Source organism: Anguilla anguilla, chromosome 1, assembly GCF_013347855.1.
Source record: "Anguilla anguilla isolate fAngAng1 chromosome 1, fAngAng1.pri, whole genome shotgun sequence".
NCBI lineage: Eukaryota > Metazoa > Chordata > Actinopteri > Anguilliformes > Anguillidae > Anguilla > Anguilla anguilla.
In genome coordinates, this window is record NC_049201.1 from 73,272,011 (window position 1) to 73,375,676 (window position 103,666).

A 103,666-nucleotide genomic window follows, 5' to 3' on the forward strand; every position below is an offset into this window, starting at 1 on the left:
GTTTGATCACGATAACAGAATAATTTGTGAATATCAGAGTCATCTTGTAAGCCAGTATGCACAACAGATGACAGATGACACTCTCACTTAGAGCTGGCCAAACAAGTGGCTGTCTTTGGCCAAAGAAAAGGTGGGAGACACAGGGTTAGGACATATTAACACAATCTGCCCCTGGGCGTGAAAGAGTTCGAACGGAGCGTGAAGCAGATACAGTACGAGAATGGTCATCCTGTTGGTCCACTGCTTGCTGGGCAGAAGTCTAGCTAAGCACACTAAAACTTTTCCAACAGAGTAATGCTAAAGTGGAACCCTGCATCATTTTGGGTAAATCATTTTCAGGCCTTTCAAAATCATAAATATAACTGCTTTTACTTGTGTACAAAGCCACACCAGAAGTGGTTACAGATAATCTTTGGTCTGTAAATGCGGTATCGTGTGTTTTAAGCAAGCCACACCTGGAGGAAACCCACACGAACAAGGGGCGAACATGAAAACTCCACACAGAAAGGCCCAGGCAGGATTCAAACCCAGGACCTACTTGCGGTGAGGCGACAGTATATTTGGATGTTAATTGATTCAATGTATCATGCAGTACACCTGTGTGGAAGCATCTTCATTATGTTTCTCCACTCATTTATTCAGGTTTTTTAGTTTTTTAGTTTGTCACCTATCTATATGTGAATTCAGCCATTTTAAACTGTCAATTAAAAAAAAAAATTTCTATTGGGAGTTAAGCTGTATATTAAATTTTTTTTCCCTCAATGTTTTGCCACTCTAATGTGGAATATTTAAATACACCTGTAGGCCCATTCCATCCCCGACACACCTTTGTCACTTCTAGAGGGTATACAAAAGCAAGCATATCCTTACAAACATCACTGTCCCACCTGCCTCCACGGGACATGTCACTTAGGAGGCCCAATTTCAACATTTTAACCCTAAATTTAATAACGCATTCAATGAAACTTGAGTACAAGACTAACTAGAGATAACAAGTTGGGGAAATATGAGCATATTCTAGAGTGCACATGTAGAATAGCAGAGTTTCTACAGCTAGTAATGCACAGCCATTGAGCTGTCCTGCTCATGAGGCCATCCTGATTGACTGGCATCAGTGCCAGTCAATCAGCAGGAACGGGGTGGACCCATCTGAGCATGTGCGGCAAGAGCAAGCATGTGAGCTATGACTTGGGACACCTAATGTACCATCTAAGAACTTTGTGACATAATCCCCACGGTAAAGCAAAATAAATGTTTCCTTATCATGTGCATCCTTAAATACCTCTATGAACCTTATTTTCCATACATAGTGCCTACTGAATCACATGGTACAGTAACATTGTTGCAGATACACAACCAGCTGTGGGTGGTATAAGATATAACTGATAAGAGCTCTAGCAAATAGAATTCTCAGAATATGGTGACTCTGCGGTTTGTTTTTCCAAGCTACACCCTCCGTCTTCAATGTTTACACATGCATTCCATTCTATCAACTCTTGAAGATTGAATAACTTCTGCACATTAGGTCTCCTTGGTTTTAATGGGGTCATCTGTCGTTATGAATTCAGCTTTTCAAACATTTCTCATACAGACAATTAAAGCTTTGGTCTTGTTCGTTTACACCTTTCTGCCTCTTTCCCCTGTAATTTGGCTGATCTGTCTTCATAGTGTCACAAGGGTGGAGAGATGCCAACCCCTTTCTCAACAATTGAAACCGTGTCTGAGCCAAACTCTTGACTCTCATTTGCAGGTATAGTCTTGATTTTCTAGATAGATAGAAAAAATGAGTCAAATGGAAGTTGCAAAATAGCCATAACTGTATAGCCGCAATACCAAGAAATAATAAAACGTATAAGGTGAAATAGCTTATTTGTGTGTCTATAGTCTTTTGAAGAATTAAGCTATTTATTCAAGCTATTTATTTATTCAAGTATGACTGGAGCATATGCTGCTGTGTACAGTGTATTGGTTTCTGAAAACAAAGACAAATAAATTAAGCAAGCGCTGCTAATGTACTTCACAATGAATTTAAACTCATAGGACATTCATTTATTATAGCAACTACTAATCTATAATTATGAAAAAATGGTATCAGATTTGAACAAAACTGCGATTTAAAAATACTTGGCAAGCAGTCAAGTGATTTTCAACCTCATTAGCTAATTGGAATAGTACAGTAGGTAAGCCATCCACCTGGTTTAAGAGACTATATATCACAGAGTTTGGCGCTTTTTAATGTTTCCCACAGATATAATTACAATGGCCACAGACTCACTCCTTACAAACACAAACGCTTTACCTTCTGACTTTACATACCTGACACTTGACATATCTGGCCACACAAAATGTTCAATGTGCTCCCTGAGATTGATGACTATCTGGAAGAGAGTGACTGAAGAAAAAAATATACTGAATATATATCCTGCTATATCTGATATTCTCAAATAGTCCGCTTCACAGTAAAGGGGGAACAAACCTATCATTATTAAGAGCTGGCCGCAGTGAGTCTGGGGCTTTTTTGGTGCTGTCCTAACATGTGCCACCACACCCCTGCTTGTTCACCGTATCACAATTTCAGTCCCCTGCCAGCAGATGCCCCCATTCCCCGGTCTTTATGTCACATCTGATTCATCTGTTATGCGCTTTATTGGTTACTGTCCGCACCTGCCTCCTCAAGCATTTAAGCATCCCTTTTCTCTGCCTGGCATTGCTTAGTTGCAGTATTTTGTTCATGTTTCTGCCAGCGGTTAATAATTATGTGGCTAGACATTATATTTGTCCTTGGTGTAGTATTTCTGTGCTTTTAATTCTGCCTCTTGAGTCATTTTCTGTGCCTGGGTCCATTCTTCTTAAGTCCTGACAGTGAGGTAAACATTTGACAACTGTGCAATTTATAACATGTAGAGGGAGTCAGGCAAAGAGTTTCACAAACACAAATTTAACAAATAGAAACAATGTCAGACTTCCACCAAGGCACAACTATCTCCTCTTTAATTAATGTTACACCTTATAGTATGTAGGATATGTCTAGATACAGTTAGTCAATGATAATGTACATTTATAATTTTTCCTGACAAAGGGTATGATTGTGCTGAGTAGCCACTGATTTTGGGGTGAATATGAAACTTTTACTGAAAGTTTTTGCCATAAACCTTGAAGAATTATCAGAAAAAGTGCACTACAAACAATTGCTTTTAATTAAGTACAAAACCAAAACAGTGTTTCTAAATAGTTTTTCATCTGCAAACACAGTATCATGTGCTTTGAGCAAGCCACACATATTGAATGAATATCAACTTAATTTATCATTTATTAAGTTAAATGCTTTTTTAATGTTACCAAATGGTAAGGGATTTTCTAAGACTTCAGACTCCATTTGCAGGCTGGCTGTATTGAAGTATTGTGAACAAAAACAAAGACTTGCCATCTGTCAAACCTTTCACCAGCTAAACTGGTACTGGTGTGTGTTGTGCTTTTGATTTATGTGGGTACAATTTCATGTTCAATGAGGCTTCATGCTTCCCTGGAAAGCTCTGTCTGATCATGCCTCAGCTATTTTACTGTTACCTGAAATAAATGGCCTCCAATTATTTTCAGGTTGACTACTATGAGGTGTCCTTTGTACAATGTGTCGTAAATGTTACTTGTAAACATGAAGTGTAGAAATTATGTTTAGAAAAAATGCTAATTGGCGATGCCCCTTATGTGTGATTTTATGTCAGTTTTTTTGTGTGGGGGGTAAGGTCTCAAGCATACCCACTGAAGCCAGGTATAAAACAAAGGGAACTTTAAAATCACATTTATCTGTGTCCCTGTTATCATGTTTCATGGTAGTTTGGTAGAAATTCATGTAATTTGAAATTTATGTCCTAATGACTTTGTCGTAACAGTGGAGCGATAGCCCCACGAACAATTCAATGTTATGCCAATAACCTCACTAAAATGCTGCAATGTCATAAAAATGTGTTTTCATGCTTTGTCAATAGTTAGCATTGCTGTAATGTTCATCATGAGCATGTGCCCAATCTAAGCTTCCATTATACTAATCTTGGCATTTTCTCAAATGGCATCTCGTATATATGACACTATGCTAATGGTTATGCAAACAGACAAAGAAAGAAATTTTTGAAAAAAGAATTGAGAAATGAAAAGATTTTAATCTCTCTTGTCTGTAGGTTTTCATCACATGAAATTCCATATAAACCCCATCAAAAGTTTAACTGCATTTAGAGTCAATTTTATTTATTTATTATTACAGAGAACTGTCACAAAGACTCTTTACAGAGTCAACCTCCGAAAACCGCTGCTTGTTTTGGCTCTCATCTCTGGATCTGTGAAGCTACCCCATTGGAGCACAATAAAAACCCCTCTGTGTGATAGATCCTGTGGTTTGTCAGCAATGATTGGCAAGGGAAATTGTTTACTTACACTCGTATCCATTTAATACACATACACACTTATGACATACTGCTTATGAAATGTATATCTATGTATTCATGAAGGTCATAGACAGCTTCTTTTTATATTATACATAAGAAGAATGCAGAATCTGGAAAGGAAGATGTGCTGTAGCCTATATGCACATGCAGAGAAAGGGGAACACGGAAACATTTAAACATTTGCATGAAGTAGGAAAACAGTAGTAAGACCATAAGTAAACAGGGGCTGATAAGTCATGCATAATAATAATAAAAGACTGTAATGACAGCGATGAATAGTGTGTGGACTGATGCCAGCCCTCATGGTTACAACAACATAGTCCCTTGTACATAGAATAAACATGGTTGCAATGCTTTGTATATATTGTCAATGTATTGCCTGTTGCACCAAGCAATAAAATGCTTGTTGTAAGGGTAGGATTTCAGTAAGATGAGGTCCTACCAACACATTATTATGCTTAATAGATTAATGTACATGGATTACTACTTGACATACACTCACCGGCCACTTTATTAGGTACACCTGTTCAACTGCTTGTTAACACAAATATCTAATCAGCCAATCACGCAGCAGCAGCTCAATGAATTTAGGCATGTAGACATGGACAAGACGATCTGCTGAAGTTCAAACCAAGCATCAGAATAGGGAAGAAAGGTGATTTAAGTGACTTTGAACGTGGCATCGTTGTTGGTGCCAGACGGGCTGGTTTGAATAATTCAGAAACTGCTGGGATTTTCACGCACAACCATCTCTAGGGTTTACAGAGAATGGTCAGGATAAGGGAAAATATCCAGTGAGCGACAGTTCTGTGGGCGAAAATGCCTTGTTGATGGCAGAGGTCAGAGGAGAATGGCCAGACTGGTTCGAGCTGATAGAAAGGCAACAGTAACTCAAATAACCACTCGTTACAACAGAAGAGCATCTCTGAATGCACAACACGTCGAACCTTAAAGCAGGTGGGCTACAGCAGCAAAAGACCACACCCAGTACTAGCAAGTACCTAATGAAGTGGCCGGTGAGTGTATGTTCAAAGATGGAGCAGGGTTACATGCTTTAAATGGGGGTGCTGATGGGATGCTTGGGAATGCGTTTCTTCCTTCCAGGCGAATCCTTTCTCTGTTTCCGGGCCTTTCTCTTTGGATTTTTCTTGATTGCCTCTGGAGAGTGAAGTGGATTCAAGATAAATAGAATTGGAAAGCAGGGTGGTAGGCCGAATCAGGTGAATTGTATTTAACGTAATGATTTAATGTCAGATTTAGTAAATTAGCAGTATTTTTTTTCAGATGATTAATAAGATGATTTTTCAGATGGCCGTACAATATACTGGAAATGCAAAAGGGCGGATATTTGCCTTTTGTTACGGCAATGGCATTTCAAGATCCTACCAATCAATGAAGCATGTCTGAATAAATTTGATCAGTCTAATCTCAATTGGGTGTGGTCCTTACACTGTCGTACACAATATTTGCCATACGAGTATTTGTTTTGTGTTTCTGAGGCTTTTCTCATGAGCATGTGTTTAACTGAAACTGGTGCCAAATGGATTGAACTTACGGCGTGCCCCCATCCTTGCAGCATTGTAAAATACTTTCTGTATTAAAAGAGCCGATGTAATTATGTTTGATAAATAAATAAAACTCTTTTTTAACTCCAAAAAGCAGTGCACAACTCACATGTAGCCTTTCCCATTTTTCAATTTGCCAGCTCATTGCCGAGTTGAGGTAAGGTGGGGGAAAGGCATCCCCTCTGGGGTAAGATTTTTTGTACTTGCACATGAAAATGTGGCAGAATGTTAATCATTATGATCGACGAGTTTTTAAGACCAGCGGTCACACTCTATGCTTTTGATTATCCCACCATACACTTTCGATCGTCAAAATGTTCCTTCTTGTCATCCTTCAAATGTTTTATTATTTTTTTGGTTACTTTTTTTACAGATCTACAATTACCCTTTCATTTTAGATATGTGATCAAAACATTATGTGGCTAAAGTGTGGGTATTTTAATCCATTTTGATTTCACCGTGTAGAAATAATAGTACTTTTTATATATAGCCCCCCTCCATTTCAGGGCACCATAATTAGCTTCACAGCAGATGTTTCTAATGTATCAGGTTTGTTCAATTGCTTCTTTACTGCATGTATAAGAGAGCTGTTAGTACCTAGTCTTGATTCTAGGTTTTTGTTTGTCAATGGAGTCTGTTTTTAATGTTTGTCAGCATAAGGACCAGAGTGCGTGCCAATAAAAGTCAAGGAAGTCGTTATGAGGCTCAGAAATATGAAGAAAAAAAAACAGTCCAAGACAAAGGTGGAACCTTAGAAGAAAAGCTCTGTTGAGCTCAGTATTGAAGCTGAGATGAAGTCCCAGCTGATGAAGTTGGAGGAATTTCATTGTACATCACCAGACAAAATCTGTCCATGCACTTCCAAATTTATTCTACTGCTGCCATCCTCTGTTACATCTACATCAATAAGCGGCCATACATGGCAAAGCCGTGACATTACCTCCTCCATAGTTTACCTCCTTTTTGTATAGCTTTATTTTTGCCTCAACTGTCCAAAAAATGTTTGTTCCAGAACTCTACTGGTTCATCTCTCCGCTGACTGTTGTTGTTGAATTCTAGTCTGGCCGTTCAATTCTTGCAGCTGATGAGAGTTTTGCATTTTGTAGTGGAACCTCAGTAATTATTCATTATTAGTAATTATTAGTGGTTTCTTTCATTTTCAAGTCTTTCCAAACTGCTGTACTTGATATACCCAGTTTCTGTGCTATCCTTCTTAATTAATTGTTCTGTTCACTCAGCTTACGGATTACTTATTTTTCAGACATAGTTAGTCGTTTAGTCTTCATGATGGTGTACACTTCTTACTCCAAATGCAATTTCTACAACGAAAAACAGGCTAAAAGACTAGGTACTCACTACTTCTGTATGTTAACAATCGATTCAGAAAAAAACACCTGAGCGATCGTGAAAACCTGTCAGTCATCCATTAACTTCCTTTAACACGGCTGATGGGGTGTGTGTGTCTTAGTGTGTGTGTAAATATATACTTGTAGTGTATACACATATATATACGCAGGATATTCTTCTCTGCACGCTTTCTTTAAAATGGAGGTACATTATTCTAGACACAGACATGGACTTGTTGTGTCCATTAAATTTCATGATTAAAGTACACTTGATTTATTAGAATTTTTCCTGAGAGTACGATAGTGCAAGAACAGGGAGGACAGAGGCGTGGGCCTAGAACCTAGAACAAAACATTTATGTATGTTGAACGCATGCGCTGGTTCACTCACTGGGGGTTCCGGCCCTTTGGCGTCTGGCGGACGACTTGCAGGCACAGCCCGGAGTCAGCCGTCCCTTCGCCTTCCCTGAAGTGAAGACACAAAAGGAATTCTGAGAATAACACGCAAATCGCAGAATCGTGAGGGAATGCAGAAAAGAGCCATAACAGTGCGCTGCAACTCTTCCAATTGTGAACGAAGATGCAAATTTTTTTGCGTTTCAGAGATGGACAAAAACAGGTTGTAAATGTGAACACTGCCTTTCGCAAGTGCATTCTCATATAGTTTGCAGTAGGAGGATGGATGGCTTAGAAAATACATTGGAAGATAGGATACATTTTACAGGCTATGGCAGCACATTGCTGCCATAATTAGAAAATGTTTTTCACTCGGTATATCCTTATAATGAAAGTAGTTCCTTGTTATAATGAGAAAAAACCTCATTATGAAAAGCAACATGAATATCTTGTAATGAGAGAACATCTTGAAAAATGGCTGGAAATTCCAGAAATATTTCCATGATCCTGGTCGCCACCTTCCGTGCCCATTGAGCTGACCAATGAGAAATAACACAACCTCCAGAGTTGTTACTCGATTCTTTGTTCTGTACAGCCACAAACATTTCACAATTCTTCTTAGTGTGTGCATACTTACCACAGTAACATCTAAAGTGCTAAATGGTCGCAGAATTTCAGCATGACTCAATTCAAGAGGATAAATGTAAAACTAGAAAAAGTCATACACACAAGCCATTTGCAGGTACTGGCCTTCATTGAACAAATTCTGTTTGTCATTATATTGTTATAAAGAAATATTTTCTCATTATGACTACACAAAAGTTCATTAAAGTGAGATACTGAGTGGTAAATATTTTTTCACTGTGCCACGCAACACTTGATTTAAAAAAAACAACAACTTTAAATTCTATTAAAAAATCACATCTTTTCTTTTCAAAAGAGGTATAATAAGGTATGTATAATGTTTAGAGAATTATCACAATTGTAGGTTTGTATTATTCTGAGCATAAAATTAACTAGGAAATACAAATGGATTCAACAGACAAGCACTCAAGTTAATAGAGCGAATGGATTTTCTACATGTTAACTGAAAAGGAACATTTTCTTTTGTCAGTTTCAGATTTTATTTAAGACGTGCAACAACATCTGAGTGTGCCTTTCCAGATTATATAACATCAAACAAAAACTGTAATTAATACGCTGATTAATTTCTATTCAACTAATATGCATTTAAATAAATTGCACACACGTGCGCACACACACACACGCAGAGCCACACCTACCATCACAGTAGCATCTTGTCTTATTTTGTCCAGTTTTCAAGACTTGCCTCTTGTCCTCAGGAGGCCTCATTGTGTCAGACTGTGCGGCTAACGCACCAGCTGCAATAGTCACAATGGCACAATGTCAGTACCAGAATGGAGGACACTCTATGCTCTGTGTTAATTTTCATACCTCTCAAGCCCTCTAACGTTTCATCTGTCACTGACAAAGACATTGTACAACATGGTGATATTCAAGGACTGCATATTGAGGAACCAGCCTAAACCAGACTAAAGGCAAAGATGATGACAGTGGTAATTACCAGTACCCATTTAATTTCCATGAAAACTGCTGGATTAAATCACATCAAAATTTTAAATGTTGCATGAAAATACGAAGAATGTTTTTCAAGTTCTGTGATTTAAAAATCAATCTTTCCACCGAAAATCAGGAAAAAGACAACAGCAAATCCACACTGTACATTCAAAACTGAACTACATTTGCACTGTATCAGCAGACAGTAGAAACCATTCCCTCGCGTTCAGATTTGCTCAAGGGAAAAAAATCATTGCGCAATAGCAGAAAAGAACACTTACATTCCCTGGGCAATCTATGTACATTTAGAAATGCCACTGATCGTGGGTACCGATGCTTAAAAAGGAGCATTGTCCCAAATCATAGACTGAATTCTTCCTCTTTACACAAATGCAAGAACACATTTCCATGAAGTATTTACTGGTTTTTACTTGTTTTTTTAGTTTTGCTCAGAATTTTGTAAGCATTATGCATTTTCAGTGGCAACTGCATTTTGAACTGTGAAGACAAGGTAGATAAATGCAGTATTCCCCGCCATTGTAAGTTTCTAAATATTTCAAGCATGTGAGACACACAACAGCAGAGTACCTTTCATAAAATTTGGTAAGGGTCCACTCAAGGTCCATTAAAAGTTTAAATTCCACTAGTCTATGATAAGAGCCTGAACACATGGCACAGTGGACCCAGAGATTATGTGGTCAGGATACTGATGATGATCAGGCATCAAGTTTTTATCTTTATTGTACTGTATGCTGCATGATACTTACTGTTTTGTGTTATTGTGGTGTCCTGAGGTGTGTTTGGCATTCGATTTGCAACCCCTACAGAAGAAGTACAAGTCTCTTAACTTGACAAAATGAATATTTAATTCTGCTTCCACTTTCTGTATGTGCGCTCACCTCAGTATTTCTTGTTCTGTGTCCATTACATTTTAAAATGACAACTCTTTAACAGTGTTAAAAATGACATTACCACAAAGACCTAATTAGCTCTGTGCTCAAAGGAAATAGATACGCTCATTGCTCCAATCCCGATTACACAAAGTACTCCTAGATCCAATCCTTTACTTCCTCTCCTCATTGATTTTAGCTTGAGTACATAAATGAAATTGTCTGAAAGGTTTTGTTCACACCAAAGACTGTGTAATACAACAGCACATTAACATGCATTAACCATTTGCTAATAATATTTTACCCACTAGAATAATTATATGATACTACTGTAACAGCGACAATAATACTTCAGAATCAGAAACGCATTTCACTTGTACTATACCTTGATCTTCTTCAGCAACTGTTGCCAAGATACATGCAACAAGTATGACAATTTTAAGAGTCATCCTGCACTTTCTTATCGTCTTCACCTCCACACTGTACTAAACAGTTGTCTGCCACAAACAATATGCAAGTCTCTTTGTGTCTGCCCTGTCTGTTTTTAACACTCAGTCACATCAAAGTCCATCATCTTATATAGCACATCACCCCCCTCCCAAACCCTCATTCCCAGGTTGGAAATTTCCCAAACATAAATTCCAAAAGCTGCTAACAATACTGTGCTTTGATTACAGCCAACCTGCGTGGAGCTAATGCGGGTTTGGGGCTTGCATGTACAAATGCAGCTGACCCTAACAAACCAGGGAACTTGAGTTTTTATTTTTTTATTTTGCCATTCAGACTTCTGTTGTGCTTCTTGTTTTAAAAGCATATCTGTTCAAGAAAATGGGGAAAATTATCACTGGCAATGATTTTTTTATCTGTGATCACAAGATTTACTGAACTTAAAACTTAACAGGTCCCTGGTTCTATTCTCAATTTCAATGAATTCTTCTTTTTCCACCACAAAATACAATGGTTCCTTTTTCACGGCAGAACAACCTAGAGATAGGCTGAACAAGTTTGGCATGCTTCCATGTGATTCATACTTTTCAACTGAAGTGAAAAAGTTAAACAAGGGATTTATCATCCTGATTGACATCTGCAATCCATGCATTTCTGAGAAACCAAAGTAGGACAGCCATTTCTCATTCTTCTATGAATTAATATGAAGGAATGATTGTACAGTGGGTACTACTAAGGGGAAATGTAGTTATCTTTGTTCATAATGTCCAAATCCCACATAGCAAGTTTGGTCCAGTGTTGGCCCACATATGGAAAAGAATGACAGATATGGAGATGAATAACAGTCCAGGGGTGGCCCAAATCAGATTGCCAGGTTGGCACCATTTTTAGGCCATGACTTTTTTTAAAAAGTGTCCCAGAAAATGGTCCGGATCTAGCAACCGGATCTGGGACACCTATGGACCTTCACTTAGAGGTCTGCATCGGGACGGGATTCCTGCGAGGTCCCGTGGGGCTTCATTTGTGTGGCAGCAGGAGATATTTGGCCTCCAGTCGGTGGGAGTAGGCGGTCCGTTATATAAGCTGCAGGTCCCAGCGTCCCAAAATTATTCAGTATTGAATTCATATAAGAATAAACAAAACTATCAACAAATAGTATAATTGTTTAAGGATATTTCTTCATTGTTTCCCCAGGACAAAGCATTCTCACGCTTACTTTTCAGCCAATGAATAAAAAGCATGCATGTTTCAGGTGACCAGTGTAAGGATTTAGACACTGTCAGAGGGAGGAAAACAAGTTTATTTAGATATGGGGAGCTTTTTATTACATGAAACCAGACCATGAGCCTTTCCCAGTGTACATTTGGCAAGGAGCATACATTCCCACACTCATTCCAATGTGCAATTTAGAGTCTCCAGTTATCCCACCTGCATGTCTGTGGACTGTGGGGGGAAACCGGAGTACCTGGAGAGGTATGCACAGAAAGGCCCAGGCCGGGACTCAAACCCAGGACCTTCTTGCAATGAGATGGTGCCACCCACCAAGGGATGGGTAACAGTAACTTCCATTTGTTAGCTGTGACAAATGGTGCTAGTAAGGCGTGCATATCGGGAATCAGACATCACATGTACACTATTATGAAAAGTCAAGATAAACAACCAGACCCGTTGCCGTTACCGTCACTCATTTCCATTTGTGGGCTGTCGCTGGACGAGACAAAACTTAATGTGTGACATGGCCTGATGAGCATTAGCTGGGTCCTCTGGTAAGAGAGAGTAGCAACTGTTACATGGTACTGTTTAATTTATTCAGCCCTGGTAAATTCATTGTGCACCAAAAAAAGTAGTGATTTTCCTTCCCGCGCTGTGTAACCATTTTAAAATTTACATCTTGTCACTTACACAAAAGGAAAAGTATGGCACAGAAATGATTGTGCGTGTGTGTTTACATGGGTTTTTACCTCAATGGCTAAATGGGTTCAAGTTTATGGTTCACAGGAACTGGTTACAATAACTTTATGCTCTTTGTCAATATTTAAAGTCACTCTCCACCCATGCACGTCTGTAAAGCAACCCAAGTCTAATCTCAGAAAAAAAAAGTTCTATATACTTTATGCTTCATCGAAGTCATTTGGTCATTTTCTATAGCTCCCTCCCTAGGCACACAGTAGCATAATTCACGCCCAGTTGATCACATTTGGGCTTTTCTCATGATAGCAAAATCATTTGTGAATATCTGATTCATCCTGTAAGCAAATATGTACAACAGTTTCCTGATACAGATGACACAGCCTATTAGAGCTGGCCAAACAAGTGGCTGTCTTTGGCTAAAGAAAGGGTGGGAGACACAGGGTTAGGAGGTATTTAAACACGATCTGCCCCTGTGAGTGAAAGAGTTTGGACTGAGCACATAGCAGCTATGAGTGTTAGAACGGTCATCCTGTTGGTCCACTGCTTGCTGGGCACCAGTCTAGGTAAGCACACTTACAGTTTTGTACCCTGTTACCTTGCGTCCTTTTTTGTAAGTAAGTTTCAGGCCATTTTTTGAATCATAAAGTATATAAATCATGAATGTAAAGAAAGTATGCTGATTCTGGGGTGATTATAAGCTCTTTTCTTCTTTTGCAGAAAATTTCAAAAAAATTTTAGAAAACATTTTCAGTAAGCTGTTAACACTTTTTCAGAAAATGAAGACTACAAACAACTGTTTTTACTTGTGTACAAAGCCAAAAAGCCACACATATTTACAATTTTGAATGCCACCAAGGAGTAAGGGGTTTTGTGGAAATGTAAACTTTGTCTAAAAAGTGCATTTTGACCAGATAATTGAAAAACTTTAAGAAAAAAAAACTCCCTGGTCAGGAATTGACTTTCATTTCTGTAAACAAATGCAAAAATTGGGAATCAAGTTGCACAGATTCAGGCAAAAGGTAACCTTGCCCCCTACTGAAGAGGATGCATGCAATAAATCAGACTTCACAAACTTCAGTTCAGACCGCTGCATTTCAAAATGCACTGAGCTGAAGTAAAACGTGAGGGCATAGCATGTACAAAAGATTAAAGCTGATTGCTATTGCAAAAAGAGAGTGAATCTTACTACAAAGTTCTACAAAATTCTGGGGGTCAGCTAGGTGCAGGAGATTCATTGCACACATCAAAACAATTGTTAAACTCTGCACAAAGCGTAAGCCAGCACATTATACTCGCCATGGATATGTTAGATATCTACTGTAAGTAGGTAATTCTCCTTTTCTTGACCATCTGATGTAGGTAGTACTGTAGCATATGACAGTTGTCTACACCTGCCCTGTCCCCATTTCTTTTGTCGTGTGTGTATATTGTGCTGGCGTATGGGATTTTAATGCTCTGTTTTTAAACGTGACACTCTTCATTACTGTGATTTCTGCATTCCATTTTCATACGTTATCCTTTTGTTAACTGCCTGATTATTGTAACTCAGTGGGTTGATGCCTGTAACAATACACAAAGTAGAATTCCTGGAAGAAACTATATTTGACCGGAATTAAACTTAAGGTGAACTTCCGGCCTACTACAGCAAGACCACACTTGCAGTTTCACCGACAATTTCATTTCCATCATTTTTTTTTATTTTTTTTTTTTACGTCTGCCATCTAAATGGCAACCCACACATTCATCAGTTTCTTGGATTTCACGGATTTGTGTTTTGCAAAAACAAGCGGGCTGTTTTGACATGCCGTGAACAAAAAAACAAAATTGGCTGCCGTCCGTTAAACCTTTCAGCAGAAGACCTGGTACTGACTTGTTTTTTTTTTTTTTTTTCTTTGATTCGTGTTTATTAAAGCTTCAGGTTACCATGGAAAGCTATCTGACCCCACCTGAGCTGTTCTGCTGTTCCCTGAAATAAGTCATGGCCTCCAATTATTTTCAGGTTGACTACCAGGCACACAGTACAATAGACAGTGTCATGTGTGTTGTTGACTGGCTGCCTCCTTACCTGTTCTTATCTCCTCAGCAATGGAGTGCCGGGAGGTTCCAGGGAGACTGAAGCAGATCGATGCAAGCGTGGGTCAGGTTTTCGGGGTGAATGAAAATGACAACATCTACACCCTTTACGGGGACACCTGGACCCAGCTACCTGGGGCCCTAAAGCATGTCACCGTGGGACCCTCTGGGGTCTGGGGGACCAACAGAAACAACTTAATCTACAAACTTGTGGGTGCCAACTGGGTTCAGGTGGGAGGTGAGTGAGGATATTTTCATATTGCGTTTTGAGTGTGAGAAGAGGGACCTTCGGACTTGTCGACTGACGACTGACTGTGTATGCCCTATATCATTAAGTTTTCAATATATACTGCACGTGGGAGTACCCCAAGAGTGTTTAATAATTCATTGACTTCTTTCATAATTACAGACAACAAAGGACAGAGAGATTGTTCACACAAAAAGGATAAATCATCCATTCACACAGTGTATAGTAAATATCCCGCATGACATCTGCCACCCATTAGTCTTTCTTTATCTTCTCTCTCAGGCCTGCTGAAGCAAGTGGATGCTGGAGGGGACCAGTTTGTGGCAGGGGCCAATATGAATGATAATATATACTGCCTGGGACGGGATCCCACAGTGGAGTTCAGAAATTCCGCCTCCCCCGCACCCTGGAATCTGCTTCCAGGGTTACTCATGTACTACAGCTGTGGCCCCAATGGCTGTTGGGGTGTCAATAGTCTACAGGACATCTATTTGAGGACGGTAAGCATGTGGCATCAGGCAGAGAGAGGTAAAGGGAGTGACAGAGAGGAGAGAAAGCTGGATGAAGAGCCAAAACTGCGAATCCTGTATATAGCACTGTATAACGACAGAAATTATGATTGGTGTTATTGTTAATAGAAACAGGAATCAGCAATTAGATTTTTCAGAGATGCACTTTCTTTGCTTGGACCAGGAATTATCCACTGTACACCACTGGAGCAGCCCACATGCTAACCTAGGTCCAATGAATACCCTGCACAACATGTCTGGATGCCAATTCAATGGTTTATGAACACACAAGGTTGTTTCAGTGTATACTCACAGGACCTTAAGTTGCTGAGCCTGTGTACTTACAGGGGGTGACTCCAGCAACGTGCAGCGGCACGGGGAACTGGCAGCAGATTGCAGGGAAGCTGGTGATGGTTGAGGTGGGAACAGATGGCAGCGTTTATGGAGTCAACGCTGGAGGAGATGTATACCGCAGGTAATATACTGATTCACACAGAAAAGGGACACAGACACGCACGCACACACACACACACACACACACACACAAGATTTTCAAGAAAAGTAGCTTTGGGGGTGACACAGAAGGGGAAGTGGGTAGCACTGTTACCTCGCAGCTAGTCTGGATGAATGCATGTACTTTCTGGGGCAAAAGGGAGGAGCCTCTGGTGCTGGGAGCCAGCTGCAGCTTCCCAATTGGTTAATCAAACTGTCTGTCTCAGTGTGCCGGTCCCCCCCCCCCCCGCCAACACTCCCTCTGTTCCGTGTGTGCTGCAATCTGAGTCCAAATTATCTCGAAGAAGATTTTAATTCTGTTATATCACAGACTTGCCAAATACATGGCGTGACTTCGTTGTAGGACCTTCAGCGTGTATGTTTGGATTCGCTGTTATCGAAGAGATGTACTTGCTTGCTTGCCTACAGGACTAGGCAAAAGTTTAATTTTTCAAGTGTGGCCTCCGGTATGCAGTCTGCTATCAAATAAAGACCCAGAAAAATAGCCAGAAGAAGCAGTGGTTTTGATTGTTTGCCCGTTACAATAAATACAATCATTTTCCCCAAATAGTGGCGAACTGATGCGGGTCTGTGGAAAAGTTTGCCTCCGGTAATGTTTTCCGGTGCACGTTTCAGACCACGCCTGGCCAAAACACTCTGATTGGTTGGGAAAATACAACTATCCCGGGAAGGTTGCCTCCTTCGTTTATGCCTAGAACGTCAAGGCATCGGCCAGGCTCTGTTGAACGAAGTGAAAAAAGAGACTGACTTGCGAGGCTACCTCGCAGCAGGAAGGTCCTGGGTCTGAATACTGGCCTGGGGCTTTCTATGTGGAGTTTGCACGTTCTCCCCGTATCCATACGAGTTTCTGCCCATAGTCCGAAGACATGCTGGTAGGCTAATTGCCCATAGGTATGAGCATGTGTATGAATGGTGTGTGTGCCCTACGATAGAATGGTCAACTGTCCAACTGAGTGTATTCCTGCCTCTTGCCCAGTGCACGCTGGGATAGATTACAGCACCCTTTATCAGGAATAAGCAGGTATAGATCATGAATGAATTCATGTAGCTTCAATCCATGCAGTCAGCTTCTGTAGTCATTGATAACATTAAAAAATAGAATATACAGATTTATAATATTTCTCAATTACTTCAAAATAGCTAGAAATATTGCATAGTATCAACTTGAGAACTGTTTATTTACAAGGGTGCACAATTTTTTAATGTAACTGAAATGTGGGGTCATAGGTGATTTTTAAAAAAGCACATTATGACCAGCTATTTTAAACTGCCATTTTTTTTTAACCAACCTTGCTTTTTTCCCTGTGTTTTCCAACTCCAATGTGGAATACTTGAGTACACCTATTTAGGGAAATATGAACATATTCAAGAGTGAATAAGTAGATCATAAGAGTGTCTACGACTAGTAATGCACAGCCATTGAGCTGTCCTGCTCATGTGTCCATCCCTCTCCCAACAGAGATGGCATCAGTGCCAGTCAACCAGCAGGAACAGGGTGGACCCAACTGACCATGTGCGGAAAGGGCAAGCATGTGAGCTATGACTTGGGACACCTGTGGGTCATCACCAGTGATTACAGGATTCTGGACTGTACCATCTAAGAGCTTTGTGATATAATCACCACATTAAGGCAAAATAAATGTTTCCTTAAAAAAACATATATATCCTTAAATACCTCTATGAAACTTCATACTGACAAATAGTGTGTTTTCCTTAACATGGTAACACTGTTGCAGATGCATCTTATACAACCCACCGCTTGTTGTGTAACTGATAACAGTTCTAAGGAATGGAATTCTCAGAACACAGTTCCAGCAGGCATAGGTGCCATTGTTACTCTGCTTTGTTTTTACAAGCTATCCCCTCTCTCTTCATCAATAAAAGTCTTTTCTCATGCATTCCATTCTATGCACTCTTGAGGACCATTAGCAATGGACTGAATTACTTTCACACATTAGATCTTCTTGCTTTTAATATGTTTGCCTCATCACATGTTCAGAGTTCCAACATTTCTCACACAGACATGTAAACCTTTGGTCTTGGCCTTGTTCATTTATACCCACGAGCCCAATATTGGCCACAGGAAAATTTTACACCATTACAGTAAAAGCTCATTACTCACAGAACATGTAGGGTGGTCCTAGGATTCTGAAGACAAGAGTACTATTCCACCAAAACATCAGGAGATACTCCAGATAGACCCAGTGGCTTGACAAATCCTGACCATGAACTCACACAGTTTCAGATTCATGAATGCCCCTAACCCTTCAGAACTACTGCCACCACAGTACACAAAAAAAGAAAAAGAAAGACAAAGGCTGGCAGGGACACAGTATTCCCATGTTATCACCTTTTTTAATAATAAAAAAACAAGACTACTCTGCTGCTTGGGGGTGCAGCTACACAGTACAATCAGGTTGTTTTCAATGCATATACTGTAGCACAGCAACATGGAATGTCGACTTTTGCAGGTATGCACAAGGTGAGAAATAATAATTACAATACATACAAAAAGACTAGCTCTAGCTAAAGACAAAGTACTTTATTCATTGAAGAGATAAGGTGAAAGCAACAATGAGGGCTTTAAGGTACATCACAATTGGGATTTAGTGCATATATATCCTTCTGCCTCTTTTCTCACTCTGTAAATCTGTCAACCTGTCTTCATAGTGTCATAAGTGTGGCGGAGGCGGCCACCAACCCTCACTAAATGTACCAGAAACCCTGTCTGAGCTAAACTATAGGGTTCAGGCTCTTGGAAATGAATGCCAATAAAGTTGAATATAACCACTTCCTGCAAAAACAAAAAACAATGAAAAAAAAAAAAAAAAAAGAATAAAAATAAAGCATAAGAAGGTTGCGGGCACACAGTGCCTCCCCATACCCTCTTGCTTCACAAGCGCTGAGAGACGAGGATAAAATAAGAGAAAATGGACTGAAAGACTTGAAGAATGGAGGGCTACATCCTGTGACAAAAAGTACAAACACGGGCCGCATAGGACTCAAACACCACAGCGGCCCTTGTTTTTTCCCCCCTACTAAAACGAGAGCACATCAAAATCCACCTACCAACCGGATACAGTGCGTAAAGGCCCCGTGACCGTTTCGCCAGGAGCCGCCCGGCTCCGCAGTTTGCGTTAGAATGTTTAAGGCATTCAAAAAAACCCCTGTACAGTCTGTCAGCCCACTCCTCTGTATAGAAGCCCCAGTCCCTCTGCCTTAACTCTGTCTGTCGGTTAGGCGAAGGCTGACAAACCGACTTTAACAGCGCAAGCGGCCCTCAGTTGGCCCCCGGAGCCTCCAGCAGGGCCTTGATGGCGGCGTGCAGGGGCCGGCACACGACCTGGTAACCGTGCGGGGTGAGGTGCAGGAAGTCGTACATGTCCTGGTGGGATATGCTGCCGTCCGAGTGCACGAAGCCCGGGTCCACATCCAGGTAGGAGGCCCTGGAGAGGGTGGGCAGGGCCTGCTGCACCAGCTGGTTAACCTGGGCGTTCTTCTCCCGAAGCGGGTTCACGCTCTTGCCCCTGGGAAGCACACCCTGAGGGACACACAAAGACGGGCCGGTGGCCTCAGCACAGCCCATACAGGCGGACACAGAGCGACTCTCACACCGGCGCTACCGAACACAAACTGCAATCATTCCGAGCATACACGCCAGATTCATTAAAGTAAAGGCAATGCCGAGTGCCATATAGAATGGGATAAAGGATAAAGCTCAGGCTGGGTCTGAATAAAAGTTAGACCCAGTGCAGGTAAAAAAAATAAATAAATTATATATTTCATTCCATCATGATGTTACACAGAGAACCAAAGAAAATGCTGCAGTATAGCTCCCTCCTACGCGTAAACTAGGGTCATGCATTCAGAAGGCAAACCTCTCTAAACTTCTAACACAACTGCAGCTCATACAGCGCCTTTCCAGTTTCACATCAGCCACGGGGGTTTTTATTTCAAAATAAAGGTTTTCAGACATCTTCATTTGGAAAAAAAAAAAAAAAAACTGAAAGGAAGTCTGAAATCAAGAAAAAGTCAAAAGCAATTAAGGAAAAATAAAGACTGAGGATACCAGGGCCCTGTTTCACAAAGCAGGATCACAGAGTTAGCTGGATAACGGCACTGGGCGAAACCCTCCCAAATTTGGAACATGAACTGAATTAAAAAGAACTGTTCAATCCCGCTTTGGGAAATACCCCCTAAGGCTGAGTCCAAATCAGAGCCCTGTCATTACGTGTACCATTCACTATTTAGTATGAGTCATGTAGTAGGTGAAAAATATCCATGATATTTTCCAACCATACTGTGTAAGTATCACATATAAGCATCTAAGATAAAGTTAAATGCAGTATAATTAGGGGGATATTCGACCCAGAATACATGCTCAGAGACTCTTAAATGTAGACAACTGGAATCATCAAGCAAGAGAACGAGTGAGAGAGAGACAGAATGAGAGAGCGAGAGAGAGACTGACCAGTACGAGAGTGTGAGCAGAGGGTAGCTTGCTGTTGACGAGACGGACAATGGCAGTGATGCCTCCACAGACCTGCTCTGGAGTGTGGCCATGATTGTTGGTGCCCACCCAGAGCACCACCACCTGTGAGGTGGACAAAGTCCAGACATAAAACAATAAACACGTGGTTCCAATTAACAGAAATCATGACATTACATGAGCAGCATTTAAAACCAAAGGTGTTCAGATATAGTCTTATTAATCTTTAGAGTTATTTTGTTCTTGTTTTCCATACATTTGAGAGCTTGAAAAGAATTGACAAAATCAATCATAAAGAGCCAAAGCAAGTTCAAAGAGGGACGGCTGTCCTTCCTTTATCGCCTCTGTTTTTGTCTACATGCTCTAGCTAAGGCATACTGGAGACCTTCACATAAAGTAAGCAGTCTCAAACTATAACTGAAGACAGTTGAACCGACAGTTGAAGTGAAACGGAAGAGGCAAAGTCTAGGACGTTACAAGTAGGATGAAGCTGTTCTCCTTGCTAAAATCATTTTCATGCCTTCTGGAATTATAAGGCCATGCATGGCTCATAGTTCATGGGAGATTAATCTTTTTTTAGTTTAAGTACATTTTTTTGGTCATTCAACATTGCATTTTCCTATTCCCAGCAAATCTCTGCATGTCCGGTTTAATTAGCACCACTTTTATTGTGAAAAATTACACAATGTTGTTTTCTGCTACAAGTATTATATTGGAACTGTGGACATATTACATATCCCAAAAAACTAAAATGTTCCAGACCTTTATTTTTGAAATTTGTGAAGTGTTTTGTTCATTTTACTGTGACTTGTTTGTAATATATCTAATCCTTTCTCAGTCAAGTCAGGTCATAACAATTATTGTTTAAAGGTCATATAATATTGTTTTAAGTTCATACTGTTTATGTCAGCATACTGTTCCCATGCACGTGAGCATTACGTACAGATACCAGGTTAGAAATGCATGCTGCGCATGTAATTATGACTGAACCCATTTCAGTGCAGCTTGGAGCAACAGTAGGCCTGAAAAGCCAGACATTAGCTACACCTGGCTCTGTACTTGAGTCCAACTTGTTCACACACAGTTGGTGCAATAAGCCTGTGGTGTTTTGAGACCGCCCTTGTGTGCGTTTGTACCTTTGGGCTGATGTGGTCCAGCTCTCCATTGGCAAGTCTCCAAAGGACGTGCTGTGTGGCATCACCCCCAATCCCAAAATTCAAAGCATGCAGAGGGGAGAAAAGCTCACGCCACACCTGTAAACAACACAAGCAAAAATAAAACAAGATGTAAAGAAAAAAAACAGAAGTTAATTCATCGATGTGACCTAGAAAATGCTCAAGGACTGTGAATAGAAGAATTACCAGTTTGTGCACAGACAAAATAATAACTAGTGTTCTACTACGAAAAAGAATCAGCATTACTCCAGACCCAGCACTGGATCAGTGCAATTACACACAAAACAAAAATTAAAATAAATGAAGCACTCTAATATTACTTCCAGATGGAATGTTACCTCAAACTGGTGTAAGAGCTGCACCAGCGAGTCTCCCACAAACAGAACATCTGGTTCCTTGTCTTTACTGTCTGAAACAAAGCGGTTATGCTACAGGAAAAGAAAAACACATACAAGGATTACACCACGCGCAGAAAAATGATGCGACACTGCAAAAATGATAATCGCTGTTTGTATATATATATACACACACACACACACATATACATATACACACACACACACACCATAGACATCCAACGGTCATCTCCCTGAGTGTCCAGGCAAGGAGTGGGAGTTGCAGCTGGGTTTGAATCTCCTCCTGAACTCATCTTTATCTGAAAGAAACATTGTCTGTATAAGAACAAACATGCGGCTAATAGGGTTAAGGCTAGCAGCCAGTATCTGAATCAAATGGATACTCCACATAGAACGGTGGCGAGAGAAAAATAAAGGCCTGTCCTTAACCTGAGAGCAAGTACTTATAACAATCCCTGTGTGTTTGCAATCGAAGCTTATGCACGTTGAAGTCTTAATTTGTTTGATTAACATCCCATTTTATAGTAGATACCAACGTGGAACTCAGTTCAAATATAGATGTCTAGGTTATGCGCTAACTTGGGGCTGGAGGCTAACTTAACTAGGCTAAGCGCCACAGCATGGAATTATGTAGCTGGCTGGGTATACTTAGCTACATCCTTAAACAAAAAGTGATAGCCGTCTACTTGCTTTTTTTCTCAAACCCAGCGAAGACCGCCATTATTATTATTATTGAGATGGCTTTTATTTTTAGATTTACCGGTAGCTGGTACAGTCTAAGAACACGAATAGACTAGCAATAGTCTAACAATTTAACGTTAGCAACAATATAGCTAGCACTGTTCGAAACAATAACGAGTTAAGTCAATTGGCCGAGGTTTCCCACAGCATAATACAAGACTGTTTGCAGCACCGCTACAGTAAACATGAACACAATTCCTTATCTAAATAGAATAGCTAGCTACCTACCTTACTGTCACTACCTCTTCTGGAACAGGTCAGGCAACTCATGAGTTGGGAAAGACGTTCAAACACTGAATTATGGGCAAACCATTTTACTAAGGGGTGTATTTTTTACAATCGGTTACATGCATTTCATTTTACGTAGCAACGAACATTTAAAATAAGAATACCACGTGTAGTTTAAAACATTAGTAATAGCTCTAAAGCTATGAAATATTTTTGACAGCAGAAAACCATACACTCTTCATAAGTATATGTTACTTAGCTGAACGACCCCCCATTATTCCATTTTCCAGGGAAATCCAGGAAGTGGACGAGTCTTTCCAAGTTCCAATTCGAACGAGTTCTGCGTAGCTAAGCTAGCTGGTTCAACGGGCTTTTCCCGACTAGCTTGTTAGTTAAATCTATAAAATGAACGTTAGCTACTGTACTACATATTAAGGGATTGAATTATAATGGTTATTCATACCATACATTATTCAGCCTATACCCCCCATGTACCTAGCTGAGCGACAAGGCATTGCAATAGGGTTAGCTAGTCTAGAAAGGTGATGCTAGCTACTAGCTAAGGTACGGAGGTTCGACTAGATAGCTCCTCAGGAATATTCAGCATTCCTAACTAGAAACTCCCATGTAGCTTAGCAACCGAGGTCTAGTATTTTAAATCCAAACAGACTGAATTGACATCAGAATTACTAGCTAGTATATAGCTAGGTAGCTCATTCTTGGTCATTAGTTTAGGAAAAAAGTTGCCTATTTGCTTAAACTAGATATTCCTAATTTCCAAACCTTCAACGACTGACTCTCGTACTGCCCTGCGTTTGCTACTTTCCTTGGGCATCATTTTATTTGAATGATTGGCAAAGCAGTTAGCAGGTGAGCAAAAAGTTTGCTTGCTAGCTTTGATATCTAATTAGCTAACTAGGCTAGTCAAGTGCGTAGCTTAGGTTTTAGCCCATGCTTGTTTGTATAGCTGTCTATTGTATTGTATTTCATAATGGATTGTAATTACTTTGCAGTACTAAGGTAATTTTAATTGCTAGCCAGTTATCGATTTACCTAGACATGTGCAACCGGGCATAAATTAGCTATTTTATCTGATATACTTTCATAAGTGGATGGCTACAGATAGCTACTTAATTTAAGGTTTATTGCGAGGGGGCCTAAATGAAGTGTCTTCACAAATGTGCCTTGATTGATTAGCTGTAAATGTAGTCGATTCCATTTTTTTTAATTTAGGAACTCCAGCAACCTCTCAGGATGAATCATAAACATTGCAGACCTTTGACGGACCGGCAAAATGTCCTACATGTTTTCGCAAAACACACCAAGTCCCAAAGAGATGCCAGAGCCCTCCCTGATTTAAATTCGGATTCTAGTCGTGCCAAGAAGACAGCACGGTTTGGGAGCACATGCAAAGTAAAGCGGCTTAAAACACGCAAGGAGAGATGCCGCATGAGAGGAGAGAGCGGTCAGGATATTCACGCCCTCTGTTGCCACCAAAGCAGGAGAGAAAATAAGATGGAACATTCCCATAGCGGCAGTCACAATCACCCACTGCACCGTCCATCAAAAGAGAATACGTTTACTATGGCTGATCATGGGCCGGAGCCCTGTATCATTACTGATGGCCGCCTCATCGGACACCGTGGCCTCTTCAATCGCGAAGTGAAGTCTGTGGACATTGAACGTCTGGTGAGTGACAAGATGAAAACAAAACTGCATGGCCTTGAGGCGGCTGGAGGCCACAGGGGGGGCAGTGAGAACAGCAGGGCTGCTCTGCCTTCCTGTGAAACGCTGTCTGCTGCTCCTGGTTTAGCTGATTGTTCTGCTTCCAACCTTGCTGAGGAAGCCTGGATGCAAGAAAAAGCAGAGGGGACGCACCCTGGTGAGAAGGCAGTGATGTCTGTTGATTGCCCATGTAGAGCAAGGGCCAGAACTCAGACCAGTGGGGAATCACAGGAGAATGTGGTTCAGAGCAAAACACTGATTCAAGTTTGTATGGGAAATAATACAAGTGATAATGTGTCCCAGAGCGATGCTAATGTTAATAATAGCACTGCGTCATGCACCACGCCATTGCAGAGTGCCGGCCATCTCAGGGGTGTGGGTGTACTTCCGTCTTTCAATAGTGAACCGGAGCTTCCCTCTTCTTCGGCTAGCTCCAGAGTTCAGTCAGTACGTCAGAGAGAGAGGCCACACTCTCAGACTCAGAAAGGGGACCACGAGTCACCCGGATCTGCAGCTGCGGAGAGACCAGTGGAACAGCACGCTGACTCAAGGGGAAGGGAGCGTGGTAATGTTTGCGCACCGCAGCAGCCCTCGAAAGACTGTAGGCCCTTAAAATGTCACGCGCAGTCGTGGAAACCCGATCTGCCTCTCACCTTGCCCTCTGCGACGACCGGAGCGCAAGGCTACGCGGACGCCGAGGACAGGCTGCAGCGCAGGGCTGGCGACTGCGCAGCCATGGCTGCGCGTCTCTGCGGTGCCGCGCAGCTGCCCGCGCTCTGCAGGAGGAACCTGCTGGCGGAGAGCAGGGAGGCCCTGCTGCAGGCTCTGCAGGGGAGGCACGGCCCGCGGCTGGCCGAGAACCTCCTCAGGCTGGGGCGGCGCGTCAGTGGCAGCGCGGCCGGACCTGAGATCCACGGCGCGGCCCTCAGGAGAGGTAGGGTGCAGTCCCACACCCGAACCTGTAACGTTCGCTGCTCGTCCTCTGAATGTCGAGGTGCACAGCGGCGGAATGCGGGAACTTGCATCGCAGGAGTCGCATGCAATTTTTTTTTTTCTTGTGACCACATTGCATAGAAACAATGTGGCATCAGCACAACACAGAGCCGAAACAGGAAGCATTACTGCCGTTCCTTTGCAGAACAACTCATTTTACTGAGCCAAGTGAATTAAGAATCCACATGAATCATCTCCAAATTACTTACACTGGCATTAGGCCACAAATGCACTAAATTAGTAGTATAAAATAAAATAAATTGTACAGCGCTTTACATGTCAGTGGTCCCCTGTCCCTGAAAATCTGTTTCACCCTGAGTCCCATCCTTGCAACTGACATGACAGACTTTAAACTGAAAGCTGTAGACAAGGACCTTATCATCCCTGGCTTAACACTACACAACTCATTATGCACAGTGTCTAACTGACATTTCATTTCTAATTCAGTTAAAGTTGCAAGTGAAGTTGGGTCTTTAATCCTGAACTTTATAGTCTTTATATGCCTTTAAAGTTTAATTTTATTGTAAGCGATGGAATTAGTTATTGAGTTTCATCATGTGCTCAGACTCTGAGAGTGACATCCAGGCAAGCGGTTGCAGAGAAAACATGGCAGGGTTGGAGCAGTCCAGGCCCAGCGCACATGCCCTAGCCTCCAACAGTAGGCGGAGAAAACAGCTGTTCCCTCGGAAAGTGGAGCCACGCCTCCCTGAGCCCCAGCACAATGAGACGGTGAGCAGTGGGACACTCCTGTTCCTGGCAGAGACCTCAGCTAGCAGTCTACATGCTGAGCCATCAAGTCCTCACAGGGTAGAGCCAAATATCAGCATCAGCTGTCTGTCTTAAAGGGAATATGAGACGACTGTGAAAATGCAGCTGGGGTATCTGATTTCTGCTTAAGTGAGCTGTCTGTCATTATGCCTAAGAAGGCTATGTGTAACTAGGCATGTGGTGCAAATTGGATGAATAAACTGCTGCTTAAAGGCTGTGATTCATGGTAATATCAGTTGCGACACAGCTGCTTAACATTAGTAAAAATGCGTTGAGGATTTCTCATCATTTTCTCCTTTATTTCTGTCTAGGCAATGCAGTGGAATGGAAGTGTGATTGTGGAGCTGGCAGGGGAACCCTCAGGAGGGTTCACAAAGACTTACTCCCCCCCATTAGTCATGGATTTTCTGCCTTCCCTGTCCTCATCACCACCCTCATTCATGTCTTTTGCCTGGGGAGTGCACACTAGGCAGCAGCTACCCCAGGACAGACCATTTAGGGATGGCAGAGCCACAGGTGCAGGAGAACGTATGCAGGACAGTGGGTACAGTCCAGAGATGTGTTTTTTCAGCCAGACAAAAAACTTGGAGAACGCCAGGCCACCTTTCTCACAGCATTCTGCCTTTCTAATAGAGGAAACTGAAAGAGATCGTTGGCTCCGACGACCAGCTGACAGTGAGATAAGCAACTTCAATGCCACTTCGCCTCCTCCTCTCCATCATCCCCATCATATTTACCTCCAAACTCACAGTTCCATTCACCAGCCCCCTCCAATCCTTGGGTCCTATAGCTCTGACAGGATTTATTACCCCCGTTATGATAAGCAGGAGAGAGCTTTGTCACCCCCGCTTCCCCTCTTGCCCTCATTCCCCAGTCCAGACCCCTGGTCCTTCCCCAGAATGAGGCTGTACTGACTCACCCTTTTGAGCTCTGCATTCTGTAGAACAAAAGAAGCATTCAAGAAGAAATATAAAATGCATTTTTTTCCATTCGTCAGACTTTATTAGGTATGCCTGTGTTAATGCTACGACTGTATAATGTTATTCATCACAATGTTGCTCATAAAGTGGCACGTACTGTACATTAAATGCCTCCAAATGTTAGCCACTGAATTCTGATTAATCTTCTGCAAATGTATGGTACAAGCATTAAATAAATGTAATTGAATGAATTGTACAGTCCGCATCATGGTCTTAATTTTGCATTTGCTCAATAGAACTGTACATTTAATTCTGAGATGGGGATTTAGGTTAACTAAAAGAGATCCTTTATATTATATTTATAGGACGGTGTATAGCACAGTGGGTAAGGAACTGGGCTTGTAACCAAAAGGTCACAGGTTCGATTCCCGGGTAAGGACACTGCCGTTGTACCCTTGAGCAAGGTACTTAACCGAAATTGCTTCAGTATATATCCAGCTGTATAAATGGATACAATGTAAAATGTTGTGTAAAAGTTGTGTAAGTCGCTCTGGATAAGAGCGTCTGCTAAATGCCTGTTATGTAATGTAATGTAATATTTAACTTGTCTATTTTCATACTGTTATGAAGGAAGTGTTCATGACCTTACAAGGTGTTCATCGGTTTCAGTTCCTTTGTCCACTGATGTAAATCCTGTGTCTGTTCTTGTTCACAGCAACAGAAACTGCATCTGGTAAGTCTTAGTTTTCATAGATGAAGAGCATGTGATTTATTCAGCAACGTCAAATGACCACAGACAGAAAGCAGTACAGTCATTTTCAAGTAATTCAAATGGCGAAGGACTCAAGCTCAAAAAGTAAATCAAACTTATAGCAAAAAAAGTACACTTGTTTCTTTTGTACCAAACATCATGAACCCCTGTTTCATATTACATAAGAATGAAGGAGGACAACATTTCTTGTTAAGGTACAAATACTCCTGAATGCTAAAGACTCAAATTGCTTATTCATTTCGGTCAGTTGTGGCTTTCCCGAAGTTCTCACTTTTGTGTTAATTTATTTGTACAGTGTATACTGCTTGTAAGTGTACTGGCTGTATGGATAGTCCAGATGTAGTGATGAAAAGCAGTGAGATGGAATTATTCCCATTCAAATGCTATAGCAGAACTTCAGTGTTAATGTGACCTTGTTTAAAAAAGGAAATGTTAAAAAACTGAAATTTAGGCATGGCCACGTTATAGCAGTCGGCAAGCATGGGTACGTTGTCTGGGCAAGTGAAGTGATTCCTATATGTATAATTATATTAATTTTCATCATTAAGGCTTTAAGTAGCATGTCTCATCATCCACTGGCCTTGGATTGGAGAAACATTCCCCCTCTCCCTCTTTCTCTCCCTCGTCCTCTACTTGGTGTCTGTCATTGGCGCTTCTCAACGCTCTCCGGAGCTGGTTCCAGAAAAGTTCTTGTGCCTTCTCAGGGTCTGTGCAGTCATTTCCAGGCCACTGGAGGTAGGTCTTCTTGAGCATGACCTTCCGCATACGGTGATAGGCTGACAGCTGCCTTTCGGGGATGGGCTCCAGGAAGACCAGCAGCAGCACATCCCGGAACTCTTGGAAGAGACGGTAGCTCGCCAGCTGGATCTCCAGGGAGCACCATTCGCTGTTTAGGTAATGCTGGCTCACCACGCAGACCGTCTTGCGGCTCCCGTACACTGCCGTCACGATGTTGTCTATGATGCCACGCCCCGGCATAAAGTCGCGATGGTGAAGGCAGAGCCGGAATGATGACCCTCCTTCCTCCAGGTTTGGAAGAAGCTGTTCCAACACCCATTTCTCATCGGCAGAGTTGTATGAGATGAAGGCATCATACTGGCACTCCTCCTCCTTTTCCCGTAGTCGCCGCCAGTGCTCGCTAAACCAGGAGCGAAACACATAGTAACTGTACTTAAGCTTCCAGTAGAGTTTCACATAAAGCAAGGGGATTGTTGACAGCAGGATAATTAACGTGCTAGTGGAGGCAAAAAGGTAGACACCAAGGTCCAAGTAACAAACCTTGGTGTCAAAATTGTAGAAGTGAGCTCCATGAACATCACCACACATAAGATCATAATGGTACACTAATTGGACTTGGTGGTTGCGGCTGGTCCAGTTCTTAAGCCACCTGTTGGGACAGGTGCAGCTGATGGGGTTAAGGCGCAAGTCAAGGTAATGTAGTTTGGAAAGGTTCTTCAGGAGATCTTCGTCTACAGTCTGCAGGGCATTTTTGGGGAGTGTCAGCATCCGTAGCTCTGTCAGGTTACCAAAAACCTCTGCTGACAACGATCGTATCCCCATGTTCTCTGCATTAAGCCTCTTCAGTTTTCGTTGGTTTTTGAAGACACCTGCCTGGAGCTGTTTCACACCATCATAGTTGTCGTCCAAAGAGAGGAACTCCAAGCTGGCTAAATCTTCAAATATATCAGATTGAAGAGAGGAAATCTTGTTGTTTCCAAGGGACAGGGACGTCAGGTTCTGAAGACCTCTGAAAAAAGCATTTGGCAGCAGTATGATTCCATGAGGCAGCTGCCCATTCAGCTTGAGGTCTTTCAACTGAGTCAAATTGACAAATGGGGACTGAGTGTACCTCTTTAGGTACCTGATGAAATTCCCCTTCAAATCCAGTACTTGCAATGTGGCTCCTAGCCTCCAAAACTGACAACTGTCAATTTGTCTGAGGTAGTTTCCATCCAGGTACAGGTTGGCGAGGCTGTGAAGCCCACCAAAGGCTCCCTGCTGAAAATGAGTAATCTTGTTCCCACCCAGATCCAGAATGTGCAGGAGGCTTAGAGAATGAAACGTTCCATTGAAAATGACAGAGATGCGATTGTTTCGCAGGTTGAGTGTTTTCAGTTGGCTCAAATCTGAAAAGGTGCTGTCAAAAAGGTCTGTCAGGAGATTGTTGTCTAGACGGAGGGTGGTGAGATTGGTCAGCCCCTTTAAGGCTTTGCGATCCAGATAGGCAATGTTGTTTATATTGAGTTTAAGTGTGGTTAATCTGGGTGTTTGACTGAAAGCAAAGGGATATACATCACGAATGCGATTGTAGCGGAAGCTTAGACTAGTCAGGTTCGGGAAAGACATGTTTTGCTTATCATGGCAGGTTTCAATGTGGCATAGTAGGTTATGTTCCAAAATGATACTTTCTAAGTGATTCTGTCCTCTCATGAATCTTAAGCAGGTTGTATTCTTCAGGTGATTGTGGGAGAGGTCCAATGTAAGAGTGACAACAGGACAGTTTTTGAAAGTTCCATCACTCAGAGTCAGAATATTATTGCCCTGGAGGGTCAGTTTGTGCAATTTCTTTAGTCTATTCTTTAATAGTGAACATAGTCCCATCAGCTTGGTGCTGTTGTTCAAAGCCAAGCCTGAATAGTCTACATAGCCTGGTTTCACGTTCCTTAATTTCAAGAGTGCCAGGGCTGAGACACTAGTACTATGCAATCTCAGGTAAGAAATTGCCCTCAGGTCCAGGCCAATGAAGGAATTTGTTTGCAGCTTCAAATTGTTGGACAGGTCTAACAAACGGATTCTGTTCAGGAACGTACTGTTACATTCTAAAGTGTAGAGGTGGTTTTTACAGATGTAGAGGGTGCTGAGGGATGGCGGTAGGCTTAAGCTATGGTGAAGGGAATTCAGGTGGTTATTGCAGAGGTCTAGCTCTTTTAAACTCTGCAAGTGAGCCACAGATTCAACAATCTCAGAAAAATTACTTAAGGAATTAATCCGGAAGTTTAGGATTTGCAGTTTTTTGAGTTCCCAAAAAACTTGCGGTTGGACATTCTGCAGCGAGTTTTTGCTCAGCACAAGCTCAGTTAGATTTTGCAGATCGATAAAAGCCAAGGGCTCAATTGTCTCAATGTTGTTACTGGAGAGATTTAACATTTTCAACTGAGTCAGATTCAGGAAAGCGTGTGTGCTCACCTTTTTCAGGTGATTACAGTCAATTCTCAGGTTCTTGAGATGCCAGAGGTGAGACATGGACCTTGGGGGAATATGTGAAACATGGTTATGAGAAATGTTGAGGGATGTGGCCCTGCCTGGGAGGTCTTGTACAAGTGCAGAAATGTTTGTCTGACTTCGATTGATGCAGTTGAATGAACTGCGGTTTGCTGGATTCTCTATGCAGTTTTGGAAACTGTATGCAGCTGCGAACAGCACAAGCTGAATAAAAATTATTGCTATAGCCAGTGCTATGCTTGTGGACCTCTCCATGTCATCAAATCTGCGAAGATGAGGGGATTGGTAAAATTAATTCATTGAGCTTGTTGTTCTTTTCTCATATTCCAAATGTGTTCTTTGCTGGATGGGTTTTTGTCTCTGTTGTTCTTCCTCAGTTGTAGCATGAAAGCATTGCTTAAAAGTTTAGGTCCAAATAGTCAATAGAGAAATAAAGAAAGAGTCCATATAAAAAAGGTATCAGTGATCAAAATATATTTTTTGGAGAATAAGAACATCCATTTTCCGAGCAGCAGAATTTCACGTGATAATCCGATCAGAGAACAAACCGTGTGGTCCTTCAGGCAAGTATCAGGTGGACATAATGATTAGCAGCTGAAAAAAAAGATGTCATTTGATTGTTTACAAATATAAAAAAAAAACACATTAATCCACTTCCGTTTAAATACAGAGTATGAGATTACTTGAACATGAAATTACTTGAAATAACTACTGGCAGAAAACGTGCAGAAATTCTGGAGCAATTAAAACAGCAAAACAAATTCAAGCTCAGAAAACAAATCAAACTCAGTAGTACATGGCCTATGTATAAAAACTGCTGTAATCTCTACATGGTGAAAACAAAACATGAAAATACACTTTAACAAAAGCTGAGAATCTGCACATTAACCACATGTGAATTGTTTGATTACAAAACTAAAATTACGGAGTAGAGCCAAATCCAGAAAAAAATAAGTCATAATGTCCCAAACATTATGGAAAGCACTGTATGTAGTCCCTCATGCAAGTATCAGGTGGAAAAAATGATACACAGGTGAAAAATAAAATTATGTCACCTGAGTGTTTACAAAGCTAAAAAGCACATGTATCCATTCTTGTGTAAATATAGGTAGTACAGATATTATTTAATTCCACTGTCAAATCCGATTCTCCTACGACAGAACCTACAGTGATGATTTAATTAATTGGTGGTGATTTTCAAGTGTTCTTCATTTATTGGCCCCCCATTTCTCAGGTGGAATATCAGTAATGCTCAGATATTAACTAAATGTTGGCTGAGTTTGTGCTCTCAAAAGGGATTCTACATAGAAATATAACGGCAGTTATCTAAATATAGATATAGAAGTAATCACATAATCTCAGTCTGAATTTCGCAAAAATTATTTATGCAATCCATGCTGACAAAAGGTATTCCTTATTTCATGTCAAGTTGCATGACTGGATTAGTCATATTAAATAAATCATTCAGCTCAGTTTTCAGAAATATTATGTCATCGTAAATAAACTCCGACTCATGGCAAGGCCAGTGTTACACTGTCAAACATTGTTTTGGATCAAAAATTTTCATGCTTTGTGGCAAACAAAAAAATATATTCAATGAAACTACAATCATTTTACTAAATCAACTGTATGCATGAAATGAACGCAGTAGGAATAACATTACACTCTACTAGACTGCATAAGAGTACATACAAATACTGGTCTTGTAGGGTAAACAATAATCAGATAAACAGTATAGTTTTTGATGGAATATTCCTTACCCTTGACTGTACCGCGCTACATAGACATAATATTATATTTTTAAAAAGCAATGGAATCACTAGATGAGACCATGGTAAGGATATTGCTTAGGTTGTGTTTCAGTCTTTTCTTTTCTTTTCAGAAGAGGAATGAAAGAACCACTACTTCATGTAAAGACTGCAAAAACGTACCTGTGTGTTAAACCAGAACTGGACCAGTGCGGTGCTCGTACAGACAGCACTACTTGCTCATGGTTTTTGTGGCAGACTAGCACAGATACCTGTCCCGCACTTTCCATGGAACAGAAACAGAACAGAAAGAGGAAGCTGTGAAAGCAAGTGTGCGTGCGTGTCTGTGTTCCTTTCGCTTTTAAACTAAGAAAAAGAAAGAAAGAAACAAGTCACAAGACAGAGTGTGACACCGGGGTTTTTCAAGGGGGGACATTTTTTTATTGAAAATAATCAGCAGTGTTTTCAGCCTAGACAGACTGATGCATTTAAATTATGTTCCATTACAGACACATTTCTAAATCGTGCCACAATGACATTGAACATGATTCTTATTTTCATAACGTCATGTAAATGTCATGACTATCAAATTAAATCAATAAAATCATAATATATCCTAATCACAGTATTTATTTCAGAACTACTGTAAGAAAGTCACTTCAGTCTGCAGTGTTGAGAACAGCCGGATCCAATGCTGCTGCAATAGTGCTATGGGTTTCTATGTTTTAAAAAAATATATTTTCATAGGGTGAATTGAATTTTTTTCAACCTACATCTTTAGGTATGAAGGCTGCATGCTTGATAAACTTCTTATTTACAGCAGACAACCTGATTAATATACTGAAACTTTCATTTTCATTGCAAAAATGAGAGTCGATGGCTTGAAAACTTTTCCTGTGTGAGATGTGCATGCAAGAACATGCTGCTTGAAATGCTGATAAAACATAAAATCACCTGGCAATAATAATAATAATAATAATAATAATAATTGTTTACGAGTACCTTCCCATAGACAACAGAATTAGTCACAGATTAGGGCACAACGTCCCATCATCTGACCAGATGATGTTTTGCCAGTTTCTTTCTTAAACTGTTAGTTCTAAATGTTTGTCAGATGTCTATATTCAGGCTCTAAGGAGGAATGTCACATGCAGGTAAGGCTTTCTAGTCAGAAGGTAGGTAGGGACCATGGCAACCAATTTGTGTCGTGTTTCGGTCAGGTTGTTTCAGTGACATTCATGGACAGTGAGTCTTTCATTGTCAAAGTTCAGGTGAACTCCTCACGACCAGAAACTTCCTGGTAAGAGTAGCGCTTCCTCTTTCACATGGTCATTGACTACGCATCTCTTTCCCATGTCAGCCCCTCATCTTCTGCTCTCTGGCCATCTGACAGAGCCCACAGAGAGGCAGGCAGGACATGATCATCCAGTCATCACAGATAGAGCCCTGGAAAGAGAAACAGTTATAATATTTACTGTTATCACTGGAGTTGGCAACAGATCATAGCTGCAATTACGCTCTTTAGCCTGTTAGGTATACTATATATTAACCAAATCCAGAAATGTCAATTTACAAAAACGTAAAAATCACCTTTAGAAGAATGATGATCAGACAGTTAAAAATATTAGTAATACTGGTAAGATTGCTTTCACATCTCTCTCTGTTGAAAAAGTTTTAACCACACCCTGCAGGTGGCCAATCTGCTGAATTTTGTTCCTTCTTCTTTTAGAGATTTCAATGACCACACATACCTCATTAGGTATTTTTGTGTCCCTGGCTAGATAAGAACGAAACTGAAATTTTTAGGTCTTGAAATGCAGTCAGTACGACGCATTTTGCTGTAAGTGTGCTTCACTGTCTCTAAACCATTTTTCTAAAGGGCAGGAGGATCACGTAGAGCAGTGGAAAATCCATTCCTTAAGCCAGAAATATTCATATAGTCGGGCCTACAGAGAACTAGGCAGTGGCAACTTCAAGTGGAACCATGGAAATCAAAGAAAATTCGGAAAATTTCCTTATAAAAACGCCCTTTTACAAGGCGTTCACTGGAAGAAAAAAAGAGGATAAAGGAGCTTGGACCGGACCGATACGATTTACAAATTCAGCAGCAGGCAAGTGATCGAGGACGAGCCTACACCCGGGGCTTCTCCCGCTATTGTTATGACAAACGGAGTTGGCTAGCTGGATGTGGTGTAAGCCTTTTATTGCTTTCCCCATTTGCTATTTCAAAGTGTCGGCACCGAAGCGTTGTGGACAACGACGGGGGTACAAGACCTTTCTGAAAAATGCGAAAGGCACGAAAGTAGGCGCAGCCATCTAGACAACAGTATGAGACTAAATTTTTTTGGCAGACTTAGCATTGCTGAACAGCTAGGTGAAGGCTACAGGATTGGCATTAGAAGGCACAACGAAGAGGTGACAAAATCGACACATCCTGTCCAGAATAATAGACTGTGTGAAATTTTGTGGAGCCTTTGAGTTGGCTTTGCGTGGCCATGATGAGAGTGAGAACTCCGATAATCTTGGGATATTCGGTGGGTTGGTCAGCATTCACATATTCACATTTTGTCCAGCAGGTGGCAGCAGAAGGCTCTATGAATGACATTGGAGTTAGCTAATATTTTCGTACTCTTTTATGACTTCATAGAATGTAACAGTGGCAGTAAAAATGACTTTAGTTGTTCCATATTTATAAATTGAGCTGTTGCCTGTTGGTAACTTTAGGTGATGTAGGTGAAATGGGCATTTTGTCATCTCTACATATTATTTTATATTATTAAGGAGGGCAAAATATGTTCAAGTAGTGCTACTGGCCAGTGTTTAGGCAACATTACAGTGTGTTGTGTTGTTTTTAGATTTATTTATTTATTTATTTATTTTTTTGCTGAGCTATGAAGTGCTGCTTCAGTTTGTTTGTCCCCTCCAAAACTGCGCCCCCCCCCCCCCCCCCCCCCAAATATTTTTATCACCAGCCGCCACTGGAACTAGGTAGATGTGTACTTCCTAAGTGGGCATTCGTAATTGGGTGTGGTGGTTTAGCCAAGGTAAATGGGCGTGCCAGGATACTCGTTAGGTGGCTGTGGTGCACCCTGGCCCACCCATGTCAAACCACCAATGGGTGGAGCTACCATATACTACCATCTCCTTACTACGTGAGCTCTCAATCACGGTTGATGGCACCACAGTGACTGCCTCTCACTCTGCCAAGAGCTTGGGGGTGGTCCTGGATGACCAACTGGACCTCAAGGAGCACATCAAGGCAACATCATGGTCCTGCAGATTCCTTCTGTACAACATAAGAAGGATTCGACCATACCTGACGACTCACTCCACCCAACTGCTTGTCCAGGCTACGGTGACCTCTCGCCTTGATTACTGCAACTCTCTCCTTGCAAGCCTGCCAGCTTGTGCCATACAGCCACTACAGATGATTCAGAATGCCGCTGCCCGACTCATCTACAACCTTCCCAAATTCTCCCACGTCACTCCTCTGCTGCGATCACTCCACTGGCTACCGGTTGCTGCCAGGATCTGGTTCAAAGCCCCGACCCTTGCCTACACTGCAGCCAACAGGACAGTCCCCATCTACTTGCAGCACATGATGTCCCTGCTCGACCACTCCGCTCTGCGGCAGCAGGGCGCCTTGTAAGCCCTCCCACCCGACCAAAGGGATCACAGAGCTTCTCCACCCTAGCTCCCCAGTGGTGGAACGAACTCCCCGTCCCTCTCCGAACCTCCCCCTCACTACCCATCTTCTGCCGTGGCCTGAAGACTCATCTCTTCAGACTATACCTAGACTAACCACCACCACGCTGTATATTTCACTCTAAATCCCCCCCCCCCCCCTTTCATGACACTTGTTACATGTTGCCCCATCCCAGCACTTTTTGGTAATTTGTATTTGTCCTAATACTGTAGCTTATTCTTCTGCCTAGTTGGCTTTGCAGAGGTTAGGTCTGAATAGTGTTCTCTGTGTGAACTAAACTGTGTTCTTGGCTCGAAATAGCTGTACAAAATAAGTATTGTATCTTACTGAACCTGTGTTTAGTAGTTGTCTATGACTATGAAATGCACTTTTTGTATGTCACTTTGGATTGGCGTCTGCCAAATAAATGTAATGTAATGTAATGTAATGTAATATACTATCAGTTACTCACTGCAGTTAAAAGCTAAACATTTTGATTAGCTCAGGCATATCAGTGACTGACAGCCCATTGCAGCCCAGCCAATTACTGGAATGATGGACTGTCACTCTCCTATCGCGACTGTAAAGCATGGAAATTGGCATTCTCCCATTTGCTGTGCTGCTGTTTTGTGATGCGGCGGGCGGGGCGGGGGCGGGGGGGGTTGGCGGCGGCCACTCACAGAGATGTTATATTTGCCACGTATGCCGGTTCTCAGGGCGATCAAGGCTCCAGGGAGGAAAGGCAGGCAGCAGCTCTCCCCCTGATCCTGGGCTACCTTGCAGCCCAAAATGCAGGGCAAAAAGGCCCCACACAGGCCTGCGTTTGAAAGAAGAAAAAAAATATTGAAATGGCAAAAAAGAGCCTTTTCCATACCGCTATGCTGCTGTCTATTCAACCGTGTAAAACACAGTTTCCACGCCTCTCTTGTCAGCTATAATAGTAAAAGCACTCGTTTTTGTTGTGATCACATTATGCACGAATCCAACTGACCGGCAGGTCCACTGGGTTGTCTCCCTGTTGTAGTGTCTACAAATTTTGTCGCGATGTGAGAAATGGTTAGCAGTGTTTAACAGTCTAGTAAAGAGCTTTTGAAGAAAAAAAAGAACTATTTTTTATTATTAACTTACTAAATTATTAATTTACTAAATACTAATATGTCACATATCAAAGTTCAGGCCCCATGATGCTGATATTTCTTACCAAGATATTACCTGTAATGTATGACAGGTTGCATGAAAAGTTTAGTTATTCATTGTAAAACCTTGGAAATGATATTAAAATTGCTGTATCCTTCTGTTGTCTCGACCAAAGATCTTGGCAAGAGTATTCATAAGCTGATTAACAACAGGAAAAGGGACGTTCGTTTTTTTAATCAATTTTATTCTCGCACAGAAGCAGAAAAAGAAGGGACTCACAGATTCCACAGTCGTCACAGCAGTCACATACGTTGGAGCTCCAGTTGGTGGGGCTAGAGGACAGGGTGTAACTGGTGACCGTCATTTGGGGCTGAGAGCTGATCACTTCAGTCTGGTATGCCATGCCTGAGAGAGGTGGATGCACAGTAATGATTCCACTGCAATAAAATGGCTTCTCAACTGCATTTTCTCATACCGCTATGATAAATGACTAGTTCTAACAGTGTCCGGAATTTAAAACATCAGTAAATTAGGATCCGAAGGTTGACCACCATCAACGTCATGCAAAGCCTCATATGGCCACTCCCTTTGTGTTTTTTTTTCTTCCTTTAAAAAAAAAAAAAAAAAAAAAAAAAAATACAAATGCAATTTTTTATCAGCACATAATCTATGTATCTCCAAAAAATAATTTATTAATTAAAGTAAAAAAAAGATTGAAAAAAAAAAATTTTCAATACCCAGTAATAGCCTTGGCATATAAAATTTTGAATCAATATACATAGATCAGAAAAAGAATGAGTTGTTGATGTTGCCGAAAATTAATGAACTGTCTTCTTGAGCAAAGACACATTTAAAAAAAAACAACAACAAGAAATTAACATCGGAACTGACCTGCTGTACCTGTCCTGTTCGGACGCAGTCAAATCAACGTATCCCTGAGTAGAACAACAGGAGCTGGATGAAAGGGAGGGTCTCTGGACGCTCTTATGCTGTACTTAGGTTGATGCCTGTGTTTATAGTGGCCCAGAACGCTGCCGTTGCTATCGGAAAATATGAAATCACAATGAATATGAGGGCAGCAGTGACCAGTCCGCCTTTACCCAGGATTGAGCGCCAGATGTATCGGCATGCCCATTAAAGGGAAAAAAAACCATCTAATGTTTGATTTTGGGGCGTATCAGTTTCGGCCCTGATATGCCCCACTTGTCCAATCTAGGCCCCGGATTTATTTGTAATCACATGAAGGCATGGCACCACCCTTCTGAAAGGGGACAAAGCCGCGTTTGTTGATTTGACTTAGCACACTCTCGCCAGGACAGGTGTGGCTTGAGTCCACTGTGCCGTGTGTGAGAGGTCTCACATCAGAACAGGTGTGGGCTTCTCTGTGCACCCGACCCATTAAAAAAAAAAAAAAACATTTTATTCAAAGGTCTGACAATTTGTGTGAAGTTCAGTAGCACACGCCCAACAAGAGTGCTATGGTTGCTTCCTTAGGCTCTAGTCAGAAGCTGGTCCCTCCCAAACCACGCTGTTCACCAGGGTATTCCAGGATGTGGGGCTGGTAAATCATCCAGATCTATTAAATCGAACTTTAGAAAAATCCAGAAATACAAGGAACAGAGAAAGCCTATGCTAGTTACTATGGTAATTTATGCTCTGAAACTAACCTGCCATATGACAAGCTAACTTGAATTAAACCCAATCTATTCTAAACCCAATTACATCTGGTGGAGAGTAAGCTTAGTCACTTCACTGGTGAACTTTTTTTTTCTTTTTGGTCTATATTTTACCAGGCATCCCAATTAAGATCAGAATCTTATTTACAATGATGGCCTGGCAAGAGTCAAATAGCTCTTAAGGAGACATGGGCCATGGGTGAGGGGTAAAAAGGGTTCACATAAAAGCGATAAAATAAAGATGCAAAAAATAAGGATAAACAACAACAACAGACAAGAGAGACATAAAGAAGTGGTTAAGCACGTGCGTTCTAAAGTCCTAAAAAGTTTGTTTCACAGTTTGATGACCCCCTATCCAGCAGCAGAGGCTGGACCACAAATCCACTAGGCCCATAGCAGCACATGACCCAGGGTGGAGATGACAGCCAGAATCCTCAAGGCCCGGATCCAATGTCTGCTCTACGCCAGAGTGGGCATATGACAAAATTGTGGCATGTGCTGTGCTACAAAATATGCAACTATGAGGGGAGATAGATTCCCCGCACCATCACTTGAAGAAAAGGATGATGATCACACATGTCAGGGTTGAAAAGGAAACCATTGCAAATTATCACCTTTTCAAAGGTATCTCATTCATTGTTAGCCATTAGCTTTTTTTTTTTTAGCCAAATAACATTATTTAATGAGGGGGGGGGGGGGTTCAGAATCACCGCCCAATAGTCAAGTCAAGTCAAGTAGAACTTTATTTGTCCCCAGTGGGGCAATTGGTTGTGCAGCAGTGAAAACAGTACCAAGGCAATTAAATACAACATATAATAAAAAGTAAAAAAACATAGAGTACAAGTAAAAACATAAAATGCAGAAGGTAAGTCTTCATTTTGTCTTCTATATGAATTTAGTAGCTATAGCCTAGTATGCAAGGCAGGCTCTGAAGTACTTACACCCAGCCTTTTAAAGTTTGAAATAAGTATCTATAAAAAACATTTCAAAAGGTATAACAAAAAAAAAACTTTATTCAGCAAACAGGAGAGTGGCCGCGCAGTTGGAGGAACTTGGGCACTAGGATTTCGCAATTTTTTTTTCAACGTCAGCTCTACTTCTTTTGCTGCTGCTGAGGTGTTGTTTTTTTTTTCTTTCTTTTTTTATATAGAATATTTGCAGACATTCCTTGTGTGCCAATTTTGAACTAAGGTTACAGCAATTCAGCTATCCCCACAAGCAATATTAGATGAGAGGAAGTGTGATTGCCTTTGTCCTCCGATTGTACAATTCATCACAAAATAGATGCAATGTTTCCTATGAAGCTGTAGGATGCATTTCACATTTCTTGGCAGCGTTCAATGTGTCTGCAGCTTTTCCTCGCCAGGCCTTTCTAACCTATTAGTTACTCTTACATATTCATAATGTGATAATATACTGCACAACCCCTGGGATCCCTGCTTTATTATGGTCTACGTTCTGTTGCTGAATTGTTGTTGTATTTATTCTATGGAAAGTGTAGATGGTCAATGAGCAGGAGGGGGCAGGATGATGCAAATAACACAGATACCATTTTACTTCAGAGAGTTACCTGTCAATCGATTGTATCCTGACAGCGTCCTATCCTCCTGATACTACGAATGCCAGTGACATCCATTCATCCTACATCCATTCATTATCTATACCTGCTTATTCCTGGGGGCTGGAGCCTATCCCAGCATGCATTGGGCTAGAGGCAGGAATACACACTGGAATTTACCCAGTGCACCACGGTGCCACCTTTGTGACTAACATGCGGAACCTTATCAGGTTATCTAAAGAAAAAAACTTCAGTAGGTGAGGTTATATTTACTGTGTACTGCAGATCTGCTTCAAATGACAAACAAAATGGCCGCTGTAGCTCATATCAGAAACAGGGTCAAAGTCTAATTTTATACCACATTGGCGCTCGCTCTTCTGTGGCCATGGCAACTGCAAACAACAGACCACACATCACCCACAGCTACAGCATGTACACACAAAACTACATAAAACCAAATGTAGATGCCTTCTTAAATTATCAATAGCTATTACTTATTATGTCACTATTGGGAGGTATGCTGGCACTTTGCTGATGCAGACCTGGAAATAGTCTAAATATTTGACGCATCTGAATAATATATATTTTTTCTTCTTAATGACAACATGGTCAAAAAGATATTCATGGCAGGCCACAGGCAGGATTGCTCTGCTCTATGCTATGGTACATACAGGTTGTACTGGCCACAAGTGCTTGCAGAGCATTGTAATAAATTATTGTATTGGTCTTTTTCATTTTTGCTCACTGCCTGTAGTAATTTCATGAAAAACCTTACAATATTCCAAACACAAACTAAACTTAGAGTAATCTACTGAAGGCATTTGGTGGACCAGCAACTTTTTAACATGCTAAACTGTATTTTTAGCATTCAAATAATCTCAAAAACTGTGGGCAATCTGCTATTTTTGAAGTGAGTTGTGATGTCGGGACTGGTGGGGGGCTGCAGGAATGAAATTAAAAATGAAATGATACCGCTGACTGCATTCATTAGGTTGTTTAAAAAGGCAGCGTACCACGAAGGATTGAGAGTTTCCTGGTTCCTGGTTGCTGAAACATTGACTCGGGCTGAAGCCACACTATATGCGGCCCCGCCGCGCGGCGGCGCCGCCTCCATTCATTTTGAATGAGAGGTGGTGGCCAGACCCCGCAGGGCATGTTGGGATTGCCGGCGGCGCAGCGAGAGGCGGCGAGGCCGCGGGGGAGATGGCAAAAATTCAACTTTGACCCCATCGCCGCGTCGCGGTAACCAATCTGATTTGATCTAATGATCCGTCAAGTAAATTGTCCCTATTTTTTTCGAATTTTAGTTCCACATTCTATCGTTCCACAATGGAGGACCTAACTCGTAATTTCCGTATCGGGTTTCCCAACTTAATAAAATCTCCTACAGAGACATTGATAAGAGGAACGCAGCGTGGAGAAAAGTCCCTGAAATTGTCGGTGGCTCTGCAATGTAGTTATCGCCGTTAGCTAGGCTACTATCACTGTCCAGTCTGAATAAAAATCATTTTTGCAGTAACCTAGCTCTGAAAAATGTTAATAAGCTGCCTAGCTAGGCTGTCTAATGTCTAGCTATAGTGAGTAACAACAAACAATAACAAACAAAAAAATCTTCCTAATGTATTAGTTGCAAGTTGTTCGTTTCTACCAGCCACCTAGCTAGCTGACCAGATGTAACTCTGAAGGCATTATCTGGCTAATTAGCCAGACAATGTTTTTGTTGTTGGTTGTTACTCACTAGCTAGATATTAAACAGCCTAGCTAGGCAGCTGACTAAAAATTCAGATCTAGGTTACTGCAAAAATGATTTTTATTCAGACAGGACAATGAATATGAAACACGATATTAAACCCGGTAAACATTTAACGAACACAACTGTCTGTCAAAAATAGGTGACACGCCCACAAACAGCCGACTGTGGGAACAGTGTCTTGTCTATTTACATTACATTGCATTCATTTGGCAGACGCTTTAATCCAGCGACGTACAAAAAAGTGCATTTCATGGTCATAGACAACTGCTAAACACAGGTTCAGTAAGGTACAATACTTATTTTGTACAGCTATTTCGAGCCAAGAACACAGTTTAGTTCACACAGTGAACACTATTCAGACTTAACCTCTGCAAAGCCAACTAGGTAGAAGAATAAGCTACAGTATCAGGACAAATACAAATGACCAAAAAGTGCTGGGATGGGGCAACATGTAACAAGTGTCATGAAAAAAGGGGGAGGGGGGGAGATTTAGAGTGAAATACACAGCGTGGTGGTGGTTAGTCTAGGTATAGTCTGAAGAGATGAGTCTTCAGGCCACGGCGGAAGATGGGTAGTGAGGGGGAGGTTCGGAGAGGGACGGGGAGTTCGCTCCACCACTGGGGAGCTATGGTGGAGAAGCTCTGTGATCCCTTTGGGCGGGTGGGAGGGATTACAAGGCGCCCTGCTGCCGCAGAGCGGAGTGGTCGAGTAGGCACATAGAATCGAGCCATGTCCTGCAAGTAGATGGGGGCTGTCCTGTTGGCAGCAGTGTAGGCAAGGGTATTTAAGTTCCCTTCTTCTCTGACTCAGGTGCTGGATCCTTTTGTGTGTGCTTTTCGGATTGAGTTTCGGTACGTGTCCCCATGTGTACTTCTGACTCTGTGTTTTTGTTCTGAGTGTTTTTCTACCCTGCCCGTGTTCTGGTTTTGCATTGTTTTGGTTTTTCTGGATTTTCTTTGATTTTGCGTTTTATGAACTTTGCTTAGACTTCTTGAAACTTGCCCTGCCTGGCTTTGTTTTTGTATCTCCTTGGTTTTTGTTCTAATTGAAAGTAAAGTTCTCGGTTTTGATTTACCCTTTTGGATTTAGAGTTTTTTTTGACTCTGCGTTTGGGTCCATTCCCTCGCCTTACCCGTGACAAAAATGAGCAGTTTTATCCGTAATTCCTTTCAAGTGAACTTAACACTCAGCCAGTGGCCAAACATGTGTCTTTTATTAAAAAAATACGTAGTGCACCCTGCGATTTCAGGTTGGGAATTGAAGTATGCTACGATCGTAACTTCAAAGCTGAATAGTGTCAGTTAAATTTCCATTCCAATTTCCACCTGACAGATGTTTCAAACACACTCTAATTAAAACTGACATTTAGAAATGTAGGGTTCTTCTTACCACTGTGGATTATATATCTGTACAAATAATCTCTTGTGGTTTTTTTCTGGCAAACACCAGAGTGACAAACATCCTCTTATGGCTTCTTTGAAAGACGGATATGAGAGAAAAAAACCAGTTACTTTGCAAGACATGTTGCATGATTTCTTGGCTAATAAAGGAACAGCCAAACATCCAAGAGCATATCCAAAAACTCCAATTATGACAACCTGGCAATCTGTGAAATACAGCTATAAAATATGGCTAAGTTTGTCAAAAGAAAACCTTTAAAGCTGTAATATGAAGTATGGTCGGTGGTATACATACCTATGAGGTCACTGTCGGAAATGTTATTCAGGATAAAAAAGACCCAGTATACAACAGAATCATCATCGCATTACCTTACACTGGTGGATTGCTTGTATTTAAAAACTGGATTAGTAATTGGTCTGTTGTCATTCAGAAACAATTGGGGAAAAAAACCTTATTTTAATTGCTGAAAAGGAAAACACAAAAATACATTCTTTACTCTCAAATTCAGCACACTGATTTCTTAAATTCTCAAAGAACTAACCACAGATAAGTCCTCTTAATTTCAGGTAAGGACAAATTGCCTTATAGACTAAATTGTATGGTATTGATATTTGGTTGTTATATATTATTTAAAATATTACATATATTATTATTTTTGATTATTTTGATTGTAATTTTAAATGTGTAATCATAAACAGCTATGTTCAACACTAACCTTCTGGAGTTGGTTAAAGAACCATGGTGTAAATTTAAAAAACGTCTTGCACTTATACTGTACTATGAAGAAGTGAATTTGAGCTGGGGTGAGTTTCACTACAAAATATGATTAGAGATCAGCATAAGTCCGGTTTTGTGGAAACGTAATTTTCCCACCTTTACCAGGGCCGGCCCGACCCAATAAAGAAAGTAAACATTTGTTTAGGGCCCCGCGATTAGTTCGGGGCCCCCTCCCTCCAGGATATATATAAATATATTTTTTTAAATAAATAATTGTGTTCCCTAAGACAATGGCTTTCTCATTAATCGAAATATATTTCTAGTGGTGCCAAATCTTGCTGGCTGGGGCTTGGGGGGTGGTTTTTGACCGAAACAGAGGGCCCCATATATACATTTTGTTTAGGGCCCCCAAAAACCTTGGGCCGGCCCTGACCTTTACCTTTATATGTTGATGACTGCTGAATAAATGTATAACCATGCCGTGACTAATGGCATGCACCATAAACACTGAAATCATTGCTGAATCACAGAATGGTGAAACGCCCATTTAAATACGTGTGGTGTGTCACTGCCCTGATTCCGCTGTAGTCCTGTCTCTATTTGTGCAACCTTCACTCACCGCATTTTTTACTGGGTAATTATTAGAAAACTTTAAGCGGAACATCATTACACTTTAAGTTCCCCACCACTTCGCAAACTAAACATTTACCGTTGCAATAATTTTGTATTATTGTTTTGTCCTTGCTGTTTTGGATGCCGTTTCTACCGACAATATTGTAGTAATTTGCCATGAACAACACTGTCTTCAAACAGGAAGAGTCCAATTATACATTTCCAGTACATGAGCACTTTGCTGAATGTCATCAATTAGTCCAATCATCTGTTATGACATTAAATTGTTATATACCCTGCATATAATTATTGATTTATTTATGTTTTTTGGCGATCACCAATTCATTGGGATAAATCATTTAGTGGATGTGAATATATGGGAGGAATGCTTGACAGTGAGGTGCACCAATTTAGATAAAGATGTTTGTCAAGTGTGGTGGGCCGCTAGCTTGCCAGTAACAAAGCAGTTCTCGTTAGTCCTGTTGCAGCAACAAGCCTTTTGTGTGTGTGTGTGTGTGTGTGCGTGTGTGTGTGTGAGAGAGAGAACATCCGCAGTGCAAACACAGCACTTTCATTTCCTTCTTCAGGAAAGGTTCTGAGCAGATTAGTCAGACCACCCTCCCATGAGCCTCATTGCCTCTTACCTTCTCCCCTCTCTCACTCTAATCTATCATCTACTCTACCTCTGTCTGAATGATAGCCAAGAAAAGAGGACCTGTTTTGGAGTGGTGCTGTATATAAAGGACTGGGATTGAGCTCAGAGTGCCAATGGATGGAGTCCAGTGCAACATGCTGCTTTACCCAAAGGCACTTCCTCCAAAGTACTTGAGTACTTTGTACATCAAGTACATCAAGCTGCATAAGTGAATAGAGTAGCATATGATATATGAAGGAAATAAGCAGCACAAGTAATTCGGAAATATGAGCAGCTGAAAAACAGCATTGTTCATTCAAGGTGAATTGCGCCTTTATGTTTTGCCACGTGTGTCAGCTCTGCATCACTGGAGTCTGTCGCTCCAAATGAATCACAGCAATAATGGGCCTTATTTTTGTCTTCGATACTGTCCATTTTTAAATATTCTTTGTGGCATTGACAAATCACATTGATTTGTATTACCAGGAAGACGTCAACATTCAGTTCCGAAATTTCTAACATAGCTTCCTCTTTAGTTTTCCCCTAGAAAGTGGACAGAGAAGGATCCTTCTTCAGACATCTGAATCTCCAGCAGAGCATTGGGTGTTCCTCCACTTTGATTGCTGCACCAAAGGTAGCCATGGCGACCACTGATGATTATGTGAGTGATGTTTTAATGTTTGTTTTTTTAATCTGCTGAGCTCATACAGATATATGGATATATAATAAAGCGTAAAAACTAAAATGTAAAATAAAGCTTGATGGATGTATTCTCATAAAGACAGCGTTCAAATGATTCAGATTTTATGGAGGACACATGAAGAGCACACATTTCATTTAATGCAGAAAAATAAATTGTAATGATGCTAGCTTCTTTTTCTAATGCTGCTGATATTTCCATTGCGTTACAGAAAAGTTTGGGGTATATTTAATTTGAAAATCTGTGGAACAATAGACGTAAAAGTTGTTTAAAATCCAGTGAAATATAATCGGAATGGGATTACAAGAAAATAATATATTAATAGGGTGTATTTGTTCATACACCTGTGATAATTAAGGAGTTGCTTCGACAAATATAAGTACACAATAACTGGAATCAAAAGGCATTACACTCGGCATAAGCTTGTGGCTCAGGATGTAAATTACTTCAGGGAGAGAACAACAGAAAGATATGCTTGCTGTCAAGCCTTACTGGTAACGCAAATAGCAATTGGAAAACTTTGTGTGAGGGGTGACTAAACTTAGGGCATGGATATGTTATGCAAACATATGAAAATATGAGCTAAGTACCATATCTAGGTCTAGATCCTGAAACTGAAATTGGTCTACAGTTTATTAACCATTGAAACGAGGTCAATGCACTGACTGAATTATTCCACATTAGTCGAACAATCTCAAACAAAAATCTGTGAATTTTGTAAATTATTTTTGGAATAATTTTACCCACTGGACTAATCCTGAACCAGTATGTAATAATGCTGTTCTATCATACAGTATGTTCATGAGTTAAAATGTCACTGAAGCACCCTGATCTTCCCTGCCTCCTTACTTAATATTTCTGTCCAGATGTCCTCGGCCACTCTGTGGTCCTGTTTAACGGGTGTTTTATTTGAGTTTTCAATTGTGGTTATTATTTACGCTACTGTTTGTAACTCTGGATAAGCGCATCTGTCAAATTACTGTAATAATAATGATAATAATAATTAAAGCCGCAAGCGGCGTTGGGAGGGGTCCAAGCATTGGCACAATTTTTAATCCTCCTATTATGTTCAAATTAACTAACAACTTTTATGTTTGGGGTCAATTTCACCGCAGCAATATAAACCTGAAAAAAAAAAATTGTAACTGAAAGTTTCTCTCTCAGCGACCAACGACTTTAGGCCTTACTACTGACCATCATAATAGCCCAGGAAATAAACCATGACTCCCCCCATCCTCCCCTTATACATCAAGTATTGATTTTATATGACTATTGCGAAATATGCAAATGACTGTACAATCTCATTCATTGACCTAAAATTGAAAACAAAGTATGTTTTGGTGTTTGCAGGGCTTTATGTTGGTATTAAGTGCTCATTAAAAAAGAAAAATAACATTTGGAAAGAAACACACCTTTTATCATCAAGCATAGTAACATTTTATGTTCGGGGTCAATTTGACCCCAGGAAAAAATATTTAAAATGTCAAATTTCAAACGTTTAGGTTCAGAAAACACTTCAGAACATCAATAAGTAACTTATAACAGTTATTCAATAATGAAGAAACACCAATAAAAAGTAAATTAGTCACCAGAATTGAGTTTTGATAAAAAATGAACATAACAGCTCAACTAGGTACCCGTGGGTATCAATTCTTCATTCAAAGGAGATAGGTGCAAGTTTGTCACGCTCCTGTCGACCCTGCCTTATTCCCTGACGTCAAAGCATATAATGTGGGAGAGACATTGTAGCTGCAAAAATTGCCCTACCAGTGTCAGCATTCCAAAGGCTTGCTGTTGCTTCACCTTTTGACTTGTACACTCCTGCCAAAATAAGCAACCCAATATAACATTGCTAGTGGGTCACATCCAGCTCTTTCCAATTGTCACCATACACACGCCTTCCCTCTAAGTTTGTCATCTCAAGAATATCTTTTTGCATTGATGGTGTTATGAAGAGTTCAAATGCAGACTTTATGTCTTGTACATGACTGCTAGCATATCTGGTGGGGCCTGGAACCATTTTTATGACATTAGCAGCACTAAGTCTACCCTGTCTTTCAACTGGGGATCCAGACCATGGTAGTTCTCCATTTTTGGAAGTAAACATGTCAGTTCTTGGTGGTTGAGAGATGACAGGAGGGTTTGTTGGTGGTTGAGAGGCGACAGGAAGGTTTCTTGGTGGTTGAGAGATGACAGGGGGGTTTCTTGGGTGTTGAGAGATGACAGGAGGGTTTCTAGATGGTTGAGAAATGACAGGAGGGTCTTTTGGTGGTTGAGACATGACAAGACGGTTTAGTGATGGTTGAGAAAAAAAAGGAGGGGCAGAATGTGGGAGCTCAAAGGCTTCATTCTCATCATCAGAGGAGGATGCCACACAGCCAGGGTCCTCCTCAACATTATCCTCAGTCTCAAACATATCCTCATCTAAATCACTTTCACCCTCTAAGATCTGTGACAGAACCTCAGTGGCAGAAAATATACGCTGTCTGGTGGTCATTTTCAAAATCTTTAGTTGAGGCACAAATGCAAAGAGAAATGGTTTAGAGGGCTGTGTGTGCAGCCCTTATTATAAGTTTGCCCCCGCCCCCATGTTGCGAGAATGATCAGAGATCTCGTGGGAACTATGTTTTCTCCTCACACAAACATAAGAGAGAGAGAGAGAGAGCATGCGTGCTCTCTCTCTCTCTCTCTCTCTCACACACACACACACACACACAAATTAATGTGAAAGTGCCCTCAGCAAACAACAAAAACAAGATCAAAATAATGGTTTTATATAACAATAGAGCTTGGAGTCAAAATGACCCCAACAACACCAATGCGTACAACATGTGTACAGGACATTGAAAATATTTTTTTCGGTTAATTTCATGTTTGCCATGTTTTCCCCATAAAGTTAGGAAAAGTCATGAAATATCTAGCTGAAAAAAGTATGGTAACCATATTTTTAGAGACAGTAAACATTGAATGGGGTAAAATTGACCCCAAACATAAGAGGAGGGTTAAATGGTTTTGTCCTCATGATCATATACCTTCACCCAACATCGCCATGGATGTCTCCTAGCCGCTAGGCGTAAAGGCCTTTACTATGTCGTAACACAGAAGGCTGTTTTATACTTCTGCATAGTACACGTAAAAATAGGTCTGTGTAGGGGTTGTGCGCAATGTGCGACGGTTGCAGACCACGGCCAGGGCTGAAGAGGCAGACCTCCTCAAGAAATTAAAAGCGCATAGTTAGTAACCAGTGCCCGCATACGCCGTAAAGAAGATGATTGGTTGACTGCTGACATGAGGTCACTGGCATATGGCTCTGACTAACAAGTTATAATAGTTGATTCACAAAACCGATAGGCAACGTTAAATATGCGACTAAAAGCGCTTTTGTCAGGTGAATGTCTTCGTTGCAACAAGTTACATCTAGCTGAGCATTTTTGTGGTCGTTGGTGCAGTATTTAGTAGGTTTGGAAATATGAATGAAGGTGTTGTCTTTTGAACTATAAGGGTCAGTAACAAAATCTAATTACGTGGCCTGCACAACGTGCAATATGCCGCACAAATGGTTTGGCCCTTCGCGAGTGCCGCACACAACGAAAACTATGCAGACAACGCAAAAGTATAAAACAGCATTTGGTCTGGCATGTATGTAGAGCTGCAGCGCTTCCGCGCTGCAACTAAAATAGGCGTCACACACATATTCCAATCCATTGTTCAGCTTAGCAGAGAATGCACATTTCAGAGCGCCTCAGAGACAGATAGAATAACACATAAATACACATTTCAAATAATAAATACGACATTGAGAAAAAAATGAAACAAAAGACGAAATAACAACTCGCGACCTGCGTGCTGCGCGCAGAGTAGCCTACCGTATTATTTATTTAGACATTGGCAGATAAGAAAATTTCCAGTTACGCTGACCTATAAAACACTATTCCAAAAGCAAAATCAGACATGTTATACATCGTTAGAAAGCTTATACTCTCACCTACTGAATAAATGAATTGTCAATCAAGCCAAATTGTACTAAAAAGGGCGACAACGCCGTAAGCAACAGGTGTGGTATTACGCACAGCTATTTTTGAAGGTAGCCTACCCAGGCATCACAAATGCGCGTATATTTCACAAACGGATTGTCCATGACAATATATGACCACTCAGTCACAAAAGGGACATCTTTATGCGTAAAACCAATAGTAAGATTGTATATTTATTCAATGTTTAGTCCCAGATATTGACCGTAGAATGCCATCGTATAATTTTTAAAAACTTTGTCTCGTTTATTTCGTTATTCAGTGAGCAGCGTTTTCACTGCTGTATTGGCATATTTTAGGGCTAATGTCGGGTTTATCTTGTTGCTACGGAATATTACATTACATTACATTACAGGCATTTGGCAGACGCTCTTATCCAGAGCGACGTACAACAAAGTGTATAACCATAACCAGGAACAAGTGTGTCGAAAACCCTAGCGAGAAGTACCGTTCCAAGTGCAGGGAACAACCGCTAGGTCAACTTGGACCATGTAGGTTAAACTGATTAACACTAACACAAACAAGAACAGCAACAACGCAGTCTATGCAAAAATACAAGCAATTATTAAGACGAGTGCATTAAGTCACCTACGAAACAGCTACCTAGTTACAACCCTAAGCTTACAGTCAATTTAGAGATTAAATTGAGAAAACGTTTTCTCTCAGCGTAATGATGGATTCAAAGACTAAACGAACTCACCCGATATTGTCTTCAAATGGATCCATGTCAAAGAAAAGTAATGATTCATCCTCTCAAAAAGCTTTTACTAACAGACTTTTAGTAGCAAAAAACGAAATATCAACTCGCCATCCCTGCTACCTGCGTACTGCGCTCATAGTACCGTATTATTTATTTAAGTAGTATTATTTATTACAGCATAAATTGCGTCTTTTGTTTATAGGCCTATTCAATACTAGTAATTGCAGCGAGAAACTGCAGCTGTAGACACAAGATAGTTTGTTATGTTATGGTAGCAACGGAACAAAGCGGACTATTTATGTAGTACCGTCATTGTTTTATTATACCAGCGTGTTTTGCACAGAAACTCAAAACCTATCAATAAAATGGTTTAGCTATTTCTCAGCATAAGGACAGATTCAAAGACTAAACGAACTCACCCGATACTGTCTTCAAATGGATCCATTCCAAAGAAAAGTAATTATTCATCCTCTTAATAAGCTTTTACTAACAAACTTTTAGTAGCCTAGCATGCACTCTGGCTGGCACTGGCTTCCATTGCTTCCCCGACGTTCAGACCCTCCCCTCACTGATAAAAACTAGACCCTACGGTGTCGGATTACTTGCGTCGCCATGGATGTCTTCTAGCCGCTTCGCTGCTTGGACCCCTAATAATAATAATAATAATAATAATAATAATTTATTTTGTGTAATGTTTAAAATAGCTTTTAGTGATTAAATAACTAAGTTAAATAGCTTTTGCGAAGGGCCATATGAAGAAAGTGTTATCTATTTAAGTGGCTAGTTACTTAATTATTTGCTAGTTTAATTTAGAATATTTGCCAGACCACGACCCTGAAAAGGATATGTGTTTTAGGAGTCTTAGTTCAAGATCTTGTTGTTGTAAAAGCGTTGCGATCTGATACAAATTGGATTGCAAAGTGTCTGATGAGTGCATTTGGTTTCATTTCAGTACGATGAGGATTATAACAGCACCCTCGACTATGGTTCCTTGCCCGCCCCATGCGACCTGCAGGACACCTGGCAGTTTGGCAGCCGGTTCTGTCCTGTGGTGTACAGTCTGGTCTTCCTGCTGGCGGTGGTCGGCAACGTCCTGGTGCTGTGCGTGGTGTGGCGCTACCGCCACTCCCGCCGCGGCCCCTGCTCCTTCAACCTGACGGACACCTTCCTGCTGCACCTGGCCGTGTCCGACCTCCTGCTGGCGCTCACGCTGCCCTTCTACTCGGTGCAGTGGGCGCGCGAGTGGCTGTTCGGCACGGTGGCCTGCAAGGTGGCCAGCGCCGCCTTCTCGCTCAACCTCTACAGCGGCATCCTGTTCCTGGCCTGCATCAGCTTCGACCGCTACCTGGCCATCGTGCACGCCGTCAGCGCGGGCTGGCGGCGCAACACGTGCCACGCCCAGATAGCCTGCGCCGTCATCTGGGTGGCCTGCCTCAGCCTGGCCGCCATCGACATCCAGTACAGGGAGGTGGTGAAGCTGCCGCGGTCCGACATCCACGTCTGCCAGCTCGTTTTCTCTCACGGCGACTCCCAGAAGTGGCAGGTGAGCCTGCAGCTGGTCAGCATGGTGGTGGGCTTCGGGCTCCCCCTGCTGGTCATGCTCTACTGCTACGTGCGCATCTTTCGCGCCCTGTGCCACGCCACCCGCCGCCAGAAGCGTAAGTCCCTGCGGCTCATCGTGTCCCTGGTCTCCGTCTTCCTGCTGTGCTGGGCGCCCTACAACGGATTTCGGCTGGTGGACAGCCTGCAGCGGCTGAGCGTGATTGGCCAGAGCTGCAGCCTGGACCACGCCCTGGACGTCGGGACTCTGGTGTCGGAGAGCGTGGGCCTGGCGCACTGCGCCTTCAACCCGCTGCTCTACGGCTTCGTGGGGGTGAAGTTCCGCAGGGAGCTCGTGGAGATGTGGAAGGGGCTGCTGTCGTCTGTCGGCCTTCTCAGATTGGATGGCTGGGGACAGAAGAGGCACAGGGCCACGGGACCGTTCAGCTCAGAGAGCGAGAACACCTCTTATTCCTCCGTTGTGATGTGAACTTAGCCTGGGAGAGAGGCAGGTGGAGTTGTAAGTGAAGTCACACGCAAAGAAATAACAACAACAAAAAGAAAATCTGGTCTAATTACCAAAAAGTTACATTTCAACTCAACTCCCCAAGGCCTCAGCTACAGGCTGTGGTGTTCTTTGAAACTGGCTGCACATACTGTCAAACATGGCCTCCCATTAAATATCCTGATTTAATCCTACCCAAGCTATTTAAGAGGTTTTCAGCTAGACTTACAGTCAAGGTCAGTTTAGACACAGCTTATGGTTACTCACTTCAGGTAAAATAGCTATTTGTTCATAACCAAGCTTTTTAAATGCAAATGAGACATACAAAAAGATTATGTTCACTTGTGTGGTGCTATGTAGAATTAATAAATAACTCTTTTTTGGGATATTTATTTGATTGTCAAACATTCAGTTCAGGCTAATTAGCATGCTTTTGATTCACTTTCCCATTCACATAATTTTTATGACATAATAGTAAATAGATAATATTGTTTCAGCGCCTGCTGTCTATGGAAACCCTCTATGGTACCCACAGTAACACTGGTACTTTGCTTGTCACTGTAGCTCAGTAATGCGGTGAGCAACAGACTCCGTGACACGGCAACAGCAGGTCCAATGAATTGCACTTTATTTACCAATGTGCACACCAGAGTCACCCCATGAGCCTGTGGAGCCCAAAATGATAAATAATAAAAATGGGCTCCAAAATAATAAATAATTAAAATGATTAATTAAAAGCACCACACAGGGGCCCCGTAGACAAGCCAGGGCCCTAGGCGGTCGCCTGTATGGCCAAATGGAAGGGCCGGCTGTGACCTCACAGGAAGTCCACAGGAAGTCCACAGGGAGACTCAAGAGTGCTCTGAGAGAGCTCAAAAGAATTGTTCTCACACATCCACCTTCATGGCTTACAAGTGACTGAAACCCAATACCCCGTAAGACATAATTCACCAATGATCACCTGACACATCAACAACTGCCCCTAGGCCCGGGTGTGATTGAGTGCCTGCTTAAAGAGTTAATTAGTTTTAATGATGGTAAAGTACCTTTAAGTTCCTTCAGCCATCTTGTATTATATACAGTTTCATGAAACAGCATTTCCCCCCTACCTGGTTTCCTGTAACTGCATATTTGTCACACTCAATGGTGTCAGATCTATAGACAAAATGTAATATTAGACAAAGGGAAATCGAGAAATACAAAACACATTTTTAAATCGATTATTTCAATTTTTTTAATGACAGAAGTTACCGAACACCCATATCAGCCCATGTGAAAAAATGATTGCCCCCTTAAACCTAAGAACGGGCAAGAACTGCAATCAAACAATGTCACGTTTCTATCGCCGATCAACAATAATTTTCCATTGTTTTGGATTTCACTCTTTGGAGCTCATGCACAACCACTGGAGCTCAGAAAGTGTTTATATCAGTGTGAAATGACTTTTGTAACAGTGAGAAAAGAGGACATGAAACATTCATCACTTCCACTTATGCACAGTCTCCACATGTGAGAGTTCTACTGGCATGCAAATGTTGGCAAGATTTAGTGGCTGGCCTGTGGAGCCAGATCATCATTTTCTGTATTCTTCTCTGAATCCACGTGATGTGGCTTGGAAAAAAACCACGTTCGCAGTAACATTGGCAGCTGCAGTAATCCATGTATCATCATTGGGTATGTAGATAAAGGGTGGTTTCCATTTCTTTCTTTTTTTTACCCCCCCCCCCCCCCCCCCCCCCCCCCCCCGTCGTGTAAACCTTTTGACTGATCAAAGTGTCAAAGTGTCATTTCCTGTTTCACTATAGAAACCATACCAGTGGTTATATTGGGTTATTGGAAAAAACGCACACGTATAGGTGTATCATACGGCATGTGTGGACTTCAGACATACCCAGGGTATGGTGGTAGATGTATGTGAAGCCAGAACTGTGTCAAAAATATTTTACATAAATATGAGTCATTTCCATGTTTTCAAGTCATGAAGTGCTATAGGCATTTCACTCACCTTCAAAAAAGTTAATGATACAAATGTCCTCTATCTGCAGCCCTGTATAATTTACAGGTAACTGTGGATAAGCCCCATAATAAAGCATTAATCTGTGATTTTTTAATATTAAAAGTAACATTTGATACCGTCTCGCGATGGCTTTTTTGTATCATTATCGATTCAATGTGTTTGCGTTTGTACATTGCTCCTCTATATGATTTTTCCTGCTGGTGGAGTCGGGGGTGACATTCCCACCACTTACTTAAATTTGATGATGCACATGCAGACCATTGCATGACGAATTATGCGACAGAGCAGGCATTTAAAATACAGAAAGCATCTTTAAAATTTGATTTGATACGTTTCTCAATATTACCCCTTCAGACGACAACGTTGGCTGTCTCTGCGCAGTCTTCTTTTTCAAAAATGCGCTACCGCTGGCTGGGCCATCCCTAGACTTTTGGGGGCCCCAATGCAAAAATTATTTGGGGACCCCTCCAAATCATCGGCACCTTCTGACTCTTCGGCGGGGAAACCGCTGTGAGAAGACAGGGCCGTGGGTGCAGAGCCCGATCTGCCTCGTGGGAGGGACGGCTCTGGTCGCCAGATTGTCTTCCAAGACGAACAAGCACTCGATCTGCTCCTAGTGTTGGCTTCTTTCCTAATGGAACTTTGTTATTTGAACGAAGACAAACTTTAGACACCACCAGTCACCACAGATGTTGCCCAATCCACCAAAACTGACAAATTTATGATAGACACCTTCAACTTAAAACAAGAAGGCTATTTGGCTATTTCATGACCAAAGGGACTTAGACTGCAAAATTGTTTAAAACATATCAAATATTGTGCCAGTAGCTTCTTCCTTATGTATTTCTTGTCTAACAGTATTGCCAGTTTGTTACAATAATGCATTTTTACATTGTATGCAAAGTTTTTTCTTTTTTGTTTTTCTTTTTTTTTTGTAATTTGTTTACTTGTTTTGCTCTGGATTTTTTTTTTATGGCTTCTTGAAAAAAATGTTCATAATACAATGTAAATGTACCGGTCTTAAACATCAATTTAAATACCTTTGGGGTGACCCTTCCCTGTGTATACATACGTGGGGGAAAATACAATACAAATCTTCAAATGTAACTTATGACTCTGTATATTGATGCAAAACTTTTTCCCATTTAAATAAATAACACAAAGACAAATAAGCTTCATTGTGGTCTATACTGAGAACAACTTTGCGGATTGTTGGTCACTATTGTGTAATACATTTTAAAATGAATGGGTTACATATTGACATTGACAATAGCTATAAAGATTTTAATAAATGTATATGTGATATTGATTTAAAGATTTTGTAAGTATATAAGCAACATGCAATGTTACATGAAGCAGTGATAAAATACATATATGCAATAACTGCATTTCATGTATGGATGGATGTATATAGCCATGAGACTAAAAACAATGAAAACATCACATGTCTTTGTAATGTCTTTTGAAATTTAAAACTTTGGACAAAGTGAATCATTTCCTAACGGCCAGTCATCAGAACACCTATCATCAAGATGTTCAGATTTTACAAAACCTACATTCACATTCATATCACATGAATGTATCTATTAATCAATTGAAATATATAGCCCTGTCATGCATGTTATGTTAGTAAAGAGCAGAGGATATTGCTTATAACACAATATAACCCAACATATTGATTATAATCTGTATTCTGCGGTGCTGAATAATGGATTTTACAAATTTTGCAGATGTCATACATACATGTACAATAGTTTGCACCTAGTTAAACAAGTTCAATATTTTATGCGATCACTAGCCAGCATGCTGAACATATGGTGAAGAATGTGAGCATATCGCCCCCTGGCGGTTATTCGGTGATCAGTTGACCGTGCACCCAAAGCCGGAACATTACATTACATTTATTTGACAGGCGCTTTTATCCAAAGCGACGTACAGTGGTGACGAAGAGTGCAAGCTGCACAGAGACAGAACCCTGATAAGAAGGGCGGGGTGGAACAGCTAAGCGTTATGGCCCGATAAAGCACCATAACGTCTATGTGTATAACAGCCCTATTCAGCTCAAATTGCTGAACAAATAGCACTAGCTCAAGTTTGTAAATTTGCAGGGGGTCAAGATGTAACATACTGATATGTCATATGTATTTGGTGTCCGTCAAGCGTTTTTTTTTTTTAGTTATTTGTGCATATTAGTTGTGGAGGTGCATTGAAAAATGGGATGGAGATCGTGGATTTGGTAGACGTTTCATTGTCCTTACCACCAGAGAGATACGGTGCGATGGAACTAGCAAACCATAAGCACCGACTGATAAATGTTCTCCTCTCTTCTCAGAGACAACTGGGTGGCAGCCCTCGCTGGGGTGCTGTTTACTATGACAGCTGAGCCAAGGAGGGACGCACCTCTTGTGTGCTGGATTACACAACTTGAGCCTGAATGCCCTGCAATGCGGAGTGCGAACAGGCCAGGCTGCGCTGCAGGAGTGGGAGTGCGAGGCCGACGCCTAGCAGCTGCCGCGCGTGCTGTTGACCCAACCGAGAATTTCCGAAATCGCTTGGGTCATCTGACCAGGGCAGTCACAGACGCGAGCTGCAGCTCAGCCACTTCCTTAATGTACTGCACATCGCTCTATTAGTCTGCTTCACTCTAATGTGCTTTCTCCCAGTGGTCCTTCTGTTTGCCGAAAGGAATCAGTCAGTCACTGTTTACATTCTGGAAAATTATTCACAGTAGACCAGTTTTCATCCACACGGGAACAGCATATGCGTTTTTAACCAGAGCTCTGAACCGTGGTTTGTGCGGTAAGACAACTTCTTATAATTTCGCTACTGTTTCGCTACTATTTTTGTAAGTTTCCTTTTCCTGTAGCAACAGTGTCTTCTTAACTGCCTTCTCTGTAGGCCTACTTATTTGAACTTTCATTTGGTCTTGTGATTTCTGCTTGTTTGTATTTTTCAATAGCTGTTTTTTCAATCAAGCTTAATACTTTTTAACTTCATCCTGTGCATGTTGCTTGAGACAGTGTTTCATCTATTTCATCACTCTCTCACACAAATTCTTTCTCTCTCTCATGACACACACACACATATATAGTATGTAAAATGACAGGACATTTGGAGACACAACAATGTATCACTGTTCATCATGCTGGTCATGTGGTTCAGTGAGAGAAAACTTTCCATTCTTATGTCATGGGGCTGTTTTGTGGAAAATAATATTTCTCATTGTCATGCAAGTGACATTGCAGCAATGACACGACTCTTACTACATCTCTCAGTTCAGCTCCAGTTCAGCAGGAATACGAATCTGCAGTCTGAGGTCAATGTCTGATGTCTGTATTTCTCTGCAAACAACAGATAAATGTGAAAAACAAAAGGATTGAGTTCACATTATGACCATTAAATGACCAATTAAAAGTTACAAAAAAGATTACAAAAGGATACATTGTGATACTTTTTAAAATCCAAATGTTATGACTGCCCTCTAAAGTTTTGTCATGATGTCTTCACTTCATGATTTTGCTCTTCACCCCATGGAAATTTTGTCATGACATCTTGCACTCACAAATTTCTTATCGTCACATCTTCACCTTCTCTCTAGTGTTTCTTTTGCACCTCTACACCGTGAACCAATGCACTTGTTGTACGTCGCTCTGGATAAGAGCGTCTGCTAAATGCCTGTAATGTAATGTAATGTAATGTAATCTTCACCTCATGACCGACCACAAAAGTTTTGTCATGACATCTTGACCACTCACAAATTTTTTTTTGATCATGACATCTTCACCTCATGACTGATCACATGATTTTTTGTCATGAGAACTTCACCTCATCAATGCTTCCCAATTTTATTTTATTTTTCACAGGCACCCATGGAGGTAGACTTGGATGGTCTGTTCCTACACAACAGTACATTTGATTATGGAGACTATCATTACAAAGGAGATGACCTCCAGCCCTGCAGCCACCTGAAGTTTCAGGCAGTGTTCATCCCGGTTCTGTACTCCCTGGCGCTGGTGGTTGGCCTGCTGGGGAACGGGCTGGTCCTGGGAGTTCTGTTCCAGCTGCGGCGGATCTGGAGCGTGACCGACACCTTCATCCTGCACCTGGCCGTGGCCGACACTCTGCTGCTGCTCACTCTGCCCTTCTGGGCTGTGGAGGCCACCCAGGGCTGGATCTTTGGCACCGAGCTCTGCAAGCTGACGGGAGCCCTCTTCAAGGTAAGAGAGCACCACACTGGGTCTGCCTCTGGTTTGAGTTTGGCCTTTCTTCATGTTGGCTTCAGGTATGTGCTGAATCTTAGAGGACTGGTCCAAGCAGCGTCAGTTTCCTCAACCCAGCGCTAAACGCTCATAGAAATACATCTTGGACCATATCAGTTATCATGCAAAACTATATTTCAGGGGTTATTACTGTGTTAATTGGTCTACATATGGTCATCATCACTTTCTCTTGAAGTATACAGCAGATGGTCACAAAAGCTAGAGGTCTGATTCTGTAGTGAAACAAGTACTATGCTATACAGCCATTCTGCAACTACAGGCTTCTCTCCTTCGTCCTCCATTTTCACAGATAAACTTCTACAGCGGGATCTTCCTGCTGGCCTGCATCAGTCTGGATCGCTACCTGTCCATTGTGCACGCTGTACAAATGTACTCTCGCCGCAAGCCCTGGGCAGTGCAGGCCAGCTGCCTGTTCGTCTGGCTGTTCTGCCTCCTGCTCTCCATCCCCGACTGGGTCTTTCTACAGACGGTGAGCAATCCGAGGAGAGGGGGAAGATTAGAGTGCGCTCACAACTTCGACACCAGAGCCCAAGACTGGCGCTTGGCCTCCCGACTGTCCCACCTCACCATCGGCTTCCTCCTGCCCGCCGTGGTCGCGGTCTTCTGCTGCTCTCGCATGCTGCCACGGCTCCAGCAGGGTTCCCCAGGGCTGCGGAAGGCCAGCAGGCTGATCTTGGCGCTGGTGGCTGTCTTCCTCGTCAGCTGGACGCCGTATAACTTCGCCCTGTTAGCGGACACCGTCCGATCGAGCGCAGAGAGCAAAATGGGCGGTGCCTGTGAGGAGAGAGCAGCCGTCGACGTCTCTCTGGTGGTCACTGCTGCCCTAGGCTGCCTGTCTTGCTGTCTGAAGCCTGCGCTCTACGCCTGCCTTTGCGTCAACTTCCGGCGGCACCTGACGGACAAGCTGAGATGCCGACGCGGTGCAGCTGCCGACCGGGATTTGCCAATTTGGGATGAGCCAGCGCCGCCTACACCTGGGCAATCTGAGGAACATGACAATGTGTGTCCCATGGAAACAGTTAAACAAAATCTGAACTTGGTTGACAGAGTAGAGGACCAGTTGTGATGAATTTATTATCTCATTCAAGAAACAATTTGCATCTAGCGGATGATGAAGATGGAACAATACTCCACTGAAATCTCCACTGGTTGTGTTGTGTCTCCATTGAATCAATCAACCAATTAATATTAACACAGTACGCTGTAGTTTATTATCTCAACCCAGCTTGTCTTTAGTCATATATTAAATTGGGTGGCAATGCAGAATGGTTTGGAAACTGGATTGTAACTATATATATATATATATATATATATATATATATATATATATATATTGTATAAACCAAGAATAAGTTGTTCATACTTCGTTATACATTTTATTAACTTTTGTACACAAAATTTAACTATTTATTGCAATTTGTATTATAATTTGTGTAAATAATATTTAGAATGTGCACTTGGTTTTTGTAAAAATAAAAAAATAAAAGAATTATCCTGCCAAAAAGAAAAAAATAAATGTTGCTGCTCTGCCAAAAAGTGACTTGTATTGGAAAATGAAAGAAATCCTTAATCTTCCACTTGGAACACATTGCTACATATGTATGACTAAACAGCTCAAGCTAATGTTATTATTAATATTAGGAAGTATATATCGTTTCACAGGTTCTTTTTTAATATATAATGATGCGCAGACAGTCCACCCTCCTTATATATTTTTTCACTTTGTTTAGACAGTGGAAAACCAGGGATGGTTGCAGATAGAGATGTGATCGCAGGGCAAAAAGTGGCATGCCTTAGAACTGAACCTCCAGCTGGTGCCTCCCCCAATGGTCTGTGGTTAAAAAAAAATATTATTTCAGTTTAAGTGTTTCTCATTGACCCGGGCAGTTTTTGGGTGTGATGAAAGATAGTAAATATTTAGAGAAGTTTCTGATGACTTGCTGGATTCACAGTGATTGGTACGGCGTCATTTGGGGGATTGACTCACTTCAGTTAAGACCAAAACAGCTTGAATGGTGATGTTATGACTCATAAAACTGAAACAGCATCAAATAACCCCAGAAGGGGAACTATCCCTTTAAGCTTTATATTTGACTTGTGAATTTCTTAATTGACATGACCATACGTGTATTTAAATGTTGTGCTGTGTAAAAATGTTGTTTGAACTGTGCTGAGCACAGCGCTATGCATGTTTGATGATATTTCCTCCCCGATGACATTGTCTTTTGGCTTGAGTTAGTCGTGGTTTAGGCTGTCATCACACCTACATGACAAGGAAACTCCTTTATAGCAGTATGAACTGAACACAAGATGAAAAATTCATTTTGTACATTGTGCAGTCATACAGCAACTTAGCTTCATTTCAATAGGCTGTTGTTTTGCTCAGCAACCAGCAGCAGCGGCAGGCTTTTCTCATTTGTGAAGTTCAATTGTGGGAGGCCGATTGAGAGAGAAATGACTGCAGGAAGAAACTGAAGACGTGGTTGTTACCTACTGAGCTACGCTCCTCTGTTTTGCTGTTTAAAATAAGCAGTAGTCACAAATGAACAGCGGCTATAAGCATTGCGAAATTAAGCCTGACATGCCATTTTCAGTCAGTCATGCAAATGCAGTTGAAACTGACCGTAAACGAAATTCCGCTTGCGTCTTAGAGCGGTGAAAAGTTTCCGTTTTAAGCATTGTAGTTTTTCTTCCTCTTTATTTTAACACAAACTCAAAGAACAAGAAATTTAAGTATATGGTAAGCATCTCCAACAGGAAATCCTGTAAGTACTACTCTGCAAGGGTGTTGCACTCTCCATCACACAATGAACGTTTAAGACCCCTGCACTAGCATTTGTTCCTGTGTGTTTTATGTTCATCTCAGAAACAGCCAACACCCCAAACAGTTGTGTTGTCATAAAGTGTTATTTATTGTCAACGGGGCAGGTGGGAAAAAAGGTGACTATACAGTATGCACAGTCCATTAAAGTGAAAACTGAAAAAATGGAAGGTAAAACAATATAAACAAATGACTTCTCAACAAACATAAAAGACAATGGACATAGCTTCAATCATTATGATACAATTATTATGATATTACGGTACAAGAGCAGATTGATCACAAATTTACAGTTTATGTTCTTCGCTATATTCCTGTTTTATTTTTGGTATTCTGGCATTTATGGCATAACAGTTGTGAATGATTTTCAGAGAGGTAAGAACGCTTTGTTGGATAAGATGAAGTCCTTATAGCATGTCCAGATACATTTGGATGTGTATCTGCAAAGAAAAGCCCTCACTGTGTGTTGTTAAGAAGAAGAAAGAACTCCAGTGGGGTAAGCATTATCAACACTGGACCAAAAATATTGGGAAAAAGCAGATGCACAAACATTTAGAACAGCTGATCATAGTTGCCATTTCACTGAGATCAGGGGAAGTGATCTCTCTTGCTGCATTGAGTTCCTCCTGTAGTTGTAGTGCAATTTTACAGCAGTTTCTTTTGCTAGACAGCACAAGATAATAGTCTATTGCCTAATGCCTTCGGATTTGCCATATTTATTGCAGCTTTAGTGCCTGTTTTACTTACACTACAGTTCAATGGTATTAGGCTACTAAAATAAGTACACTTACTCCAATTTCCTAATATCTGCGAGGTATGTTTTATTTTTGTTTCTGGAAGATAAATATAATTCTTCTTGTTTAGGATTCAGTTTTGAATATGAATAAACATTTGAATTCTCTGACTTATTTCTCCATTAAAACCTTTCAGGAGCAGGGCTTGCCTAATTATGCACATACTGTATGTAAAATTACTCTTCTGTGTTTGTGTCAATACTGTAAGAACTCTCGTCATCTTACAGTATAGACGCGCACACAGAAAAGCAATTTTATATACGGCTTGAAAAATGTTACGACAAACTCAAATTAGCCTAATACTGAAAATTAAGTTTCAATTTGTGAGCACTGGGGGCTCTGTAGTTCATTTCATTATTTAAAAAAAGAAAAGGTGTAATTATGTTTTTGACCACAGGTAGGCGCAAGACACTTTGGTAGATGGCAGGAAAAGACTCGACTTGTTTTTGTATGCATACCATTAGCCACTCCTAGATTCAGTCAACATTAGTTTATTTGTATTTTACTCTTATTTTACCAGGTGAGTCCCACTGAGATTGCCTTCTCTTTTGTCAAGGGAGCCCTTTGAGAGAAGTCTGGTGTGCAAGTAAGTGCCCTCCAGGAACACACACCGGTATACACCAACATGCTGGGGTTTTTTTTTTTCACTTTGTCGACAGCACAGTGTCACATCACATTTGCTCTTATTGTGTTGTTCACAGGCAAAACAGCAGCAAAAAAGTCAGCTTTTATACAGTTAAAAGGCTCATTTAGATAAGTTTCCCCACGGATGTGAGGCATTTTATCTTGTCCCAATCGGGCCCAAAGGATGGCTGTGATGCAGCTGTCAGAGATCAATCCATCACTATGGAACCAGACCCAGGCAGCAAGACATGCAAATCGGGAGCAACACATACTGACTTGTTCACAGAACATGTGCTATGTTTCTTTTTCATAGTAAATATTGCATTCTCAGAATAATGAAGAGAAGAAAAGTGATGACAAGAACAGGCCATTCAGCTCAACTTAGCTCGTCGTTTTTTAAATGTAATTGTCATAACCTTTACACTGTTCAATTCCGTTTTGACTCCCTGACGAAAGCTTGATGCTGAAACGCGTCAGAGTTTGTTTCTAAAGGTTTAATATGACCATGCCACAACAATAAAGGCATTTTAATTGTTAAAAAAGAGAGTGCCTTGGAGTTTTCTTTGATTTTGATGTCTATACGTATCCCATCCAAAGAGCACCTCAAACAAACTCAATTTGAGTCCAGGAAGCGCTCCTACCCATACATTTTTTACTGTTCATAAGTAATGCACCCTTGCCTTGAAACAATTCTATTAATTAAATATGCTATGATAGATAAATTGGATTAATTGAAAGTCAATTATAGGCATAGAAGTGACACTATGCCCTGTGCTCCATTGTCAACTAGGCCACTGAAACAACATTATGGCTACACAGTTGGGTATTTAAACAAACAGTTACAACAGGTTCAAATCCCAAGTAGAGCACTATAAAATGTGTGTACAAACACCACTCCCTGAATAAGCATGTGAAACAGATAAAATAAAGTGACTTCCCACACAGTCTTTTATGTCAGAAGCCACAGAGATAGAAACTAGTTTAATCTGATCTTGAGGGATTATTAACATATCAGATCTGACAATCTGTTCAACAGTTTGCTGTTCTCTGAGGTGTTACGGCCTGAACAATCTGAATGAAACCACACATGGTTCCAGACCATCCAGAAAGTTTCACTGGCTGATATACAGTGCTGTGAAAAAGCATTTGGCCCCTCCCTGATTTCCACTATTATTGCATATTTCTCACATTGACAAAATGTAATATTAAACAAAGCGATCAGGAGTAAAAACAAAACACTTTAAAAAAAAAATATTTCATGAATAAAAACACCCATATCACTCATGTGAAAAAGCAATTCCCCCCAATAACTGGTTGCACTAAGTTTAGCAGCAATAACTGCAACCAAATGCTTACCATAATTTGAAATCAGTCTTTAAAATAGCTGTGGAGGAATTATAGCCCACTTTTCTTTGCAGAACCGCTTTAATTCAGACAAAATGGTAGGTTTTTGAGAGTTAACTGCTTGTTTCAAGTCCTGCCACAACATCTCTGTTAGGTTCAAGTTAGGACTTTGCCTGGACCACTCCAAAACTTTCATTTAGTTTCTTTTCAGCCATTCAGATGTGGATTTACTTATGTTCACTATGTTTTGGACCATTGTCTTGTTGCATAACCCAATCACGCTTCAGCTTCAGCTCACAGACAGATGGCCGGACATTTTCATTAAGAATTTTCTGGTACCGAGCAGAACTCATGGGTTCTTCAATAATGGTAAGTCATCCAGGTCCCAAGGCAGCAAAGCATCCCCACAGTGTTAACCCTGCCACCACCATGCTTTTTCGCAAATGTGTGATGAGCATTGATGTTTCTCTAGGTTAGCAGTGCTTTCCACCTTACTACTCTCCCATGAATCCCATTTTTGCCCAGTCTCTTTCTTATTGTAGAGTCATGAACACTGACCTTAGCTGAGGCTGGAGAGACCGACAGTTCTCTGGGTGTTCTTCTGGGATCTTTTCTGACTTCCTGGATGAGTTGTTGCTGTGCCTTTTGGAGACATTTTGGCAGGCTGACCACTCCTGGAAGATTCTCCACTGTTCTTTATTTGAAGATAATGGTTCATATTGTGTCCCAGAGCCTTAGAAAATGGCTTTGTAACTATTTCCAGATTGATATATTTCAACTTAAAAAATTTAATCTCTTCAGGAACTCCCTTTGATTGTGGAATAGTGTGTTTGTAGAAACATTGTGATGGCTACTTCACTTTGATGGTAAGGATCAATATAAGTGAGGTTTAGATTCAACAGGGCTGGCTGCGATCAAGCCTGACTGTATTCTATCAGCTGAATCTAGTGGAGTCAAGCAAGCTTGCCATAGACTATCGAACTTGCTCGATATACGGGCACCACTGCCTCGTCTCAATACCACTACTTTTTTCACAGATGACATTTGAAGAAATATAAAAATGAGAAAGACCATTGAAATGAAATGACCATTGCATCAAAATGCCACACTCCAACCTAGAACCGATCTCCATGGCCACCACAGCATTCTGAATCACCTTCAGGTACAGTAAGTGCGCCACTGCGCCAAACACTATGATGTCACTTACACGCTTATGCCCCAATGCTAATAAAATAAACTATGAATTAAGAACTGGAAATGTACTCTGAAAGTAGAATGAATTCCACATGAATGGCATTAAAAAGAGAACATACATTGATAAAAAATATTAGAAATAACATTGCTTCACAAGTTGCTTTGCAGAAAAGTGTATTTTCTTGCTTCATGCCATGTGACCCCTGACGCCATACACCAGCCACTGTAAAGCAAACCGGACATCAGACACTTATGTAAATATTTAAAATATCCTTCATCCCACACAAAAATTGTCAGGGACGATGGTGTATGTGAACATTAGTAAACAGTACATTCCACACTGATATCAGCAAGTAATTTTCACACCGAGAACGTATTTAATGTTCTTAATTCTTACTGATTATTGATCATCTAAAAATTATACACAGAGGCGTATGTGACAAGAAAATTGATTTTATTCTTTTAGAATATATAAAAAATGCACTTTAAAACATCCATTCACATCTGGTACTGCATTGTACTAGGTCAGTGGTTTTGAAAATAGATACAATTGTAAATGAAAAACAAATAATATAAAAAAACAAATGTAAAAATGTATTTACTGTAAAAGTGATATAATGCTCCACAGAAAAACCAAAACAAACATAATAACACTTTCTATATAATAATCTTTCAATCACTAGAGAAATATGAAATATTACAAAATGGTTTATAGCAGTCACCGAAGAGCTGTAGAATATCATCAGCATCCCAACAAAGCATGTCAAATAATGTCAGTTTCCTCCACTACTGTGTGAATGCCTCCAAATGCCTTGTTTCCTCAAACCTAGACATTTATAACTTTGGTAAGTATGTGGAATTTTGACTCCAGTTGTACATGATTTCTAATAGTTAAGGTATTACCCCCAATTCATATTTTTGGAATTACAGTCACTGGCAACCAGAGATCAAAGCACTGATAGTCACACCCAAAGCACTAATAGAACAATTGAAAAGTACCACACGGAAGTCTGCATTTTCATATTTTACTGTACATGTGTATGCGCATGTAAACTGAGAGGAAAGTTGTGCACTGTTACCCACTGTGCAGGAAGTCAAGAAGTTGCAATTTATAACGATGAAATATGCGCCATTTGCTTGCCTGAAATTATATTCTGTAACATTTAAAAAACACCATCTGTGAACATTTCCTTTCTTTGTTAGCTAACTGAGAAGAAGTGTACAGAGCTGATATCTCAGCTTGAACATACCTGGCATAGCTTGAGGCATCGCAAAGACATAGAGAGATAATGGCAGGTTCTGAATGTGGCTACCATGAGAACGTTCTGTTCATATTTTTGAGAAGGCAGAACTCCCAGCATGCCTCAGTGTGATAGTGGGCAGAGTCACAAATCAAAACTGAGCACAATAGTCCTCCTTGCATGAGGAGGAAAAACCCTCCCATACAACCAAACCAAAAATAGATTGTTACTGTGCCTAGTTGTAGGTCATGTGTTTGGATGTAAATGGAGGGATAAAAAAACTAACCTATGTCAGAATCAAATGCATTGAAAAAAACCTTATTTTTATTCAAGTACAAATTTCAATTATCAACACAACTCATCTCTGTTCTGGGTGTATTTTGAGTCTATGATCATTTGTTTTATATTTTGTAAAATAAAGAAACATGCTGTATTTGTCCCCCTTTAATTCACTCCTGAAAACCATATCCAGCTTAATGAATGAAAGAGCTCAAGAAAATGGCCTGGCTAGCAATCTTATGCTCCTTTTTAAGCATACAGCCTACAATTCTTCTCTACTCTGTTTTGTCTTTTTTTTCTGGGAGTCTCCTTTCTCTTTAGCTGGCTTATATACAGTCATGCCAAGTCACATGATTCCATAAAGAACATTGAAGTTCAAAAGAGAGGAACACCAGCGCCTTAGAAGCCTGAGGTGTATGAGGTGTCTCCAGACTCTGACCACATCGAGGTCTTTCGCGCCATTGGCCTGACGTGACCCTTCATCTTGCAGCCCAAGGTGTTCAGCATGTCCACCAGGTGGCGCCGGAATTTAACGCCCACGAAAGCATAGAGCACGGGGTTCAGGCAGCAGTGAAAGTAGCCGAGGGTCGACGTGACTGTCAGGGACACGTCCAGAGCCGTCACACTCGAGCACGTTTGGTTGTTGTGCGTCCGGTTGGACTGGATGGTGTCCACCAACATGGTGATGTTGTATGGCGTCCAGCTGATGAAGAAGGCCACTACCAGCACCAGGATCACCCTGATGGCCTTCTGCTTCTGCGGCCCCTGGGAGCCGCCCCGAAGCCGCAGCAGGATGCAGGAGTAGCAGAAGACCATGACCACCGAGGGCAGGAGGAAGCCGACGATGTGGTAGAGCAGACGAGAGGCCAAGCGCCAGCCCTGGGTACTGACGCTGAAGCGCAGGTAGTTGTGGGTGCACTCTGTCTTCAATCCCCTTCTTGGATCCTGTACGGACTCCAGAAAGATCCAGTCGGGTATGGAGAGCAGGAGGCAGAACAGCCAGACGAACAGGCAGCTGGCCTGCACTGCCCAGGGCTTGCGGCGAGAGTACATTTGTACAGCGTGCACAATGGACAGGTAGCGATCCAGACTGATGCAGGCCAGCAGGAAGATCCCGCTGTAGAAGTTTATCTGTGAAAATGGAGGACGAAGGAGAGAAGCCTGTAGTTGCAGAATGGCTGTATAGTATAGTACTTGTTTCACTACAGAATCAGACCTCTAGCTTTTGTGGCCATCTGCTGTATACTTCAAGAGAAAGTGATGATGACCATATGTAGACCAATTAACACAGTAATAACCCCTGAAATATAGTTTTGCATGATAACTGATATGGTCCAAGATGTATTTCTATGAGCGTTTAGCGCTGGGTTGAGGAAACTGACGCTGCTTGGACCAGTCCTCTAAGATTCAGCACATACCTGAAGCCAACATGAAGAGAGGCCAAACTCAAACCAGAGGCAGAACCAGTGCGGTGCACTCTTACCTTGAAGAGGGCTCCCATCAGCTTGCAGAGCTCGGTGCCAAAGATCCAGCCCTGAGTGGCCTCCACAGCCCAGAAGGGCAGAGTGAGCAGCAGCAGAATGTCGGCCACGGCCAGGTGCAGGATGAAGGTGTCGGTCACGCTCCAGATCCGCCGCAGCTGGAACAGAACTCCCAGGACCAGCCCGTTCCCCAGCAGGCCAACCACCAGCGCCAGGGAGTACAGAATCGGGATGAACACTGCCTGAAACTTCATGCTTTCCCCCTGTGTGCACACTAAACCTGCACAGCAAGTGTTGTCACTGGTGTCACCAGTGTAATGACTCTCATTATAGCCACTGCCATAAAATAATGAACTCAGGTCTTCTTCCCCAAACACCTCCTGAAAATAAAACAAGGTGAACAGTTAGATCTGTACAGGAATTTATTGCATATGTCTTTTGGGTGAGCGTAGTCAGTTTGATTTGCTTATTTCAAGTAAAGACAAATTTAGTTTGATGCTTGCTTTAATTAAACACTTATCAGCTAAGCCTTGGGTAGGTTTAGTAGGTTTTTGTTTATACTTCCTACAGTGGCAGGGGGACACTTCTTTTCAGTTGTTGAGAATAGGTTTACAGCTGTTTACCCAAAAAAGAACTGAAGTAGCAATGTAGTCTATTTACTGTTGTATCCATATCTCAGTAGTAGCTTTAACAGTGTTGAGGTTGAGTGTTGAAGTTCCAAGAACATGTGGGTTTAAAAAAAATGTTTTGCATATATTTGCATATACATTTCTCATGAATAGAACCAGTTTCCAGTAACTCATTATTTCAGAAACATTAAATGGAAAAAGAGAATCACCAGCGAGCATGAAAAGAAGGTACAGGGTACTTTAACTAGCCCTGTGTACCTAAGCATTTTTTAAAAATTGAATGGCACCATCTGAAACGGTTTCCTGTTTTCTGCAGGTGTGGGTAGCTGCATGAAATAATGCGGAATGCTGAAATATTCTCTGCTGAAATGTTCTCTATTCATCCCTGTTGGACTGGTGACGCTAAACTGTAACGTCAATAATTACAATTTGATATCTTTAATTGTGACCATACTAAAATCCAGTCTTTGGTCAACATGATAGCAGGTTTACATTTTAAAAGCAACATATCAAAACTTTTCCTCGACTAGGCTAATTTACTGATGAAAGCCTGTTGCCCGCTGATCTGGACCAGAATAAATGCATACTGTGCAAGTCTGAACACATTGCATATTGTTTGTATCAGCTGTTATTTTATCTTACCAATATTTAATTTGCTTTTCATTCACAAGACAGAATTTGACTGGATATATGCTAGTGCTAATACTGAACCAAAAATGAGTAAATATAGTAATTAATAGTTATTAAAGCATTCAGATTCCCTCCGTACTCTCAATTTCCTTCAACTAAGTGTGAGTTCATTAACTTCCTTGTAGAAGAATAAATAATTGAATATAATTACATTACATTTATTTGGCAGATGCTACCGAAGGTCATTGGAACTACAAAACAAACGTTCGATAAGGTACAATACTCATTATGTAACAGTTATTCATAGCCATAATTGAATAACTTTATTTTTCACCAGGGAAGAATGGAGTCCAGAATTCCAGCTATCGAAGTCTTCCAGAATAGCAGACACTGGTAGACTCTACAGAGCATATAATGTAGGCTGTACTGATTACACGTGGCAGCCCAACACCCCTTTAAATTATTTTACAAAATGATTTTTTACACTATGTATATTTCATTATAGACAAGGAACAACTGGGCATCACATAAATATGGCGTATTGGAGAGAATTCTTGGAAAGTGTTGAACAATGAACAATTTTATCCTCAGAAGAAACGTGATTAATCTTTTTTGTAAGAAAGAAAAGAACAAACGCTTGGGCAAAGCCTTCACATACTGATCATGGAATAGGTTTATTTTTATGATTTCCTCCAAATTTGCTCAAATAGATGAGCAGCATTTGTGGAATAAAGCAATATAGTCTTTTTTGTCTGAAAGCATACATTAAATATCTTTCCAGTACACCAACAGTCTGAGTGTTGCATAACATTTAAGTGGACAGGTTTTCTGTCTGTACTCTGGTGATCATTGGTAGTAAATAAATAAACCCAGAAATTAATAATAATAAATAATTAGAAAATAATCTTCAATGTATTGCAGTCCACACAAAGGAACATTATATTAAACATAATCAGTAAAGCCATGTTTGCCACGGCAAAAATAAACCACCAATTTCTGAAATATCGATTCAATGAAAATATTGCCAGTCAATTTGTTTAAAACTCACCATATTTCCCAATGACATTACCAAAATATCAATTGCCCACAAGTTCCAAAGAAGTGCGTCGATCAGATACAAGCTGAGTTACGATTGAAACTGAATGAGTGCACTGAAAAAAACCAAAATTATTATGGGGAGGGGAGGGGAGGGGAGGAGGAAGTGGAGGGACAGCAACATGAAAGTAAGGGAAGTGCGGTAAGATCTGTACTACTTATACTATACTCAGACTGCCTATAGAACAGGTTGAAGTCTACTTGACGGCAAAATAGGATATTTCAATTATATTTCATTTAAAATGGCAAATTGTTCTAAGTAGCACATCGATATATTTACTTTTGACTCATACTGAATTACTAGGTAGCAAATACGATACCGTCTTACAAGCGTACTCTAGCGTATGGTTGTCAAGTCCAATGATTGCGCCATGAAAAAAAAATTGACCTACAAACAATTTACCGCTTCCTCAGATTTGTATCTGCCCCCATTCACATTCACAACAGACATGCCGTCATTGGAGCAGACGCTACGAAATGAGCAGAGTGCTATGTGTCAGGGGTGATGGCTGCAGATGATGACTTCGTTTCAGTGTGTACATGTGCATGGATTTTTATTTTTGGCCATTCAGGCATTGGATATTTTCCAATATTAATATCCTGCATTATAGAAATCAACATTTTTAAGGTTGATGGTGGTGAGGGGCAAGGGGGGGGGGGGGGTGGGGTGTTGGTCACTCTCCAAGAACCTAACGCAATAATGATGCTAGCATAGCAATCACTACAACATTACCAGACATATGTTCTCGCACACTGTTAAAGTGGGCATATTCTCTGCCAATACATGCATGGCTGTGCAACCTCTAAATCCCAATATTACATTTTTTCAAAGTGGTCACACTGACCTCATAGTCAGGGTTGTGTACATTTTTTTGTTTGACATAAATTGATTATCTACAGGTACTACACACATTTGGCATCCCAATAAATATACATTAGGGGTAATTTATTTACTTCAAGTGGTGGAAAATCAAGATGTTATGAGAGGCTAAGGGGATCTGCTTGAGGAGTCCATGTTGTGTGTGCTCCAAACGCTCTCTGTGTAACAGTTGAAAATGTTTCACTCCAAACATATTGCTAAAATAGGGCCTTAGGAACTGGTAAATGTTGTTTTAAACTGATTTTTGGAAGAAAAAAAAGGTGTTTCTAGGGTGCCTGAAAAGAAATGTTGCATTTTTGTGACACTGGGCCTCACAGGGTTAATCCCTGTTTGGTTATTACATTACCATGGAGTGTTCCACTTTCACAGTTTCAAAATGTACTCATGAATGTCCTTGAGAGTGACCATAAGCATGTAGAAAATAGGGAAGCGTATTAAAGCAGTGCAACATATCTAAGAGCAGATCCTGACTCTCCAGTGCAGAAAACCCACAAAGTACTCCTACTCTTCCCCAGGATTCTTCCTCGTGCCACCGTGTCCCCGCTTGAGGAGAATGACTATGGAAATGGAATGACCATAGATCGCCCCACTGAAATGGTTCCCCTCATCAGAATAAATGCCTGACCAGGTCTGCCCAGAGATTGGTTCCCCCAATTTTTAGTCCGTTGTGTTGGCCTGTCCCTCTGCCTCCACTTGTAGCCCTGCCTACACAACATCCTGATTCGTCAGAAGAAGCACCTGACCATTGAGTCAACTCTCAAGAAGACTGCTAACATGCAGAAACACTTATAGTCTTTCAAGTGTGACTAAATTAAGAATGAACTGACTGGATGTAGGGGCATTTACAAGAATGACAGAAAATAATCCATTCAAAGCAAATAAAAATAAACATTTACGATATATATATATATAAATTATATATATATATATAATTATATATATTATATAATTTCAGTGTAGATGTAAAATATTGTCATTTTACTTTTGATTCAGAGTAAATGCAGATTGACAGACTTACTAATGCTTTTAAACTTCTTATCTGACAAGCAGAGACACCTTTACATTGGCGTGTGTTGTTTAGTATACACTGGAGAGAGTGAGATGTGCATGAGATCTGTTGATTCTCAGAAGTGCTGTGTTTCAAGGCAGTGTGGGTGAAGTGATAGGACACATTCGTCAAAGTGTCATTCTCTATTAATTCTCCGTGTGTAGTTTACATTGTTTATCATGAGTACATACACTTCACAAGATTAACCGAGGTGACAGAATTCTGATGGTGTGAATGCAAGCATACATGCAAAGAATTCCTTAAATACAACAGTGGAAAAACTATTGATCATTTGCTGTGGAATGGTTGAGCAACCATTGAGTTCCCTTAATTGGGGATTTGACCTTTTTCAGATATAATGCATTTTCCAACAGTTTTCAAAGAAAACTGTTATTTAGTTGCTGTACAGTCATATGTTTTCCTTTATTTCACTTCCACCTAGCCTTCCATTGTCTATCGATGGGTTCAAAAACATGACAGCCAGCATTTTAAAACTAAACCGTTGTTGTCAGTCAACCACCAGTCCAATGTGTATTTCAGTTTGAGATTACATTTTGAATGTTTTCCCTACACTAAAAGGAAGGGAATCAACATTTGGGAGATCACCCTGTAGAAATGTCAAATGTGTGGGTGCCCTTAATAAAATGCACGTAGAGAGAATGAAACTAAACAGGCTTATGCCTGTTTGCTTATGGCACCCATCATGTAAGGGAGGAGGGGGCCATGGCACCTGTGGTTTAGTTGGGCAAGATTAAAAGATCTGAAGCAGGCAGGAATGGGGGAAGTAGCAACAGCCTGTGTACACACAAATATCAATTACATTTAATGATGCTTCTTACATGAGGTAATGGTATTCAATCTTCACAAAATTAAATGAAAATAAATAAAAAATCTCATGAAAAATTGAGTGATAAGGGTACTTTACCTAGTCTATAAAACAGCACAGAGCATTTCGGTCTACCTCAACCACTTGGCGCTACCACCTGCTATTTAGTATACCCCAAATCGAAACTCGTCCACTCTGTCTGGCTGTGCAGGCCTGGCCATTTTGTTTTTACTGAGATCAGTCAATAGTTCAGATCAGTCAAATGCCAACTCCACCAATGAAATAGTTAGTCGATTAATTAACCTTAACTTGAGCATCGGTGTCAGTATATTGTGGTGACACCATTTCACCTTTCACAGACATTGTCTGCATGACATCGGAGCACCAGTGCACCCTTTTGTGTACAGGGGTCACTGTTTCCTGTGTGAGTGGCAGTTGACACGCGGTATCTTCACGCAAATTCCTGTTGTGGCTTATATGGTTCTATAGCTTCACCTATTTTGTCCCCTTTTGCTTAAATTTTTTTTTAAATTGTCCTTAAATCTTGATATTCTTGCAAAACATTTTGCATTTTCATGTTGCTTTCTTGCTCTTAACTAAAGCCTTCTTGGGTTCAGACGCTGCAGCTAGCCTTGTCAAACCACTCCTTCCGATTTCCTTTCACATGCAACACAAGAGGGGTGGTCACATTTCAAGCATCAATTTGGACACCTAAATTGTAAACAGGCGTCTGGTGATTTCTCTAGTTTTGGACATCTTGCCATGGCACTTAGGTGTGATGCTCCTCCACTACTTTCTGCTGTTCTGCTGCATAACCAGCCTTTCTCTCTTTCTGGAATACCTGAATGTCAGCGATAATGAAGGGCCCGCCTGAGTGTCTGTTGTGGTTGCAGGGGACTGTAGTCTCAGAAGAAGTGGCCGGTGGTGTTGTTTTATGATACAATCCCTACTGCAGACTCCAGATGAAAGTTTAAAAGAATCAAAGTTTCAAACATACCTTCATTTTCCGTAATTCTATTTTTTTTCTTGAGTTGTCAATACACTTGCTTTGAATGTATGTCTGCTGTACTGTTTCCACTGAATTGCAGCTGATAATGGCTCAATTTCAGGTTTCCACATTCATTCTCGCCAAGTATTTTAGATGGATTATTCAATATGTGGAAAGATGTGATCCCTCACATGTAAAAATTATTGCATATTGTTTAAAAATCAGTAAAGGTTCAGTATCCGGTTTAATGCTGTACAAATCTACAAATTATGTAGTTACAAGCCACAAGTTGTGTAGTGAAGCCAGCCTAACGTTTCATTGGGTTTGAAATCATACCCACACTTATCAGAAACGATTAGTCCCTTTCACTCTTAGTAATGTAAGTTTCTATTTTTTTTCTATCTTGCTCATTCTCAGCTTTTATGAAGTGAAGAAAGGTGGTTATGAGTCGAAGAAAAAAAAAACTGAAGCTCAAATAATTTCTCTTTCGCTTCTCTGCTTGCAAGGGATCCTTTAGAATGTCTTGCATTTTTATAATATCTTGCATGAACAATTTCACTAATATTTACTTATCGTTTAATGTTTATTTGAACTGAATCATCGAAGTGCATTCTTCTTTTGGGTTCACCAGTGGTATTTTTGATACTTTAACATTTATCCATTTATCACTCTGTCTCGTAGTCTCTTTAGAATAATCCTTGTTTTATTTAACCAGTTTATCTCTGAGTGTTGAAGTAACCCCAGGTTAAGATGTTTATCACAAGATGAAACTTCCTCTGACACCTGTTTCTCTGCCGCCCCGTCTGCATGTTTGTCTTCTTCCCCCCCGCCTCGTTTACACGTTTGATATCCCTTGTTTTTTTCACACCTCAAACCTGAGACCGAGATACAGCTGCGGTTTTGCGAATTTGTTCGTCTGTTGCAGTTTTCACGGAAGGGGCCATTTCTTGTGCTCGCTGGTGCTCACAGGCACATACTTTAAATAACCCGCTGATCCCACTGTTAGCAAGGGATGGCAGGGCTGAGGTATGAGTGAAAGAGATGGGAGGGAAGTTGATGAATGGTCCAGTTTTAAAAGAGAGGGAAAGAATGAAAGGGAAAAAAGGGGACTCATAAAAGGAAGGAGGTCAGAAGTAGGATGATGGTGGAAAGGTTAGATGTCACCATTCATGGAGGATGGGTTGGAGATGTGGTGAGGGGGTTTGGAAAGGGGTAATAGTATAGAGGATGTGGAGGGGGGAGTTGGAGTGACATGGGTGCATGGTAGAGAGAGCCAGAGCAGTAAAACTTCTAAAGGAAAAAAAAAAAAACATTTTTGTGGGATTTTGAGAACAATTTTTTTAATGTATAAAGGTTTTTTCTACATGGTTTAGTTGGAAAGGAGAAGTTTGTGCCTTTTTTTTTTTGACCACTTCCAATCTCGGTACCTCTCTCATTTTCGATCCAACCATTTGTTGCTGATATGCAAGAATTATGAACGCAGAATGCACTGGTGTCACATTTTTCCTTAAGGCTTTTTAAACAAACAACAACCACTCAAAGCCATTTTAAAGCAGCTTAACCTGTTTTTGAAGCAAAAGAGATTCATTAATATTGGTCTGTGGGTTTATCTCCAAAACAATCTAATATTTTGCCAATTATTTTCCATTAGGTAGATGGCCTGGTATTGCTTGTTCTCCTGTGTGTTGCACAGCTAGCTGGGCTGATATATTCATATAGAGGCAATGACCCGGGACCTGTCGATGGTACTGAGAACAGAGACAGCCATTCCTACAGGCCAGAAAACGCAATTCCATGAATGGATATTGACTCACGCCATAGACCTGGATTAAGCTTGTGGCGATCCTTGCAACAGTAATCATCTTTGAGCCTTCAATCTGTCAAATACATTTTGTATACATTTTTTTTAAAATAATCGTTTCGTGGTGGTGAAGTGGAAAACTATAGAATAAATCTGAAATAAAGTTAATTGATGAGTTAACCATTAATTATTGCTGTTTGGAGGAGCAGGCTAGTTGCATTAACAAACAGGTGTACCAAATAAAGCAGCCGGTGAATGAATATAATGCATACTGTAGCGTACAAAGGACGAAAAAATCTTGTAAACTGTATGGCACACTCTGTGCACTGAATTATATGCCCCCCCCCCCCAAAAAAAAAAAATTGTTTGTCACCTTTTGCTGTACCTCCACCCTCTTCAACGAAATAACTGACAAACCAAATTAAGAAATAGATTTAGGAAATGCTTTTTTTTTTAACCATGACAGCTTTCGCAAAACTATGAACGGAGATGGAAACGTTCTTTCAAAACAACCCTAACTACTCAGAATCATTTGTGTTTGTAGCAAATTTGCGGGCACTAGGTTTGTACATGCGTAATGTCTTCGGAGATGACAAACATTTATAGTTCCATGGCGAGCATGTTCATCCACCCTCTGGCCACAGATACACAGTGTTTCTTACGGAGGTGTAAGGGTGGAACAAAAGTTAGATGCTCTTTATTTCCATCCTCAACTTATCACATAACGCTCCTCTTTGGAGAGATAACCAGATTTTGTAAGGATGTTCTTTGTGCCTCATTTAATGTCCAAACCATCATTTACACTACTTGTCGTAATTGTTCGGCAGTTTTGCTGATTTTCACCTGCCAGCAGTACTGACAGACATGGCTGTCCATCCGGGGAAGGCATGGCTGCTCGTGTAGCCGTAAATCATTCTGTCACCCCCACTATGCCACCTGTAAGTCTATAAATAAAATATTTACATTTCCATCTGTTCACATCTGCCTATGTCAGTGTCAGCTTCAGTAACAGGTACATCTGTGCCCACTTCCACATGACCAGGGAAGTGAGAATTAATGTATTTAAAAGGGAAATGCTTCAAAATCCTAGTTCCTAAAAATCAACCAACCGACAAGTCAATCAACTGATCAACGAAGCAATCAACTACCTAGGTGCATTTAAATTTGTGAATTGCCACAAAACAGACACAAATCTATCAATCGATCAAGTGAACAATCAATCAGTCAATCAATCAATCAAATCATCAACACCCGTATCACACACAGGAAAACCCTATTTCCTTTCCAGTTAAGGAAATAGCAGAGACTTTTAGCCAGGGTAATTTGTGCAGCATATTCTCTTTTTACAAATATTCCCTTTATACAGCTGGATATTTTACTGAAACAATTCAGTTCAAGCACTTGCATTTGCCCCACCTGGGAACCAGTCCAGCAAGTTTTCAGTTGCAAGCCCACTTCCCTAACCACTACCATGTCCCTGAAAAATTAGCATAGAAGCATTAAATACATCAGTCAGTATCATTCCATGGTCACACATAGTTGGACTCAGTCTATGTTCTACAATGTACGGAGTGGAGTCATAACTTGAGAACCAAAGTGAATGCTGAAAGCCACTTCCTCCCTCACAACCCCCCCCCCCCCCCCCAAATAAAAATCCTTCTCAGATCAAATGGGGGTGGGGGTGGGGGTGAGGTGTTGAGGTTGACAGGCCTAGCTGATGCAAGCCTATTGTGTTCAGCTCAGCTTTCAAAGAATCAAGCCCACTGTAGTAAAGAGTAAATTATGGAAGCCAATATTAGCTTTACTGCAACAAAAACTGGCTCCTCTAATTATTGCAAGGAGGAACAGTTTTTTTTGCACTACCATCTACTAAATGACAAATCAAATGACTTATCTCAGGGGCGCTGTGGCACCAAAGACTGATTTGATGTTTGAGTGCTGTAGGTGTTGTGAAGTGGTATTGAGCACAACTCTATCTCCACTAACAGCAACATGGCGGTATGTCAGGTGTGCATCATCTTGTATAACATCTGTAGAATCCGACACTTCCTCACCACCTACTCAACCAAACTCGTGGCCCGATTCCTGCCTGGACTACTGTGACTCACTCCTCGCTGGGCCTCCCTGCCTTCACCACCAGACAGCTCATCCAGAATGCTGCCGTTTTCCTCATATATACCTTCCCCAATATCTGCCACGTCTCTCTTCTTCTCACGCCCCCCCTCCTTAATTTAGGGGAAAAAAGTAATTGGACAGTTGGCTGCTCAGCTGTCTCTTCGTCTGTGTGTTACTGCATCCTTTGATCATGCACAAGAAAGCTAACAAAAGGCCTAGAATTGATTCTAGAGGTGGCATTTGCATTTGGAGGCTTTTGTTGTTGTTTTTCAAAATAAGGAGCAAAGAAGTGGCAGAGCCAGTAAAGCAGGCCATCACGAAGCTGCAAAAACAGAATAAATTGATCAGACATGCCCAAAACTTTGAGTATGACAAAACGAATTGTGTGATACATCGTTAAGAAGGTTGAACACACCGGTGAGCTCAGAAATAGGAAGCAATCAAGTAGACCACGGAAGACCACCTGCAGTGGACGGCAGAAAATACTTTCAGTTGTGAAGCAAAACCCACAGAACACTGCCTCCAGGATGTAGGCATAGATGCGTCAGTGACTACCTTGAAGAGAAGACTACACCAGCATGACATCAGATGGTTCACCACAAGGTGCAAACCACTGGAAATTCTCAAGAACAGAACAGCCAGATTGGAGCTGGTAAAAAAAAGTACATTAAAAAAACTGCTAAGAAAAAGTCCAAGAACAGTCTTATGGACCCATGAGATGAGTATTAAGCTGTACCAAAGTAATGGGCAGAGGATAGTTTGGAGCTAGAAAGGAACTGCTCATGATCCAAAGCATCCCTCCCCCCATTTGTAAAACATGGTGGATATTATACCTTGGGCATGTGTAGCTGCTACTGAGACTGGCTCACTTCTCTTCACTGATGATGTGACTGCTGACAGCAACAGCAGGGTGAATTGTAAAGTCTAAAAAAGCATCTGCTCAGATCCAACCAAATGCCTCAAAACTCAGGACACCTTGAGCCCAAACATATTGCTGAAGCTACCAAGGAGTTTTTCAGGGCCAAAAACGGGAATGTTCTGGGCTGGCCAACCTCATATTCATTGTTTCATTTCAAATCCAAAGTGCCAGAATACAGAGTCAACAGAAATTTTGCCACTGTCCAAATACTTGCGGACCACATTGTATATAATACACACCATAGCATACAAAGTATAAAGAAAGCATGTAAACTGTAGGGCACATAATGTCCCCCCCCCCCCCCCCCCCCCAATCAGAGCAGTCTAGAACTGGGGCTGCTTTGCACAGTGCTCCTCCAGTCAGCAGCACCTTTGTGGCTTCCTGAATGAAACCCTGCAGCTTGCAAAAGCAGTTTCACAAGCAAGCTCTCCATTTAACCCAAAATATGCCATGGCAGAATCTCCCTGCTCAGGAGCCAATGTGGTAATTGTTAGAGTACCCCGTTTCTCAACCAACACATTGCACAGACACTTAAACTACAGTAGCAACACAGCTATATAATGTCTTTACTGGGTCCATGATGTCACCCGTCTCTTCCACTTGCCCTCAGATAAGTTGGGATGGCTCTTTTCCCAGCTTGGTGCCAAGGGAGTGTTCAGTCCATCTACTGCATGCCATAACTGTGGAGGCCAAAAAACTACAAAAGATTCCGTTGGTTTTATCCTTGCTTGACTGCACTGACTGGTGCAAAAACTCCACTAAGAGAAGGCAATTGTATTTCCTGAAATGCTTTTGGTGATGTATGTAAAAGTATACTGAAAAACCCAACACAGAGTCTGATGCGTGCTTATACTGGCAAATATTGAACAGCAACAGGTTTGTTGAAGAAAATTTAGTCTGCTTTCTCCAAACGTTGCTGACTTCAGCAAAGCGAACACCTACTTAAGGGACAAATTTAGCTTACGCATGTAAGTCTAAGACAGCACATTATTTTGCTTAAATGAATTAACGATGCGGTTGTTCCCTGCACTTGGACTGGTACTTCTCTCTAGGGTTTTCGTCATACTTGTCCCTGGTTATGGTTATACACTTTGTTGTACGTCGCTCTGGATAAGAGCGTCTGCCAAATGCCTGTAATGTAATGTAACGAGACTCAATAAACGCGCAAAACGCTTACTGTGAACTTTCAGTGAAAGATATTCAAATGGAGCTCCAGATTTATAATGATCAGATTCTGTTTATGTGTCACGTTTACTACACAATTCTGTGATGTAAAATTCAATCCTATAATAAAAATGTATCAAGGAACTGCCTATTCTTTTTGGTGTAAATGATTCATTTAATGCTTAAAGCTCCAGGAAACTGAAATCTGTGAATTCTTTGCTCATGTGTTGTTTTAATACTTTTTTTTGCATTCACAAATGGCCCAGAAATATATTAAAATGATTCCTGTAAAAAAAAAAAACCATTGACATCACAATTTATGTTAATGAAGTTGCACACAGAAAGTTTTAGTGGGTGGCTTAAGTGCACAGTGCAACTTTGAAAACTGGCAATGCTTGTTTTGCATACAGTTAATAGAAACTGACATGAGGAAAATAAGAACAACCCTACACAGATTTGAACCTGGGTTGACCCCTTTAGTGTTATATATTCAAAAATCCAATAGACCGTGTATTAAAGTTCAATAAAGGTTCAATTTTAGTCTTGTCTGACCATCGCACCTGGTTCCAGTCAGTTTCAATGACATTTGACAAAGTCCAGACACTTGAATTTGTAAGTGCTTTCCTTGTGTAAACCTTCAAAAGAGCCTGTTGGGATGGGGGTGGTGTTTTATGGTTGAACTTGAGACTTGATGACCCAAGACGCAACTAAATTCTGCAGTTCTTAAACTGTGATTCTTGGGGTCTATGCCTCCCTCACCATCTTCCTCACTATGCATGTGGGCATGTATTGCACCCTCTTCCTAGGTAGCTTGCAATGGCTCCAGCTGTGCAAAACTTTTTGATTATTGCCCTAATGGTGTTTTGTGGTACGTTTAAAACGATTTATGCATGTTTGGTCCTCATTCCCTGACTTGTCTAGGACAACAACCGTCTGTCTCTCTGCTGAACTGACAGTTCTTTGGCTGTCACTATAGAAATGGATGACAAAGGGATTTTATATCTTTTTTATCTCTTTTTTATACCCTAGAGAAACAGAAAGTGAAGGAAAGCCACAATACAGTTCTTGAAGTCCGAGATTCATTTAAATAAGTAGAATTTCAGTGCATAAGATTTATCAATTTTAAATTGTTTTTGGTTTCCAATTATTTGGGCACTTACGTTTTTGAGAAAATATATAATTACTCAACAAAAGCAGCTAAAAAAGGTTAAAAAAAGAGTAATTGTGTATGAGAATGAAAGTATATAGTTTTTTCCATGTCTGTGCATAATATATACCTCATTAACTGTTATTTTATACAATCTCTCATTTCCTCTCTCTATTTCCTCTCATTTTCATCAAATTCAGGACTTGACTACCAACTAAATGTTCTCAGATTCAGGGAATACAAAAAAAAAATATTGATTGGATCCGCATAGAACAATTTCTCAAATTTCTCAAATTCTACAATTAATGGGAGGAATTGTCTTGATATTAAAACTGTATTATTTTTAATGAAATTTAGGCACCTTTTCAACCATGACATCAAACGTCCGCCCCGGTGTGAGAGACAGTTCAGAGAAAGTGTTGGGACCATTTTCCAGGGGATTATTGAGATAAGCAGCAAGTTCGTAAATCCACAAAAGTAAATGCAAACAGTTGAGACCGATGACCATCTTAAAGTTAAGATTTCTCACTTTCCAACGCCAAGCTCATTTGCTACTACTGTAATACATGTCTGTTATACAATATATTTTCATTAAGTAAAACATTGCCATATCATGTTCGGTAATTATTACTAAAATAAATCAGATCTGTGCCTTTTTTGAAACAAGAAAAAACTTTATTTGGTGTTGTACACTTTTTATCAAGTTTTAGGCACCCTCTTGTGGACATGTTAGACATGTTAAAAAGGTAGTTCACCCAAAAATGAAATGAAGGTATGTTTCCACTTACACATCTCGCACAAACTGCAGAATTATATTTGGAAAGAAGCATTACTGTTGAATTTTTCTGATGTAAATTTTTGGCACATTTTCGAAGCCAGAGGAAAATGGCCCCACAGGGTGCGTTTTATCAGGGTGAGCTCCAGCGAATATATAGAAAACTCATCCCATTTCAGCAAGACTATTTGGATGGACAGACTCCATCTACTTGTCTAATTGGTATTACTTTGGCTAAGTGGAAACACCAGAATTTCATTTTTGGGGGAACTACCCCTTTGAAGAAATTTCTGTAGATAAGCTGCAGCAATATTTAAAAAAAATATATATATAGGTTATATTGATTTCTCATAAGTTGTACAATTCTGTTGTATTCAGCAATTTTGGTAGTCCGATTTCACATTGTAATAACAATACAGTCCCCATACAGATAAATTGAAAAGAATGATATACTGGCACACCAAGTTGCCAATTGACAGAGGAAAGGTACCTGCACCTACATAGACAAAATACTTCAATATTATGAAGCTGAATATGACTAAAGTATTCAGACCCCTTGACAACTAAATTTCTCAGCATTACAAATGATGCTTAGACACATTTTTACAATCAGTATTTCAATTGTAAATGCATGTGCTCTAACAGAAAATTCAGAAGGCCAAAATGAGTTATTTGCAAGCAGATATTTTGAAGAAAATGAAAATGAAAAACTTGTGCCTGCATGCAAAATCAAGCACCACACGTTAACATTATAGAGTCATGTTTTGCTGCAATAAGAGCTTTAAGGTAAGTATCTACATTGTCTGGAGTGATTTTTTCCCAATTCTTCTAGGCAGATTTGCTCCAGGTTCTTCAGGTTGGTTGGACGATGCTTGTGGACCAAAATTTTAAGTGTCATAGATTCTCAGTGGATTTGATATCAGGACATTGACTGGGGACACTGTGGGACATTCACCTTTTTGGGCTTGTTCCTTGTCCTTTCCAAATATATGAATTTGTATTACTTTACTGTACCTCTAACTGCCATATAATGCTCTTTAGGCTTCACTTTCATCAACCTTTCCTTCAAATTCACAACTTGACTAGTGATCCGAGGGTTTCATCCAAAAATGTGAGTTATGTGTTCACAGATGGAGGCCAACGGTAAGGCATCTGTGTCCTTTTAAGGGCACTGTTTTCATCTGAGGATTTTGTTTTATAGAAAGGCACACTAGGCAGGAGTTTTGCCTTGCATTGCTGTGGTCCTGTCTTATACGTCAAATACGTCTCCTCCTCCATTCTCAACCCTGCCCATTCACCTCAGTTTGTATAGCTATTTTACATCCGTTTTTATTACTACATGTACAGCTTTGCTGTATTTGTGCTGCACCTCTGTCATTTCAGTAGTTAGGTAGCTACAAATGCTCCACCGCAATCTGATCCCACGCTACAGGCACTGTAGCCACACTCCCCACTCCCCACACAGAAAAGAGCAGCACATTTTCTAATGACATTTTCCAGGTGAATTTTTCCTTTAAAGCCCCCTACCAAATATCTGAGATGGACAGTAAAGACAAAAAAAAAAGATTTAAAGTCCTAAATCTGAAAGATCAAAATATTCAAATCAGCCTCTCAAAGAACTTCCCTTCCTCTCCTGATCACTCTGATTCACAATTCATCACGGTCATGCAAACAGCAAGGCAGAGCAGGGAAAGCCGGTCACCTTGTAGCTTCTCAGGCTACCTGAAGTGAGTAGTCTGGCTCCTCACGCATAGTTTAGGGTGATGCTCGCTGGAGTGACGGCCATGGGAGTGACTTGAAGGCCCGGACCGAAGAGCGGGAACACCCTCTCGGTGAACTTCTCATTGAAGGTGCAGATGTGCTCGTCCTTGCTGGGATCCCAGAAGGACACCGTGCCTTTTTCACAGTTCAGCTTCACCCTGACCTTCTCCAGCTTCTCCAGAGGGAGCGTAGTGCGGGGCACGGTCAGGGCGCTGTACACCCCTTTGCTCAGCCCGATGGTGCACACGCCGCTCTTGGTGGACATGGTGAACTTGCGCTTCCGGGGCAGGGAGTCCTTGCAGACTCCCACGATCCACTTGGGGTTGTCGCCCACGTGGACGTCCCAGTGGTGGCGCCCGGAGGTGAAGCCCTCCGAGCCCAGGACGAACACGCAGGGGTCGAAGCGCTCCGCGTTGTCCGGCACCAGCTGCCTCTCCTTGCTGGCATACACGCTGGACATGTCCGGAGACATGGAGAGCCAGGGGGACGCAGTGTTGGGGTCCAGTATCACTGGGACTGAGGAGGCAAGAGAGACACATGAAATGCAACAGCCACACCCTGAGAGGTTGTGGTGCTAAGCCCTTATAGGCCTACCCACAATACCAGCACATCACCCACACCCCCCCCTACCCCAAAAGAAGTCTATTTGCACTGAATTTTGCATTTGTTTTTACTATGTTTGTCATTTTAAAAGTACATTTTTAAAATAATTTATTGCTTTAATAAACAGTGGTGTCTGTGTAAGCAAACATCCAAGCAGATGTCATCCTAGGCTGATTCATTTAGTGTTTGGTGGGAGGCCCAGTCAATGTAAGGGGATTCTGCGGAAGATTCCTTAAACACAATATTGAGTATCCTTCTAGAACTATAGCAGCCGGTCCCACAAAATATCCCTCACGCCAGGGCGAGGGGACGGCTAGGGAGGGGTGAGGGGGGGAGAGAAGAGAACACATTGTTCCTCTGTACACATGATTCCTGGAACATGCCAATGAAAAGATAAAAGAAAGCAGTCCTCCAGCTTTTGCACTCACTGTACGCCACGTGCGACTGCATCTTCTCCCACACTTTGAAGGCGAGCGAGCCGAGGTGTTGGGCTACGTTGATGAGCGACCCGGAGACACTTGGAGGATCATCAGCGGTCCACTGGGCTCTGCAGTGACATTCTACAGTCAGCTCCAATAAGGGTGTGGACCACAGGTGGAGCACAGGTCCAGCGAGTCAGGAAGTAAAGGTCCTGCCATGTGTTTCTACCACAGATGAACTCAGCCAGCTAATTATACTAATTAGTTCTACCTCCTGGCTGAAGAATTGTTCTAATTAGCAAATACAGGTAATTGGAACAAATTATTGGGGAAGACTTTTACTTTCTGAACCAGGATTTTACAAGCCTGGTGCGGACTCAGCAATTTGATATAACATGGCAAAGAATTAAAGATACCAACTGGGGGGGGGGTTCACATTACCTTCTTTTCAAGGCTCTGAAATTCTGTGGAGGAAAGACATATATTAAACTATATATATATAGAATTGTTGGTTAACTTCATTGGTTAATTCTGAAAACAATAAGCAAGCCTATGCATGAACTATGTTTAAGGACTTGCCAAGAATATACAGTAAAGATAACATTATGCAGTGTGCATACTGAAGCAGATATCGCAGCTTTCCTTTGCTGAAAACGGCACAATGAAATCAGGTTGTATCTGAACACAAATATCCTGTTCAGAAATGCAGATGACGCATTGTATTGGTTTTTTCCGACTTAAAGCTGACCGCTGTCGTTTTAAAATGAATGTTAATAACTGAATGTTTTTAATGGATAATTTAAAAAAAACAACTGATACGGTAATTGACCACAGGACCTTAAAGGGGCTCTATATACACAACTGATTGCTATTATTATACTGGCGTTCCTCTGTGTAGCATCAGAGGAGGTTACTTTCTGTACCTGCAGGAAAGATAGGACATCAGTTCCCATCTCCCTTTTTACAGTTTGGATGAGCTTAGCCAGCTCAGTCATTTCTTGTTTAAGACTGGCGATCCGCCCCTCCATCATCTGCTTCTTTTGCTCCTCCTCCTCTCTCAGCATGGCGATCCTGCAGGCCTCCTCTTCATTCAGGTACCGATGAAGTTTCTCAAACTCCATTTTTATCTGTCTCTCTGTCTGTTGAGCTTGACTCTGGGGAGAAAAGCCATAAGATGGGCTCCTGTTTTTCCAACTGAGAGTAAAATGCATTAGTACCATAGAATATTTCACGAAACGCAACTGCTTTACATGCAAATGCAATCAAGAAGCGAATACATATTCTTTGTGAAATGTGTGCCTTCACTGAAGTCTCACACTTCAAAATTGATTTTGTAGGAATTATAGGTAAAGTATGTATACAGTAACAGTTTGAAATAACAGTAATAGTAACAGAAATAGAAGCGCTTGCATTGGTTTCATTTCATTACTTGTCCTGATAAACACTGGCGCAAGCATTCTACTTATCCGCAATGCGCCTTTCTTTTGTTCCAGAAGTGAGACCTGAATCTTTCTGGTAAAATGATTTAAAATGATAAATATGTAACCGACAATACAAATGAATACAAATTTGTAAATGAATCAAGATGGGAGAGGGGGTTTCGGATCAGAAACAAGCAGGTGTACTGATACAATTCACCACTGAACTTTTCAGTGAAGCCTTACCATAAAATAAACTAAATTAAAAATTCAATTCACGTCTACATTTATGTTGAAAATACACTTTCATTCACACATCTGAATTGTATTCATTCAAAATGAAGAAAACCAGCAACTTTACCTGGATATACTCCGATGTTGCCTTATATTTGTGACTAATTATTTTAAAGAATTGCATTTTCTCTTCCAAGACACGCAATTTAATGTCCAGTTCCTCCTGAAATTAAAACAAAAAGAATCAAGTTATATATAGATACATTTTTCAGGTTGTCAACATTTTTCAAATATTCTCAACATATGTTAGACATGGCTGACAAACCCAGTTCCTGGTGATCGGCCATCTTGTAGGTTTTCATTTTAACCCCAATTTGACCTGATTCTACTAAATATCAGCTCAATGAGATCTCTAGCTGTTGAATGAGGTGTGCTGGCAACACTATAATCGTAAAAGTTATCTTACAAAGCATCTTTCATTCATGATGTGTTTCCCAACTGCTTCTTAACTGAAGTTGATCTTAGAAATGATCATAGATTAACCAGTGCATCTGACCACTCATAGAAAGCCTCTGGGTTGCTATAATAAACTTCATGCTGTTTTTGCGGATATATATTTACAGAATTCCATTTAAAGAGAAAAAGAGAGGGTTGGTACAAATGGAGGTCATGGAGGGGAGCTTCAGATTTAGAGATTAGGGACACCAGATGGTGCTGAAAACCCTCTACACGTAGCGTCTGCTGGTTTTATCGTAGGTACTTTAATTTTGAAATTTTCAGGCCCACGCTAAACTCCTGACTCGCTTGCTTCAAACTGCACACAGACAAGCTTCCTTTTCCCGTAACGAGCTACATGCTTTATGTTAAGTTGGGTTTCCGTTTATTAAATCTAACATCTGTCCACTCTACAGCACATACTCCACTGCACTTATCTAACATTGATGGTTTTTATATAAAACAGATTTACTTGAAAACAGTTTACATGTCAACTATCCAGCTGGTTCAATAAAGCTGCATACTGCTTCCGTATGCGTCACTAGCTAGTTGCACCCTGTTATAGAAAAAAGGACGACTAAACTTTTGGGAAACACGTTTAAATGCAAAACTGGCTAGTCACTGTTTACAAAAACAAGCACACACCATACGTTTCTTATTTTATTTTGTTTTGTTTTCTGACCTTGCAGTAAGGTGCGCTCTGTTCCAGAGTACTCAGTTCGTGGCCTCTATGCAGCGTTACACAGTCGACGCAGACGGGCTCCTCGTCCTTCACGCAGTACAGCACCAGCTCTTTGTGGTGTAACCCACACCGTTTCTCGGCCACGAGCGGAACCCAAAGGCCCTTTTCTTTCTGATAGGACTCGCATGTGTTCTTCAGCGCACGGTTGGGAATCGGCTGCTCGCCTTCGCACCTCTTCCTGCACACGGGACATTCCCGTATCCCTTTCTGCTCCCAGCTACGCTCCAGACAATCATGGCAGAAACTGTGGGTACAGGACAAAAGAACTGGTTCTCGGAAGAGGTCCTTACACACTGGACAGGTTAGGTCTGCCTCCAAGAGAGAGGGTCTTTCTGATGCGTTGTCAAAATTGCATTCGGCCATTGCTTCTTCGTCGAATAAACGACTCCCACAGTTTTGTGGCGACTCCTTTACTTTCACTTTCACAGGAAGCTCGCTGTGCTGTGTTACAAGAAACGAGTTGTCGCGTGATTGTTTCTTGAAACCCCCCAAGAGTATCCATCTGCGGACTGCAATACTACGAACTATGGGTGGAGGGAGATGCCACTTCTTGTATTTCTTCAACCAACTTTATGTGTACTAAAAAAAAAGCTCAAGATCATTGAATCTTTTCCCTTTAATTTTAGCAGCAAGAAGCAGACCAAATAAGCAGGACACTGTCTTGTTGCTCAAAGTGTAAAAGAGTAACATTATTTATCGGTAATGTCACCTTCTACATTCAAAAGGATTGCAAAAACCATAGAACACAACTTCATATTACAAGTAGCCTAAATAATAACAAAATTCAATCCTTCCAAGTATTTCTCCATAAGTTCAAAGACTCAAACGCATAGCTGATTGTATTGTTGGGACAGTCAAACACAAGTGTACCAATACAACAAATACAATATATTTTATTGAATTTGGTAATTATTATCAAAGATATCAATTATCAATTAAATTGCTGAATTTGTTGGTAGGCAGAGCAACCTGTTGGATTAACCTTTATTAAAATGTACAACTCACTACCAGATTAAAATGAAGAGATGTATTAAATCATTCTTCAATGTCTAGTCTAAAGATGATGGTCAGCTACTTTAAACAACAAATGTTACATACATGGGCAGGTTACAGTCACACAAAAAATTAATGAAGGAAAATACCAAACCACAGCTTGTTTTGTCACTTTAACACCATGACTTTTTGTTGCTTTCACATCTCAACAATAGCAGTGCCAGTGATTATAACAGTAAAAATCTGGGATTTTTGGCATTGAATGCAGCTTCCGTGTTAAACACCACCCACTCCCGGTTTTCACCACGCTCACTTCCGGCTTTTGTTGCACTGCTTTAATACGCTTCCCTACTTTCTGCATGCTTATGGACACTCTCAAGGACATTCATGGGGACATTTTGAAACTGTGAAAGTGGAACACTCCATGGTAGTGTAATAACCAAACAGGGATTAACCCTGTGAGACCCAGTTCAACATTTCTTTTCAGGCACCCTAGAAACACCATTTTTTTCTTTCCAAAAATCAGTTTAAAACAACATTTACCAGTTTCTAAGGCCCTATTTTAGCAATATGTTTGGAGTGAAACATTTTCAACTGTTACACAGAGAGCGTTTGGAGCACACACAACATGGACTCCTCAAGCAGATCCCCTTAGTCTCTCATAACATCTTGATTTTCCACCACTTGAAGTAAATAAATTACCCCTAATGTATATTTATTGGGATGCCAAATGTGTGTAGTACCTGTAGATAATCAATTTAATCAATAACGTACACAACTCTGACTATGAGGTCAGTGTGACCACTTTGGATTCAGAGGTAGCACAACCATGCATGTATTGGCAGAGAATATGCCCACTTTAACAGTGTGCAAGGACTGATGTCTGGTAGTGTTGTAGTGATTGCTATGCTAGCATCATTATTGTGTTAGGTTCTTGGAGAGTGACCAACACCCCCACCCCCCGTCCCCTTGCCCCCCTTAAAAATGTTGATTTCTATAATGCAGGATATTAATATTGGAAAATATCCAATGCCTAAATGGCCAAACGGCTTCCTCCTGCCCTCGGTGGTCGCGGTCTTCTGCTGCTCCCGCATGCTGCCGCGGCTCCAGCAGGGTTCCCCGGGGCTGCGGAAGGCCAGCAGGCTGATCTTGGCGCTGGTGGCTCTCTTCCTCGTCAGCTGGACGCCGTATAACGTCGCCCTGTTAGCGGACACCTTCCGATCGAGCGCAGAGAGCAAAATGGGCGGTGCCTGTGAGGAGAGAGCAGCCGTCGACGTCTCTGGTGGTCACTGCTGCCCTAGGCTGCCTGTCTTGCTGTCTGAAGCCTGTGCTCTACGCCTGCCTTTGCGTCAACTTCCGGCGGCACCTGACGGACAAGCTGAGATGCCAACTGCCGACCGGGATTTGCCAATTTGGGATGAGCCAGCGTCGCCTACACCTGGGCAATCTGAGAAACATGACAATACACACAGGGCCAAGTAACTTTAATCATATGTGAATTGTTTGATTGATTACAAATGTAAAACTGTGGGATACAGAGCCAAATCAATAAAAAATGTCTTTGTCCCAATCATTATGGTCATCACTGTGTGTGTGTGTGTGCGTGTGTGTGGTTATTTATCATGTAAAATCTGCATGTCCAATATAATTATGCAGACATTGTTCAGTAGCTTATGGCAGCTGTATTATTGCAACGGAAAGTTGTTAGACATGCAAGATTAAGTTTTAGGTTCCAGCAGCATAATTATTGCATTACTATGTGACACACAGAAGGGTTAGCAATAATGTGATGGGACAGACAGAATGATAATCCCATTTAGACTGTGTGTAATTGTAGTCCACAGACATGCAGAACAGCTGAAGTTTTTGTTTGTAGTGCTGATGGTGGTTATGTCCAGCCTGGTAAGTATGGAATGCACTCGGACCAATTTATTGATAAAACTGTACACTTTAGCACAATTTCATTTTTAGATAAAAAGGTAGTGAGCACACGGCAAATTAAGAAATTAAGAAAACTGGCTGGAAAATAAATGATAGGATTTCAAGAAACAACAAAGTCCTGAGAGCCACCACCGAATAGACAGGCAAATGGCTCCATATCAATGGCTGGGAGGAGTAAATGCTATCTCATAAAAAACACGTTTTCAATGTACAAAAATGCCAAGTTACTCACACATACAAGACATACACCGTCTATAACTCATTCATTCAGACTGCCAAAATCCAGGCCTGCCATTAAAAGTATTGATATCCAAATGACGCCAAGTTCGGGTACTACAAACAATATAGGCTATCTTGCCTCACCGAAATTAAATAAGATGTATTCCAAAGCAATGCTACCCAATATTTCCTCAATTCTTTCAATTCTAAAGTAACTTTACGCGATATTACTCACAGAATTATAATATCACAATGAAATAAACCAACCGTTCATAATCCTAAGCCTTATGATAAAGTTGTGTAAGTGCATGAGTAGGGCTTGAGCGTCTAAAATGTGTTTTTCCGACTATAGATCAAAGCAAGTCAGATACTGTATGATTCATTGGTCAAACGCCAGAACCACTAAGGCATTTTCATGTGTCAGGGCACTATTAACAATCAACAGAATTTGCAGGGAGTGGTTCATGAAAGGGTGATATTAGTAACGCACACAAAACTTACTAACATACTTTCTGTAAATGCACAACAGAAAAAGGAATATGGAAAGACTAATGGAACAATGACCTCATACAAATACGAATATATAAGAAAGCATGCACATGCCTACAGCAGTTTAAAATGTACTCAGAAGGCTTTATTCTTCCACATATTTTTTGTGCCTTTGCATACATCATCTACAATTTACGGTGAAAGTGAAAAAGAATTACATATTTTTACCAGAGTCTGTAGATTTTTACTGAATATCGCATGATCACATTTAAACTGAGTATCATGTAGCAATGGATGCTAACAATTTTTTTCTACATCAACTGTATGTCAACTATTGTCATTCCTCTAGGATAATTCAAGACTATATTTAGCAATGTATTTTTCTTTTTTATTATTGATAAAAATATGGTAATACACGCTTGCTCATGTCCGGCACCCTTCTCAGTCAGAATACCACAGAAATCTGCTGTGCGGACAGTAATCTAGGAGACAAAATGAGAAGCTAAAGAACAATATTCTAAACATTCTGAACCAAATCGTGGCCAAAAGAAATGAATTGCAAATTGAAACATGCATTTAAATATCTGTAATCATGTTTATTTTAAAAAGTGTTACACAAAAAGTTCCTTGCAAAAGTATTCAGAAATGTGAAAAATTTTGCAGGATTACAAAAATGATACATTCATATTTTTGTCCATTTAATATTTTTATTCAAAACTAACATACTCAAATTGATCATTTTAAACAAGATAATCATAAGCCAGCAAAAATTTTAAAGTAAAATTAAACTGAAATATGTTTCTAGGATTCAGATCCCCACATTAATATTTAGTGGAAGCAGATTTTACCACAACAAGAGCTTTTAAGTGTTTGGTAAATATCTGCCAACCATGATTTTCACCCATTCCTCTTCCAGATTTGCTCCAACTCTTTCAAGTTGTTTGGATGTCTTTTGTGGGCTTCAAATTTAGATTTTCAAAAAAAGATATTCAGCTGATTTTTTCATTGGGTTTCATGAGGTTGAAGGGTGGAAATATATATGTGTGTGTGTGTATTTTTTTAAAGTATGTACTGCATGAAATTCACTGGTCTATCATGCAGGCCTCTGGCTCCAGGCACCAAACTTCCAGAGGATAATGAGCAGTTAGAAAATATTGCATATTTGAGTGTGTGTGTGTGTGTGTGTATGTGTGTTTTGTTCTCTCTTATACACTTTAAATGGGAGCCACAGGGGAGCTGAGCCCCTCTGAGAGGGTGACTGCACATTTACTCCTCTCCGCAACAGCCCCACCCAACCCCCCGTCTGTGATCGCAATCCCCTCCCCCCCTATATTTACACATCATATTTCCTTATCCTCCCCCTTGCCATACTGGGGAGAAACCATGTCTGACGCCATGTTCCCTTGGACTCTCAAAACATGTTAGATAAAGACCAAATAATGATTTCTGATTTCGAGCCTGTCTTTGTAATGTTGAACATTAGAGGTCGGTGTGCGCTTATTCAGTATTAATGATATATGATCAGACATAACCCACCTTTTACTTTGTAAAATGTCACTATATGCTTATGTATTAACCATGTGCCAATCAGATTTAGAATTATGCATGTAATTATTAAAACCAATCACGTACGTGTACTTTTCAATTATACGAAGCGGGGACTGCCCACAGACTTCAGTTCCTTCGGCTTGTCCACCTTGTAGTGTGTAAGTGCCAGACTCTACAGAAATAAACCCTATCGCTTAACCTTTCTGATAACACCTCTGCCTTATTACAGAAGAATGACAGGGCCACAGTCACCTCATTAGAAACAATGACTCCATTTGGGCAGGTGACAAACGTGTTGGTGGCAGACCTTGGATATTCCACATGCTCTCAGCTATATGATTCTTGTGTTTGTCCCACATTCAAATATGCAGCTGGCGTATGGGGTTACAAAAAGGCCGAAAGAGCTATTGCTGTTTCTTGGGGTACACACATACACATTGGGGTACACATATTTTCCCCCTCTGTTGCAATCCAAGGAGACGTGGGATGGGAGCCACTGGAGATCCGGCAAAACGGGAAGGTGGTTCCGCTTTGGAATCGCCTTATTAATATTCCAGAGAGTACGATAACAAAAAAGGTTTTCAATTTGGATTTAGCGCACAACCACTCCGGGACAAAAGCGTTGTACTCTGTTTTTATGGAGGCTGATCTGGTGTATATCTTTAGGAACAGGCTCTGCTGCAATGCTAACATGGTTAAATAAGCTTTTTCTTAAACTGAGAGAGAAATGGCCAAGTGGCATATGGACTAAACCAAAACTTAGATCGTATGTTCCTCCGATGAAGCAATCCTGTGGTCCTGAGGCCTATATTTACTCCTCTCTATCTAGAAGCCAGAGGTCTCTGTGTGCTCAGCTGTGAACTGGTATCCTGCCATGTGCCATTGAATTCGGCAGATATACTGCTGTGTCTGAAGAAAATAGGGTATGCACTATGTGTGATTGAATAGATGTTGGAAATAAATTTCACTTTGTTTTATTGTGCATTGTATGATGACCTGAGGGCGCCGTTGCAAAAACAAAAACCTGAATTACTCTGGACTGATGGTGGTGAGAAATTACAATGGTTTGTTAAAAATTAAATATTTTAGACGGCCAGCTTTATTGCAACGGCCTGGAAGAAACAGCAAGCACAGTTATATGTAAAATAAAAAAGTAGATGTCTGTGTTTTTGTCACTGGTGGGTGTACCCCCCCCAGGCTGAACAGTGAGAGTGTGTGTGTGGGTGTGTGCGCGTGCGTGCAGGTTGTGACAGTTCAGGATGAACTGAATTATGGAAAGAGGAGAGGCCTTCTAGCTATGGTTTTGGGTTACACGTACTCAAGCAGAAATGGGTGTGTGTCGATGTGTGTACGTGTATTGGTCGTGCAATTAGGCTTGCAGTCAAACAAGCAGTTCTGGTGTGGGCGTGGGTGGGTGCCTTCTTTGTGCGCTCAGTCATGCCTGCATTGAGACAAGCCTTAGAATAGTCCTTTGTTATTTTCCTTATGGTATTTTATAATGAGAGAACTTTGTTTCCTGTATTATCGTTTTTGCTATTTATATTTTATGTCAGTGCCTCTTGGATTGTGTGTATCTTTGATTTGCTTTTCTGAAAATAATGGTGTCTTATAAGCCCATGCAGGCTGGGCATTTTTATGATGCACGAAATAACTCAATAAATCAATCAATCAATCAAACACATTGGTTTGGATTCAGTCATTTTTTCTTTACCATGAATTACAAAAAAAATTAGTGTCATATTTTTAAATGGATTATGCTGTGTTTTTAAATGTTATTGTTTATATGATAAACCTTCTAACTGTTTGTATGTCAGCTGACGATCTATAGGCTTAGCTATCAAGCTTAACTAATTTTAAAACACGGTGTTTGCAAGGTAGCTACAGTAGCCCAGTTAAAAAGTAGTTAACTGTAGAAACACCACAGCGGTCAATTTGACCGTTCTTACTTTCAGAAAATCGATGAACTGTAATACAAGATACCGTGATGCAAGATAAGATAAGAGGCTAGTGGGCGCAACCAGATGGCTACATCGTTGATGCCACAAGCAATTTGAATTAAATTTGAAATCATCGCCAATCATCGAATCATCGGTTAGGTTTCACCGAATCGTCTAAAACTGGGAAACTGTGCAGACAGTGGAGGAGGTTGTGAGGCAACTGGCTTTGCAGCAGCCTTGGCGCAGGCTTGGCCTCATGTGACTGTATCAGTGTCTTTTTTGCGTTTTGTTTTACACTTTATCGCGGCCATCTGACATGGTAAGGGAATCACAGTTAACAGGAGATAGCTATCCATAAAACAAACATGAGCTAATTATCTCGTGATCTAAAAAGAGTAGGGCTTGAAGGGTTAACATGCTTTTATCAGCGTTGACATAATTACATTTTATTTTACAGGTTATATAAAATGGTTTATTCTGTCCTATTCAACATTGGTTGCTATGCTTCCATCCAAGCAGGGAAAGCTGAGCAATCGTGTGAATCCGGTGCTAATATATCACAGGCTGTGACCTATCCTCAAATCCTACTGACCTTCAGCAAAAAGGAAATATGCAGAAAAGCTTTACTTGTTGTACCTAATGAGGTGGTTGTCCTTGGTACCGACACACACACACACACACACACACACCTGCCCAGTATCTCTGGGAGGGTGTAAAGGATTCTTGTAATTCTAACTGGTGTTCTACTTTGTATATTCCCTATATCATATGGGTGTGTGGATCGAAGAATAGGGGGAACTGAGGACAGGTGCATTTCCCCATTGGGATCTGTGGGGGTGTCGGCCCAGCACTGGGCTGCACTCACGGTTTCTTCCGGACCAGAGAGAAAAAAATACCGTCAAGTGTACAGCATATTGTAGCTTTTAGTTTACATAACAAATCTGTCCCCAATAAGTTTCTTTTCCCACCATGTGTCAAAAAGTATTGATGCTGTGTTGTTAGAGGGGCCTACTGAGCACGTTACTGGTTTTGTTTCTTTATGATAGCTTGGTGTTCCTGCTATTCCAGTAGTAGGAACAGATTTGCCTGTCAGTGGTAGTGGTCGTACTTCATCCATTATTGCGCAAGATACTGCAGCTCCTGTGTCAACAAGCGTAGGAACGGTTTTCCCTTGCATTTTTACATCTCCGTGGGGACCTGACTGGTCCATTGGAACTAACGGATATTGGGAAAATGGTCATATTTGTCACTTTGGCACCCCTACTCAGTCTGTCTGCGTCCCGCACGGTGTGGGCAGTAATCTTTGCAATGCCCTTCTTCCTTACAATAAAGACAAGTGCCATAATCAAGGCCACTGACTACATGACAAGGCCTCTGCCACGTCCTGTAATTCTACTTCCCGAGTAGTCTCCTTGGGTGTACTTGTCATGGTCCTGTTTTCCTGTCTGTGTTTCCCCTGTTGGGCCGCCAGATGGCGGCACTTCTGTTTTGTGTCCTGCTCCCCCCCTGTTAATTGTATGATTGTTTCATTGTCTCGTTATCCCATCATTGTTCCCACCTGTGTCTTTTCCCCTCCTTCTGGTTTGATTGTTTTTTGAGTTCACCTGTGTCTCGTTATCCCCTCCTTTTTTTTGGTTTGATTGTTTTGAGTTCACCTGTGTCTTGTTACCCCTTGTCTATTTAAGTTCTCTGTTCCCTTGACTCGGGTGCTGGTTCCTTGTGTTTGTTCCCGATATCTGTTGGTTTCAAGCGTATGTACCTGCCTGTGTTTGTTCTGACTTGTGTTTTGTTTGACCTGCCCTTGTCTGCTACCTGCCTGTGTTCTGCCCTGCCCATGTTTGTGAGTTCCTCTTGTTTTCTGTTTTATTTAGATATTTTTTGAGTTTGTGTTTTTGCCCTTCGTGTCCTTTCTGTTCCCTGTTTGTTTGCCTTATTTAGATTTTTTGAGTTTGTGTTTTTGCCCTTCGTGTCCTTTTCTGTTCCGTGTGTTTGCCTTTCTGTAAGTAAAGTCTTTGTTAATTTTCTCCCCTTTGAGTTTCGTGTTTTTTCCACTCTGCGCCTGGGTCCCAGCACCCGTACCGTCACAGAAGGAACCAGCCAGTTTGGGACCCAGCAGAGGTTTTTTTTTTTTTTTTTTTTTTTTTTTTTTTTTTTTTTTTTTTTTTGTTTAAAATGCCATCGGGGTGGTGGGAGCTTCAACCTCCCAGTGCCCGGGGCGGGCGGTCGCGGAGGCGCCGTGGTCGGGCTGCCTCCCGGTCGGCCAGACCTCCAGCTGATCAGCCGGCGGATCCTGACCCTTTTGAGGGGTCGCGGCTTGCAATCTTCCCAGGGTCCGGCCCGCGGGGGTCCCGCCGGTCCCGTCCGGCTGCCCAGCCGGGTTCCCTACAGCTGTGGTCTGTGTTCCTGTCCCCTGCCCAGCCCAGATGGCAGGGCCCTCGGCCTGCTCCACCCCAAGTCCCAGAGGGACCTTCACGGCCTGCTCTGCCCCGAGTGCCGGAGGGACCTTCACGGCCTGCTCTGCCCCGAGTGCCGGAGGGACCTTCACGGCCTGCTCTGCCCCGAGTGCCGGAGGGACCTTCACGGCCTGCTCGGCCCCGAGTGCCGGAGGGACCTTCACGGCCTGCTCGGCCCCGAGTGCCGGAGGGACCTTCACGGCCTGCTCTGCCCCGAGTGCCGGAGGGACCTTCACGGCCTGCTCTGCCCCGAGTGCCGGAGGGGCCTTCACGGCCTGCTCTGCCCCGAGTGCCGGAGGGGCCTTCACGGCCTGCTCTGCCTCAAGTCCCGGAGCGGCCTTCACGGCCTGCTCTGCCTCAAGTCCCGGAGCGGCCTTCACGGCCTGCTCTGCCTCAAGTCCCGGAGCGGCCTTCACGGCCTGCTCTGCCTCAAGTCCCGGAGCGGCCTTCACGGCCTGCTCTGCCTCAAGTCCCGGAGCGGCCATCACGGCCTGCTCTGCCTCAAGTCCCGGAGGGGCCCCCAGAACCGCCTCGAGCCCCGGAGAGGCCCCCAGATCCGCCTCGAGCCCCGGAGAGGCTCCCAGATCCGCCTCGAGCCCCGGAGAGGCTCCCAGATCCGCCTCGAGCCCCGGAGAGGCTCCCAGATCCGCCTCGAGCCCCGGAGAGGCCCCCAGAGCCGCCTCGAGCCCCGGAGAGGCCCCCAGAGCCGCCTCGAGCCCCGGAGAGGCCCCCAGAGCCGCCTCGAGCCCCGGAGAGGCCCCCAGAGCCGCCTCGAGCCCCGGAGAGGCCCCCAGAGCAGCCTCCAGCCCCGGAGGCCTCGTCTGCTCTGACCCTTCCGCGGAGGCCGCCTGCTACACCCAAGTTTCGGGCTGTACTTGTGCCTCGAGCCCCGGGGGGGCCTCCGGAGCCGCCTCAAGCCCCAGGGGAGCCTCCGCAGCCGCCTCGAGTCCCGGGGGGGCCTCCGGAGCCGTCCAGAGCTCCGGAGAGGCCTCCAGAGCCGTCCAGAGCCCCGGAGAGGACAACGGTCCCATGTGTTGTCCCGCAGGGGCCGCCGCAGACTGCTCTGGCCGCCCCGCAGGCTAAGCCGCCTGCCTTGCCCCCTAGCGTTCGTGCTCCCCCTGGCGTTCGTGCTCCCCCTGGCGTTCGTGCTCCCCCTGGCGTTCGTTCTCCCCCTAGAGTTCGTGCTCCCCCTAGTGTTCTCGCGCCCCCCAGTGTCCGTTCTTCCCCTAGTGTTCTTGCTCTCCCTAGTGTCCACACCTTGCCCCCTGGCGTTCGTGCTCCCCCTGGCGTTCGTGCTCCCCCTAGTGTTCTCGCGCCCCCCAGTGTCCGTTCTTTCCCTAGTGTTCTCGCTCCCCCTAGTGTCCACACCTTGCCCCCTGGCGTTCGTGCTTCCCCTGGCGTTCATGCTTCCCCTGGCGTTCGTGCTCCCCCTGGCGTTTGTGCTTCCCCTAGTGTTCTCACGCCCCCCAGTGTCCGTTCTTTCCCTAGTGTTCTCGCTCCCCCTAGTGTCCACACCTTGCCCCCTGGCGTTCGTGCTTCCCCTGGCGTTCATGCTTCCCCTAGTGTTCTCGCTCCCCCTAGTGTTCGCCCTTCCCCCAGTGATCGTCTCTCCCCCGGTATCGTCGCTTCCCCCAGTGGTCGCCTCTTCCCCGGAGTCTGTCCTCCCCCCAGTGGTCGTCCCTCCCCCGGTCTCGTCGCTCCCCCCAGTGGTCGTCTCTCCCCCGGTGTCGGTCCTTCCCCCAGTGATCGTCTCTTCCCCGGAGTCCGTCCTCCCCCCAGTGGTCGTCCCTCCCCCGGCCTCGTCACTCCCCCTGGTGTCCATTCTCCCTTTGGTGTTCGTCCTCCCAACCGTGTGTCCGTGTGTTCCCCGGCCCCCCTGTCTAATTGTCTGCCCGCCTGTTTGTCTGTTGGTCTACCCGTATGTGTGTCAGCCAGTTTGTTGGCCTGTTTGTCTGCCCCCCAAGCCGTCAGCCCATCGGCCAACGTGTTTGCCCGCCTGTCTGCCTGTCTGTCAGTGTGCCAGTCCGCGTGTGTTTTGTCTTGTTTGCCTGTGTGTCAGTCCCTATGTCAGTTGTTGGGCTCCCCCCTCGCCTTCCCTGTCTGCCTGTCCCTTTGTGTGTCCGTCGGTGTCGCCGTGTGCCTCCCCGCCTGCTTGTCCCTGTGTCTGTCCTTGTAGGTCTCCCGATTGTGCCAGTATCTGGCAGTCTGTTTCCCCCTCAGTCTTGTCCAACCCAGTCCTGTGTTGTCGTGCCCCGTCTCGTTGCTGTCCTGTGTCTACCTCGCCCCAGTCCAGTCCTGTGTCCACCTCACCCCAGTCCAGTCCTGTATGTCTGCCTTGCCCCTGTCCAAGTCCCCCCTGGTTTCCTGAATTTCCCCGTGTCGCCCGAGTGCGGGCCCTGAATTTCCCCGTGTCGCCCGAGAAGTGCGGGTCCTGAGTTTCCCCCGTGTCGCCCGATGTGCGGGCCCTGAGTTTCCCCCGTGTCGCCCGATGTGCGGGCCCTGAGTTTCCCCGAGTCCTGCCCAGCCCTGAGTCTCCCCGTGTCGCCCGGGTCCTGCCCAGCCCTGAGTCTCCCCGTGTTGCCCGGGTCCTGCCCAGTCCCGAGTCCTGTTCCCCCGTCCTAGTCCAGTCCCGAGTCCTGCGTCCCGTTCCAGTCCCGAGTCCTGCGTCCCGTTCCAGTCCCGAGTCCTGCGTCCCGTTCCAGTCCCGAGTCCTGCGTCCCGTTCCAGTCCCGAGTCCTGCGTCCCGTTCCAGTCCCGAGTCCTGCGTCCCGTTCCAGTCCCGAGTCCTGCGTCCCATTCCAGTCCTGTGTCCCGTCCTGTTCCTGTCCAGTCCTGTTTCTGCCCTGAGTCCTGTGTCCAGTCCTGTTCCTGTCCAGTCCTGTTTCTGCCCTGAGTCCTGTTTCCAGCCCCGAGTTCCCGTCCAGCCCCGAGTCTTGTTCTTGTCTTGTTCCTGTCCTGTCCAGTCCAGCCCTGAGTCTTGTCCTGTCCAGTCCAGTCCTGTTCCTGCCCCAGTTCTGTGTCCAGTCCCTGTTCCTGTCTGAGTCTTGTCTCTAGCCCCCACCCTCTGTTGACTCCCTCCCCGGGTCGACCTCCTGGGACGTCAGGAGCCGTCCCTTGGGGGGGGGGGTACTGTCATGGTCCTGTTTTCCTGTCTGTGTTTCCCCTGTTGGGCCGCCAGATGGCGGCACTTCTGTTTTGTGTCCTGCTCCCCCCCTGTTAATTGTATGATTGTTTCATTGTCTCGTTATCCCATCATTGTTCCCACCTGTGTCTTTTCCCCTCCTTCTGGTTTGATTGTTTTTTGAGTTCACCTGTGTCTCGTTATCCCCTCCTTTTTTTTGGTTTGATTGTTTTGAGTTCACCTGTGTCTTGTTACCCCTTGTCTATTTAAGTTCTCTGTTCCCTTGACTCGGGTGCTGGTTCCTTGTGTTTGTTCCCGATATCTGTTGGTTTCAAGCGTATGTACCTGCCTGTGTTTGTTCTGACTTGTGTTTTGTTTGACCTGCCCTTGTCTGCTACCTGCCTGTGTTCTGCCCTGCCCATGTTTGTGAGTTCCTCTTGTTTTCTGTTTTATTTAGATATTTTTTGAGTTTGTGTTTTTGCCCTTCGTGTCCTTTCTGTTCCCTGTTTGTTTGCCTTATTTAGATTTTTTGAGTTTGTGTTTTTGCCCTTCGTGTCCTTTTCTGTTCCGTGTGTTTGCCTTTCTGTAAGTAAAGTCTTTGTTAATTTTCTCCCCTTTGAGTTTCGTGTTTTTTCCACTCTGCGCCTGGGTCCCAGCACCCGTACCGTCACAGTACTACTTTATCTCGATCGAAAAATCCCTCCTCAGGAAACTGGAAGTTGGGATCATGGTGATATAATAATTCAATGTCTTTAGATAATGACATGTTCATGGATCATAATGTGCGAACAGGTGCCCTCTGGTGGAGATTCAGGGGTTGAGTGTTTCCCCTACATTTAATTATTTAATTCAGATTTTTACCCTCTAATTCCCTTCTAAAATTGGTGGGATAATGACATTTACTAATGGGACCATCAACTAATATAGTTAACAAAAGGATAAAAATTAAGAATTTTAAAGAACAAATTTAAAAACACATGTCCTCTGTTCTGCAGTCTAATTGTAGACTGATAACAGCTAGAAATATTCAAAAACAGACATTCAATAACAGACATTTGACAAACAAACAGATACTGGAGATCCTGGTCATTACTGAACAGACATTTACCAAGGTCTCCACAGATACCTCTGGTGCAATGCTACAGATAAGATATTCTCTTTCACAGACAAAATGTGCAAGGTCAGAGGAATATCTTTCTCAGACCGATATAACAGACACAACAACTTAGTCCTTTCACTGGACACCCAGTCCAAAAACTCACCTCCCTCTGCCAAGGAACAGCCCGATGCCACAATTAGGGATTTTTGAATAAGGTCCCTTAACTCCTGTTAGACTGCGCAGTGTGGTGTTGTCTGGTCCCAATCAGTGCAAGACTGATATCCTGTCGAGCCTGCTGTAGTCCTACAGTACGTAGGTTTAGGCAGCAAATTCACATGTAAAAGCAACCACCAGATCGGAGTGATGATTCTTAGACAATTAAAGCACTTTATTGTCTTTGACAA

General features: G+C 41.9%; 9 protein-coding genes across 12 annotated transcripts; 4 read left to right on the plus strand and 5 right to left on the minus strand.

The window, feature by feature from the left end:
• Positions 1-13,025: 13,025 nt before the first annotated feature.
• On the plus strand, positions 13,026-17,816 carry LOC118221279 (fish-egg lectin-like). Its single transcript, XM_035406208.1, has 5 exons — positions 13,026-13,134; positions 14,655-14,882; positions 15,174-15,391; positions 15,748-15,875; positions 17,373-17,816. The coding sequence occupies exons 1-5, from the start codon at positions 13,080-13,082 to the stop codon at positions 17,512-17,514; spliced, it is 771 nt and encodes a 256-aa protein (XP_035262099.1). The 5' UTR covers positions 13,026-13,079; the 3' UTR covers positions 17,515-17,816.
• A 55-nt stretch (positions 17,817-17,871) lies between these two features.
• On the minus strand, positions 17,872-23,749 carry pafah1b3. Of its 3 annotated transcripts, none has more exons than XM_035406187.1 (7): positions 23,686-23,703; positions 22,903-22,921; positions 22,143-22,232; positions 21,916-22,005; positions 21,539-21,655; positions 20,385-20,507; positions 17,872-19,454 (listed from the first exon to the last, which is right to left on the minus strand). In XM_035406187.1, exons 3-7 carry the CDS (start codon positions 22,224-22,226, stop codon positions 19,194-19,196), a joined length of 675 nt encoding a protein of 224 aa, XP_035262078.1. In that variant the 5' UTR covers positions 22,227-22,232; positions 22,903-22,921; positions 23,686-23,703; the 3' UTR covers positions 17,872-19,193. The 3 variants fall into 3 exon arrangements, with proteins under 3 accessions (XP_035262078.1, XP_035262085.1, XP_035262069.1); XM_035406178.1 differs by having other exon boundaries at positions 18,233-19,454; positions 22,903-22,967; positions 23,686-23,740; XM_035406194.1 differs by lacking the exon at positions 22,903-22,921 and having other exon boundaries at positions 23,686-23,749.
• Positions 23,632-27,564, plus strand: si:dkey-250k15.4. The gene is made up of 4 exons (XM_035406141.1): positions 23,632-23,772; positions 24,136-25,561; positions 26,186-26,349; positions 26,700-27,564. Exons 2-4 carry the CDS (start codon positions 24,157-24,159, stop codon positions 27,300-27,302), a joined length of 2,172 nt encoding a protein of 723 aa, XP_035262032.1. The 5' UTR covers positions 23,632-23,772; positions 24,136-24,156; the 3' UTR covers positions 27,303-27,564.
• Positions 27,565-28,048: 484 nt separating this feature from the next.
• tlr21 (toll-like receptor 21) lies at positions 28,049-33,401 on the minus strand. The gene is made up of 2 exons (XM_035406128.1): positions 33,234-33,401; positions 28,049-31,896 (listed from the first exon to the last, which is right to left on the minus strand). Exon 2 carries the CDS (start codon positions 31,555-31,557, stop codon positions 28,624-28,626), a length of 2,934 nt encoding a protein of 977 aa, XP_035262019.1. The 5' UTR covers positions 31,558-31,896; positions 33,234-33,401; the 3' UTR covers positions 28,049-28,623.
• A 43-nt stretch (positions 33,402-33,444) lies between these two features.
• Positions 33,445-56,309, minus strand: cnfn (cornifelin). Its single transcript, XM_035406222.1, has 5 exons — positions 56,062-56,309; positions 38,764-38,912; positions 38,152-38,277; positions 37,416-37,552; positions 33,445-34,496 (listed from the first exon to the last, which is right to left on the minus strand). Exons 3-5 carry the CDS (start codon positions 38,273-38,275, stop codon positions 34,407-34,409), a joined length of 351 nt encoding a protein of 116 aa, XP_035262113.1. The 5' UTR covers positions 38,276-38,277; positions 38,764-38,912; positions 56,062-56,309; the 3' UTR covers positions 33,445-34,406.
• Positions 46,112-55,321, plus strand: cxcr3.2 (chemokine (C-X-C motif) receptor 3, tandem duplicate 2). Of its 2 annotated transcripts, XM_035406164.1 has the most exons (3): positions 46,112-46,410; positions 46,771-46,884; positions 52,607-55,321. In XM_035406164.1, the coding sequence occupies exons 2-3, from the start codon at positions 46,864-46,866 to the stop codon at positions 53,681-53,683; spliced, it is 1,098 nt and encodes a 365-aa protein (XP_035262055.1). In that variant the 5' UTR covers positions 46,112-46,410; positions 46,771-46,863; the 3' UTR covers positions 53,684-55,321. The 2 variants fall into 2 exon arrangements, with proteins under 2 accessions (XP_035262055.1, XP_035262045.1); XM_035406154.1 differs by lacking the exon at positions 46,112-46,410 and having other exon boundaries at positions 46,656-46,884.
• A 1,469-nt stretch (positions 56,310-57,778) lies between the features above and the next one.
• LOC118219811 (C-X-C chemokine receptor type 3-like) lies at positions 57,779-61,093 on the plus strand. The gene is made up of 3 exons (XM_035403255.1): positions 57,779-58,514; positions 59,579-59,932; positions 60,285-61,093. The coding sequence occupies exons 2-3, from the start codon at positions 59,585-59,587 to the stop codon at positions 61,059-61,061; spliced, it is 1,125 nt and encodes a 374-aa protein (XP_035259146.1). The 5' UTR covers positions 57,779-58,514; positions 59,579-59,584; the 3' UTR covers positions 61,062-61,093.
• A 6,116-nt stretch (positions 61,094-67,209) lies between these two features.
• On the minus strand, positions 67,210-72,214 carry cxcr3.1 (chemokine (C-X-C motif) receptor 3, tandem duplicate 1). The gene is made up of 3 exons (XM_035394280.1): positions 72,081-72,214; positions 69,776-70,153; positions 67,210-69,423 (listed from the first exon to the last, which is right to left on the minus strand). Exons 1-3 carry the CDS (start codon positions 72,096-72,098, stop codon positions 68,692-68,694), a joined length of 1,128 nt encoding a protein of 375 aa, XP_035250171.1. The 5' UTR covers positions 72,099-72,214; the 3' UTR covers positions 67,210-68,691.
• Positions 72,215-83,667: 11,453 nt separating this feature from the next.
• trim35-28 (tripartite motif containing 35-28) lies at positions 83,668-90,040 on the minus strand. The gene is made up of 6 exons (XM_035435430.1): positions 89,403-90,040; positions 88,353-88,448; positions 87,497-87,727; positions 87,015-87,037; positions 86,583-86,701; positions 83,668-86,067 (listed from the first exon to the last, which is right to left on the minus strand). The coding sequence occupies exons 1-6, from the start codon at positions 89,823-89,825 to the stop codon at positions 85,535-85,537; spliced, it is 1,425 nt and encodes a 474-aa protein (XP_035291321.1). The 5' UTR covers positions 89,826-90,040; the 3' UTR covers positions 83,668-85,534.
• Positions 90,041-103,666: the final 13,626 nt, after the last annotated feature.

What these genes read in the sequence shown, in the direction of transcription:
- cxcr3.1 (XM_035394280.1), bottom strand. An exon ending in TGATGGGAGCCCTCTTCAAG is followed by an intron (nt 69,424 to 69,775) that starts GTAAGAGTGCAC and finishes CCATTTTCACAG; the next exon opens with ATAAACTTCTACAGCGGGAT.
- LOC118221279 (XM_035406208.1), top strand. Translation starts at nt 13,080, where the DNA reads ATGAGTGTTAGAACGGTCATCCTGTTGGTCCACTGCTTGCTGGGCACC. An exon ending in CAACTGGGTTCAGGTGGGAG is followed by an intron (nt 14,883 to 15,173) that starts GTGAGTGAGGAT and finishes CTTCTCTCTCAG; the next exon opens with GCCTGCTGAAGCAAGTGGAT. An exon ending in AGGACATCTATTTGAGGACG is followed by an intron (nt 15,392 to 15,747) that starts GTAAGCATGTGG and finishes GTGTACTTACAG; the next exon opens with GGGGTGACTCCAGCAACGTG.
- pafah1b3 (XM_035406178.1), bottom strand. Translation starts at nt 23,740, where the DNA reads ATGATGCCCAAGGAAAGTAGCAAACGCAGGGCAGTACGAGAGTCAGTC. An exon ending in ATGACCGTTGGATGTCTATG is followed by an intron (nt 22,006 to 22,142) that starts GTGTGTGTGTGT and finishes CTTTTCCTGTAG; the next exon opens with CATAACCGCTTTGTTTCAGA. An exon ending in AGCTCTTACACCAGTTTGAG is followed by an intron (nt 21,656 to 21,915) that starts GTAACATTCCAT and finishes TGTTGTTTACAG; the next exon opens with GTGTGGCGTGAGCTTTTCTC.
- tlr21 (XM_035406128.1), bottom strand. Translation starts at nt 31,557, where the DNA reads ATGGAGAGGTCCACAAGCATAGCACTGGCTATAGCAATAATTTTTATT.
- cnfn (XM_035406222.1), bottom strand. Translation starts at nt 38,275, where the DNA reads ATGGCATACCAGACTGAAGTGATCAGCTCTCAGCCCCAAATGACGGTC. An exon ending in CTGTGACGACTGTGGAATCT is followed by an intron (nt 37,553 to 38,151) that starts GTGAGTCCCTTC and finishes TTTCAAACGCAG; the next exon opens with GCCTGTGTGGGGCCTTTTTG. An exon ending in GTGGCAAATATAACATCTCT is followed by an intron (nt 34,497 to 37,415) that starts GTGAGTGGCCGC and finishes TTCTCTTTCCAG; the next exon opens with GGCTCTATCTGTGATGACTG.
- si:dkey-250k15.4 (XM_035406141.1), top strand. Translation starts at nt 24,157, where the DNA reads ATGAATCATAAACATTGCAGACCTTTGACGGACCGGCAAAATGTCCTA. An exon ending in CGGCGCGGCCCTCAGGAGAG is followed by an intron (nt 25,562 to 26,185) that starts GTAGGGTGCAGT and finishes TCATGTGCTCAG; the next exon opens with ACTCTGAGAGTGACATCCAG. An exon ending in AGCCCCAGCACAATGAGACG is followed by an intron (nt 26,350 to 26,699) that starts GTGAGCAGTGGG and finishes ATTTCTGTCTAG; the next exon opens with GCAATGCAGTGGAATGGAAG.
- cxcr3.2 (XM_035406164.1), top strand. Translation starts at nt 46,864, where the DNA reads ATGGCGACCACTGATGATTAT. An exon ending in TGGCGACCACTGATGATTAT is followed by an intron (nt 46,885 to 52,606) that starts GTGAGTGATGTT and finishes GTTTCATTTCAG; the next exon opens with TACGATGAGGATTATAACAG.
- LOC118219811 (XM_035403255.1), top strand. Translation starts at nt 59,585, where the DNA reads ATGGAGGTAGACTTGGATGGTCTGTTCCTACACAACAGTACATTTGAT. An exon ending in TGACGGGAGCCCTCTTCAAG is followed by an intron (nt 59,933 to 60,284) that starts GTAAGAGAGCAC and finishes CCATTTTCACAG; the next exon opens with ATAAACTTCTACAGCGGGAT.
- trim35-28 (XM_035435430.1), bottom strand. Translation starts at nt 89,825, where the DNA reads ATGGCCGAATGCAATTTTGACAACGCATCAGAAAGACCCTCTCTCTTG. An exon ending in AGAGCGCACCTTACTGCAAG is followed by an intron (nt 88,449 to 89,402) that starts GTCAGAAAACAA and finishes TTTTAATTTCAG; the next exon opens with GAGGAACTGGACATTAAATT. An exon ending in TTCAGAGCCTTGAAAAGAAG is followed by an intron (nt 86,702 to 87,014) that starts GTAATGTGAACC and finishes ATGTCACTGCAG; the next exon opens with AGCCCAGTGGACCGCTGATG.